This window comes from Acartia tonsa, chromosome 5, assembly GCF_053477335.1.
Source record: "Acartia tonsa isolate MP-2025a chromosome 5, ASM5347733v1, whole genome shotgun sequence".
In the NCBI taxonomy this organism is placed as follows: Eukaryota; Metazoa; Arthropoda; class Copepoda; order Calanoida; family Acartiidae; genus Acartia; species Acartia tonsa.
The window spans coordinates 11,751,899-11,872,205 of record NC_137264.1 but is presented as its reverse complement, the minus strand read 5'-3'; the positions used below and the strand labels follow the sequence as shown (position 1 = coordinate 11,872,205).

Genomic DNA, 120,307 nt, shown 5'->3' with positions numbered 1-120,307 from the left:
ACAAGATAATGACAGGGATCTAAAGGGATAAGACAATGGTCTACAGATGGATGTACATTTACCCATTTTAAATTAATTAAATAAGTGGTTGAAACGATCGAACACTCAACTTAATGAACAAACCAATCAAAATAAACTGAAGTTTCTAAAGTTCTCAATTAAACGAATAAGTAAACGTTTTTATAAAACTTTGAGGACTAGTGTCCAATTAAGGGAGGGGGGGGGGGGGAGTTTGACACATTTGCGTAAACCTGGCACCTAGGCTTTATCTTTGGACTGAGAGGATAGGTTATTAATGATAAAATCATTCTTACATGATGAATTTTACGAAGTTTTAAGATTTTTTGGATAGGCCTCCAGCTGGTCTCTGTAGAGGTAAAAATGAAAAAAAAAAAAAAATTTAAGTTAAAAATCAACTTATAAAACAAAATATGCATATTTTGTTTTATAAGTTGACCTGTAACTTTAAAAAAAATTTTTTTTTCATTTTTACCTGTTCAGAGACCACCTGGAGGCCTATCCAAAAAATCTTAAAACTTCGTGAAATTCATCATATAAGAATGATTTTATCATTAATAACCTATCCTCTCAGTCCAAAGATAAATCCTGAAGCCAGGTTTACGCAAATGTGTCAAAACTCCCCCCCCCCCTTGTTCCCTCTCTTTCAAGTTTCTAATTTTTTATCATACAACGAGTTACTTAGTGCAAACAAAATGATATATTTGATTAAAATCGCTAAATGGCTATCAGTATATTTCTAAATTCTACAAAATTTCAGAAAATAATGTTTAGAAACGTTCGCGTTATTACTTTTGACATTGTAGGCACTGTATTAAGATTCAAAGAACCACCCGTGGCTAAATATGTAGAAATTGCAAAAGATTTTGGCATCAAAACAAATTATGACCAAGTCCAGAAAAGTTTCTATTATAATTGGAAACTTCTCGACGAAAAACATCCTCATTTTGGTTCTACAACAAATATTAGTTCAATGTTCTGGTGGGTTAATTTAGTTCAAGAAACTTTTAGAGATGTTTTAAAAGAAAATTATAAAGAAGATGAGGTTAGAGCTATGGCCAATATTCTTTATGGATATTATCATTCGCCCAAACCATATCTAGTCCTAGATGATAGCGTTGAAACTTTACATAAATTAAGAAACAATCAAAATAAACTTCAAATTGGAGCTATTTCAAATTTTGACAATCGTCTTCATGATATAATACCATCCTTGGGGCTTAAACAATATTTTGATTTTATAATAACAAGTGAGGATGCTAAATCTTCGAAGCCGGAGGCAGCAATATATGATTATGCGTCAGCACGCTGCCACGAGTCAGCTGAACTGCTGCCAAGCCAATTTTTACATATAGGCAAGGATAAGCTATTGATTTTTGAACTTATGGTGTTTGATTTTAATTAAAGGTTTTTTTTCAAAAGACAAAAAAATGCAGGTTTATATGGTTTATATTCTTTAAAGCAGATTTCTCTCGGGAGGGTTTTGATGGTACCGACCCTAGAAATAGTCCCAGGACCTATGAGAAGCGAGATCCTTCAGAGACTGACACAGATCCTGTTACTTTTATGTAAGGATTGTTTTGCCATGTGTTTATTATATTAAAATTTTTCAAGTTAGACAGCATCTGACTTAGGTGGTTAGTACTTTGCTAGGTATCGCATACTTAATCTATAGATTTAGTTTTCCATTATTATGGAACTTATCCTTTGCCTGTATTAGGGGACGATATGGACAAAGATTATTACGGAGCCAGAAATGTTGGTTGGAATTCCTTGTTGGTGGACAGGCATGGAGGTGGTTATACCCTCATTCAAGAGGAACATGTCATCAATAAACTAACTGATATATTTAACAAAAAGTAAAAAGTTTTTATTGTTGTAGTTGAAGGCATGACTCCAGTATGGAAATGACAAATGTATTATATTTAGAAAAGAATACATAGAGTGTATAAAAGTGTATTTTAGGTCATTTTATTGTGTTTTAACAATGTATAACCTATGTAATGATTTATGGTGCTAATTAAAATGGATGGCTGTGGTTTTTTTTTTAAATTGGTTATATATATTTGATTATTTTTGTTTTGAATTTGTTCAAATTCTCTAAAATATTGATATGTCCGACTCCTTTAAAAGATAGATTCCTTGTTTATCAACGAATTTTTACAATCTAGGGGGACAATTTTTCAGAATTAGATATTATCATACCATTACCTATTTAAGCAAAAAATTAAATACCTATTAAAATAACTTCTTGTTAAAGTTATTACCTGATTTATAAATTGTTATGAGATCTGTTTTAAGATTCAAGAATTTTGTAAATTAAAAAGATATTTTCAGATAATTTCCCCCCCTCAATTTGAAAATGTATGAGATGGATGATGATTACAATGACGAGGGGGAGGAGGCGGAGGAGATCTCGAACGAGATCTGGCAGGAGGCCTGCTGGATTGTCATCTCCGCCTACTTTGATGAAAAAGGTAGGACACCTGCCATTTGTTCTAATCCAGTAGCCCATCCGCTAGTTGTCGAGAGTTTGTTAGAAGCCAAACTGTTTTAGCAAAATTAGAAGGAGTGCTTTAAGGGTTAAACAGGCTCAACCATCCACATTTAATATATCGAGACAAAGGGTTGGTTATCTGTAGTGGTTACATCAATGGGGGATATAAGTCCTCACATTATTTGTTTATAACATACCTAGTTGAAAAAATACTGAAATATTTAAGCAAAGCTTTATCTATGGTAAAACTGAAAACCAACAAAGAGATATGAAAAAAAGATACAATTTTAACAAAAACTTGATACAGATTTTTAAGTTTTATCAGTACCTTGTTTTTAAAAACCTGTGTTTTTTATAGGTCTTGTACGTCAGCAGTTGGATTCATTTGATGAGTTCATACAGATGAACGTACAAAGAATTGTAGAGGATGCTCCACAAATAGATCTTCAGGAAAAGAAAATATAAACATCACTCATGTTTTCAATTTCTTAATTACCTGCGGTTACGCCCCTAGAGGCCTCTAAGGACACTTGTGGGAGGAGTTGAATTCCATAACCCATTTTTTTTACATTAGATTAAAAAGAATAATTTTTAAAAATTTGGGGGGATGTTAGTTTTTTCCAGGATTGTTTCTCTTGGGAGGTAGGAGGTACTTTCCCCTAAAATAGTTATAAACCTTTCCAGAACCTGTAAAGGAGAACCCAATCGATTCAGCGGTTAGCGAGATCCTTCGGTACAGACAGACAGGCACAGACAGACTTACAGACTGACAAACAGAGGGACATCCTGTTACTTTATTATATGGACTAGCGGCTTTGCCTCTAGGAGACAGACAGACATCGTACTACTTTGTATTATAAGGATAATAGTCTGTATATCAATGCAGTACTGTCATAAATCGTAATTATAGATATTTAATATTTTTGATAGAATAAGTTATTTCAATGTAATCCTAAATTTTTTTTTTATTAAAACTGTTTAAAAATGATAACTTGAATTCATGTTTTCTTGACCTGTAGGGAGAAGCCCAGCATATAGGTGGCGAGGTCGAGACCCCGCCCCGTTACTTGCTCAAATTCGAGCAGATTTACCTATCGAAGCCTACCCATTGGGAAAAGGATGGTGCCCCCACCCCTATGATGCCCAACGAGGCAAGGTTGAGAAATTTGACCTACTCCGCCCCCCTCTATGTGGATATTACTAAAACAGTTGTTAAGGTAATAAAGAATTTTAACCGATATCGTTTTTATTTTCTGTGACACTTTCCTTGTTATGGTTTAATTACCTTCCAATAAAATGCATAAAAGATATGCCCAGGACTTTTGTTACTGAATTTCAAACTGGTATACAATACATACAAAGTAGAACCAAGTAAAAACTAAAAATATAACGAATGTTTTTATTTGTATAATAATATCTCTCAATTTCCTTGTTAGTTAAAAATATATTTATTATATAGAACGCTCAGAACTCCGTCTGTCTTTTTATAGTTAGCTAGCACAATAAAAGTATTTATATAAATAGTTACCTAGATAAAAATATATTTGGTGTAATTCAGAAATTAGCAAGGATATTTAGTAAGTTAAAAAAATAACCCTTCTGTAGAAAATTATTGGTTTAAGAGTTTTAACACTACTACTTCGGAACCAGCCAATCAAAATTAACAGAAGTACCTAAAGTTTTAAACAACAAATAAGATAACGTGGTTATAAAACTTTGGGTACCAACCAGTTCAATATACCCCTTCCGCATTCCCTGGAAAATATACCTATATTTATTAGTAATCTCAAAAAGCTTCTTTTTTATAGGATGGAAAAGACCCCATAGAAACACAACATCAAAAAACATTTATTGGCAAAATTCCCATCATGTTGCGGTCAACCTATTGCCTGCTCAACGGCATGACAGATCGTGACTTGACAGAGTTGAACGAGTGCCCGCTGGACCCTGGAGGTTATTTCATCATCAACGGCTCCGAGAAGGTTCTGATTGCCCAGGAAAAGATGGCGACGAATACTGTCTATGTGTTCCAAATGAAGGGATGTTTGTTCAAAATATTAATATTTAATATTCTAAAATTATCCAATCGATCTGTTTTTTGGAATTCTGATTCCTAGTACAACAAAATACAGTGTTAAAAGCGAAGCGTCTCTATAATTATAATCCTAAAAATGTAAGTATGTCCTTAAACAAATTCTGTATTTAAGCAGCTTTTCAACAAATTTACTTACAATTTTGATTCGACCTTTATTTATTAATATTCTGAAAATTCTGACATTCTACAAGTGTAATTTGTACAAACACAAATCTACAGGACGGTAAATTCGCGTACAAAACTGAGATCAGATCCTGCTTGGAGCACTCCTCCAGGCCCACCAGTACACTGTGGGTCAACATGTTGGCTAGGGGCGGAGCAAATGTGAAAAAATCCGCGATTGGCCAAAGAATTGTGGCCATTCTACCCTACATTAAGCAAGAAATTCCAATTATGATTGTTTTCAGGAAAATATCGACGCGTTGATATTTTATTTTTGAAATTTCTTAAAGTTATTTTAAAAGTTGACTAAAGTACCTATTTGGGATCCTAAGTGGTGTTCTTCAGTGATCTAAAGGGATAAGACAAAAGCCGATAAATTGATGTACATACCCAATGATGATACTCAAAATTACCTCTTCCGCAGATAAAAGAATCAAAATTCACTAGAGTCCCCAAAATTGTTAAGAAAGCGTTATTTTAAAACTAGGGACTAGTGTAATAAAGAGCACAGTGCCCCCTCCCTTCCTGATATGTAACTATTACTTTTAATTGTATTTGAATATTTCATGGTTTCGGATCCTCATTGATTTTTTGCGGATCCGGATCCGTATCCTCAAAATTTGGTCAGTGCAGTTCCGGATCCTTGACAATAAAAATAAAATCACCAAACCTTTCAAAAATATTTATTCTTTAATTCGAAGTCAAAAATACTTTTAATTTTCAAGTCTGGCCCTAAACCTTAAAGATTGGCTCTCATCAAGAGAATGTCTGAGATTGTATATAAATTTAGGTAGATTTTTCCCTTTTTTTCTCCATTTTTTTTTGAGTCCAAGGATCCGGATCCTTGGACTCGAAAATATGCGGATCCTTGCGGATCCGGATCCGAAACCCTGGAATATTTCAATGCGTCATATTAATGTTAACACCAGAGCCTTGGGTTTTGTAGCAGACAGAGATATTCTTGAGCATATCATTTATGATTTCGATGATCCAGAGCTAATGGAGATTGTTAAACCCTCTCTGGACGAAGCTTTTGTTATTCAGGAATTTATTTTAAACTTATGAGTAATGTTACCTACATTTTAATCTTATTGTAAGGCATATAATTACTAAAGTGTGGGTCAAACTCGTTTCTTGAAGTTTTAAAACATTTATAAGAAATGCAGACAATGTGAATTATAGAGTAGTAGATGGTCGGTCAACAATCTGAGGAAAGTACGAAATTAAGGACGTATTGAATATTAATCCTTAGGTTATGTATGTATGCTAGTGTATTAATAACTTTTTCCTTCGCCCCAAGCCTATAGGGGAGGGCAGAGGAAGTCAGGACATTAGCCTAAAACCACCCCAAGACATAGCTTTAGACAAAAATTCTTACTTTAAAAAAAATAGGATTAACAATGCATTAACTCAGCACTGTAAAGTTTACATAAAAATAACTGCACAGGAACAAAACGTTGCTCTCAACTTTATTGGTTCCAGAGGAGCTCGGCCCGGTGTAACCAAGGAGAAACGTATCAAATACGCTAGGGAGATCCTGCAGAAGGAAACTCTACCACATGTTGGAGTCTCAGATTATTGTGAAACAAGAAAAGCTTATTTCTTAGGTACGTATTTTACAGGGATATAAAGGGATAAGACAATTGTCGATACATTGACGTACATCCCCAATGATGATACACAAAATATATCCTTCTATAGATTAAATTATTAGTTGAAAACTCAACTTAATGAATCAACCGATCAAAATTTAGTCATTTCTAAGGCTCGGAACGAGATATTTTGAAACGGACAAAAATTCCTGATTCTACTCCTCAAGGCCTTTTCTTGGAGCACCATGAAGCTATAGTTCTGATTCAGTAATTTTTTTACTCCCATTCACAAATTGCTGTACAATTGTATGAGTGGTCGCAAGCGGTTTTTAGACTTAAGATAAATTTTAAATCATCCAGAGGTGTATTATACTTATATAAATCAAGTGCAGGTTCGCGCTTAGGTCTCAGATAAAAAAGTAAAAAATCGACCCATCCTAATATACACTCCTGTATTACTTTAGGTTACATGGTGCACAGACTGCTGCTTGCCAACCTGGGCCGTCGTGAGCTCGACGATCGTGATCACTATGGTAACAAACGTCTGGACCTCGCTGGGCCTCTGCTGGCTTTCCTCTTTAGAGGACTGTTCAAGAATCTTATGAAGGCAAGGATTAGTTATCATTAAATTGATATATTATAAACAATTTCCAGTATGGCTTCAAAACCGATTAATAACCTGTGGATTAGAACCAGTTCTCAGCTCTAATGAAATATTATTTATAGCATCGTAATATACCTATCCAGTTTTCTACTAATGTAATTTTTTTTCTAGTGGCGATTTATTTTGAGAGGGTGGTGTTACCCTCCCCCAAAATACTTAGAAACCTTCCCGAAACCTATGAGAAGACACCCTGCTAAAAAGAACCTGATCGATTTAGCGGTTACCGAGATCCTTCGGTAAAAAAATACAGACAAACACACAAAGTCAACCAGATAGAAATCATGCTACTTTATTATAAGGATTGCTGCGCTTAAGTTTTATTCCATTTACTTATACCTGTATCCGTGTATAGGAGATGAGAATGTACGCGCAGAAGTTTATCGACAAGGGCAAGGACTTCAACCTCGAGCTGGCCATCAAGGCCCGCACAATCTCCGATGGTTTGAGGTAACAGATTTATTACCCAAATGCTCATTCATACATAATACAGGGATCCAAAGGGATAAGACAATGGCTGATAAATTGATGTAATTGTACATCCCCTATGATAATGATGCACAAAATTACCCCTTCTGTAGATTACAATCGGTTTAAACGTTAGGACACTCAACTAAATCAACCAACTAATCAAAACTTCAAAAGTTCCCAAAGTAGTCAAGCAAACGAAAAAGGAAGCGATACTATAAAACTTTGGGGACTTGTGTAATTAAACAGCCCAATGTCCCCTCCCTCCAAGCATAATAATCCTTCCAACTAAAAAGTGAACGGATTTCTATTAGATAATGATTTTGTTAATATCTACTAATCTAGTAATAATATTAATTCCTTTCTACGAGAGGTGATATAATTTCCCCAAGCAAAGCAAGGTCTTGAAAAAATATTTGCTTTTCCATACCAAAATGTGTAAATGTTTTTACTTATAACTTGCAAGTATTTGTCCTCAGGGATCTAAAGGGATAAAATAGTGGCCGATCAATTCGTGTACATACCAAATGATGGTACACGTAATTACTCCTTCTATTGATTACAATAAGTGGTTGAAATGTTTAGAAACTTAGCTCTATGAACCAACCAATCAAAATTTTAAAAAAGTCCCTAAAGTTGCTGAGACAACGAATAAGAAAACGTTAATATAAAATTTTGGGGACTAGTGTAATAAACAGCCCAATGTCCCCTTCCTCCCTGCTTCCCATTGATCTCATTAAGAGATTATGGATCTAGAATTTCTATACTTATTTGTTTAGGTATTCGCTGGCCACCGGTAACTGGGGTGACCAGAAGAAGGCGCATCAGGCCAGAGCTGGCGTTTCTCAGGTAGGCAAATACACAGGGATCTTAAGGGATAAGACAATGGATGATAAATCTATATATGTCTTTATTGACTTGACTATATACCCATTCTGTACATTAGAGTTATTGTAACCATATTTTTCTATTTTTTCCCTCACCAGGGGAATGTTTTCATTTGTAACTTACATTTATTTATCATTTGTAACTTGTATTTATTTATCACCCCCCCCCCCCCCTCCTACCTATTTTTTATTTATTCCCCCCCCCCCTCCCCCCTCTTTAGCAGGGTATCCCGTGCAGAATAAATACACCTGATTATTCATGAAAAAAAATTGGTTTAGGTGTTGAACAGGCTGACCTACGCTTCCACCCTCTCCCATCTGCGGCGCATCAACTCGCCAATCGGTCGTGACGGTAAGCTGGCCAAACCCCGTCAGCTGCACAACACCCTGTGGGGTATGATTTGTCCCGCCGAGACCCCAGAGGGCGCTGCTGTCGGTCTGGTAAAGAATCTCGCCCTCATGGCCTATATCTCCGTTGGCAACACGCCATCCCCCATTCTAGAGTTTTTGGAGGTAAGTTATATGAAAGTAAACAGGAATCTAAAGGGATAAGACAATGGCCGATTAATTGATGTACATCCCCAATGATGTTACACAAAATTACCCCTTCTGTAGATAAGAATTAGTTGTTATAACGTTTGAACTCTCAACTTAATTAACCAACCAATCAAAAGTCCCCAAAGTTGTTAAGCCAATGAATGAGAGAACTTTGGAGAATAGTGTAATAAATAGCACATTGTCCTCTCTCTCTGACCAAAACCTAAATTGATGAATATATTGTCACAGGAATGGTCCATGGAGAACCTGGAGGAGATAGCCCCGTCCAGCATTGCTGACGCCACCAAGATCTTTGTCAACGGATGCTGGGTCGGTATTCACAGGGATCCTGATCAGCTCATGACAACTTTGAGGTAGGAGAAACACCAGGGATCTAAAGGGATAAGACAATGGCTGATGGATTGATGTACATCCCCAATGATGATAAATAAAATAACTCTGCCTGTAAATTAAAATTAGTGATTAAAATGCAACACTCAACTTAATGAATCAACCAAATAAATCAAAATTTACTAAAATCACCATCATTGTTAAGCAAAAGAATAAGAATACCCTTTCTGTAAATTAACATTCTAAGGTCTCCAAAGTTGTTAAGCTAATGAATTGTTATAAAACTTTTGGGACTAGTGCAGTGTACTAATAAACAGCACATTGTCCTCTCCCTCTCTGAGGAAACACTCAGGAATATTAAGGAATAAAAAAAGAATATGAAAAAGAGAGAATATGCCATAAATCATAAAAAAATCACGAAACCATCATAACAAAAATATAAATGTGTATTTATGTTATTTGAAGTGAGACTGACAGACCAACTAACGGACAAATTATACAATGAATGCTGAGTCATTGCTACATAAATTCTTCACTTAAAAAAGGACTGTGCACGAACAAGAGCAAGTGATTTAAAGCACCTTCCAGCATTATTTTTTGGTGTGTGAGTATAATAGGTTTATAACTAAAAAATATTAAGTTTCAGCATGGTTTATGGTCTCGTTCGTGCATAGTACCATTTATACTGTCTATCTAAAATAGCAACTGAGAAAATCAAATTTCCCTCTTAGCTCTTCGAACAGACAAAATGAATTATAGAGTAGCTTTGGTACAACAAAAATATGTAAATACTTGGGAAGGCTTTTACAATTACATACACATTTTAAAAATATAGTCTAATCTTTTTAGGAAACTGCGTCGTCAGATGGATATCATTAACGCTGAGGTGTCCATGATCCGCGATATCCGTGACCGCGAAATCCGCATTTACACAGACGCGGGCCGCATCTGTCGGCCGCTGCTTATTGTCGAAGACTGCAAACTGCTCATGAAAACAAGGAATGATACTTTTAAAAAAACTTTTCTGTATAGACTCTATACTTTATATCTCTAATAGCGGATACGCCCCTAGAGGCCTAGACAATGATGCACACATACCCAATGACAAACAAAATAATCCCTTCTCTAGCTTATAATTATAAGACAACGGCCGATAAATTGATGTACATCCTCAATAATGATGCTCAAAGTTACCCCTTCTAATATTAAAATTAGTAGTTGAAACGTTTGAACACTTAACTTAATGTTCCATCCAATCATAATTCACTAAATCCCCAAAGTTGTTGGGCCAACAAATAAGAATACATCCTTATAAAACTTTGGGAACTATGTAATAAGCGGCTCCTTGTCCCCTCCCTCCCTGATTGCCCTAGTATTTGATTAATGTGTTGGCTAGAGATCTTAAGTATCAAACTGGCACAGGCACATTGACATGTTGAAGGAGAGAGAGTTTAATAACTTCCAGTGGCAGGACCTCGTAGGATCTGGGGTTGTAGAGTATATTGATACTATGGAGGAGGAAACTACTATGATTGCGGTGAGTGAAGATATTCTAGGGGGAAACATGGAAAAATGTTTTCAGTACTCCTTATTTTATTCATTATTTTCCCTCTCCCACATATTTTTCTTGTATTTTTTCCACCCAAGGAGGGGATATTATGTTTTCGGGACTGTTTTTTTAATTCTTCATCCCCCCCCCCCTTCCTTTAGCAGAATATATACACCCCTGACTTATTGTAATACTATTTTAATGGATAGGTAAGCCCTGAGAACTTGAAGGCCCCGGAGGAGGGATCCATGTACTGTCAGACCTGGACACATTGTGAGATTCATCCTGCCATGATTCTTGGTGTTTGTGCATCCATTATCCCATTCCCTGATCACAACCAGTCTCCCAGGTACACTGATAAATAGATAGATTATAGTTTGATAGGTAGATAAATGGATAGATGGATAGTTGGAGAGACAGACATCCTGCTATGATCCTAGGAGTTTGTGAATCCATTATCCCCTTCCCTGATCACAACCAGTTTCCCAGGTACACTGATAGATATATAGATAGATAGATAGATATAGGGTAGGTTAAAATCAGACATCTGCAAAACTCTGGCATTGTTTGTTAGTAATGAGATTGACTAGGGATCTTATGGGACAAGAGAAATCTAGTGAGGAACCAACCAATCAAAATTCAAAAAAAAATTTCGAGCCAACGGATAAGAAAATTATTTAGTGGTGTTTTTTTTTTCCAAAGACGATTTCTCTTTGAAGGGTGAAGGTACCCTTCCTAAAATAGTAGTTATACCTTCCCAGGACCTATAAAAAGGTTCACTGTTAAGGAGAACCATATTGGTCCGATACTTAAGCATCCTGTTATTTAAAACTTTCAACTAGTAAGGGACAGCTGCCATAAAACGATGATACTTCGCTACACACAGACAGACACCCTGTTACTCAATATAATATTTCTTTCAGGAACACCTACCAATCTGCTATGGGTAAGCAAGCCATGGGCGTGTACATCACCAACTTCCACGTGCGGATGGACACCCTGGCCCATGTACTCTACTACCCACAGAAACCTCTAGTTACCACCAGATCTATGGACTATTTGAGGTAGAAATTGTACTTTTTCAAAGATATATAATATGGCCCCAAGGACCTCTTAAACAACGATCTCCAGAAAGTTTGTTTGTCAATCACACTTTCCATATTAATTTTTTTCTGATAGAGCTTATTTTGTCTGTAAGTATTACAATAACTTTTAATCCCATGAAGTAGTAGGATATTTTTTTGTATATGTGTAAATTTTTATATCTTTTTGCTTAAGGTATGTAATAATTAGGGATGGGAATCCGTCGAATTTTTGGGCCGGATTCGGATTCCGGATTCTGAAGGAATCCGTCAAAAACAGTGACGGATTCTTGCGGATTCCGGATTCTTATTTTTGGCGGATTCCGGATTCGGATTCCGGATTCTAGCAGTATTTTAAAAGGCCGTCCGTCACAGAGGGATAGCTTTTTTCGTTAATTTATCACTATGTTACTTGGTTGAAGCCTTGATTTGTTTAAAGTGTTGACTTCCAGCATAACTAAAACATTTACATCACATTAGTAATTATTAAAATTTGTTATGTAGAAATTTTTTTTTTGATCTTTGCCTTCAAACAGAGGGAGTTGTAAGAAAAAAGACGGTAATTTTAGCCTACCAATTTAGAATCCGGAATCCGCTATAAAAAACGGATTCCGGATCCGGATTCGGATTCCAAAATTGGCCGAAAATTGGGCGGATTCCGGATTCGGATTCCGGATCCGGATTCCCATCACTAGTAATAATTCAAAACTTGTTTTAAAGACATTAAATTGGGCTTGTTTCATTTATAACTAAATTCGAAAGGACAGTAACTTTTGTTGCAACCTGGCATCACTATTTTGCGATTTAAAAACTAATTGGTAAAAGATTCGTCTCTGTTAAGATTTTCTGAGCTGCCCGCAGGTATCAACAGTATTGTAGCCATTGCCACGTACACTGGATACAACCAGGAGGACAGTGTTATTCTCAACAGCTCTGCTGTAGACAGAGGCTACATGAGATCTGTCTTTATGAGATCCTATAAGGTAGGAGTTTAAAGCATTTGGGATCTTTGGATAAGACAATGAACGATAAATTGGTACACATTCTCAGTGAAAATAGATTAGAATTATTGGTTGAAAAGGTTGGACGTAATTCGGAACAAACCAACAAAAATTCAATTAAGTACCCAAAGTTTTTAATTAAGATAACGTGATTATAAAGTTATTGAAATATTTGTTATTAATGAAAGCAAGCTTCGAAATACACTACTGCGATTTGATTTTTTTATTAGGTAACCATCTATATTTTTCCATTTAATTTAAATGTGTTAGGATTCTGAATTGAAGAGAAATGACCAAGATGAAACTTTTGAGAAGCCCACTCGCGAAACTTGCCAGGGATTTACACAATTAATTTTTTTAAAGAAGAATTATCCTACTGACTGCAAACTATGCATTATTATAGTGAATTATAGGTGAATTCTTAAAAAACTTTTGCCCCACTAAAATTTTAGTAAGGCTAAATTATCCCCTCTAAATTCTTAGTTTGCCTCACTGATTTTAGTGGGGCAAAAGTTTTTTAAGAATTTACCTCTGAAATCAATCGTATTTTATAAAGTAGTTTGTTGGGGCTTAAGATTTAATTTTCTACTGACCTGAATGAGTTCTCCATTTTAAAATAGTTGCGTTCTGGCCTAGATGGTTATAGGCTAGTTTATTTTTAGATTTAAGTCTTGAGATAGGTTTAAGCTTTTTTTTTAAATCTTTGAATACAGCTTCCCTATATGAGAGGGACAAAGCAACTAGTATGTATAGTAATGACAAAAAAAAATGAAGCCCCATGAGAATATAAGTTACACCTACTCAAACGCACACACACATCCAAATACTTTATTAAATTGTGTTAATCTGCCCAGGGAATGAGAAACGCTATCTATGACAAGTTGGACGATGACGGAATCATTGCTCCAGGAAAATATTAGCATTAAACTTTGAAAGAATCGTTCTATTCTTTTAAAACTCGAATACGAAAGTGATTATATTATACGTTTATTTATTTATTTAAAAGGCAAATACAAAACAATTTTTGCATCGAAAATCAAGTAATCAAACTTAAATTACTAAGCCAATGAATAAGAAAACGTTAATATAAAACTTTGGGGACTATTGTACTAAACAGCTCATTGAACACACTCCCTTTCAGCTTTAGATCCCTGAATGCTAATACTAATAATGTTCTACAGGCCTTAGGGTTTCTGGTGACGACGTTATTATCGGTAAAACGATTATTTTACCTGAGAACGATGACGAGCTGGATGGTAGGAACCAGAGGTACAGCAAGAGAGATGCTTCCACATTCTTGCGTAACTCAGAAACTGGAATTGTTGATCAGGGATGAATTATTATGAATCAGATTTATTGCCCTAGATGGACAATGGGACACAAAAATCTGTCAAAATTAATAGGAATTTGTCACATTGTAGTCTTATTTTGGACAATATGATTCCCAAAAGCGAGAAATTCAACTATTAATAGCTAGCTTATAATATGGATGAAATGAAAAATAAACTGCCCTCGTACTAAGATGTGTACGATCTGTTATGTAACTCACTTAGTCCGTTTATCCAATATCCATTTACTTTTTGTGATATTAGTTCTTAATATAAATAATAACTCATACACCTATCTACAGGTTATGTTAACCTTGAACAATGACGGCAACAAATTCACAAAGATCCGTGTGCGTTCGGTTCGAATCCCGCAGATTGGCGACAAGTTCGCCTCTCGCCACGGGCAAAAGGGTACCTGCGGCATCCAGTATCGCCAGGAGGACATGATCTTCTCCTGCGAGGGCCTAACGCCTGACATTATTATCAACCCGCACGCCATTCCCTCCCGTATGACCATTGGCCATTTAATTGAGTGCCTGCAGGGCAAGGTTGGCTCCAACAAGGGCGAGATTGGTGACGCCACACCGTTCAACGACGCCGTCAACGTGCAGAAGATCAGCAAGCTGTTGTCTGAGTACGGGTACCAGAGCAGAGGCAACGAGGTCATGTATTCCGGTCACACGGGCAGGAAGCTTATTACGCAGATTTTCCTTGGTCCTACTTATTATCAGAGGTAAAATTTGTTACCCATTTATTAGGTAGGTACTAGTTTCTTCGTTCCTATCCTCTAGGGGAGGACAGGAAAATAACTTTAAACTACCCAAACAAGAGATTAAAAGGGGACAATTTTATAACAACCTTTTCTTATTCCTTGGTTTAACAACTTTAACCGAATGTTTATTGGTTGGGTTATTAAGTTGACTGTTCCATGCACCTAACCACATTTGTTAAGCTTCTTAAAAAGTAAAACCAGCTTTTTCCGAGATTAGACACATTTACCTATACTTAATGTTAAAAAATATTTACAATAGAGTATGTTCTCTTTCATTGTTACTGTGCTACCTACTTATGGATGCATGATTGTCCTTGTTTTAGATTGAAGCATATGGTGGACGACAAGATTCATTCTCGTGCCAGAGGTCCTGTTCAGATCCTGGTCAGGCAGCCCATGGAGGGTAGGGCTAGGGATGGAGGTCTTAGGTAAGATAGATTGAAAGGTAGATACATAGATAGATAGACACGTACACAGACAGACAGATAGATTGACAGACAGACAGAGGTCCTGTACAGATCCTGGTCAGGCAGCCCATCGAGGGTAGGGCTAGGGATGGAGGTCTTAGGTAAATTAGATAGATAGATAAATAGATAGACAAACAGAGTTCCTGTAGAGCCAGATAGATAGATTGACAGCTATACAGAGCTAGGGACTTAGTTAGATTAATAATATGTAATATTTGAACATTCAAGGATAACTTAAAAAACATCTAATCATCATTTTATTGCTGTATTTGTTTAGGTTCGGAGAGATGGAACGTGATTGTCAAATTTCTCACGGTGCCGCACAGTTTCTTAGGTGCGTTCAGAAAAGTTTCAATTAATTTAATTAACTATTATTATCCTTCAACTTTTAATTGGTTAAATGATAAAAATCTATAGGTATCTTAATTTATTTGTCATAAAATGCTCAACATGAGCTATTATTTTTATTTACAAATTGAGGAAAAGACAAAACAATTTCTGCTTGAAATCATTTTTAAATACCCTGTGATTTTCCGGGGATGGACTTTCAAAAAATCTTTTCACTAAAATTCCAGCAACATATTCTTATATTTGTTGACATACAAACTTTGGGTGCTTTTTTAAAAACTGGGTAGTACAGTTAGTGTCCAACGCCCGTGCTAACAAAACTTATAATAATTTTATTTTTTATATTCTAATATTGGTGAAAAAATTCTCTGTTATACGATGCAAAACATGATTTTTCAATATTGATTCCAATCCAGCGGATATCAGTCGGTTTCGAAGCCATACTAGAAAAATATATACCTACCTATATAATGTTTTCTTTTTAGGGAGAGGTTGTTTGAGGTGAGCGACCCCTACCGAGTTCACATATGCAATTTCTGTGGCCTAATTGCAATTGCCAACCTGCGGAATAATACTTTCGAGTGCAAAAATTGCAAGAACAAGACTCAAATCTCACAGGTGAGTGCCGTTTTATCCAGAGAGATAAGAAAGATTTACGGTAACGTTTTCTTATTCGTTAGCTTAACACCTTTGTGGACTTCGTGAATCATGTTTGATTGGTTTATCAAGTTGAGTTTTCAAACATTTCAACCACTAATTTTGCGCAACTGAAAGGGTAATTTTGTGTATCATCATTGGGGATGTACATCATTTTATTTAAGAACAGAAAAACTATTTTGCCTAATGAATTTCTTATAGTTCAAATTAACTTTTATTTGTAAAAAAAAGGCCAACTTTAATGTTGTAACATAATATTTTGACAGGGATTACAATTAGTGGTTGAAACCTTTGAACCCTCAACTTGATAAACCTACCAATCAAAATTCTGTCAGACAACCAGCTTTTCTTTAGTCGCTAATAAACCCAATATTCCTTAAATGTGTTTTTTTTTTTCAGGTGAAGCTTCCTTACGCAGCCAAGCTTTTATTCCAAGAGTTGATGTCCATGAATATTGCTCCAAGATTGATGGTTGAATAATTCAACCAATTATGTGGAGTGCCGAGAAAATATTACATTGCATCAAGAAAATTGCGGAAAAAAATGGACAAAATACATATGATTAGAAATATAATCATTTGTTACAATAAAAAGTGATAAAAATACAAAAAGAATCTTAAAATATTTTTTAGATTAAAATAAGCTGATTTTAAACGTAGCTCCTACGATTAAATTTAGCAAAAAATCATCAAATTAAGTAACTATGATAAAAAAAAATCTAAAAATGTCTCAAAAAAGAATTTTTAAATAGTTGAATCCAGTATTTTAGTATGCTTAGATCATTGTAATAAATCTTTGCTATTTATTTTAACTTTTGTTAATAAAATAAAATGTTATTTGTATGTATTTTTTAATGTACCTGTATTTGAAAATACTAAAAAAATGAAGAAAAAATACCTAATATTTTTTGTTATCTTTTTGTATGATAGTTTCAGATGTACAAATGTAAAAACTGAGATTTTAGATTCAAGTGATGGAAAATCCTTACAGAGATCCAAGGTTTGTTCAATACATATTTAAGTATAGATGTATAACCCCTGGCCTAAGTGTGGGGACCTTTTTCGCCTGCTAGCAAATTACTTTCTGCTCTTTTGTAGGGACTTTCCTGTGTTGATATTTCAACCGCTATTGTATGTTATTAAAAGACCCAATTAGAAGAAAGGGTCCCCACCCGGTGGGTAGATTTACAAATAGCTCGTGCCCCCTCGACTCATTCAATATCATGTTTGGTTTGTTAAAATGCTTAGGGCATTAATTGAATTAACATATTTAAGTGAAATAGATATTCAATTTATATAACTTGATTGAAAGGAAGAGGGGGGTGGAAGATAATTTTCATCAACTCAGAGCATGAAATAGCATCAATATCATTTTGTTGTGCTTCTCCTCTATTTTTAGAGATAATTTAGTCAATCCGTTAATCACACGTCTGTTATTTCACCAACTAGGCGATTCAGTCATAAAAATGTTGGCGGTGTTATTCTTCAAATAAGGTTGACAACGTCCAAAATAGCGAAGCTAAAAAAATTTGACTGCCAGACAAACAAATATACAAAAGAGTAAGAGACGCATTTAATATCAAAACATTGGGGAGTTATTTAGAAGTTTAAACAAAAATTAAGTATAAATCTACCCCAAAATTACTAAAAAAAAGGATGCTTAATCAGCTCATACCAATAACAAAATTAATTCGGAAGAAAATCACGAAACCTGTACGTGTTTTTCAGCTGTCGTTGGGGGGCAACACATCGTAAAATTGACGACCTCTCCATTTGCCCCCCAAATATTATTTTATATTTATTTTGCTTGTTGGTTATACCTTATTCCTGATGCTTAATACGGACGATCGCAGGAATCATCATTCCAAGTTTGAAATCGTTAGGACAATTCTAACAAGCCTAAACTAGCGATAAGAGCTGTATGTAAAGGACAGACTGATCAACTCTAAATGTTGAAAAGCTTTGCTTTACAAGATTGTTATTACAGGTATGATTTGGAGGCAAATCAACGTTTTCTAACTGGCTGTGAGACTGGAGATTTCTTTACGGTTGTTGAGTGCCTTAATTCATGTGCAAATACTGTAGATATTAACCATAGGTAAAAAAAACTTTATCTGTTTCGTTGTTCAGTATGATGATTTCGATATCTTTGTTTATTTCATATTTTATGTTCTTTGGTTTCTATAGAAGGCTTGTGATAATCGGATTGCCATTTTTCATTGCGTTAAAATTATAATTTTGTTAAGATTTTTATAGGTAGCTATTTAAAATGTACAAATAAATAGGATTTAATTAAGAAATAGGTGTTAATTATTATTCGTTAAAACATAAACTTTTCTCTAAAATGAAAAAGATAAATTAATGTTATGTTTTTGACCTGGTATGTTTTAAGAAATTTAAAATTAAATACTTCCCTATCTAAATAATTTTTATTTTAATTAAGAGATCACACAAAATCCACTGGACTGCTGCTGGCTGTGAAAAATAATCATGACGATGTAAGTAAATGGTTTGATTTTACAAAGTATGAAATTAAATCATACAGACTAACATACGAATTGAACTGGTTTTAAACTTTAAAGTAAGTCATATCTTTCATCCTTTTACAAAGAAATGTCCACTTACACAAAAATAAAAAGACCTTAAGTATTCGCGGTCGGTCAGCTGTCTCAAAACTAGTAACAAATATTGATTAGTTTTCCATCCTATGTTCAGCCTTTTTTTTATACATCTATTAGTTGCTACGCCCCTCTAGAGAAGGGCGGGAAAGAAAAGAAAATAGCCTAAAACCTCCTAAAGATACCAATATAGTCTCCTTGAACAGTAAATCTCATTCAGACCAGCATTTTATAGATGGTTGATTATCTAATTAAGTATATATTTTATTATCTTTTCAGATAGTTGACCTCTTATTGAACCTACCGGGAGTAGACGTCAACGCACGAGATAGTTATGGAGATTGCCCTCTGTCATATGCAGGCATTTACACCATTTTTACTACAAATATGTTAGTAGCCCTATACTTTTAGAATAATTTTAGGACCACTCCTTAAATCAAGTCATAATCTAAAAAAAAGAATTGAAGATGTTCTTGTTTCTCGATAATATTTTACATAGTGACTATTATTTTGATATCAAAATTAGACCACAAATATTGTATAGGTACCTATCTTAAAAACATTGCTTTTTTTTTTTTTATTTAAACTTGTTTTGTAAAAGTGTTAAACCTAAAGTGTTTAGTTTTGGATATTTAAACAAAATTATAAAACTTTCTGTTGGTACCTAAGCTCAATAAAATCTTTTGTAATAGTTACAAACTTAAAAATGTAAAATTCTGTATTAAATAAAATTTCTTTGATATTTCTCCAATAATAAAAAGAATAACTCAAATTATAATAACTACAATCTTTAAAAAATCCACAAGTTTTATGAAAAAAATCCTCCAAAAAAGTTTTAACAATCATAAATGGTGTATTTGATACTAGCTACAAATGGAAACATTGCCACATCAAACAAACTTCTGCTCAACACAAATATTGATGTCAACCTTGGAGATGAGGAACAGACGTCATTACTTCATTTGTATTGTAAATTAGCTACGCTTATGTATGTGATATCATATTGGGAATACGTACCTAGCTATTATGATAGACAAAGTAAAAATATTAAGTGGATTGTATCAATAAGATATGATACAGGGAGAGATTAAATAGGACTGTAACTGGTACCCAAGGTTTTATAATTACGTTTTATCTTATTCTTTGGTTTAAAATCTTTGGGTACTGTTTTTTTTTATTTTAATAAGTTGGTTTCAAACTTTACTAATAATTTTAAATATACATAAGGGGCAATTTTGTTTATCATCTAGTATTATTTTCATCTTTAAAATTTCGAGGTAAGTTAATAGGAAGGTATCTTAATTACGAAATCTTAGTTTTGTTTTATATTGTATAAAAATATATTTTCCTAAATGACAATCTGTATCCTCCCAAAGGACAAAGTACCACCACTGCACAAAGCCATCGTGAAATCCAACATAGAAATAGTCAAACTTTTCCTACAACGCAGGCATAAATTACTATTAAACATAATCATAACTAATTTTTTATGCCTTTTGGAAAAAAAGGCGTATAGTTTCCGCTTCTTCCATTAGTCTTATTTTCAATGATTTCTCGTCAGTTATATGGCCATTGGGACCTATAAAATAGTATCTTTGCGTGTCCATGTCTAGTTTAAAGCAGGGATCTAAAGGAATAAGACAATGACTTTTAAATTATGCCGTTCGTTCCGTAGATTACAATTAGTGGTTGAAACGGCTTGACACTCTTTTTAATGAACCAACCAATCATATTCAATAAAAGTCCAATGATCAGTCCTTCTTTGAGTTTAAAGTAAGAAACTTTTTTGTAATTGATTTACTGAGCTAACCTATGCAGAATTATCTACTTGACCTTTTATCCATAGTAATGCAGGGAGGGAGGGGACATTAGGCTGCTTATTACACTAGTCTCCAAAGTTTTATTCTTATTTTTTGGCTTAACAGTTTGGGGACTTTTATTGCATTTTGATTGCTTGGTTTATTAAGTTAAGTGTCCAAACAATTCAACCACTAATTGTTATATACAGAAGGGGTAATTTGGTGTATAATCATCGGGTTTATACATCAATCTATCAGCCCTTGTATTATCCCTTTAGAACCACGATAGTAATGTTATGACCGTAGTGATCTGGATATTAATTGCAAAAGTAATTATGGATTCACTGCCCTCATTCTTGCCTCAGGTTTGTTGTTTTATTTTTTAAATCTTTGTCTGCCTTGGTATAAGATTTTTAAATGTAACGTTTATCTCTGGTTATAATCTAGGTGTAATCAAAGTAATAAGGTTATTTTTGTCATAAGAAGTCGAAAATTGCTGGTCTGATGGGTTGTACTTTTTTAGGGAAGCTTTATTAATAACATACTCTACCCCCCCCCCCCCCCCCTCATCATATGCTAGATGCCAATATTTAGTACATTTTAGCTACTTTACAGATACCTTCCATAAAATAGAAACTCAATCAGTTCAGATTACTAATTTAAATACTATAATATGTCCTCCATAGGTCCGACCAAAATTTCATTAGAAACTTTAAAATTCAATTGATAAGAATTTAATATAAAACATATCTATAGAGATCTTAATGGATAAGAAAATAGACGATAAATTGGTGTGTTTAAAAACATCCTGATTATTTAAGGTTTTCAATTGACTAAACATATCCTAGATACCAGTTTCAGCATGTTAGGAATGAGGGTGTTGTTTCATTAATGGAACCTTATTTTCTATTATTTCAGGTATGGGAGATGTAAACCTAGTCCAACTACTGCTGGATAGAGAGGACACAGAACCCAATCATGTTGAGGTCAATCATTGTTCTGCCCTTATGATTGCCTGTATGCATGGTTATGTAGAGGTGGGTTTAGTCTTTTTCTTCTATTATTGACTACCCTGTTTTTAAAAATGTTCGAATTTTAACAATATAACTACTTAATAACTAAAGTAGCGGCTGCACCCCTAGCATCTAGTAGCTCTGTATTCGAAGGGGTAGGGAAGCATATTAAAGAGTATTAAATGCAGAATCATAGCCTAAAACCATCTTTTGACTTAAATCTAAAAGTGAAATACATTAAAACTATACCTACGGGGAAACTTTGAAGTTTTCATAAAATAAAGAACTCAATCATTTCAATAGATATCGAAATCCTTAGCTAAAGACAATAAAACCTTACTACTTCATGTAATAGATTATTAGTTTTTTTTTATAAAATTTATCTTACTATTTTTCTGTGTTACTCATAGATTTTTTAGGTTGCCTTACGAATCTTAACTCGACGTGATGTAGACGTTAATATAGTTAGCAGCTCTGGATACTCGTGTCTTATCACTGCCTGCTATCAGAACTATCCACAATTAGTCAAGGTATTATTTGCAGGGCTCGGCAGCCGCGCAGCCAGTTTAGACTTCCAGCTGATTTATAAAATGGTAAAGGGTTGATTTTCATGACGCTTTTTGGTGGCTGACGCGCTGCTGCCGAACCCTGATTATTGGCAGCGCAGCTTCTCTTTTATTAAAAACTAAATTCTTTGACAAAAAACACAATTTTGAGTTATAGAACCTTAAATAGTTCTGTGAAATACAGGGATCTAAAGAGATAATACAATGGTAGATAAATTGATGTACATCCCTTATGATGTTACAGATTATAATTAGTGGTTGTAACGTTCGAACACTCAACTAAATTAACCAACCAATCAAAATTTACTTAAGTCCCCAAAGTTGTGAAGCCAACAAATAAGAAGGCGTTATTATAAAACTTTGGGGACTAGTATATTAAACAGCCAATTGTCCCATCTCTTTCTGGTAAAATATTAAAGCCTTTTTATAATCATTTTCGCTGTTTAACAGTATTGGTTTTGTTTAAACATTACTGGAAGTGCATTTATTTCAGAGAGCATCTTAATTGGATGTTTAAAGTGTTTTTCCAATATTGCAATAGTAGGTATTAAATAATTACGCTCTCTCATTCGTTTGATTAAAAATTCGAAATTTAAAACTTTTTGGGTTATTTCGAACTAGCAGTGTCCATACTTTTCAATCAATAATCTTAATTTTCAGAATGGGTTATTTTGTTTATTAATATTGGTGGCGGGGATGTACATCATTTTACCTTCGGCTTCAAATTTAAAAAGTATAATAGATATCACAAAGTAAAATAGGACTATTTTGGGATCTTAAGGTATAAGACAATGGACGATATATTAATATACTTCTCCAATAATAATAAACAAAGTTACCCGTTCTGTAGGCATTTATTAGTTGGACACTAGTAGTTTGAATCTCAATTTAATAAAAGTACCCAAAGTTTTAAGCCAAAGAATTAGATAAAGTGGTTATAAAACTTTAGGTACCACTTAAAGAGGACTATCCACGAACGAGAGCACATGATTCTAAGTACCTTCCAGCATTGATCCTAAGTATTTTCTTTCAGAATATAATAGGACACCATATATTATTAATATATGGACGAGAAAATTTATGTTTCACCATGTTTTTTTTAGGTATTTTAATTGATTTGGAAAACTGTTATGAAGCTAATTCTTTTAATAAAATTGATATTTGATGATACATATGCGAATACTCGTGTTATATAGATTGTAAATTAATCCATATTAGCATCAATTTAAACATACATATGAGATATAGTAAATGTGCTTTTGACTTTTTTAAATTTTTATCATTTGACAACATGGACAATTAAAGACACCCCGAACTCAACAAAACGTTTGATAGAATTTTAATGAAAAATAGTGGACATTTTTTTACTTTTCTTCAACTTGAAGTGGTGAAACATAAATTTTCTCGTCAATATATTAATTATTGATAGTGACCTATTATATTCTGAAAGAAAATACTCAGGATCAATGCTGGAAGGTACTTAGAATCACGTGCTCTTGTTCGTGGATAGTCCTCTTTACTGTCTAAAATCCACTCCCTCCCTGAGTAAAAGTAAAAGTGTTCTGATGATTTTAAAAACAAGAATTTTTGTAACATTGATTGAACCCTAATGTTAGAATGTACAAATTAATGGCAACAATTCTAATTTAACAAAATAAATTGCTTTACCCTCATTCTATAATTCTATGGCCTTGAATATATATATTTTATAGCATAGCTGTTTTTTATTAAGGCAGGAAGGGCGGAAATTGGACAGTAAATTACACTGGTAACTAAAGATTTGAGTCAAGTTATCTTTTTTGCTGGATTTAAAACTTTGGGTACTCTATATAGAACCTTGCGTGTGGTATTGGGGTATCAACAACCCCCTCTCCTACCCCTTTAATTTTAAAGTTTTAAGGCCTTCCTTCCCCTTTTTTCACCCCCTAATGGTTTCACACTCCTCCCCTGGTGAATTGCTGTGTATGCCACTTGTTAATTTCAAAATCACAGTGTCCAAAATTTTCAACCAACTATACTTTTTAACCATTAAAGGGTTAATTTTGTTTTTCATCATTGGTTACATACTTCTCCATTTAGGTGTTGTTAGAAAGAAGAGATGTGGATGTGGATTGGAGCTCAAAGGAAAATATCATGCATTATTTTTAAACTAAATGAAAAGTATTAAAACGCTTTTAATACATAACAGCATTGTAATTGATAACTTTTAATTAGATTTAATTGAATGTTGATCATCAACCTCTAATAAGCGCAGCTACTAAGCATATATTTGAAGGGCTTATCAATGAGTCCAAAGGACCGTCATTCATAAGAAACATTTTCTATCTTACTTATCCTTTAAACAAACAGTAACGCAATTATGCTTGAAGCTAGATAGTTAATAGTTATTAATCTTCTAGTTTAATAAATAGTTTTCCGTAGATAGTAATATCAAAAGTTAATGAATTGATATCAGTTTTGATTGCCCTGTACCGTTTTTAATCCACCACAACCTCCATCTTATTTTGAAATAAATTGAGAATAAGGTAGAAAGGTATTTTTCCTTAACCTTAAACCACCCCCAATCTAACTTATAAAATACCCTTCAATAAAGTGTGATTATTAGAGGCTGGCCACAAACATACTATTGTCACTATTTTTGAATTAACATACTATTCAAGAAATGCATACTTAAAAGCATGTTATTTCCTACTATTTACTATTTAATTTTTACATACTAATCATTTTTTTTCCTGCATACTATTTTATACTATTTTGTGGCCAGCCTGTAAGGGGGGGGGGGGGTTAATGCAACCATCTCGTAATCAGTGAGCAAATGGCACTTAGAATTTTAATTTCGATCTGAACTGTTGCATGAGTAATCCTTGGTAGGTCTATTTTCCCTAAATCGAACAAAAAGTTGGAAAAGTAACGGCTGGCGGCTCAGCCGTTTAGCCGTTTTTTGTCTATTTTCAGGGTAAATTCATCATCAATTACGTATGAATCTACTTTTTAAAACATATTTTTGGTTTAATTCATGTTAAATGATAGCAATAACCATTTTTTAAACTTCTAGTACCAACAGCTACCGTCTAGAACTCTTTGATATCGTTTTGGAGTGGAAAAGAGTATTATGTGGAGATAGGTTTCGTGACTAATTTGCAATATAGATATCCAAAAAATGGCAAAACGGCTGAGTCGCCAGCCGTTAGCCGTTACTTTCCCAACTTTTTGTTCGATTTAGGGAAAATAGACCTACCAAGGATTACTCATGCAAAATTTCAGATGGAAATTCGAATTCTAAGTACCATTTGCTCACTGATTACGAGATGGTTGCATTACCCCCCCCCCCCCTTATTATGTACTTAACCAAGACAAATGCATGACATTCCACTATATCAGGACGGTGATAGTTTGCTGATGATGTGCTGTGTCCGTGGATTTACCAATATAGTATCGGAGCTTCTCACTAGGTCAGACCTGGACGTAAACTTTATCGGGAAACGAGAGCTGTCCCCACTGATGTTAGCCTGCATTGAGGGACACTATGAAATTGCAAGGTAATTTGTAGATTAAAATTGGTGGTTGAAAAGTTTAGACAGGTCAGATTTGGACGTCAATTTTATCGGGAAACGAGCTGTCCCCACTGATGTTAGCCTGCATTAAGGGGCATTATGAGATTGCAAGGTAATTTGTAGATTAAAATTAGTGGTTGAAAAGTTTAGACACTATGAAATTGCAAGGTAATTTATAGATAAAAATTAGTGGTTGAAAAGTTTAGACAGGTCAGATCTCCACGAAAGTTGGTCTGTATTGAGGGACATTATCAAATTGCAAGGTAGAATATTTTAATCTTAAGCAATTCTTTTTAAACTTGTTATTGTGAAGCTACTTTACAATTAAAATTTGGTGTTAGGTATATGGAATTACTAAAAGTATAGCTCCATCTTTGAAGACAGACGGATGTACATCTTATCCGTTTTTATATGACGATGAAGCTTGGCCCCTAATCTTTAGGGACTTTGCTTCTTGAGTTTGGGAGATGGTAGTACTAAAACATCCCAATACATTTATGAAGCTTTCCTGAAAAAGATCTAAGATGTCAAAACATCCATTTTGATGATCATTTGCTTGGGATATGAATAATATTGGGTGCACAGGGTTTTCAAGGGGAGTATACACTTTGATGGGGTAAAATAGGGAAATAAAACATCCCTAATTAAAACCATAAGGTGACGTTTGACACCCCCTACACTCTCCCGCACGCCAATGAAAACTCAAAATAACTCAAATGTAAGTAGAAATAATGTAATTATAAAAAAGTTTACCTACTATCTGTAGGTTATATTAAGTGCAGTGTATATATAAGAAATTTGATTAATAGTCAGATTGAGGAGATTAATATTTTGTCATCTGGGGATAAATTCAGGGATCTAAAGGGATGAAACAATGACCGATAAATTGATGTACATTCCTAATAATGATACACAAAATTTCCCCTTCTGTAAATTACAATTAGTAATAAAACGTTAAAACACTCACCTTAATGAACCAGCCAATCAAAACTCAATAAAAAGTCATCAAAGTTGTTATGCCAAATAATAAGAAAACGTTGTTATAAACTTTGGGACTAGTGTAATAAACAGTCCAATGTCCCCTCTCTTCCTGGGATAAATGCATCTCACTCACTCCATCCTGTATATTTTTATATAATATACAACATTGCATTGCATAATAGAGTTCTGGCGATCACAAAAGTAGTGTAGTTTTAAAATATTGATTTTGATAGAAATGCTTGAAATGAAAACTACTGAGGTGGATTCTTAAAAAAAATTGCCCCACTATTCGCTTAGTAGGGCAAAATTGTTTTCGTGAAAAATCCACCAAAATCACATAAAAAATCTACAAAAATTAAACAAAATCTTGATTCATATACAATAAAATCAAGATGCAAAAGTACCGAAAGTTATTTAGGGAAATAAAGGGGGCAGGGAGAGAAATTATAGGTTTTCCCCATGAAGTGTCAATTCGAGCACAGGAACCCCCCCCCCCCCCACCCATCATTTTAAGATATATTTAAGATAGGGGGGGGGGGGGTGAGTTCAAGTGTTATTGATAAGTATATCTAGATGCAGGGGTTAGGCATAAAAAATAAGGAGGGTCGGTTTTTGTGCTTGCTAGACACTTCAAGGGAAAGCTTTAAAAACTGCTTTAAGACTGAATCATTTAACGGTTAGGCCTAAAAAATAATTTATTGGAAAGCAAATAATCGTCAGATTAAGAGTAAGAAACTATTTGTATGTGAAGATTACCTGGAGAAAATTACGTGAAATAGCACAATCATTTGGTGACAGGACCGTGGACAGGGAGAGAGGGGTAATTGGACTGTTAATTACACTATTACCCAAAGTTTTATAATCACGTTTTCTTATTCGTTAAACATTAAACTTTGGGTAGTTTTTTATTAAATTTTGATTGGTTGGTTTTTAAAGTTAAGTGTCCAAACGTTTAAACCAATAGCTTCAATCTACAGATGAAGAATATTTTGTTGTCTACAGCCAAAGATCTCGGAAACATCTGCTCCGCTGCTTTGGTCTTAATGGGTTGTATTTTAAAGGGAAGCTTTATGAATGTTTTGGGAGTTGTTTTAGGCTATTTTTTTCCCTTTGAGGTAAGGGGTGAAGTAACTAGTATGTTGAATTGAAATGAGAATTTTTGTAAACAAAAATATAAATGAAAAATCTTGAATAATATTTTATAATTAATACATTCCCTGTCGCTTGTATAAAGTGCATTTTTCTGTTTATTCAATGTAGAAGAAAAATTAATTTAATAGCAATAATACTAATTGCTAATCAGGAAGAAATAAAATATAATGTAAATTAATCTACACCACTTTCTTACCTCAATGATAGTCATAAAAAGCAGAATTACATTCTTCAAGGATTTTGTCAATTTGTTATTTTTAAGTTTGATTATTTTTATTTGGGCTTGCTTAATTGGCTTTCTAAAAGTATTAATTTTAGAAAAGTATCAAATATACTTTTTACAGATTTAAAAAACACCAAAGTGCATTCTTTATCCTAATATGAGTTTTTAATTATATTTGGAGTTGACATATTTGTTTATATATCTTAAATACCTCTTAGAGGAAATGACAAACATTAATTTAATCATAGAATCAAGATTTTGTGTGTAGTTTAGTAAAAATATAATATAGGTACAATACACGTTTTTTCAACACGATTCAGAAATAGTTTTTATCTATCGGAATTATTCTTGTATATAAGTAATAGGATCTGTGTCTGTCTGTGTGTACCGATATTGTTCTTCATACAGTGGTGTAGCTTTTCATACGTCTTGGGAAGGATTTTAACTATTTTTTCCTCTTGAAATAAATCCCTTATTCTCTTTCAAGTAGCCGCTAGTTTAAAATATGTTAGGAAAAAATAGGACAATTGAAAATGAATTAATCTCTCCTTTTTTTAGGATGTTGTTAGCCCGAACTGATGTTCAAGTAAATCTGAAAGGAAAAGATGGAGTAACTGCTCTAGGTATCAGTTTCAAGCAATAATATTAAAATAGTCTAAAAAATCTTAAAAACAAAATAAAAAAAACCTTCCAAATTTTAGAGTTACATTATATAGTTATAGATAATAAAAGTAGGTAACAATAGTTAAGTATACCTACACATTTCCCCCCTAGTTTTCAATGTGTAATCAGTTGGAGTTATTACAGTGTCTTTTAAGATCTCAAATATTCTTGATCTATATGCTCATTGCTAATAGAAATTTGTTTTAACCCTGGAAAGATTTTTTTGTCACCAACCCTCCCGAAAATGTTTAAATATTCCAAAAACAGCTATATTGCTCAGGGAGGGAGGAGACATTGGACTGTTTATTATCCAAAGTTTTATAATCATTTTTATTATTCGTTGGCTTTTAACTAGCAGTTTCCAAACGTTTCCACCTAAAATTTTTTTCTGTAGATTTTTTTTAGCAATATTGGGTATGTACTATTATATTCATTGTGCTTAACTAATGATGTTCTATAAGGACTCGCCTGTATGAGAGGAGACACACAAATATTAAATCTAATTCTAGAAAGAAAAGATGTCGACATTAATATCAGGAATTCATTTATTTTAATCACTTGAGATGAAATATAGAAAATCGATTAATATCCGGTGGATTATTACTTTTTCAGAATTATATTGAAAAATAATGTATCGCATTGTTTTAAGACAATTTTTCACGAATATTAAAAATTAAAGTCATAGAATCAATACCAGTTTAATTGGCCTGGGCCTTCGGCCGCTCGGGGCCAGCTTAACTGGAATTAATCTGATATTTTACTATCCACGGAAAGCTGTTCATAATACAATGCAATCCTCATTTTCATTATCCATAGTTATAGGTTTAATTTAGACTATTTTATTTACATTTACAATATAAATTATTACTTACTGAAAGCCATATTATTTCTGTATTTTTGTGGTTGTATTTAATGATCATTAATTGGTTAGGATATATAAATTGCTTAAATAGAATCTAAAGTTATTAAATGAATTAAAACAGAAATGACGATGGAATGAGCCCTTTCACTGTTTCAATCATCAAAAATCATCTCAATGTTAGCAAAATTTTATTAACAAGGTAACTTTTTTCATTTGTAGTACAGCCTTTCTATCTCTTTGTTTGTTTGTTGAATACATTTTAAATGTTCTGAAGTATTTATTTCAATTATCCTTATATAAAAGTAACAGGATGCTGTGTGTCTTTAGATTAAGATCTGGCCTACCAATATGGTTCTCCTTTACAGTGAAGCTTCAATTAGGTCATTGAAAGGTTTAAAACTACTTTTTGGGAAGGTATTCAAAGATAATTCGCCCCTAGAAAAATTTGCATTAAATTTTTTTCTTCAATTTTCTTCATATCGATTCTGCGGTAAGTGAGATCTTAAGCTACACAAATACAGACAGACACACATCCTGTTACTTTTATATAAGAATTAGACAGATAATAAACAGAAAATATCTATTTATTTACATAATAAGGTTATATTTTTAAGGCCTGACCTAACAATTCGCCACGAAGAAGACAGAGGGGTAGATCCGTTCCAAGTTGCTGCTTCTAAAGGTAATTTACTTTTGGTAGATTATTTTGACTGTAGAATTTATAAATTATAGGTTACCTAGATGAAAAGGACCAGGGAGGGATGGTACATTGGACTGTAAATTACATTGGTACCCAAAGTTTTGGATCCACGTTATCTTTTTTGTTGAGTCAAAAACTTTGGGTACTTTGAATTTTCATTTTTAAACTAATAGTGTCCAAACATTTCAACCAATGACATCAATGTACAAAACTGTTTCAGGTTATGTGGACATAGTACGAGAGCTGATAGCTTTTGGTTGTGATTTAGATGGGTGTCAGTCCAGACAACTTAGTATCATACCTATCACTTTAATCAAGTGCCAGGTTAGATTTATCAGTGGTTATATAGATAGTTTGATATCAAATAAAGATAGATATATATGTAGATAGATGGATGGATGGATATTATAACAGACAACTTAGTATCATACCTATCACTTTGATTAAGTTCAAGGTTAGATTTATAGATAGATAGTCATCAAAGTGATACTGGACAACTTATATTCCAATAAGTTTTCGGGGGGGGGGGGGGAGTATTTTTAGCGGCGATTTCTCTTGGGACGGTAGTGGTATTCTTCCAGAAATTGTTTTAAACCCTCTTTAGGCCTATATGAAGCTTCATAGTACGGTTCATCGGTTAGCAAGATCCTTCGCTACACAAACAAACAGACAAACATTCTGTTACTTTTTAAAAAGCAAATTATAGAATTAACGCATAGGAGTTTTGTTTTAAATTGCATATTTTTAGGACCCCGAGAAATTGGAAGAAATCATATCACTGTTACTAGAAGCCGGGGCTAAACTGACTTTAGAACACGTAACTATCGCTATTATGGGGTAAGTAAAAGAAAGAACGGCGGTTTTCCTCAAAGTGCTATGCGAGTACTGAAACACCCTCTCACCAATTTTTAAAAAACAAGGATGACAACATCCATAAAAGCGAAGCACTGAAACGATAGAACAAACTGACATTGACACTTGTATAGTGTCAGAACTGAATAATCAGAATATAAATGTATAAGATTTGAAGCAAAATTGTAAGTAAATTTGTTGAAAACTGCTTGATACAGGATAATATTTATTAATTATGGACATACTTACCTTTTTAGGACTTGATAATAGAGTTGCTTCGTTTATAACAGTTTACTTTATTGTCCCAGGAGTCAAAATACAAAAAATCAGATCAATCGGATAATTAGATCCCATAAAAATTTGTTGTTAAAAATTTTAAAAATCAAATTGGACGTACGGACATTCTGGTAATGATTATAGAGTTGCTACGCTTTGTAAATCATACTTAACTATTAAAGGAATCACCCTGCAAAGTTTGAAATCGATAGGACAATTCTAACATGCCTAAATTACCGAAAAAAGCTATCCGTTACGGACAGACGTACGGACGGACCGACCCTAATTATAGAAAAGCTTCGCTTTTGAAAATAAATTGGAAATAGGAGGGAGGGGGGGGGTTTAGTGTTATACTGTAGGTTAGGTTATATTGGGTTGCCCAGCAGGTATAGGCTTTGCATAAAGAAGCAGAAAAAAACCAATTCCCCCCCCCCACTCTATGTTTAAGTTATCAAAAATAAGAAGATGAGTGGTTTCTTTGCTCGACTAGATACTTTGAGGCAAACCACCATAAATATTATGTCCATGAAATTTATTTGAATGTTTATTTTCCTTTGCGTTATTTGTCAACTAAGAAATAAAAATGCAAACTTCTTTGATATTTTAAACAAAACCCTTTGAAAAGCAAATATTTTTGCCGTTTTTCGTTCACCAGTAGCATAGCTTATCTAAAAAAGACTATAATGTTTCACTTTTAGTGAAGTTTTAAAAAAATTGTTATAAAGTGTTGGTGCTTTCTTTCAAAATGCCTGTAGAGAACGTAATCCCCCCTTTATTTTAAAAACAAAATGAAAATACAGGGGTCGGTGTAGTTTTTTTGGGGGGTTATAATTTTGCGGGGCCTATACATTCGGTGCCCTAATTCTGCTAGGAAAACCTGACCTGATCTAAAGTAATAAATAAACAAACGAAATTTTTTTCTCCAAATTTAGGATGGGGGTTTTGTGATAGACTATGAGTATGCATCTTCAGGGAGATGATGGTTAAAGAGAAGCTTTGCTTCTAAGTTTTAAAATGAAATAGTTAAAATTCTTGTGTTTTTATTATACTGCATATTGGTTGAACTTTTTTTATGCTATTGGATTTGTTCATACTTGTCATTTTTAGTATTTTGAATAAAATATTAGAAAGAGAAAAACATGCTTAGGTTAGGTTTTCCAGGGATATTGAGTCAGATTTTAGATAGGTTAAGAAAAACTTTTAGATTAGAAACAAGTATGACATCAATAAGTAGCGAAGCACAAAAACTTTGTTTAATGTTTCTGGAAATATTGACATTGATTTAAAGAGCAGGTGTTTTAAAATGTATATTAATTGTACCATGCCTGACAAACTGACAGACTAAGAAAATTATATACTGGATGCTTATTGGTAAAGGGAATCTTAACCAAGAATTTCGAACGTTAATTCTTGAATATCAGTCGATAATATTACATTTTCCCTATCGCTTTACGGACTGACTGACAAACGGAAGGACAGATAGACAATATTATAGAGTAGCTTCGCTACCAAAAAGAAGTGATATTTTTGAAATATTTATGTATGCACTGTGCGTTTATATGAGAGTAATTAGTATGTTTTTAATCAAATGTGTTTTTATGTGGTCCAATTTAAACTCTTCTTTTATGTATCTAAATACTCACATCTTATCCCTAACTTTCTGGTTATTTTTCTAGAAACCAATGTTTGATTTTTGTATTCAAAACATTACTTTCACAAACATTTCTATAGGTAGATTTCTTTGATGAAATAATACTAGGTTAGTGGCGTAATGGGGGGGAGAGTTAAAGGGGCGGTTCACCCCCCGCGAAAAAAAGTTTGAACGTCCTTACCATGAGACAGTGTAGCTATCCTTTAAGTAGATATTCAATAAAAGTCTTTGAACTTTTCGTTTTAGCCTAAAAGTTTTTTTTTTTTCATAGAGATCTGAAGGAATTAAACAATAGATGATAAATTGATGTACATTCCCAACAATAATAAGCAAAATTACCGCTGCAAAAGATTAAAATTATTGAATTTTGATTGGTTGGTTACAAATTAACCATTAAGTGCACGAAAATTTCATCCAATAAGATGTAGTAATTTATCCATCATCAATTGGGATGCATATCAATCTAACATCCATTGTCTTATCCCTTAATATTCCTGGATATTTTAGTCGAGTACCAGAGCTCTATTCCCGCATGTTTCAACATCTAGTCACTCCATTATCTTATCCCTTAATATCCCTGCATATTTTAGTCGAGTACCAGAGCTGTATTCCCGTATGTTTCAACACCTAGTCACTCCATTGTCTTATCCCTTAATATCCCTGGATATTTTAGTCGAGTACCAGAGCTGTATTCCCGTATGTTTCAACATCTAGTCACTCCATTGTCTTATCCCTTAATATCCCTGGATATTTTAGTCGAGTACCAGAGCTCTATTCCCGCATGTTTCAACACCTAGTCACTCCATTGTCTTATCCCTTAATATCCCTGGATATTTTAGACGAGTACCAGAGCTGTATTCCCGTATGTTTCAACAACTAGTCACTCCATTGTCTTATCCCTTAATATCCCTGCATATTTTAGTCGAGTACCAGAGCTGTATTCCCGTATGTTTCAACATCTAGTCACTCCATTATCTTATCCCTTAATATCCCTGGATATTTTAGTCGAGTACCAGAACTGTATTCCCGCATGTTTCAACATCTAGTCACTCCATTGTCTTATCCCTTAATATCCCTGGATATTTTAGTCGAGTACCAGAGCTGTATTCCCGTATGTTTCAACAACTAGTTACTCCATTGTCTTATCCCTTAATATTCCTGAATATTTTAGTCGAGTACCAGAGCTGTATTCCCGCATGTTTCAACAACTAGTCACTCCTTCCCCGTTGAAACGGCTGTGCAGAAAAACTATTTGGAATACAATCAGGTAAACTTTAACCCACTTAAATTTTATTGGAGGTTGGCCTCAAAGTGCCTAGTCGAGCAAAGAACATTCCCCTCTCCCTTTTTAACTAAATTTAAATTTAGCGTGGGGCAGGTTTTTCATCTGGTTGTGTTTTACTTTAGGTCAGTTTAAGTTAGGTTATATTGGGTAATGTTTAGCCCCGCAGGGGTATGGCCCCCTGCATGGGGAGGCATAGGGCATAAAAAAACATTTCCCCTTATTTTCAATTTACTTAAAAATAAGTGGTCGGGGGTTTCATTGCTCAATATGTACGATTAGGAAAGCCCCAAAATTTTAAATGACAAAGCCGTTTTTGTGGTCCTAATGAACAAATGTTTCTCTACAGGTCTGGAAATGGTGGAAGAAACGTGCAGCATGGAATTCACGAGCTTAGATATGATCTACCCTCAACATTACTCAATTATCTTCAGTTCAAATAGATAATTTAGTCCAGTATGGTCTCCAAAACAATTTACATCCTCTGGATTGGAACCGGTTTTAAACAAACTGATGTATTGCATCGTATTATAGACAATTCTCTACGATTAAAAAAATTTACTTGTAAAATTAAATATTATTTTGTTTACTATACGCAGAAGATGTCTATAATACGCTGCGATAAATGATTATTAACTGAGAAAAATAAAATCTTGATTGAGAAGTCAACATTCTAACAAATAAAGTATTATTGGTTTTATCTGTTTGTCCCTTAAGATCTCGTTAATAAATTACTCTTTTGAGCTCTCACTATTAGTAAAACATATCATAGAACTCTGGTAATTTAAGCTATTTTTCTGCCTTAATTGTCCGTGTTATTTTAAATGGAAATTTTTCATATAATGAAACATTGCTTTTAAAAGAATTTTAAGAAAAAATCAAGTGTTTTTTTTTCAAATTATACCATGTGCCTTTCCTGTAAAACGTTAAACTTTAATATTTTTTGAAATTATTGAAAATTTTTAAATTATACTTCATAATGTTCTCTGCTATTATAAATTTACAGTATATTTAATTTTGTTGTAATCACACCAAAGATGTAAGAAAGGGATGGGCATGAACGTAAACGGGATTGTTAACAAAAAGAGTAAGTTATGTTTTAAAGTTTATACTGTAGGAATATCAATAGTATCAAATGTTTTGTTGAGTTCAAGGTGTATAAAATTATCTTCATTTGCTATAAAAGACAGAAGGACATTAATCATACTTTTGAATTTTTATTTATCAAGATCTAAATTTTTAAGTTCAATAATTAAATGACCTAATATATTCAACAAAAAAGGTTGACATCACTAATGTAAGGTTCTTAAAATCACTTACTCTCCGTCGCTCACAGTCCTTATAAGTGGATGGGAGGGAAGGGGTGGATTATTTTACAACCTGTCTTTTATGGCATAGAAAGCCTAAATCTACAAGTTTTTTTTATTCACCAAAAGGTTAAAAATTGACAATCCCCATCCCCCTTCTTAAGCTTATGTCCATCCCCCTTTAATAGAATAAATAACAAACTAACACACTAATATTTTTTACCTAGGTAAATAACAGGGAGGAAGAGGACAATAAAATGTAAATTATACTGCTGCTCATAGTTTTTTTTATCACGTTTTCTTATCCGTTGTCTTAATTACTTTGGGTGCATTAAAGAATTCGATTGGTCCATTGTCCAATTCAATAATTTTAATTTAAAAAAGGGGTAATTTTGTTTATCATCCATTGTCCTATCCCTTGATAAACATTCGGTAACTAATTACAAATTAATAAACTAATAAGTCCATAATAAATTAAACAACATAATTTTCTATTAAAATATGCAACTTAATTGTTCAGAATTGTTATTGTGTAATAAGATATATATTTTCAGATTTATAGCATAAAATGTTGATGTTTTTTTAAGAGTGTATATAACTACAGGTAATGTAATTTAAAAACACTTGCAGTAGAAATGATCTTTGTCATTTTTAAAATAAATATATCACTGATCAATAAGTATAGATGTGGAAGCCTGACATCTACCTGGCCCAAGTGTTGAGGACTTTTTTAGTCTGCTAGCAATTTGATTTCTGCTTTTTTGTAGCGACTTAATTGTGTCAATATTTCCGACGCTAAGACCAAATTGAAAGTCGGCACTGGGTCCCTAAACCGTGAATAAAGTTACATATAGCTCATGCCCATCTATTCTTTTACTTTGATTTTGTAAACTTTTTGTAGCTGCTCTACTTGAGGAAGAATATGGATATACCTTGTTAGTTTAATATATTATTATCTAAATTAGCTAAGCAACTTCTTCCCTATTAAGCTAAAGCTTAACAAGTATGACAACATCCATAAGTAGCGAAGCGTAAAAAATCTTGGATGAACAGAAAAACTTTAAGAGCAGATTTCTAGTGGGACTAGATCAAGAATATAATGTTGAATATGTTTTAATGTCTATTTTATTGTAGAATTATTAATGGACTAACGGATCCAAATTATAAACTGGAAGCCTATAGGGTATGAAACTGACGGACGGACAAACAAAGCAAATTATAGAGCAGCTTCTCTACTAAAAATTTCTCAAGCTGAAGTAGGAAATGAAATTCTGTTTGAAGTTAAAATTCCAACTTTTCAAATGTTTGCTAAACATGATTTATTAATCATGAATTATAGGGAATTCTTATCCTTATATAAAAGCAACATGATGTCTGTCTATGTATCTGTAGCTTAATATCTAGCTAACTTCTTAACAAGTATGGTTCTACCTTTGGAGGTCGACTATGTTGTATACTCCAGAAAAACTTAGAAAATAAGGATTTTAAAAATTTCCTAATAACTTTATTTCCGTTCTATTTATTTTATCAAGTTTGTTAGGTAGTAAGGCTTGACAATTGACTATATTTAATTAAGGCTTTTATCAATATAAGTATCCACAAATATGATAGACTCAATTTTCCCTTCTGCAAATTAAAATTATTGATTTAAAAGTTTGGACACTACTTGCCAAAGTTTTTGACCAAGCCTAGAGATTTGGAAATCTTAATAGTCACAAAACCTGTAGGTATTATAAATGTTTATAAATTGTAAACAAATATTTATTTTTTTTGGACCAAGTCCAACCATATCCATATGTTCCAAAGAAATAACCACTTAGCTAAAAACATATTTGATGGAAATAACAGGTCATAAATAGTAAAGTAGAGAAAATTTGGAATGCATTGCCTATAAAAGAATGAAATTGTCATTTATGTTTTGTTGCTTATTATTACTCATTGCCTCGACCCTAGATTCTAGAATTTTTAAACTTGGTACATACGCCTAGTCAAAAGATTTTGTTTCAAATCCCCACAGGGTTGCTTGTAAGGGGAAAAATTTTTGAAAATGGCGGCGAGACCACTTCTCCCGCCGTTCACCGCCATTTTCCGTCGCAGAGTTGATTGTAAGGGGAAAATTTTTTGAAAAAAATAACATGGTCTCAAATGATTCCAAGTTGCCTAATTCGGCGAGAAATACAATAAAATTCTTTTGTCGGCGGTGGACGACGAGAGCGGGGGTACCGCCGCCATTTTTTATTCAAACATTTTTTACTGACCTACCTCAAAAGATTTTATTTCAACATCTTTACAAGCACAGGAGAAGCACTGAATTTTAGATATATCTTGATAAACGAGAATTTGAAAAAAATCACCGCCATTTTCCGTCGCAGGGTTGCTTGTAAGAGGAAATTTTTTTACAAAAAATAACATGGTCTCAAATGATTCCAAATATCCTAATTCGGCGAGAAATGCAATAAAAATTATTTTCGGCGGCGGCGGAATATGGCGGCTCCCGCCTCCGTTTTTTTTAAAGATACCAAAACTTGGGGTAATTAGTGACCCAGCCCAAAAGATTTTATTCTCTTTTTTAGATGTTGTCCTACTTTTTATTACTTACAATTTCCGTCAGTACCTAGGTGAAGGATAGCTATTGTTAATTTAGGCATGTCAGGATTATTTTAATTATTTTGAGGATTCCTTCAACAGTTAGGTATAATTGAGAAAGTTTTGTATCTTTATAATTTTAACTAGGAAACTGTTTGTCCCTTTTAAACGTGATGATTATTTAGCTTTAACTTGAACTTTAACTTATTTTGAATAAAACAGTTGAAAAGTAAAATTTTCTATGTATGTTGTCATTCTTATTTTAGTTGCTTACCTACCTATTGGATAATTCTAATTCATATAAATAATTTCAGGAAATTGAGAGAGGATATACCAGCATGATTACCTGTGATATTTGTAACAAGAATTTTACAAAGAAATCTAAACTGGTTGCTCATAGGAGGGTTCATACTGGTGAGAAACCATTCTCATGTAATAAATGTGGAAAGACATTTGCACGGAAAGATACATTGACCCTTCATGAAAGGAGACATACTGTTGATAAACTATTATCATGTGATCAATGTGAAAAGACATTCACAACTAGTAGTTACTTGAACATGCATAAAAGAATTCATACCGGTGAGAAGCCATACTCATGTGATCAATGTGAAAAGAAATTTATTCTGATTAGTAATTTGACTAAACACAAACGAATCCATACTGGTGAAAAACCATACTCATGTGATTGTTGTGAAAAGTCATTTTCTCAAAGTAATGATCTAATAAAACACAAAAGGATCCACACAGATGAGAAACCATACTCCTGTGATCAATGTGAAAAGGCATTTTCTCAAATTAGTGTTTTGACTAGACATAAAAGAATCCATAATGGTGAGAAGCCATACTCATGTGATCAATGTTATAAGACATTTACAACTGCCAGTGAGTTGACTGTCCACAAAAGAGTTCATACTGGTGAGAAGTCATTTTCATGTAAACTTTGTGACAAATTTTATACCTATAGTTCTGAGTTATCAAAACATAAAAAATCTCCTGGACATTTGAAAATTATGAAAGTCTGTAATAATACCTACAGTTTTACCTTTTGTAACTATTAGTTTAATTAAATGTGAAGAAGTTGATGTTAAAGAAGAAATATTTGATGAAGATCCTCTGTCTATCCACATGAGAGCTGACAATATTGAGTAAAATATAAGACTTCTTTCTTGTGAACAGAGTTATAATGAAGAAAAATCTGAAACTTATGAATAACTTTAAATATATAATGGGGTGGTTGGCCGGGGGGGCGAAATGACATCTAAACAATGAGCAACTGCCATACCAAATCTAAGAGCTATAACTCTTTATTTAGTTGAGTTCCTTTGTTTTTTTAGTTTCGGTTTTTAAAAGTGTCACTTCCGCACCCTCCCTTTATAACTTTTACAATTGTGATATCATAATATTATTTTATTACAGAGAAAATGGCTGAGGATGAAGAGGATATATTTATAATCGACAGCAGCCCAGAACCCAACACAGCTGTCAGAAACAGCAGCCTAGAACGCAACACAGCTGCCAGAAATTCCGCCCCTGAAGTGAATCATAACGTTGGCGAGGTTGCCGAAAATATTGATGAAAATGAAATTAATATACAAACCTCTCCTATTATTGCAACTAGCAGGTAATGCATTTCTTATCAATCCTTAAGGATTAAGTTCAGGTTTTAAATATAAGGAGTTACTAAACTTTTTGGATTATACCATTAATGAAACTTCTATTTATATAGGTTAAAAAATTAATATACATCCTCGATGATAATAAACAGAATTCTAATTCTTTCTAATAAAGTTTGTCCAATGACAAAATTATAGTATTAGCAACATACTAGGTATAACACAAAATATTTAAGGTTGTAATATTTTAACAAATTCTACCTATTCTAAAAACATTTCTTTGAACATTTTTTATTGTTTAGATCTCAAAGAAGAGTAACCCGTACTAGAAGTAGAAATATTCAAAACCAAATTAATGCTCAACCAATGTTAATAGGTTTGACAGTTTATTTTTAGAAAATTACATAATCCAGTTATAAAAAGACGTTATGGACTCATTTTTTACCTAAATTGGCAATGAAATACAATGTGTTTCAGAAAAAAAAACTGCGTTTTCCAGTTTTGGGAATCAACCAGAAGGAGCATGAAAAAAATAATTATAGGTCCATATTCTCTGTAAAAATGTACATAACATTTACTTAAGGTGTTTTTCGATATCTCTAAAAATGTGGCTGTGACTACTGATAGGTACTTGTATTTAGGTTAAGAATGCCTGATCCTAAATCTGTGACAACAATTAAATTCAATTAGCTTATTTTGTTTTGAAACATATACGTTGAAAAGTACAATATTAAATTAATCAAAGGTTAAATCAATTTTCCCATTTGAGATTTTTTTACATATTTTCTTTTTTTTGGCTACATGCAAAGTGGTTTTTAGGTTCTTCTGAATTTAGTTTTTTTCTATTTCTCTATTGCAAAGGCATTTTTCATAAAAAATCTCTTTTAATTCCATGCGCATTTATAAATAAAACAAGTCACTTTTAAATTCATTTCAATATCTTAAAAAATAAGCAAGCTATCTTAGTTTGAAAATGTCGTTAAAAGTGCTTCTAATTATATTATATTAGGTTAATATGTCACAACTGTCAAATCAAAAGGGATTAAGAGATTAAAAGGGGAGGGGCAAGAGGAGTGGTTATGAGATCATAATTGAATGATCATAATTGAATCGTAACTAAAGCAAAAAAAAAATTGGTTATTTATTCTTTTAAAAAAGCATTATTGAATTAGATTTTAAATGTAATTATAAGAATATTTGGTTGGGCATGCTATAATGTCGTTTTCAAGAAAAAATAAGAATTTAATTGGACGTTATAGCCCTAAATTCTGCAAGAATAAAGCAACACACATACATTTTGAATTCTTGAAGCTCTAAAAATTGCTATTGTTTTGAGAGATATTAAAAAACTCCTTTTATAAAATTGATCCATATTTTTTTAGAGAATAAGAATATATAATTATTTTTTTCATACTCCTATTAGTTGTTTCCCAAAACCGGAAAACGCAGTTTTATTTGAAACACCCTGTATATAATGGAAAATAACTAGATGTGCATCCCTAATGATTAAAAACAAAATTATTCCTTCTGGGGATTAAAAAGTTTACCTAGAAAATACGATTTTGAAGAAAGCAATCAAGATGTATTGCAAGTACTTATATTTCAAAGCCAACAATGTGATAACTTTTTAACAACTCTGGGTACCAGTTAAAGGGGTAGTTGCACGAAATGCATTTGAACTCAATTTAGTGAACTGCATATTTTTTCCTAGTTAATGGGTTAAACTACATTTATATGTCATGTATTTGAAAAAATTTCAATTTTCTACTGCGTAGTTTTTAAAATAGCATGACTTGAAAATCGTCTTTTTAAATTGCATATATCACAAAGAGATGATTTTCAAGTCTTGATATTTTAAAAACTACGTGGTAGAAAATTGAAATTCTTTCAAATATATGCCATATACAAGGTGCGCCACATAAATCCGGACTTTTTTAAAACGGCTATAGCGCCAAAACTACTTGACCAATCAGCACGTTTGACCCCACTATAAAAAGCTTAGGTAATGACCTTTTTGCCCATGAAAATCTTTGGACGATGGAGGACGTGTACGCCGTGCTGGCCGCGCATATGTTCAACAAGGCAGATTCGAATTGCGCAGATAAATAACCGTGGATTTATGACTTAGGCCTACTAAATCTGACCTCAGCCTATTTGTAGGTGAGATGGACTAATGAAACTTGCTGGAGATACTATTAGATACATAGTAAAACACCAGAAAAGACTAGAGCTCTCTATCCCAGCTGACTTGGATGTAGTTATCCGACAAAGTGGATCGTGGTAGATTTTCAGATGTCAAAAACGTCAAAAATCTTGAAAATTTCTCTTTTCTTGACTTCAGGCGCCCATATGGAACCTTAAACTCGTTTTAGACTATGTATTGCGCTGATAACTGTATCTTAATCTTCGTGCCATTTTTAAAAAGGTATAAAACGTTGTTCTAGCTTAACTGTGGCCCAAATGAGAGCAGCCGTGTCAAAGGGTAGCTTTAAAGATGGGTTAATTTGGATCCTGCTGTTACTCACTCCTTAAGAAGATGTGGCCTTCCAGCAGCCCCGATCTTAATCCAATGGACTTTTGGGCCTGGAGCGCCATTGAAGCATGAACCAATAGACGCGCCCATACCAAAAAGACCTCTCTCATTGCTCCTATCATGGAGAACTTCGCCTGCTTGTCGGCGGGCGGTTCAGGGGGCGGGTAAAGGCGGTGATTGAGGCTGGCGGTGATTTTATTAAATAATCTAATAGTCATATACCTAGGTTGCTTCCCAGTTTTTAAAATTCAATAAAATCTTTTAAATTGACGATTTTATGTTAAAAAATAAGAAAAAGTCCGGATTTATGTAATGCACCCTGTAAATGTAGTTTAAGTAACCCATTAACTAGGAAAAAATATGCGGTTCACTAAATTAAGTTCAAATACATTTCGTGCAACTACCCCTTTACACAGTCAATAATCCACCTCCCACCCTAGATCTTAGTCTACCCAACTCCCTACAAAAAATATTTATATTTAGATGAAACTCCTGATCAGAATGAAAACCTGGAGGAAGAATTATTAAGAATAAATCAGGGACTGATCCTTAAATAATATTTGAATTCTCACTCTCTATTTATTCTTTTTCATGTAGAAGATATTTTTTTGTATAACTTTTCAACTATTTTGCTGTGAAGGTACTATTTTAGAACTGTCACACTCAATGTTTGCATTAAAATAATTTAAGAATCGGTCCCAGGTTTCGGAAGAAGCTGACCAACAGCTGCGACAATTAAATAATCACATTCAAAATGTCAACAGCCAAATCAGTGGTACAAGGTAAGTCTCTTGTTATTGTTTGTTATTATAAGTCATTAAAAATTGCAATACATTAGCAACCAGAGAGAGGGGACAATGGGCTGTTTATTACACTAGTCCTCAAAGTATTATAAATACGTTTTCTTATTCGATTGCTTAACAACTTCAAGGACTTTTGAGTGAATTTTAATGGGTTGCTTTAATAAATTAAGTGTTTAAACGTTTCAACCAATAATTTTAATCTACATAAAGGGTAATTTTGTGTATCATTATTGGGGATGTACATTCAATGTACATTGTACATCAATGTATCGGCTATTGTCTTATCCCTTTAGATCCATGGGGTTTAAATTTTGGATTAGAGCTCCCTAATGCTTAATTATATGTAGCTTTACATGCCTCTTATCTTCAGAAGAAAAACTATTTGTTTTACCAAGGAATGTCTTTTTTTTATCTTTCATTGACCAATCCTTGTTTATTGTCCAGAATTACTGCTGCCTCCTCTCAATTTTCTGCGCCAATAAATCCTCCTTCTGTTGATGCAAGTACAAATAATGGCCAGGTAAACATTGATTTACCATTACAACTAATTTAAACAATCACATATTGTTAAATCCTTATGTACAAGTATTAGGATGTCTGTCAATGAATAAATCCTCCTTCTGTTGATGCAAGTACAAATAATATAATTGGTCAGGTAAACATTTACCATCACAACTAATTCAAACCAGGGGATTTAGGGGACACTGGTTTGTTTATTCACTGGTCCCCAAGTTTTATAATTGTGTTTAATAATAATAATAATAATAATAATAATGTTTATTTGGTGCTGCTAGGTACCCCCTAGCTTAGGAGATAGCACATACAATACTCTAAATTGCTGCTATCTATCGACAATTTAGAGTTTACATTATGATGTTTAGTCTCATACAAAAATAAAATAATATATACTAAGAGTTTAATTATTAACTAAATATAAATTGGTGGAATAAAAGGAAAATTTTCAGGATATGCACCAGGAGCTACAGAAGTACTATCTTGACCAAAATGGGGATAGTGTATTTGATTCCTGAAGCCCCTTTTTAAGGAAGACAAAAAGAAAAAAAGAACATAAAAAATTAAATGTTAAAGGGAAAATCGAAACTTTAATTTAGTTAAATTGAGTTGTGAGGATGGTAAAAAAAAGAAAAACACAAATAAACATTTATATTATGTTAGAGAAGTCAGTAAATAATAAGAAGGATGAACAAAATAGATTAAAGATTTTAGAGAAAATTAAACAAAATAAATCAATTATGAAAGCAAAGAGAGTATAAAAGGAAAAATTATAAGATAGATCATAATTTTAATACCATATTTTAAGTTTTAAAATTTCATTGAAGATTAATAAGTAAAGTTTTTATTTAAAAGGAAAGGAGAAAGAAAAAAACACATAAAAAGGAAAAAAAAGCAATACTTCAAGACTTTGTCATTCTATTATTTTATTATTTTTCAAAAAACAGAAATTTCTCAATTCAAAATAATATCTTTTTAAAGAATGCCACTTTGATCTTTGCCCTGTATTCAACCCTCCCCTCCCCGCCAAAAAAAAACAAACAACAACACTCCCCTCCCCGACAAAAAGACAACTCCCCCCCCCCTCCTTAAAAAAATCACTAGGTTTTTTATGAAATCAATTTTTAAGATCTGTTTATGCATTCAGAACAGTTTTCTCTATTACAAATAAAATTAAGTTTTTCCAACAAAAAATCTTTAAGTTTCATACAAAACTGTTTTCTTGACATAACTGTGCTAAAAGTATACATAACCTCGTCATTATTATTATCATTTTCAGGATTAGGATTAGTATTAGGAATAATGATTTCATTCCATAACTTTGGTAGATCAGAGTAAGGGAATTTTTTAAATGTCTCAAGTCTAACAAATGGAACATTGTACTGTTGATTATTTCTAAGAACTCTTGTTGTTCTTGTGCTATTTTTGTAATTGTAATTGTAATTTATAATAGACAATTTGTTGAGTTACAGGAAGAATTTCTAAATTTTTAAATAAAATTGTAGTATGTGCATTATATTTTGAGTTGGTAATTATTCTCAGTGCTTTTTTTTTGCTGTTTTACAATTTTATCAAGAGTTGATGCTGCTGCACTTCCCCAAATAGGGGCACAATATGTAAGATGACTATGGACAAGTGAATTGTATAGAGTTTGCAATGCTTTTCCACCAATAATATGTTTTGCAGCATTTATAGCAAATAATGAGCGTGAAATCTTTTTATTTATCATATCAATATGATATTTAAAGTTTAATTTAGGATCTAGATAAACACCTAGAAATTTAATTGCAGGAGTTTCACTCCTTGAGTTGACATATGAAAGTTTGTGTACCAACTTCGTTGGCTTAACAACTTTGGGGACTTTTTTCAATTTTGATTGGTTGGTTCATTAAGTTTAGTGTTTAAACGTTTCAGCCATCAATTTTAATCCACAGGATGGGTAATTTTTTGTATCATCATTGAGGATGTAATTGTACATCAATTTATCAGCTATTGTCTTATCCCTTTAGATCCCTGAATTAAAACAATCAGATTCAGAGATTGTTAAATCCTTTTATAAAAGTAACAGGATGTCTGTCTAAGTGTAGCGAAGGCTTCACGGGGTGATTGCAAAGTTTCTAGATCTATACATTCTACGCCTTTTTTAAGAGGACAGACTAAAAATGTCTAAAATTTTTCACCAATGATGGTACAGACTAGAAAAGTCCAAACTTTTACACCAATGATTTTTTAATGTTTATCATATTTGGGGAGTAAACATCAGTTTATCGACTGTTGTCTTATCCCATAAGCTCCCTTGATAATCTAGAAATATTGATTTTAGAATTCAGCCAGTTTGGACAACCTACCTAATGATCAGAACATTTCTTCACAACCTTTACCTGTGAATGAAGTAGCATCCAGCTCTTTGACGGCCATTCAGCCATCTGTAGTACCTTCAGATAATCCAGGAATATATTCTTTATTTTAAGATAAAATAACTACTGTGCCCCTAGCATCTAGGGACTTTGTAAGAAGAGGGGTAGAAAATAGCCTAAAACTTTCCCAATGCTTAAATCTAAAAATAATAAAGCCTAAAACCAACCGGGAAACTGTTTTTTTGTTGGCTTATAAACTTTAGGTACTTTTCACAGAATTCTATGAAGTTGTTCCAAATTAGTATTGTCTAAACTCAAATTAATTTACAGATTTAGTAATTTTGTTCATCATCATTGGGGATTTACATCAATTTCAGACTGGCCAGAGTGTACGTTTTGTACGTTACGCATCGAATCTGTGTACGTTCTGGACGTTATTTTGATATGTGTACGTAACGTATTTTGAAATTTGTATTTTTGTACGTTTTACGTTTTTTTAAAAATAATAAGAATCAAATATTAGCAGAAAAGTAATTTGTATGTTTTGTACGAAAATTTTTGCAAAAACAATAGGTGTATTATTTAAATAAATTCAATAATATCTTCAATTTTCATAGAACAAAAATATGTAGGTAAATTATGCATATATGTTATTAGAACTTACAACTTTTAAATTTATGGATTTGAAATATATGTCCTATAGATATAGTTTAAACTATTGAACAGAAAGAGATATGCAGTTGACTAAATTCAAGTTTAAATGCATTTCATGCTACTACCCCTTTAATAGATTTTACGATAATTTTTTTTTCAAATTCTTTATATACCTACTTGGGTAAATTTTCCGAGATATCATATGGTGCACAGTGTAGGATTAAGAAGTCTTATTTTTTGGTATCTTCAGTTTTTAAAGAATAAGAATCAAATATAAGTATAAAAGTATTTGTATATTTATTTGTATTTGTACAAAAAGTATTACAAAAATAGTATATTATCTATAATGCAAAGTAGAATGATGTCTGTCCGTCTGCTTCATGGAATATACCTAATAGTCCTGTGATTTTTTTTGCTATTTTCTTTGGGGGAGGGAAACTTAAAGCTTTTTACTTTCTACTAGGATTAGAGGCTTCGTATCCCTCTTTTATAGAATCGTTTGTTGGAAATTTGTCAAAAAAAATATAAAAAAAGATTGTGATTATTTTTTTCATTTAGGTTCCCCCACCCCGCTGATTTGCATTAGTTTACAAAAATAAATTGAGGGGTGGTTGATTTTTTTTTGGGGGGGGGGGGGTGGGTTTCCCACACTCAAAGAAAATAGCCTAAAACTACCACAGGACTAGTAGATATATTCCCTGAAGATTAGAATTTAGAACCCAATCTGTTCAGCGGTTACCAAGATCTTAAGCTTTAGACAGACAGGCATTGATTTACTTTGTATTAAAGACTAGTATTTTCTGAGATCTTTAGCAATAGACAAAATAACCCTATATCCTATTATATGTTTATCCTATAAATCCTTTTTTTTCTGTAACAAAGAATCTCGCTAACTGCTGAACCGACATGATCTTTGTGAGGTTGTAGGCTATTTTCTCTGTCCTTCCATATCCCTTCAAGAACCTGTATTCAAAATGGTAGAAAAATAGCCTAAAACCATCTCGGTAACTGTGTGAAGTAGTTATAAAAATCTTAAGCATCAGACAAAAAACTTTCTACTTTATTTAATAGAATATACTTAGTACGTAATAACAGGATGTATGTCTCTCTGTCAGTTTATTTGTACTGAAGGTTCTCGCTAACCGATAAACCGATATGGTTCTCTTTTACAGGGTAGCTTCTCATAGGTCCTGGGAGAGGGTACAACCACCCTCCCAAGAGAAACTACTCTTAGAAAAAAATCACAACCCTTCCCCTATTTTTTCTTTCTTTTTAAAATTGAAATCAGAAATGGGGGTGGTCTACTCCCCCTTCCCTCACTAAAAAAATTATTAGCGAATCTACTCTATAATCACTTTGTCAGTCCGTTATGCTATCGGAGAAACGTGATTTTCTCGGCTCCTGTTTTTTGATTGAATAAGTTCACATTCTACATATTTTCATTGAGATTTGCCTTTTGGTTAGGTGCTAGATCTATTCCTAGATTTTCTTTTTTTCATGGTTTTCTCGACTTCTATTCAAGATAGACGGCTGAAATTTTCAGGGAATAAATAAATTCACATTCTACATATTTTCAAAAAGTTTCTTAAAGGTTTGTCTATTTGTTGCAGTGCTAGATCGATTCCTAGATGTATAGGTTTTTGTGATTTTCACAACTCATATTCCTGATAGACGGTTGTAATTTTCAGGGATTGTATTAGTTTTCATTCTTAATACTTCCACTAAATTTCATTGAGATTTGCTTATTGGTTGGGGGGCTGAATTTATTCCTAGATTTTCACGTTATTATATATTTTTAAAAGGTTTTGTGATTTATTTAAATAAGTTAAATGCTTATTTTTTACGACACTACTCTATAGTTTATATAGTTCCCAGATTTCCATCCATAACTTTTGAGCTTCGCTACTTAAGGATGTTGTCATCCTTTTTTTTTACTTTTTATTTTTAAATAAAAAAATGGGTTTTTGAATTCAACTCCCCCCCCCCCCCTAATCAAGTTCCTCTAGAGGCCTCTATTGGCGTAGTCGCTGGTCCTTATAATAGGATATACTTTGTACATAATAACAGAATGTCTGTTTGTTTGAACCAAAGAATCTCGCTAACCACAGAACTGATATGGTTATCCTTAACAGGATAGCTTCTCATAGGTTTTTGGAAGTTTTATAACTATTTTGGGGAAGAGTATCACCATCCACCCTCCCAAGAGAAATTGACTTTAGAAAAAAAACTACCTCCTCCCCCCAAAAATGAATTTTAATTGCGATTTTAAGTTAATTTTTTTCCAGATGTCTATAAATAACTTTTGAGCTTCGCTACTTATGTATGTTGTCATCCATGTTTTTTTTATTGAATTCAACTCTCCCCTCCTCAAGTGCCCCTAGAGGCCTTTAGGAGCGTAGACGCTAGTTCTTTTGAATAGAGTAATAGGATTTCTTGTGTCTGTCAGTTCGCTATGGTTCTACTTTACAGGTAGCTGCTAGTAGACTTAAATGTATTGATAATAGGTAACTAGGAAATTATTTAACTTATTTTTATTAGGAATGTACGTTTTTGTACGTTTTTTTACTTTTTTTATGTACGTAACGTATTTTTTTGTGTACGTTATGTACGTTTTTTATTTTCAAAATTGGCTGGCTAGTCTGCAATTTATTTTCCATTGCTTTATCCTTTGAGATCCATAGTTGAAATAGTTCACCTGCCTTTTTTAATACCAGGTTGTACGGCAAGTTTCTCTTATCTTAAAAAAAAAATTGATACAGAAACCTCTGCCATTTCGTCTGTGATATCCTCAAGTGTTATTGAACCACCAGGCCCAAGTGTAGAACAGGCGCCTGGATCAAGTGTAGATCAACCTCCACCACCAACAGAAGGAGGTGGGTCAGAAAGATCGCCCTACTTTGCTCCTAACCCTGCTTTATCAGAAGCTAATGCCAGGTTAGTTTATTCTTTTCATTTAAATTCTTATTATTGAATCTTTACATTTTACAAAATATTTATATAAAAAAAACTTACGAATTCATCCATTTACTGGAATCACCTTATTTGTGATTATGAGGTTTTCTTTTAAAATTAGGTATTTCCTATTTGATTTGTTTTGGAAGGAAATAACGATGAGTGATATTTAATTCAAAAATTATTTTAAAACGACACCTTTTAAAAATAAATATAGGAGGTCTAGATGATTAATTCCTTAATTGAGCCAATGGGAACATATGAACACCTTAGAGGGACAATCTGCCTAAATTATTGAATTGAAAGTGTACACATTTCAGGGCTGCACAATCTGAACAAGATTATTTTTTCCCCCAGCTGAAAAATATATAATATTTAATTCCTAACTCCTTAGTTTTTCCCCTGTGGAGGGGAAAAATGAAAAATATTTTCAATTTACATACATACTTATTAATTTTTTTTTTATATCTTTTGATAACGTAAATAATACAGTAAATAACGGTCAGTCAGGGTTGTCAAATCGGAAGGGCGCTTTTGGGCGGGCGGTTTTGGGCTGCCCTTTTTCGGGTCCTTTTGGGCACCCCCCCGTTTCGGGTGTGAGAAAAAGGGGGAGGGGGTGAAAAAAGAGGGGGGGGCAGGCTTATAATTTGGATATTATTAAAAAAACAAAAAAAACTGGTTTTTATTTTTAAAAAAAACAAAAAAACCTGGTTTAAACAAAAAAAAAAACTGGTTTGTTCTTTTTTAAAAAACCTGTTTTTTTTCATCTCTGATATTTGTCTAAGTTGTATGGATTATTGTGTTTGATTAACCATCTTTGGTAATAAATCTATTTTCTATATTTCAGGGGAAACCTAAATTCAAGTGCTGCTGATTTCCAAGGTGTTCAGCTAGAATCTCCAGAGGTATGTTACTTTCGCGTATTGCCATATCTTATTATATACAGTAGTAAGTTAATTTTGTCTGAATACAAAGTTTTCAATAACTAGGTACTAAACTTAGTTCTTCATTTTAGGAAAGCTTTAAATAGGCCACTTCCCGTAGGTACTACTTTAAAAATTAAGATTATTCCTAAAAAATTGAGGGGACATTTTTTTCTAGTAGCAATTTCTCTTTGGAGGTAGGGGTATCCTCACCCAAAATAGCTGTAAATGTTCCCTGTGTCTATGAGAAGCTTCACTGTTTAGGAAACAATTAGCTACACGCACACACACACATCCTATTACTTTTATATAAGCATTCTAATTTTATTTAGGAGAAGAAAGAGAAAAAGAAGACTAAAGGAAAGAAAAGGAAAGCTATTGAAAGTATCGAAGATGATAATGACGAAGGTTAGTCCTAGTCAATGCTTCCTTGAAAAGAAGACTGAAACGTTTAAGTTATTTTTAAATAACCATAGGTACATTTTAAGATAATTCATATATTTTTAGCCAGTTTTTAAGTTCAAATCTTTTAAAGTACATGGAAAGATTTAAGAACTAGACAAAAGTACCTAAACTTTTTGGGTAAAAATGTATAAAGAGAAATTTAAAAGAATACCTAAATAAAAGTTTATTATTTATTATTTATTCATTATTTCTATATCATATACTAGCGGCTACGCCCCTAGAGGCCTCTAGGGGCACTTGAAAAGGAGAGAGTCGAATTTAATAATTTACGTTTGACGTTTGTTTTTCGTTGAACTCTCTTTCTAAAATTGAGAAATTTAAAAAAAATTTAATTTCTCTAGGGAGGGTGGTGGTACCCTCCCCCAAAATAGTTATAAACCTTCCCGAGACATATGAGAATCTACCCTGTTAAGGAGAACCCGATCGGTTCAGCGGTTAGCGAGATCCTTCGGTACAAACATACAAACACACAGACACACAGACACACAAACATCCTGTTACTTTATTATAAGGATTATATATACCTGGTTCTAGCCAGGGAGGAAGGGGACATTGAACTGTAAATTACACTGGTACCCAAAGTTTTATAACTACGTTTTCTTATTCGTTAGATAATACACTTTGGTCAATTTTAATGAACTCTGAATGGTTAATTCCAAACAATATTTTAAATCCACAATGTGATATTGCAATGTTGTTTCTCATCATTGGGGCTGTATATACATTTTTTTTCATTGCCTTATCCCTATAGATTCCTGATACCTGGTTCTACCTAAAAGTTAAAGCTACAGAGCACATTACTAACAAATTGGTGTGCCTTAACATCCGTTCAAATTGTACTTTTTTATAACAGGGTGGTGACATTAGACATTACATTATATTTGCCACCCAAAGTTTAATAAATAAGATCGCATATTTGTTAACCTATAATTTTATTTTGCAGAAAAATTAATTTTGTTTATCATAATTGGGGATGTCCTTTAATTTATTATTCATTATTTATCCTTTATTTTTTAGAATTCAAATATCTTTATATTTAAATTTATAAGAATCGTTTTGTTTTTAATGGCCTAAAACATTTCTTTTACTAATGTAAAACTTTTCTAAAATTGAAATGATAGTTCCAGCCGCTTACGAGATCTTAGTTGACTCATACACATCCTGTTTCTTAAGTACTAATGGCTTTAAATTCTTATTTTGGCGAATGTATTCAATGTGGAAGTGATAATTTACCTAACAAATTACCTTCATTTTAAAATACCTATTCCAATACTTCCTACATTTCAATTTACTTCTCCTCAGGGATAAGGGATAGATGTATATTTTGAAATTCCTATTCCAATACTTCCTACATTTCAATTTACTTCTCCTCAGGGATAAGGGATAGATGTATATTTTGAAATTCCTATTCCAATACTTCCTACATTTCAATTTACTTCTCCTCAGGGATAAGAGATAGATGTATATTTTGAAATTCCTATTCCAATACTTCCTACATTTCAATTTACTTCTCCTCAGGGATAAGGGATAGATGTATATTTTGAAATACCTATTCCAATACTTCCTACATTTAAATTTACTTCTCCTCAGGGATAAGGGATATAGGTATGTATATTTTAAAATTCCTATTCCAATACTTCCTACATTTCAATTTACTTCTCCTCAGGGATAAGAGATAGATGTATATTTTGAAATTCCTATTCTAATACTAACTACATTTCAATTTACTTCTCCTCAGGGATAAGGGATAGATGTATATTTTGAAATTCCTATTCCAAGACGTCCTACATTTCAATTTACTTCTCCTCAGGGATAAGGGATAGATGTATATTCTGAAATTCCTATTTCAATACTTCCTACATTTCAATTTACTTCTCCTCAGGGATAAGGAATATATGTATATTTTGAAATTCCTATTCCAATACTTCCTACATTTCAATCTACTTCTAATCAGGGATAAGGGATAGATTTATATTTTAAAATTCCTATTCCAATACTTCTTACATTTCAATTTACTTCTCCTCAGGGATAAGGGATATATGTATATTTTAAAATTCCTATTCTAATACTAACTACATTTCAATTTACTTCTCCTCAGGGATAAGAGATAGATGTATATTTAGAAATTCCTATTCCAATATTTCCTACATTTCAATTTACCTCTCCTCAGGGATAAGGAATAGATGTTTTTTTTTTGAAATTCCTATTCTACAGGGTCATTCAAGAGAAATGATTTTTTTAAAAACTTAATTATGCATAGAAAATAAAACAATTATGTAAAATCCTTTATATATTTGGAAAACCTATTATGGGCCATTTATGTTTCAAATATTTAAAAATGATTATTTCAACAAATTATGCCCTAAAAACCGGTTTTTCCAAAGGCCTTTTTTTCGAAGATTTATTGATTTAAAGGTTGTAAAAAATTGCGAACTTTTTTGAAATTCAAATTGCTCAGCTTGTGTTAATAGTAGGAAAATGTTTTGCATATCGTTAGAATCGTCATAGGCTCTAGTTTCTTAATATATAAGAACCATTCCTGTGCTACATAAAATATAGGAGCTACGTGGTAAAATGTTCCAATTATTTAAAACTTCATCCTTTTTCTCACATTTTTCAACGTAGCTCCTAAACTACAAATAGCACAAAAACGGTTCTTATATTTTCAAAAACTAGAGCTTATGACGATTCTAACGATATGCATAACATTTTTCTACTATTAACAAAAGCCACGAAATTTGAATTTTAAAAATGTGTGTATTTCTTAACACCCCTTAAATCCATAAGGCCTTTGGAAAAACCGGTTTTTAGGGCATAATTTGTTGAAATAATCATTTTTAAATATTTAAAACATAAATGTCCCATAATAGGTTTTCCAAATATATAAAGGATTTTACATAATTGTTTTATTTTCTATGCATAATTAAGTTCTAAAAAAAATCATTTCTCTTGAATGACCCTGTATTACTTCCTACATTTCAATTTACTTCTATTCAGGGATAAGGGATAGATGTATATTTTGAAATTCCTATTCCAATACTTCCTACATTTCAATTTACTTCTCAGGGACAAGGGATAAACTAGAGAATTTTAATTCACTGAACAAGATTTGTCTCTACTTTTCTTATTTCCTCAATGCTTATTAAAAAGTTGCCTTAAAGATTAGATATATAATAATTTATCTACTTTCTTATCTATCTATTTATTTATCTATATCTCCATTTAACTACTTATTTATCTTATTATCAATTTACTTTATAAATTATCTGTGTAGGAAGCTGTACCTACAATTTATTTATCTTTCAATTTATTTGTCTATATTTTTATCTATCCATCTATCTACTTATCTCTCTATTTATCTAAGCTGTATTATGATTTATCTGTCTACTTATCACTCTGTCTATCTATTTAAGAAGCTGTTGTACAATTTATCTATCTACTTGTCTATTTATCTATCTATCTACATAGGAAGGTGTTATAAAATTCTGTCTATTTACCTATTTAAGAAGCTGTTGTACAATTTATCTATCTACCTAATTAGAAAGCTGATGTAAAGTTTATCTATCTATCTATCTTTATGTCTATTCATCTATCTATTCATATAGAAAGCTGTTGTACAATTTATCTATTTATCTTTCAATTTATCTACCTATCTACATCACTTATTATCGATTTATTTATTATCTCTATTTATCTATCTATCTATTTAGGAAGCTGTTGTACAATTTGCTTTGAAGCCTGGAGTAACTCTGGAGAGCACAGGTAAAAAAAATAGTGTGGCTTCGAAACTGGTTATTATCCGCTGGTCAAGAACCGGTTCTAAGCCATGATATTATATCATGTAATTTATCGTATACTAGACAACGAGAATAATGGAAAAAAATCAATGATTAATACTATTTGTTTTTTGGTTGCCCGGGACAACAAAACTGGAAGTTTATATTTAAAATTTTTATTTTAATGTTAGCGGAGAGCTGCACATAATACGAAGCGATGTTTAATCAGTCCGAATAAGACCATTAAGGCATGAGCACAGTTATGGAATCTCGACCACAAAGAATTTTTTATCCAATCTTGACAAGTGAGGTACTTTTGGAAAGAGGAATATACATAGAAAACGCCTATGTAAATTAGAAAATCCGCAGAAATCATTTTTGCAAGTTATTTGCAAAAATCTGCAATGTTAATTTGCAAAATTAATTTAATGCCTTAAATGACTTATTTAGAAAAAAATCTTTTTATGAAATGTGTTTAACTATAAGTTTAGAACATACTTAAGGAAAAAAAAATTTCTTTAGTGTTACTTTTTTCACCTTATAGATGAAAAAAGCAGTTTCTCACAATTTATGATAAAAAAAGGTATAGGAACAAAAAAAAATGTTTTTTCTTGATGTAAACACAATAATTAGCATAAAATCTATCATCCTAAATGTAAAAATCAGATATAGACTCTTTTTTAGAGTCAATATAGTGCAAAAAGTAACCAAGACATTTTTGCAAAGTATGAAAATCTAAAGAAAATAGTTCTTTTTGCTTTTGATATACATTTCAGATAAATGTATATAAAATTAGTGATCAAAAACTATGAAACATGTTATAAGTTTTTTCAACACTTTCATTGATTAAATTGCACTTTTACGTTTAAGAATTACCGAAGTAGTGCATAAAAATTCTTTTTATGTAGTAATTAAACAAAATTAATGCCAAAAACCCAACTACAAAATGGTCTACTGCATTACAAAAAATGCCTAATTGTTGATTTGAATTTATTTTGTTTAATAACTTAATAAAAAGAGTTTTTATGTGCAACTTTGGTAAAGAGTAAACCTAAAAGTGCATTTTAATCAATGATAGGGTTGAAAAAAGTTATAACTTGTTTTATAGTTTTTGATCACTAATTTTATATACATTTATCTGATATGTATATCAAAATCAAAAAGAACTATTTTCTTTAGATTTTCATACTTTGCAAAAATGTCTTGGTTACTTTTTGCTCTATATTTGCTCTAAAAAGGAGTCTATATCTGATTTTTACATTTAGGATGATAGATTTTATGTCAATTATTGTGTTTACATCAAGAAAAAACATATTTTTTGTTCCTATACCTTTTTTTATCATAAATTGTGAGAAACTGCTTTTTTCATCTATAAGGTGAAAAAAGTAACACTAAAGAAATTTTTTTTGCCTTAAGTATGTTCTAAACTTATAGTTAAACACATTTCATAAAAAGATTTTTTTCTAAATAAGTCATTTAAGGCATTAAATTAATTTTGCAAATTAACATTGCAGATTTTTGCAAATAACTTGCAGATATGATTTCTGCGGATTTTCTAATTTACATAGGCGTTTTCTATGTATATTCCTCTTTCCAAAAATACCTCACTTGTCAAGATTGGATAAAAAATTCTTTGTGGTCGAGATTCCATAACTGTGTGAGGTTGTGTAATTGAATTTTGTATATAATTAAAACTGTTTTGACTTTTCTTATTCATGAAAACATTCTAGGATTGAAGATAAAAACTTAATTTTATTTATAAATCTTTCATTTAATAAACAGAGGAGAAATTGTCTTTTTACTCCTTAGGACGAATTCTAGTTGTAGTTTTAAAAATCAACAAACATTTTTTCAGGTTTATTATTGTGTACTTCGTAGCACCACTTTAAGTAAGCCAATATTGCAATAAGTATTAAACATACACACATACTTCTACATATAGGTACATGTACAATGTTTAATAATGTAGTTTTATCAGTGTGTATTTTGTAGCACTACCTTATCTACATATAAGTACATCTACAATGTTAAATAATATAGTTTTATGAGTGTTACTGTTTATTTCGTAGCACCACTTCAAGCAAGCCAATATTGCAATAAGTATTAAACATACACATACTTCTACATATAGGTACATAACTTTAAACATCAATGTTTATTCAAAACTGCAATTGTTAACAACAAAATCATAAATGACATTTTTAAATTATTTTTGTTATTTTAGCTCCCATTTCATGATTGGGCTTTATTTCTTAAAAAGTATTATTAAATAATAGTCAGAAAGCTTAGGTATTGAGTTTTGAATATTTTATGTATTTTTCATTCATAAGTCGTTCGATGGGCTGTCTGTCCTAAGCAATTTGAATGATTTTAAGATTTAGCTTCTTCTTCTCCGTGCAGGGGTGTATATTCTGCATGGGATCCCCTGCTCAGGGGGTGGAGGGAAAAAAATTTAAAAATTAAGAAAACTGAAAACATTTTTCCATTTCCCCCCCCCCCCTTCTTGGTGAAAAAAACTTTTAAAAATGTGTGGTAGGAGGGATAAATTAAATAAAATATAGAGTTCCTTAAATATTTTTCCATTTTCCCCCTACTTGGTGAGAAAAAAACTAGGGGGGAAAGAAAAATAAAAAATTTTGTAGCAGGGGAAAAAATAAATCTTGTGCAGAATATACACCCCTGTCTCCATGATAGCTTACTGTTTGAATGGTCAACTCATTTTAAAATAATTATTCTGACAGAAAAGTATCTTTCTTTTTTAAAAATTTAATATAAAGTTGAATACAAAATAACCATTAATTGCATATAGCATTAATAGCGGCTATACTTCCTAGTTTTTAGGGGTTCCGTATTCTATGGCGCAGACAATCACAAGACCTATCTGAAGCTTACCTAAAATAGAGAACCCAATCGGTTTAGTAGTTATAGACTACATAGGGTTCAGATAAAAAGAACCTTACTATTATAATATGAATAGTATCTTCAGCTGAACTGTAAAGACATAAATACACAACATTACTCTCTCCCTCTCTCTCTCTTTCTTTCTCTTTTACAAGTTTAAAGATGAAAGTAACTTTAGTACATAACTAAATTTTAATTCTATTTGTACTATTGGTTTAATTTTATATCGTTTCACTCCCAATTTACTTTGGTGTACGGTTTACTTCTACACCTATATTTCATAAAAGTTTTGTTATAATTTAAAAATACTAGATGTCGTTTCGAGGTTCTAGAAGGCAGTTTGAGATAATCCAGTTCTATGCTTAATTTTAGAATTTTATTTTCTATCGTTTACTGAATAAATGTACTCTTGACTTTAGAAAAGTATTTAATAATGCCTTACTTAAATTTTTAAAGCGAAGCTTTCCTGTGATTAGTTTCGGTTCTTCCGTCCGTACATCCGGAACCGTTATCTCTTTTCGTTAATTTAAACATGTTATAATTGTCCTATTTGAATGCTAGACCTTTGCATGATTATTCCTATAACAATTCGGTACGATTTAGGAAGCGGAGCAGCTCTGTAATCGTTACCAGAAAGTCCGTACATCCATTTAAACCATACTGATTTTAACTTTAATAATTCAATTCATCTGATTTTTGCAATACTGATTCCAATTGCAACAAGGTATAATTTTTAGGGTTGGCAATCCGTATCCGATATCTAGAATCCGCTTAATTTTTGGGCTAATTTTTTAATCTGGATCCGGATCCTGAATCCGTTTTTTAATAGCGGATTCCGGATTCTTAATTGCTAGCCTAAAATTAGCGTCTTGAGTTCTTTCTTTCAACTCCCTCTTTTTGAAGGCAAATATCACCCCCCCCCCCCCCATGCACCACCATCCCCCCCACCCCCATCTCTTCCCACATAAACCACGAAGTTGAGAGATCAGCTGGTAACGCAGAGCTCTCATTGTCCAGCCAACGATCACATGATGAGCTGTTGAATCCAAGAGCTCAGATTGAACAGCCAATGATAATTTTCATTTCACAGCTTTTCATGCTTCATTTATTTTTTTAAAGCCTTTTAAAATACTGCTAGAATCCGGAATCCGAATCCGGCCCAAAAATTCAACGGATTGCCATCACTCATAATTTTAGAAGCGAAGCATCTCTATAATCTACAAGTTTCCCAACTTATACATATTGGTACAATTTATCGTAAAATTAAGTATAAATCAGCAAATTGTTGATATAACTAACTATCCAATTTAAATATATAAGTTTGCAATGTTTGAATTTTGAAATAGGATTTGTGAATATCATCACAAACATTCAAACCAAGCTTTACACAAATTGAATTATAAAAGATTTTTGGGGCGCAGCTACTCTTTAAGTCATCCTCCATGTGTGCTTGCTTTATTCACAATTAAATAGTAATTTATTTTTTAATGCCTTTTTGTATATAGATTGCTTTCCGCGGATATTTAAATGAAAAATTGTAAGATTAGAACCAGTTTAGTAACCCCAGGTTGTCTTTGGGTTTTTATGATTTCTTATTAATCAGAAGCAATGCTGGAAAATAATTTCTTGACGCTCTATGGGATTTATATTCTGTTGACGAAAGAACTTTGGGGAAGTGAATTTGAATTAGTTGGTTCATAAAGTTAAGAGTTCAAACGATTCAACCACTAATTTTAATCCACAGAAGGTGTAATTTTGTTTATCCCTATTAGGGATGTACATTAATTTATCGGCCATTGTCTTATCCCTTAAGATCATTTTAAAAGGGCATACGTTTTCATGGAAACTAATATTGTTTGTATATAGGATCTCATCCCTGCGTTGTGACCACTTTTTCGGATATACGTGTATAGAAAAATGGCTGAGCATCAATTTATCTTCCATTGTCTTATCCCTTTAGATCCCAGAATATTGTTTGTTTGTATTTAGGATCTGATCCCTACGGTGTGGCCACTTTTTTGGGTATACGTGTATAGAAAAATGGCTGCGCTTTAATTTATCTTCCATTGTCTTATCCCTTTAAATCCCAGAATATTGTTTGTTTGTATTTAGGATCTCATCCCTACGGTGTGGTCACTTTTTCGGTTATACGTGTATAGAAAAATGGCTACGTGGCTCTGGACAATCCTGTCCTAACTGCAATGAAAAATCTACCAAGAAAGATATCAGGTAAAATATAGTTATTTATAGTATAGTAGTGTCAGTAAAATGTACCAGGGAGGTAGGCGACATTGGATTGTTTATTACACTAGTCTCTAAAGTTTTATAATAACGTTTTCTTATTCGTAGGCTTAACAATTTTTGGGACTCACTTTAATTCAATTTTGATTGGTTGGTTAATTAAGTTGAGAGTCCAAAAGTTTTATTCAACCACTAATTGTATATATTCTATGCTTCAATATTATTGGATGCTGTCATCCTTGTTTAATGTACATAATGATACTTTTAATCGTACTTTTAAATTGAAAGTGCCTCGCTTCCCTCAAGTGCCCCTAAAGGCATTTAGCCGGACTGGCCGCTAATAAATTTTAATTCTCTATTTAGGGTACATTACGTATCGAAATTGAAAGCTCTTGACACTAGTGAAAAGGATCGAGCTCTGGCAGATTTGGATAAGGAGAAAACAAACAACAGAGAGCTACAACTCAGGTATAAGATCTCGTAAACGGCAGAATCGATTGTTTTCCAATTTGTAGGGTCTGAGTAACTCATTTTTTTTACTTTTGGCTCTGTTTACAAAGTACACGACTCTCCAGCTTTGTTTCGTAAGCACACTTACACATACTGTATTAGAATTTACTGTGTTTCTTTTTTATTTTTTAAATTCTTTATTGTTGCTTCTGCTTTTAAAGACAAGAATTGATTTTCCTCAAATTTATTGCTCTTGAAGTGTAATTGTTAGAATCTCTTGCATTATACAATACTAGAGGCAACACCTCTAGGGGCTAGATAAATAGCCGAAAACCATCCCAAGTCCTGAATCTGAAAATGAAGTAGTCTAAAGCCATCACAGGATCTATGTAAAGCATGAGATAGTAAACCCAAAAGTTCAGTATTTATTGAAATCTTAAGCTTCAAAGAAAAAAAACCTTACTACTTTATATAATACTAGCGGCTATGCCCATAGCCTCTAGGGGCTTTGCTCCAAGAGGTAATTAAAAAAATTGGAGATGCAACCACTTATTTCGAACATATTAAAAAAAATATTTTGGTGCTGCGAACCATAATTTTATGGGTTATCCATAACGCTTTCTTTTCAATCTTTTAATAATTTTTTTTTGGGTTGGGTTAGGTTTTGGGTTGTCCCACCCCCCAAGAAAATAGCTTAAAGCCACCACAGGACCAGTAGGTATATTCCCTGACGAGTAGAGCCCATTCGGTTCAGCGGTTACCGAGATCTTAAGCTTCAGACGGACAGACAGACATCGTTCTACTTTGTATTATATATAATAGGAGGTACCTTAAGACAAAGAATTCCAAATTAAAAGGCTTAATTTTCAGGATAACAGAAAGTCAGATTCGTAACAAGTTGTTACAAGAGGAGAATGAGAAATTACAACGGGAACTTCATCAATATAGGTAACATTCAAATTCGTTAGTCTTCGGGGAGATGATGGGTTCGAATCTTGGCTCAACGGTGCGCCATGTCTAAAGACTTTATATTTGGTCTATATTGCTACTGTCAGATGCTTTTCCTTACTATAGTTAAAGCCTTTCCATGACATATAGGAAGCTTCACTGTATATGAGATCCTAACAGGTTTAGGTTAGCGAGATCTTTTTCTACAGATACAAATCCATCCTGTAAATTTTTTTGCTTATGTTCTAATATATCCTTGTTTACACTTTTCTGTGCAACTTAAAAGGGTTAGGAAAGTGGTCTATGCAATACAGCAATGAAAATCATAAAAAATCTTTTTTGTTCCTCGAATATAAAGTAGCTTTACACATTCCGTTAATGTGTGCATGTTAGACTTAAACAAAGTGATTGGTACGTATTTTGTCTTAAGTTTAGAGTATAGGAAATCACCCCCTTCCCCCATTATTTGTTGGCAGATTATTTTGGATTTTTTGCTTTCAAATAGATTTGTTTTTAGGTTTGAACATAATACCGTTAATGCTTACAACACATACAAATACTTAGATTTGTGTATAACTGTATGATTTGCTTCATTTTGGATTAATAAGTTAGTTTATATGAACAATAGCAAGGTTCAAGATGGGGTTTAGAGTCTTTTATTATTTTCTGATAACAGTACAATATCTAGGACATGCCACTTTTTATTTCTCGTGCACTAATTCGCGAATACAAAAAAATCAAAGGTTTGATTTCTTTAAAATATTAGGTTTATACTATTTTTGATCGCCTTAAAAATCCATCTGGTTCTTTATATCCTTTTCCCCCTAATAGACTTCACGCGATTAATAAAACCTTTCCGGAAACCAACCTTAGAAATTTGGAATTTTTCATGAATCAACGGATAGAACAATAGCGATAAAATTTATTTCTAAGGTTCATAAGTATGATTTCTGCCCTCTATAGTAATTAAATATCAGGGATAAATGGTTGTATATTAAATTTCCCGCCATTGTACTCCCCCCCCCCCCCCTCCCTGATATTTGCATGCACACCCGAGATTTGCAAAGTGTTCATTTTTCATTACAAATAGTTTAACTAGATGCACATATTTTGGCAGTGGCCATTGGAAACTGCAAAAAAAATGTGTTGTGTGTGTTTGTGTTGCGAAGGATCTCGTAACTGTTGAACCAATATGGTTCTCCTTTACAGTGAAGCTTTTGTAGAGTGAGGGTAACTTCAACCTCCCAAAAAAAATCGCCATGGAAAAAATACCCCACCACCCTTCCCAATTTTTTTCACTTTCTAACCCTGTAATATAAAGTAGTAAAATTTATTTTTGTCTGAAGCTAAAGATCTCGGAAACTGTTGGTACGAATTGATTTCACTTCACAAGAAAGCTTTATAAATGTATTAATTTGGTTTCAGGCTATTTTCGGGACCTCCTTCGCCCTCACTTAGAGTCTAAGGACGAAGCAACTAGTACTGATTTAAAGTAAAGGGTCGACTTTCCCTAGGGATTGTTTGTTGCATAGTATACACGTTATATTTGGGATTTATCCTTTTTCAGCCTTGACTTAATTTATTCTGTATAATATATTATACAAAATAACAAGGATTGTATTGTTTGCAAAAGTGGAGCTAAAAATATCAAAATTAATAATAAAATTGTAGGTTATTTAGCAGTGCGGTTACACTAGTATAGAGTAGCGTAATTTTTGTGATGTGCTAAGATTATTAAAATTATAATACTGTGGTATTCGGCAACCGTGAGCCATGTCTATGGCACCCCTGATCTGGGGTTCGGTGGAGGGTCAATGGCCCTCCCCCGAGTCCTGGGGAAGGGGTCTAGTGACCCCCTCCCTACGCTTAGAATTAATGATTGAATCTGTCATGTTTATTATGGTTAACTGTATTCTTAATTCTCCCCCACCCTTTCCAGGGATGGGGGAATCATTATTGCCCAAACTGACCATTGTATATGTATTATTTATGCTTTTATGTTATGATTATTTATTCCTATCCATGTAATTATTGTTTGTTGTATATAGCTTCAGTATCTCTTAACCCTTCAATAAAGTGACAACTGAAAATAGATGTTGATCATTATCTAGTGAAAGCTAGAGAAGCGTAGCTTCTCTATAGTAAGGTGTCCACGTCTGTCACACTGCCGTAATCTAATTGAACTCCGGTGTCTGCCATTTATCCTCGGCGGATACCACAACTTTGGTGACAGCTGTGTGAGATTACGGCGAACCACAAGTGTAGAGCAGACGCGCATCTGAGGCTAAGGTACTCCCAGCAGTGAATCTGGCAAAACTGACGCAAGCAACCTGAATTACCCACCCTGGACAGCAAAGTTTAACTCTGCATCCGGCAGTTGTGGAAGCGAGACAGCGAAATCTGACGAATAACCGCGAGCAGCGCTGATATCTAACGGAGAATTGAGCGCCAAAAGGGCTGAAACAGGCCTGCGGACCGGCTGAAACAAGCCAAATAAGTGTAAACGGCTGGAAATAGGCCAACTTTACTGCAAGAAATAGCAGGATCCGAACCAGTGGCGCTAGCAGGACGGGACATTCCCTGCCGCCATCAGCCGGATTTGGATCAGCGGCGCTAGCAGGACGGGACATTCCCTGCCGCCGATAGGCTGAAACATGCCACATAGCTGCAAGCTGCGAGCTAACATACGAGTGTAGTGCACCAGAACAGAAAAACTACGTCAACCCCGAGTATCCTGAGAAGCTACAACGCAGCCACCCATCTAGAAAACAGATATTATATCACATTTGCAGGGATTACCACCCTAGTGTGATGGCCAAACAATAGATTTATGAGCAAAGCTTGGCAAACAAATTGTTGTGTTGTGATAAATCTAAGAATAGAACAGGCTTGGATTACTGTGTATTGTGATAACAGCTAAAAATAGAACAGAGTTGGTAAACAAATCTGTTATGCAATTGTGATAAGGACAAAAATAGAAGCTAGATGTAATATAATCAAAACAATCTCAAGCCCACAGCACAACAACAATACACCCCTTATTCCAAGGGAAAGGGAGGGGCCCCTATCCATTGAAGGCAAATACAATCAGGGTGATATAATAGATAAGCCTAAGATTAAGAAGAAAAGGCCCTATTACACCAGCACACAGTTACCCCCCTCCCTCACAGGGGGAACGGACGGAGTTACCCCCGTCCCCTCACGCGCTTCCCCCTTCCTACCCACACTAGACTAAGTCCGTCTGTAGTGTGGAGCTAGCGATCGGATACACAGAGCGCCATTCACGGGTAGCGCAACAGAGTGCGGAAAATATCATAAATCCAACGGACGAAGCGGACCAATGAGAGAGCGAGTTGAGGGGTGAGAGCGCGTTTTCCCCGTGTGCGCGGATTGGACGGCGCGAACGCGCGTTACAAGGACAGGAGATTTCACACACACACACACACACACACACACACACACTCACACCAGAGCGGAGCTACTCCATAGCATTTAACAGGGGTATTTTTAGCAAATAAAGAATTGCAAGTTTCTTTCCTTCTAGCTCTAGTGTGATAAGGGAAAACCCAATCAGTTCCTGACAGCAGTTCAGACCCTCAACATCTATCTACCTCTACCAGCCTACCCTACAACCTCAACACCTAACTAGTGATAAGTACAGCTAAGTTATATCTTTGTAACTAAACGCCCAACCTAGTGATACAAACAGTGTTGGCTGTTAGGCTAGGAAGCCTCAAGTGACAAACCATTCAATTTTAGTACTGTATAACTTTGTGCCCGCTGTTTCACCGTTGACCCAATGGACCAGCATCAAGCCCCAGGAGGTGACCAAGCCCCAGGATGGCTCCAGGATGACCCTCAGCCGGCCCCAGCCGAGTACCGCAAGCTGATGCTGAGCAATCTGCCGGAGTTTAGAGGGCCGCCCAAGCAATCCTGGTCGGCACATATCCGCAGACTTGAGATGTCATGGGCGGCTTACCGCGTACCACCTCATGATTCCCTCAACCGCCGCAACGCCCTACTACTGTCACTGGTAGGGCAAGCGGCGGAAATGGCGTCCCATCTGTTTGGCAAGGCAGGCCAAGCCTTGACCTACGAACAGGTCAAGACCGAGTGTGAGTTGCTATTTCGCCCTGCTTTTGAATCCCAAACGCTTAAACAAGCGTTTAGGGATTACAAGCAACACTCGACAGAACCTATACAAGCGTACATATCAACTAAGTGCGCCTTGTATAGGGACGCCTACAACCATGAGGATCTTGAGTTGTTGGTGGACGAATTAAATCGTGGAATTCGTAACGCCAACGTAAAACGCCTCATGATGAACCATGAAATTACGAGTGTACCTGAGTACACTCGTAAGGCCATGTTCACCGTGACCATGGTTACTAAGCAGCTGAAGGAAGGTGTGTGCTTAGTGGACTCGACCGACGGGCTGACTGGATCTGCCTGCATCCAGTTGCCCCAATATGACGAGTCGGAGCCAATGGAGATTGGCTCCTTGGCTCCGGGTCTCCACCAGATGGGGAAGGTCGCTCCAGATGACAAGGTTCCAGGCCGCTGCTACCGCTGCCAGGGGAGAGGCCACCGAGCTCGAGACTGCCCAACGCCTGTGGAAGTTAGCCTAGAGGAGAGACGTACCCAGCCACGCCGTGACCGTTCTGCCAAGTGTGAGCGTTGCCACTATGACGGTCACACGGCGGCCGATTGTAGAGCCGACTGGGCCCAGGTAGCCAGCCGCAGGCGCACCGCCGACAAGGGTGCCCCTCCAGGGAAGCCCAGCAGAGTGGCCCATATGGAAGGGAGCGCGCCCCCAGCACCACCACAGCAAGCAGCCGCCCCCAGAGCTGCGGACCGAGCCGATGGGATGCCGCAGTTTGGGACTGTCCCAGCTAGGATCAACGTACTGGGCGGCGCGGCTGAACCCAACCGGGTTGGCCTAGGCTTCAGTCTTAACCATCTGGGGCCAGAGCTGATACAGCCCAACAACATAGCCGAGCCAGAGGTGCTGAGGCCCCAGCCTTTTAGCCTCAACATGATGGAACCTGCCCGACTGAGCCTACCCAGCAAGAGTGGAGAGGCGCTGCCGAGCGTCCCTGAGACGGTGTATGGGGAGGCCCTGGCAGCCGCTGAACGAGAGAGGCAGGAGGTGCTAGCCAGCACCTCTGCATCGATGTATGGGACGCCACCCGGCGTCGCCACCTGGGATGATGGGGGGGTGCTATCCAGCGCCTCCCACCTGGTGCCTGGGGCGACAACCGTCGCCGCCACCGAGATACCTGGATCCTGGAACGAGCCAGCCTCCAACCTGATGTCTGGGGCGACAACCGTCGCCGCCACCGAGAGACCTGAGTCCTGGAACAAGCCAGCGGTCCCAGAGGAAGGGGTGACACCCGTCACCCCCAGTCAGCCAGCGCCACCAGCCTGCAGGGAGAGCCCAGCTACATGCCAGCCAGTGCCACCAGCCTGCAGGGAGAGTCCAGCTACATGCCATCCAGAGCCCCCTGCCAGCCAAGGGAACCCAGCTGCTCAACATCAGGATAAGTTGAATTTGTTAAATGTGTTGTATCCAAAATATTGTAAACACCCAGCCTTGCCTGTGCCCCCTGCACCTGAGGCTGGGGAGATTGAAATTTGGGAAAATAAGGACTTGCCTGTGCCACATGCACCTGAGTTCCTAGGGCAGGGGAGGGCAGTGAGTAAGGGCGAGCCTGTGCCACATGCACTTCAGCCCCATGCCACTGGGCATGCCTTGGACAAGGGAAGGGAGCACTTAGGGCTAGGGGAGCCGACACCCAGGCAAGTGCCAGTCGCTTGCCAGTCTGTCATTGGGGAGGGTATCGGGGTGCCTCGGCCGCATACAGATAACGCTCAATGGAAATTTGTATCTAGCCAGGAGCAGCCCAGCCGTGTCCAGCCCCAAGAAGCAGCCGTGACCAGAGCTGAAGATCCCCAGCCGCGTGTACGAGGAAGATGGTTACCTGGAAGCCTCTCCCATTGGTGGATGGTCCTGTGGGGCCTCCTGCTGGCAGCCGTGTGGCCTACAACCAGCTACGTCCTGGTGGGGTGGGACTGTGCCAACCCCACCCATGTCACGTCTTACAATAAAGAAAAGATGTGTGACACGGAGCCCCTACACCAGGAGGTGCCCCTGGGCCATGAAGTACACGTCCTGCAGCAAGTCAAGGTGAGGGAAACCACTGGGTTCAGCTGTCAGCTCACCGTGTCCCAGTGGACATTCAGGTGTGGGGTATGGGGTCACCTCAAGGTGACCTCGGTCCCCACCCTCATGAGGCCAACCAAGATAGACCCCGAAGCGTGCCGAGACCTGGCCAGGAACCGAGTATACACGTTGCCAGGCAAGACCCAGCCACTGACGTTCCAGCTGAACCACCCCCTGTTCTTCACCATCGACATGGTGGGCGCCCTCGTCAACAGCCCCGAGGGGGTGGGTTGCGAGGGGGAGGACGTCCACTTTGAGGGCCAGCTCTACCGCAACGAATTAGTGCTCCAGGAGCGGCGGCTGCTGGTCAAGGAGGAGACCTATGTGGTGGAGGATGGACGGGTGGAGTCCCAGTCTGACCACCTGACCCTAGAGTGTCCCCATTCTGAGCTGTCCTGCATCACTGGGGAAGCAACCTACGTGTGGGACCACCTGGGAAGAGATTGCCCCTTGAGGCTGATCCGCAGCCTCCAGCCCAGCCTGGTGATGGATGCATATCTGGTTGACCATCAGGCCCAGTTTTTCATCAACATGACCAACCCCACCTCGAATGTGAACTGCGACTTCGAGGCCCATGCCACCAACCATCCAGCGTTGTTCGTGGCAGCTGATCCAGCCGCGGCTGCGCTGCCCAGAGTGTCGGCCAGGGATGTTGACGTTCCCCTTCAAGCACAGATCCATGCAGGTTATATTGGGTTTACCCTGGAAACGCGCATGAAAAGCACTGCAGCAGAAGAAGTAGCGGCCAACTGCTGGAAGCTCCAGCAACTAGATCCGGCCCACCCGGTGCGTGTCCAGGGGAGCACGTTCTCGGTACTGAGGGGAGACATCCTGCTGCAGCTGACCTGCCAAAGGCACAAGTACGTTGTCCGCGAACACAAGGAGTGTTGGGACAAAGTGCCAGTAGAGCCCACAGGTTTTGTAGACGCTGTGACACGGGTATACAGTGAGCACACCACCAAGATTCCCTGCTCCTCCACCTACCCCCTGACTGTGCACGCGGAGGAAGGCTGGATAGAGTTAACCCCTGCTCCCAAGAAGAGGCCACCCCCGCTGGATACGCCTAAGCAGTTGTTGACAGAACCCTTAGATGACTTCAGCTCAGGTGGTTTGTATTCGCAGGCTGAGTTGAACGACTGGCAACAACTGCTGGCGTTCCCAGCATACAAGAGTGCCATGCTGACCGGCCTATCCTATGGCTCCTGCGTTCAGCAAGGCAGCTGTTCGGCCACAGGAGACCATGGGATAGTGTCCTACAACATTGACCGACTGGCGGAGGAAGGAGAGGCAGCCCTGGATGTCTGGGCAGGATTTAGACAAGCCATCCACGAGTGGGGAGATGGCGCAGCCATACTGTGCTTGCTGTTGTTGATCCTCAAACTGCTGGGGGACCTAACCATCATTTCTCTGGCAGCAGCACAGGGAGGAGTCCGGGCAGCCCTGAATGCGATATCACAAGTGTTCCTGTACCATCCAGCTTTATATAGGAAAGCGCTGGCTAGAGCCAGGCTCAACCATGCCAAGTCCCGGGACTTTTCAGTGGACTGGGATGCCATTCCCATCGGCAGGGAAGCAGCCGAGGAAATGGTGTCTATGAAATCAACTGACAGCGGGCATGACCGCCCAGGTAGGCCAGGACCGCCCTCTGGCAGACCCCGCGGCCCCTCAGGAGGACAGGCCGCTGCTCAGACAATCAACCTGGCAGCCAGTGCCCCAGCCGCTGCCAACAACAACCAGCAGGCCCCACTGCTGACCGTTCCAGCAACAACTGTGCCACCAGCAAACCTGATACCTGCCGGCGCTGACCAACGTATCCAACCCAAGTCAGCCTCTGCCTTCTATCCCACATTGGGAGCCCATCAACCCTAAGAAGATACTCACCACTAGGATTCCATTGAATCATTATCGTTTGTATATATTTTAGCCCTAAGGAGCGGGCCGAAGGCCTCAACCACTGTCGGAAGTCTGGTAGGGAAACCACCTCCCAGCCTTCCGAGGGGAGAGTTGTGGTATTCGGCAACCGTGAGCCATGTCTATGGCACCCCTGATCTGGGGTTCGGTGGAGGGTCAATGGCCCTCCCCCGAGTCCTGGGGAAGGGGTCTAGTGACCCCCTCCCTACGCTTAGAATTAATGATTGAATCTGTCATGTTTATTATGGTTAACTGTATTCTTAATTCTCCCCCACCCTTTCCAGGGATGGGGGAATCATTATTGCCCAAACTGACCATTGTATATGTATTATTTATGCTTTTATGTTATGATTATTTATTCCTATCCATGTAATTATTGTTTGTTGTATATAGCTTCAGTATCTCTTAACCCTTCAATAAAGTGACAACTGAAAATAGATGTTGATCATTATCTAGTGAAAGCTAGAGAAGCGTAGCTTCTCTATAGTAAGGTGTCCACGTCTGTCACACTGCCGTAATCTAATTGAACTCCGGTGTCTGCCATTTATCCTCGGCGGATACCACAATACAAAGTATTAATTTTTTTTGTCTGAAGCTTAAGATTTCTATATCTACATATCAAAATTAATTAAGTTCTTCATTTAGGCAGGCTTTATAGGTCCCAGGATGGTTTTACTTTTAGGCAATTTTTTTAAAGTTTTTTTTGTGCGTTTTGTACATCTTTAAAGAATATGATAGTGTTGCAACAGCTAGTGAAATTAAAACTCACTTACTTTTTATCTTATATGGATAGCCTTATTTTATTTTATGTATGTATATTGTATAGGTATGTATGTCTGTATCCCGTCAGACGGATAAAATTTAATTTTCCTCATTTTTTTATTTTTTCAGGAAATTTCGTGGGGATTTACCGCCAGCGTTGCAAAGTTCTCAGCCAGTTGCTATGCCCACTCAACCAACAAGGTAATATCTCAGAGATATTAAGGGATAAGACAATGCGATGCCTTCACAGCCGACAAGGTAATCTCAGGTATATCAAGGGATAAGACAATGCAATGCATACAACAGCCTACTAGGTAATCTCAGGGATATTAAAGGATAAGACAATGCTATGCCCACTCAGCCGACAAGGTAATCTCAGGGATATCAAGGGATGAGAAAATGTACGATGAATTCAAATACATTCCCAAATGGTTTGACAAAAATTACCCCTCCGTCAATAGGTAATTTGCAGGGGGGGGGGGGGCATTTATGAACACGTTGTATGCTGAAATTTTTTGTTTTATCTCGAAATACTAGAAATATCCCAAAACATTCACTGAATCATTCCAATAAAAAAGAACCCAATGAACACGGCAACATCTGTTTTATTTTATGTTTAGATTGGTTTACCAACGAAGATTTGAGATTGTACGTGGTAATGAAAAAACTTGCAGGTATTTTATTAAATCATTTCCCTAAAACCGGAAATAGTGGCGACATCCATAGTTTTTAGGGGTAAACCTTGACCTAAAAAAAAGTAGTACTCAATTAGAACAATGTTCATCAAGATGTTTTAAATAGGTATAAATACTAATTTTAGCCTTTTATTATCTAAAATTCTGAAAAGCTCTTTAACATTACCTTCATCAAAATTTATTTATATTGGTTTTTTCTCGTTTTTGTTGGCATTAATGTTCTTTATATCTCAGGGTGCTTGCTTACAGCGAATATAATGGAATGTTGTTAATATCTCAACCAAGCTTTACTGCCTTAGCACCAGGTATTACTTGTTATCTATCTAGATATCTTGCTATCTATCTAAATATCTTGCAATGTACCTAAACACCTTGCTTACAGCGAATATAATGTAATGTTATTAATATTTCAACAAAGCTTTCTTAGCACCAGGTATTACTTGTTAGCTATCTAGATATCTTGCTATCTATCTAGATATATTGCTATCTATCTAGATATCTTACTTACAGTAAATATAATGGTATATTGCAGATATCTCAACCTAGCTTTACTGCCTAAGCACTAAGTATTACTTGTTAGCTATCTAGATATCTTGCTATTTAAATATCTTGCAATGTACCACTACCTAAACACCTTGCTTACAGTAAATATAATGTAATGTTAGTAATATTTCAACCAAGCTTTACTGCCTAAGCACTAGGTATTACTTGTTAGCTATCTAGATATCTTACTTACAGTAAATATAATGGTATATTGCTGATATCTCAACCTAGCTTGACTGCCTTAGCACCAGATCTAGATATCTTGCTTTCTATCTACAGATCTTACTATCTTTCTATATATATATCTCACTATCTATATAGATATCTTGCTGTATACTTTTTCTAGATATTTTGTCTCTGATCTAAATATCTTGCTCTATCTTTTTAAATATCTGTATATTTATGCATCTATACCCCCCCCCCCCCCTCTTAGGTGAACCTCCTAATTTTCTTTATTTGCAGGTTATGGGGTGCGTCAGTTCAACGTGCTTGATATGAAAGTTGGAAATTTTGTCTCATTATGTAGAGAACAGGTATAGTTATCTTTTTTTATTCATTTGTAGCGTAGCTACTCTATAATCTAACTATCCTCTAGGACTTTGTCTCTAATTAATTAACATTAATGGAGCCAATAAAACTGGAATTAATCTTAACCCTGAACGCCCCCCCCCCCCCCCATTCGGTTTTTTCTTTCTCATTTTCTGTGTGTGAAAGATAAAGAGCCCAAACTGCTTGACTTTTTTAGTGTGGGTATGAGACATAACTGAGAGTTGAAATGTTTTGAATATCTCCATCCTGGCGGGCACAGGATGCCAGCAAACCTGGCAGGGTAAGCCAGGTAAAGAGCAAAAATATTTTTTTTGACTTAAACAAAGTATTTTATCTTACCAAAATACTAAAATATCCTCTAGTAGTACATCCTTATATTATATACAGGTGTTCAAGTCAATTTCAGGTTCCAGGTATGATCCTGCAGGTCCTGATCCTCCAGGTCTCCAGAAATCTTTAAATGGCTCCTGTGGCCGCAATTTTTGACTTAGGGACTTCAAATTTTAAACTAAGCTTTTCTTACATGTCTACATAACGTATTAAAATTTCATAAAGATCCGCCGCCGTTTTCCTGCCGACCGCCGACTGCGGCGGCTGGCAGCTGCCAAGTACAGCTGCGGCCGCAGAAATTTAAATTTTGATATTTCAAATATAAAATTTACATAAAGATAACATTTTCTGCAAAATAAATTTTATTCTAGCTTCAAAAATAAAAAAATTAGAGCCATTTGAAATTTTTAAGTAAAAAAGGACCTGAAATCAAAGGTTGTTAAATAAAAGGGTGAAGGAAGCGAAAATTGACCTTGACTTACTTAAGGTCGGAATTTCATCATAACACAGGGGACTTACACAAAAAAAATTAGCCTTCTAGCTCTAACAGGAACTGAGATATTAGGGGGGGGGGCCTTGAACGCCCCCCCCCCCCCCCGACTGATTAAGGTGCGGCAAGGGGCCCGACTGTAAGGGGTTAAATTTTTTCTATTTACTATCCGATATGATACGATGTGATGTATTACTAGTACAATCTTTAGCCTGTTCTATTTGTTAAAAGCGAAGCTTTTCTATAATTAGGGTAGCTTTTTTTACTTTGTTAAGTCAACTTAACCTTTACTCTTTAACTCACTTCGTCGGTTTGTGATATAACATGTCATTATCCTTGGAAGGAATCTTATTCTTGAGATGCATGTCATATTCAAATATTCTAACATTTTTTATAAATTTTCATTTAATAATAAAGATTAACAATATTGTAGTAATTTCATAATAAAACGTTATCATAAAACTTTGGGGACTAGTGTAATAAACAGCCCAAATGCCCCCCCTCCCCTCCCTATATTCGTGTCATGAATGGCATAAGAGCCGCAGATAAATATTCAGTCATTTTAATTAATTTGGATTTTGTAATATTTGTGTAAACTTCTTTGAATTAGGTTTAATAGATATTATCAGGGATCCTAAGGGATAAGACAATGGACGATAAGTTACACAAACCCAATAATAAAAAAAAAAATTATTTTTTGTTAAATAGTTTTGGAACTACTAGTTTAGAATCATCCAATCAAAATTTAATAAAAGTACCTAAAATTTTTAGCTAACGAATATGAAAACGTTATCATAAAACTTTGAGGACTAGTGTAATAAACAACCCAGTGTCCCCTCCCTCCTTGTATTCTTGGGATGGATGTCATAAAAGGCAGAGACAAATATTCAGTCATTTTAATCAATTTAGATTTTGTAATATTTGTGTACATCTTAACTTATTTGAATAAGGTTAGATATTTACAGGGATCTTAAGGTATAAGACAATGGACGATAAATATATCTACTATTATGATGAAAAATTATTATTTTTTGTTAAATTGTTTAGAACCAATCAAACTTAGAACTTAGAAAAATAAGATAACGTTGTTACAAAACTTTGAGTATCAGTGTAATTTTATTATGTAATGGACCCTCCCTCCCTAAAATATAAAAATTATGTAATCAAAATTGCTGAATGATTATATCTGTCCCACAAAATGTGATGATTCCTCTTTGATGTAGATTCCTCTGACAAATTGACATTGAATCTTCACTAACGCTGACACGAATACCTAGGAGGTGTTTTCATATTACAGCAAATGAAAGCTTGATATCTATCTAGATATCTTGCTAGCTATCTAGATATCTTCTTTGAATCTTCACTAATACTGACACGAATAACTGGGAGTTGTTTTCTTATTACAGCAAATGATAGCTTGCTATCTATCTAGATATCTTGCTATCCATCTAGATATCTTCATTGAACTGACACGAATACCTGAAGTGTTTTCATATTACAGCCAATAATGACTTGCATTAAGGGGGGGGGGGGGGAGTTTGTACAGTTATAGGAAATGAAAATTCGGTACCAAATTTTGCCCTGGCCGATTGGGCTTGTTTTTATAGTTATCAACCTAATTCTTTTTGTAAGCTCTCTTATATGATTGGATCTACCTGTAAAACTTTGTAAATTGAATTTTGGGACTTTCCCTCTAGGGGCTAGTGGGGCAAAAGACCCCCCGAAACACTAAAATTTTAAGTTATGAGCTTATTTTTAAAGATATCGAGCTGATTTTTTAAATGGAACCTTTTATTACATAGATGAGTTTATTAGCCACCCCATATTTCATTTTTGCACTTTACTTCTAGGGGTTTTTGGAGTAAAACAACCCCCCCAAATACAAAATTTTTAAGTTTTTAGCTTACATGCCCCTAGAGGTAAGGTGCAAAAATGAAATATGGGATGGCTAATCAACTCATTTATGCAATAAAAGCTTCCATTTAAAAAATCAGCTCGATATCTTTGAAAATAAGCTCATAACTTTAAATTTTAGTGTTTGGGGGGGTCTTTTGCACCACTAGCCCCTAGAAGGAAAGTCCCAAAAATCAATTTTCAAAGTTTTACAGGTAGATCCAATCATATAAGAGAGTTTACAAAAAGAATTAGGTTGATAACTATAAAAACAAGCCCAAACGGCCAGGCCAAAATTTGATAATGAATTTTCATTTCCTATAACTGTACAAACTTTCCCCCCCCCCCCCCCCTTGTAGAGGATCTACTCTTAGCTTCGCCCCTTGCCTCTATAATTTTCGCACTAAAGTATGAGGTTAATCTAACAAACGAATTCTATTTTTTTTATGGAAAAAAATGAACCTTTAAACTGGAAAGGCCATTGGACTGTTAATAAATAAATATAAATAAATAAAATAAACATATTCTGTAATTCATTGGCCTAAAACTTTGTGTTCTTTGAATGAAGATATTTTTTTCTTTCAAACTAGTAGGTAGTGTTTAAACTTTCAATCAATGATTTTAGTTTACAGACAGGGTAATACTTTTATAATCATAAAAGATGTAAAATGTAAATTAATTTACCGTCTATTGTCTTATCTATCCCTACTAAAAATATGTTGTTTTATAAGAAGCACAGTGATTGAAAATTGATTTCTTAACATTTGATGAGAGAAGGACGTGAGAAGTCTTACAAAAACTTTTAATATTTTTCATAAGAAAGCATTTTAATCAAACTCAAAAATATTAAAATATCATTCATAAAAAAACTTATTTTTTTTAGTAGGAAAAAAACATTCAATTTACATTCTACATAGAACAAAATACACTGTGCTTTACCACAGAGTGCCGGTTGAGCATTGATAACCTATCAACCCCCCCCCCTCCTTTAAAAAAAATTGAAATTGAAGGAGGGGATTGTTTTTTCCTACAATCCATTTTTATAATGGAAACCTTTCATTTAGTTGAGTATTTCACCATTTACTCCTTTCTTGCGGTCATGACCGATAAACAGACCTCCCAACTTATTTTATGTGCTCTTGACCGGTTTACATATCAAGCTTAGATAGTTTAGATGAGGGGCTTTTTATTAAGATATTGACTTGCCAACTTATTTATCAAGCAATCATGACCGAATTACAAACCTACCATACATTTTTTCATGACAGATTAACAGATCTATCTATTTTAGATTCGAGACCTGTCTTTCAGTCGAGTATCTCCCCATTTGCTTCTATCTTGCGGTCATGACCGATCTGTAAGAATAACCAACGTATCAAACGGGAACAAGATTGTTGAGTTTGCCCTAGAAACACAGGTAAATTAGAAAAAGGTTAAGTTATGGTGGAATATACTTATCAATTTTAAACTTTCAACGTGTCTTTATAATGATAAAATATTAGAATTTTAAATGGGCCAACGTCAAAATATTTCAACTAGGAAGGATAGAATTTTAATTTTAAAAAGAAAGAATGATACCCTCCCCCTTAAAAGTTATAAATCTTCCTAGGGCCTGTGACAAGTTACACTGTAAAGGAGAATCATATCAGTCCAGCTTTTATCCAGATTCTTTGGTACAAACAGACAGACAGACAAACATCCTGTTACTTTACATAAAAAGATAGAAAATGGGCATTTTTGCACATTTTGCGGCCTAATCCTTAAAATATCATCCTGAATTAAATATTTTTTAAGGTTTGGGCCTGTGATTGGGCAGCTAACAATGATTATCAAATATTTCTGGGTACAAATAAAGGTAATCAACTTATCTGCTTATTCTTTTTTTTAAATATATGAATTCTTTAAACCTTATCATATATATTTTCCTCCCAAGCGTCTAAAGTTATCATATGAATGAATTGTCAGTGTCTATGCAACCAAATTTCCATTCAAAAAATTTCTGTATTCTTGTTTTATCAATTGCTAGAAATCACCCAGGAAGGGGGGTGACTTAGGACTTTAAATTACACTAGTACCCAAATTTTTATAAGATTCCTCTTCAATTCATTGGCCCAAAAAAGTTGGTACCTTTATTAATTCTAGATTGGTTTATTGAAATTTGCAGTGTCCAAACTTTTGAACTAATAATTTAAAATACTTTAGGTGTTATTTTGTTTATCGTCATTTATCTATGTATCTATTAATAGGAACAGTAATAGTACATGATACCCGTAACCCCACAAGTCCAGCAATACAACTAACCTTCCCAATATCTATCTATCTATTAATAGGAACAGTATTAGTGCATGATACCCGTAACCCCACAAGTCCAGCAATACAACTAACCTTCCCAATATCTATCTATCTATTAATAGGAACAGTATTAGTGCATGATACCCGTAACCCCACAAGTCCAGCTATACAACTATCCTTCCCAAATATCTATCTATCTATTAATAGGAACAGTATTAGTACATGACACCCGTAACCCCACAAGTCCACCAATACAACTAACCTTCCCAAATGGTGAACGAAAACCTATTATAGGTAAACAATAGATTTATTGAAAGCCAAGCTTTTCTATAATTAGGGTAGGTCCGTATGTCCGTCCGTCTGGAATGGATAACCTATTTCGTTAATTTAGGCATGTTAAAATTGTCGTGTCGATTTCAAACTTTTTATGGTGATTCCTGTAGTAATTAAGTACGATTTAGAAAGCGTAGCAACTCTTTATTCGTTACCAGAATGTCCGTACGTCCATTTTGAACATGTTAATTTTTAACTATTTTAACAACAAATTTGTATGTGAAATAATAATCCGATTGACCTGATTTTTGAAATACTGATTCCTAGGACAACAAAGTACAATGTTATAAGCGAAGCATCTCTATAATCAATTCCAAAAAATGTAAGTATGTTCCTTTATTATTATCCTGTATTTGAGCAGTTTTTCAACAAATGTACTTACTCTTTTAATATCAAGATGTTAATCCCCTCCAAACCCATGTAGGATATAAGTTGTAAAAACTCCAGCAGGGGGTACAATTTTCTAACACATACTTCTTTCTTATTATTTAGTTTATTAAAAGAATTCAAAATGCAAGGACATATATTTTTTAACTCTTATTTTATACATCTTAATTGGAAATGATGATCTATTTAAAAGTGAATCAAGGGGGGGGGGGGAAGTTTTGCCACTTTCGCGTAAACAGTGTGCTGTGGACTAAGTATTGATTTTAGATTATAGGTTATTTAGGATAAAAGTTTACTTTTGGGTATTAGTTTACGTATATTTAATCATTTTTTTGAATAGGTCTCCAGGTTCAGGTGCTGCAGGCTGGAAGGTCGTTTCTGGACAGGTAAAAAAATTTAAAAAATTTTGTTTGAAGAGTTAGAGAGCAACTTATTAAACAAAATATGCTTCTTTTTGAATGTTATTAACATATCTGCAGAAAAAATTAAATTCGGCCTCCAGGTTCAGGTGCTGCAGGCCTCCAGGTACACTCTGGACAGGTAAAAATTAAAAAAATTTATTTGAAGAGTTGGAGGTACACTTATTAAACCAAATATGCATCTTTTTGAATGTTATTACCATATTAGAAGAAAAAATAACAATCGGTCTCCAGGTTCAGGTGCTGCAGGCCTCCAGGTACACTCTGGACAGGTAAAAATTAAGTTTTCTTATTTGAAGAGTTAGAGGTACACTTATTTAACCAAATATGCATCTTTATGGATGTTATCATCATATTTGCAGAAAAATTTAAAATCGGCCTCCAGGTTCAGGTGTTGCAGGCCTCCAGGTACACTCTGGACAGGTAAAAATTAAAATTTCTTATTTGAAGAGTTAGATGTACACTTATAAAACAAAATATGCATCTTTTTGGATGTTATTACCATATTTGAAGAAAAAATGACAATCGGCCTCCAGGTTCAGGTGCTGCAGGCCTCCAGGTACACTCTGGACAGGCAAAAATTAAAATTTCTTATTTGAAGAGTTAGATGTACACTTATAAAACAAAATATGCATCTTTTTGGATGTTATTACCATATTTGAAGAAAAAATGACAATCGGCCTCCAGGTTCAGGTGCTGCAGGCCTCCAGGTACACTCTGGACAGGCAAAAATTAAAATTTCTTATTTGAAGAGTTAGAGGTACACTTATAATTAAAATTTCTTATTTGAAGAGTTAGAGGTACACTTATAAAACAAAATATGCATCTTTTTGGATGTTATTACCATATTTGAAGGTAAATTGACAATCGGCCTCCAGGTTCAGGTGCTGCAGGCCTCCAGGTACATTCTGGACAGGTAAAAATTTTCAAAAAATTATTTAAAGAGTGAGAGGTAAACTTATTAAACCAAATATGCGTATTTTTAGATGTTATTATCATATTTGAAGGTAAATTGATATTTGGCTTCCAGGTACAGGTGCTGCAGGCCTCCAGATCCATTCTAGACAGGTAAAAATTAAAAAAAATTATTTAAAGGGTTACAAGTACACTTCTAAAACCAAATATGCATCTTTTTGGATGTTATTATCATATTTACAGAAAAAATTCAAATTGGACTCTAGTTTCAGGTGCTGCATGCCTCCAGGTACACTCTGGACAGGTAAAAATTAAAATTTTTTATTTGAAGAGTTAGAAGTACACTTATTAATCCAAATATGCGTGTTTTTGGATGTTACTTACTACTTACTACTGGACAGGTAAAAATTAAAAACATTTATTTGAAGAGTTAGAGGTACACTTATTTAACCAAATATGCATCTTTTTGGATGTTATTACCATATTTGAGGAAAAATTGACAATCAGCCTCCAGGTTCAGGTACTGGAGGCCTCCAGGTCAACTCTGGACAGGCAGTTAAAATAATTTTTAATACTTTTTGATATGGACACCTTACCTGGATCCTGTTGACTGCTGGTTGTTGGTAGCCAGTTAAAAAATCCTAAATGGTTATTTTTGAATTGATAGGAATGGTTTCTAAAAAGAAAATGGCTAAATTATAATAATTTAGTATAATATAGCATTTAAGGCTCCAGACAGGCTGCAGGCGGCCTCCATGAGCCTGGATCTGGAGGCCTGCAGCACCTGTACCTGAAGGCCAAATATCAATTTACCTTCAAATATGATAATAACATCCAAAAATACGCATATTTGGTTTAATAAGTTTACCTCTAACTCTTTAAATAATTTTTTGAAAAATTTTACCTGTCCAGAATGTACCTGGAGGCCTGCAGCACCTGAACCTGGAGGCCGATTGTCAATTTACCTTCAAATATGGTAATAACATCCAAAAAGATGCATATTTTGTTTTATAAGTGTACCTCTAACTCTTCAAATAAGAAATTTTAATTTTTACCTGTCCAGAGTGTACCTGGAGGCCTGCAGCACCTGAACCTGGAGGCCGATTGTCATTTTTTCTTCAAATATGGTAATAACATCCAAAAAGATGCATATTTTGTTTTATAAGTGTACATCTAACTCTTCAAATAAGAAATTTTAATTTTTACCTGTCCAGAGTGTACCTGGAGGCCTGCAGCACCTGAACCTGGAGGCCGATTTTAAATTTTTCTGCAAATATGATGATAACATCCATAAAGATGCATATTTGGTTAAATAAGTGTACCTCTAACTCTTCAAATAAGAAAACTTAATTTTTACCTGTCCAGAGTGTACCTGGAGGCCTGCAGCACCTGAACCTGGAGGCCGATTTTAAATTTTTCTGCAAATATGGTAATAACATCCAAAAAGATGCATATTTTGTTTTATAAGTGTACATCTAACTCTTCAAATAAGAAATTTTAATTTTTACCTGTCCAGAGTGTACCTGGAGGCCTGCAGCACCTGAACCTGGAGGCCGATTTTAAATTTTTCTGCAAATATGATGATAACATCCATAAAGATGCATATTTGGTTAAATAAGTGTACCTCTAACTCTTCAAATAAGAAAATTTAATTTTTACCTGTCCAGAGTGTACCTGGAGGCCTGCAACACCTGAACCTGGAGGCCGATTGTCATTTTTTCCTCAAATATGGTAATAACATCCAAAAAGATGCATATTTGGTAAAATAAGTGTACCTCTAACTCTTCAAATAAATGTTTTTAATTTCTACCTGTCCAGAGTGGACCTGGAGGCCTGCAGCACCTGAACCTGGAGGCCGAATTTAATTTTTTCTGCAGATATGTTAATAACATTCAAAAAGAAGCATATTTTGTTTAATAAGTTGCTCTCTAACTCTTCAAACAAAAAATTTTTAATTTTTTTACCTGTCCAGAAACGACCTTCCATCCTGCAGCACCTGAACATGGAGACCTATTCAAAAAATGATTAAATATACGTGAACTAATACCCAAAAGTAAACTTTTATCCTAAATAACCTATAATCTAAAATCAATACCTAGTCCACAGCACACTGTTTACGCGAAAGTGGCAAAACTTCCCCCCCCCCCCTTGAACAAAAATAACCTGTGTTTATATATACCTATTTACAATTTTTTCGACTTTTATACATTTATTTATATTCTAATCATTAAGTTCTGACATCACTGTTCGATTGTTCTACTGTTTTAGAGCTTCGCTTTTATGGATGTTGTCATACTTGTTACACTAGATTCTCAATCATTCACAATAATTTGTCCTAAAAAGGAATTTATAGCAGATTATATATTATTTCATCACATATGATTTAATCCCATAATACGAGCCACTAAATATTTGGACAATAGAATTTGATTATAAGACATAGCTAAATTATTATATGGATGAGATAAAAAAATGTAATTCTATGGTTAAATTGTTTTTCTAGGGGTCCAATAGAGGGATTGTTCAGTCAGACTCTTATCTTTTTGATATTTTTATTAAAAATACTTAAACACTAAGCTCAAGCTGAACTAAACCTAGTTATACCTAGATGTGTAAACTAAAAAAATCATGGATTTTTTTTTGTCAGGATTGCGAAGTGTCCCTGCAAAACCGGAAGCTGGATTTCCACAGCCAGGATTTCTGGTTCTCAACCTTACCAACCTGTGGTTTTGGTATCCGGGTAGGTGTTTTCAGTTTTATTTTGTGGCCCAAATCATTTCTATAAATATATTTTAAATGCATTATTTTTATGCCTTTTGGTTCTCCAAAACATAATAAATAAACCTTTCACTTCTGTGGATTAAAATTATTTGTTTTATAAACATTGTTATTTAATTGAAACAACTAATCATTGTTTTAAAGAAGTACCCAAAGGTTTTAAAACAAGGAATAAGATTACGCGGTTTTAAATCCTTGGGTACTCGTGTAATTGTCCATTGTCCCCTCTCTCCCTATCTTTTTCCCCAAACTAGTTATCCTATCTTCAAAATTATATTTTAGTTGACGAGGAGAACTGGGAATGTGCCAAGCTTAACATTGGACAACGACTTGTTTGGAGTCTAGACTTTGATTCAGGAATTTATATTTTACATTTGTATGTGTTACTTATCATCTCTAAAACGGCAAGGTTTAAAAATTGAAAAAATAAGGAGATAAAAATTAATAACAAACTATGTACGATTATTTCTTTTAATTCAAGATTACTACAGGTGCAAAATTTAATTTGCACAGATTTTAGGAAGTTTTAGCAGTTTTATGGCAACTTTAATTACATTAATTAAATATAAATCTAAAAATAGATTCCTTTCTTGTGTTGGTTGGGTGTAAACCCTCCCCTCTGGCTACGCACCTTGTCCTGGAACTTAATTCTACAATGATTGAGTCGGGAAGAACATATACTGTTAGGTAGGTTAATAGACAGACAGACAGACTGTCTGAGTGAATGACTGAATGACAGACAACAGACAGACAGATATATGGACATACTGACAGATAGCTAGACCTGGAACTCAACTCTACAATGATTGAGTTGGGAAGAACATATACTGTTAGGAAGGTTAATAGACAGACAGACAGATGGACATACTGACAGATGACTGAACCTAAAATTTAATTCTACTATGACTGAATCGGAGAGAACATATACTGGTAGGTAGACACACTAACATATAACTAGAAATATACAATTAATAAGAACTTAATTATTAGGGATGGGAATCCGTCGAATTTTTGGGCCGGATTCGGATTCCGGATTCTGAAGGAATCCGTCAAAAAGTGACGGATTCTTGCGGATTCCGGATTCTTATTTTTGGCAGATTCCGGATTAGGATTCCGGATTCTAGCAGTATTTTTAAAGGCCGTCCGTCACAGAGGGATAGCTTTTTTCGTTAATTTATCACTATGTTACTTGGTTGAAGCCTTGATTTGTTTAAAGTGTTGACTTCCAGCATAACTAAAACATTTACATCACATTAGTAATTATTAAAATTTGTTATATAGAAAAAAATTTAAGAGGGAGTTGTAAGAAAAACTCAAGACGGTAATTTTAGCCTACCAATTTAGAATCCGGAATCCGCTATAAAAAACGGATTCCGGATCCGGATTCGGATTCCAAAATTGGCCGAAAATTGGGCGGATTCCGGATTCCGGATCCGGATTCCCATCACTATTAATTATACAGTCAATAATTGAAAAGGACATATAAAAAGACAAATAATAGAAGAACAAACGGACAAACCTATGGGAAAAGTCTAAATAACAATTTAATTTCATGTTTAGGACCATCATGAATGGCAAAGGAGGATCATATAATCAGAGAAGCTTCTTACGGTCATCACTCCTGCCTGCCCCAAATGGACAGGTAATTTTTTGTATCCCCTTTTCTATTGTTACAAGGGATATTCACTTACAAATTCTATATTTTAATGTTATGCACCTACTTAATTTAAAGATATATTAATTTTTATAACTAGAGCTATGCATGGTGAGGGTTTGGGGAAATCGACCCGCATTTTGTTAATTTTTAGTTTTATAACTAAAAAAAATGTGGGGATCACTTACTTTCCGTGAAAGATAGTTATAATTTTATAAACCATACCTTAACGTTTAATAAGCTTCAGAGTATTAAAGAGCCATATCGGGTCAGTGATAAGCAACATCCTTAGATACACACAGAGACAACCTAATACTTATAATTTATCAATCTTTTAGGTATACCTGGCCTTCAGCAAAGGAACAGGACAGAACGACCACAAGGTGATCATCCAGGAGGTCGGGCAGGACAGGGTCATCCAGGAACTCAAGGTTGACCGTCCTGTAATTGATATCAAGCAGATGAAACTCAATGATGAAAGATATTTAGCTTTACTTGGTAAGATTTTATTGTTATGACGAATCTAATTTATGCTTGGGATATTTAGAAGGTTTGTTCAAGTGAGTTCTTGTGCTAATTCTTTGAGTTACAATTTTTGATATTCAAATTTTAGAATTCAGCTTCTGTTAGATTTGTGCGTCTATACAATCAAACAGTCAGTTCTTTTTTCAGCTAAGAACTCTTAATTAGGAAAACCTATATTAAAATAGGATTTCTAGATTTTGTCTTACTTGTCTGTTTTTTTTAAAATAGACTATCGAATTTTAGATAAGCTGCGCTGTTGAATGTAAATTAACTTAGTACCTAATGCAAATACAACATTGAAATTGTACATTTGAAACTCCATTACAGTGACATGTATTACAAAAGATAAAAGGCGCTTTGTCTTCTATCACATATGAACCAGGAACAACCTTTTTGGAGGAAAATTATAGGTTGATTAGGTTAGGTTAAGTAAGGTTAGATAAGTTATAATTTACTGTTTTTTCACTCTTTTATATTGTTAGTTTGTTTTAGTGTTTTCTTCTTTTTGTAAAGAATTGTCTGTATCCTAATAATGAACCAACATTTTTATAATTTAGTTTTTAAAATTTAAAGTTTGTACTCAAATTTCTCTTAGGCCCCAGGGAGGGATAGTCTAATAGCTTTAAATTTGATTAACACCCTTTCCTCTCTAATATTTACAAGAAAATCAGATTTTAGTCCATAAGATCTGGGGGTAGATATTAACTTATTATTGACTATACTATCCCCTTTTTCCCTGATAAAGCCTGCGCTCTAATAAATTGATCTTATTAGAATTCTGATAGATGGCTAAAAAAAAGTCCATGTCCTTTTATAGAATTTCCTGCATAAAAATTTTAAATAAAAGGGATTTTATTATAATAAACAATGCTTGATAAGTTAATTTATATCCCCAATGTCAATAAACAAAATTACCACTTCTGTAGATTAGAATTATTAATTGAATCAAAATTCTTTAAAAGTACCCAAAGCTTTGAGTCATCCAATAAGATGACTTGATTTTAAAATGTTGTGTATCAGTATAATTTACACTCAAATGTCACCTCCCTCCTACCATTATACCGACTTAGAAATGTTTCAAGGTTTAGGTAACTATTTTTAATATTTGCGTCTTCCTTTTTTTGGGGGGGGGGGGCTGGAGCATGAATTGGATGATTTTTTTGTTAGTTTTTGACCAAAACTGAAGGATTTATATTGACAAGTGAAGCTTTTTTCCCTTTATATTGAACATGATTTATATCTACCATGGACATATCTATATCTCCACCGGGGTTATTGCAATTTCTAACTCTATTAATCCACTGGCCTTAAATTGAATTATGGCTGCAAATTAATTTTATATTTTGCTCTAATATTTTTACATTCGTTCTGTACATACATAGGAAGTATTTGATGTACATTTTTATATATTTTGGAAAGATTTGTAAATCAATAATGTTGAATTTTAAGGATAGAATTTAATTATCATAATAATGAAATCATTAAATACAAAACTTTTAGAAAAGGGACATACATGACATTTCAAGCACAGTTGTTCTAAAAACTAATTCTCGGGTCTTATTAAGATTTTTGCTATCACAGAATGACAGACATATAGTCTTCAGAGACTATACCCAAGAAATAAATAAAATGGAATTAATAACTTAAGTATTAGAACATTTTTTAAAATGCTCTTTGGTGGGAGGGGTTGTCTTTGCTTGCTTGAAAATTTTGTGGAAATTCACAATTTAACCATATTATCCATAAATATTTGTACAACTCGAAAAAAAAACTTTAAAAGGCAATATGTTCATCAGATGTATTATTCAAAATTATACCCTCATTTAAACACTTACTACTCGTTTCTACTTTGCTACTTCACCTTTTATTGATAATGTCATCCTTGTTAATGTAAAATACACATTATTTATTTTTATTCTAGGCGAGACTGAATTAACAGTGTACAAATGGAACCCCGTTGAATCTTAAATTAAAAACTAATTTTAAGGAAATAAATAAACTATGTATAATAGGCACTCAACTAATGCATTGTATGATCAATATTAGGGGTTTGGAATTTCCCATCAATTCGAAAAGTTTGTTTAAATTTCCTTATTAGTTGCAACAAAAAAGTTATGAAACTTTTGTTTTTGGATAAAATGATAATTTATCTCAAATTGAGTCTTCCCTTCATCCCTACTTATTTAGTGAGAAAAGCCCCCAAACCTCTTAAATATGGTTGAAATCAATCATTTAATATCCTAAATTAGGAGTTATCCGAATGAAACGAAAAAAGCATTTATTTTACATATTTACTTACTGCCTCTACATTTACTGGATCATGGAAAGAAAATAAAATAGCGGGGTTCGTCGTATTTTTACAGTAGCTTTTCTCCTATTTATAGCCCCTGCGTGGCAATCACTATAATTTACATAACCTAACCTAAAATAACATATCAAAAGTTATTGTGAAAATACGACGAAACCCGATACTTCGTTTTCTTTCAATGGTCACATTTACTTTGTGATAAAGAAACATTATTACGCTTAAGACTGTAATTTATTTATAGATATTTTCTAAGATTTTATATGTATTATATTTTGTCGTGAATTAATCCCTTTTTAAAAAAATGTTTTGAAGTCAAAATATTTTGTCTATTTAAATCCCAGTTGTACTTTGATTTCAGTATGGACCACAAATATAATTTATTATTTCGTGTTAAATCAAGGTTATTTATAAAGGTAGATAAATAAGGTTTTCAAATTGTGTGTCTTTGGAGAGATGGGACGTTGGATTGTTAATTATACTGGTCCTTAATAATATAAACATATTCTCTTAGGGGTTGGCTTGAAATTTTTAGTATCAAAATCAAATCTTGTTTGGTTGGGTCACATAGGCGCGTCCAAACTTTTCAGGAATTAATTGAATTAAAAGCAGTGGTAATTTGTTTATCATCATTGGAGGTTTACAGCCATTTTACCGTCCGTTGTCCAATTTCTTTAGATTCCTAAGTGTGTCTGAGAAACATGGATAGTTCAATTGAAATAATTCTATTTGATTTTGTACATTTATTTTTTTCTCTTTACATAACCTTGAAATTACCATATTTCAACAATCAACACAATCATTTCATTTTTACAATTGTCAACTTAATCAAAATATTTGTCAAAATTATGATAGAATAGTTATTTATCGTATTATAGACCGCTTTCTGCGGATATTAAAATCACAAATTACTAGATGAATGTCAGTTCTAAGGCCCGGGCTAAGAAAACTGATGTTGATTTTAATATTCTTGGAAAATTGTATGTAATACGATGATATACATTATTTTTCAGTATGCCTGAGAACCGGTTCCAATACAGCGGATATTAATCGGTTTCAAAGCCATACTGAAAACATTTTATTTCAGACTTTACATTTAAAATGTTGTTTTGATTGATTGATTAATTCAGAAGAAAAATCCACTAAATAAAAACAAAATGTATAAAACTATTATAAAAAGAAGCACACAGCTACAAAAGTATTCATCAAATATTGGACTCTTTGGATCTTTAAACCAGCCGCTCAGTACTAGACTCTTTGCATCATTTGATAGAAATACAAAAGATTTGAAAGAAAGTGTATTAATTAAAAGATCAGCGTCTACTTATTCGGATGAAAGAACAACCCATTTTGGATGCAAGGCAAGGGTTTTGATAAATTTGACCGATTTTATCACGGTAATAAATTATTACATATAGTTTGACTACGGTTTTCCTCAAAGTATCTTGTCTAATGATGATCCCCCCCCCCCCCCCCCTCTTATTATAATAAAGTGTTTTTTTGTTTATTAATTTAGGTCAGGTTATGCTATATTAGGTAGCTCCGTTGAGTCAGAACCCACCTAGCAGGTTAGGCCTACACAGTGGTCCTCAAGGCAAAAGAAGTTTGACAAAACCTACCATAAAAACGGACTATATGGCCATCAAATATACACATTAGAGGGCCAGGAACTGATTTTCTTAAAATCATAGCTGTTCCTTCTTGGGGTTTATTCCATTTAAAAGTTAACAGACCAAATTCCCTAAAAAATCAAGGTTGTTTGTCACGATTTTGTTGCTTTGGATTCAAACCTTTATAACTTTGGCTGTATGAAAGACTCATGAAAGCTAAACCTACCATTGGAAAGCCTATTGGATGACAATTTCAGACATAGCTTTAAAGTTTTTGTAGCTTTCTTACTTTTTGCTCTACAAGGAAAATTGTAACCAAAGGGAGAAAATTTATTGATAAATCTATTCTCAGAAAGGCTTTCACTAGGGTATTTTGATGTAAATTTTTCAGGTTTTTTCTTATGTTCAGTGATTCTTTTGATGACAAATGCAAAAAATACACTTTAATACATTTAATTTGGTATATTTGCATTTTTTCTACCTTGTGCCAAAATTTTTTTATAAAAATTATAAGTTGGTGTATATTTTTTTGTCCAAAATTGTACATAAATTTCAGGAATAAATATTAAGAACCATCAATTGCTACATTTTACATGTGTAGTTTTAAATTTCCTATATTTATGGTTGTGTAAGAGCCTCAAAAATGCTAAACCTACCATTGTAAAGCTTGTTGAACACTCTATCCAAATAAATCTACGACTTTAAAAGAAAAATTGACTTAAAAGGCTTGCACAGGATTTATGTTAGGTGTAATAAATTTCACCAAAAATGTTTTCTTTCCTACAAAATTTGGAGTAGAAGGGAGGTTACAAAGCAGTAATAGTTATCACATGTCCTGTTTCAACACCAATCTATGGAGGGGGTGTGCCCCCCCCCCCCCCAAAAAAAAATGGTGCAGGGCTTAGGTGCCCCCCCCCTTTCCCTCCCTAAAAAGGGAGGGGGGTAACATTTTGATAGTTGAAAATAATGCAAAATTAAAAAATTTAAAAAAACATTTTTTTCAAAACTCAACAAGATATAACATACCCCCCCCTGGCCCCCCTCCCCTAACCCATATCTATGGGGAATAATTCACAGTTGGGGAAGAGGGGGGGGGGTGTAAAAAGTGCATGAAAAGTGCTGAAATTTATTTTATTTTCCTAAAATATATTTACTCTAGGGGTAACACTTTTATGGGGTGGGGGAGTATTATCTGCTATATATCTTTTTTAAAAAAATAGGGGGGGGGGGTGATTTTAACCCCTCCCCCCACCTCCTTAGACATCTCTGGGAATTTTTTTCATCTTTTTTAACTCTTCCCCTTCTAAATTCTGGTAACTTCCCCCAGTTCAGGGGGTTTGGGTGGGGCTAACAATCCTTACATAGAAAAAACCCTGCTCACGTTTAATCTGCACAAAGTAAAGACCAATTTAACTTTGGCTGGGAAACCGCTAAAGGACTAGTCAGGCAGATGATTCTGAATTTCCGCAGACCAGCAAAAATTTGCACCTGGAATATTTGGACAATGTTTCAGTCAGGCTAGAAAGAAAACATTTACTGAGAAATGCTTAAAGCCAGGGTTGATATCCTGGCTATCACCGAATCAAAGTGGACAAATAATGGAGAGTTTAAACATCATTCTGGCTTAAAAATACTTTACTCAGGCCATATGAATGAGAATCTAGGACATAAGCAAGGGGTGGCTCTTATGCTGACCAAGCAAGCAGAGCAGGCCATGATCAGTTGCCAACCCCATGGTCCAAGAATCATGGAGGCTTACTTCAAATCCTCAGATATAAACATTAATCTGAGAATTATAGTAGCATATGCTCTTATAGAACAAGCAGATACAGAGGTCAAAAACGAATTTTATGACCAGCTTGACTCTGTATTTAAGAATGGTCATAAAGAAAAGGACCTGACCATGCTCCTAGGAGATTTCAATGCTTAAGAGGGGAGTAATAATGAGAATTTAGAAGAAGTCATGGGCAAATATGGCCTAGGCTTAAGTAATGGCAAGGAAAATGACAATGGTGATAGACTTGTAAGTTTTTGTACTGAAAACAAACTTGTCATTGGTGGAACCATCTTTAAACACAAGAAGATTCATACTGCCACCTGGAGATCACCAAATCAAAGAACCTTTAAACAGATAGACCACTTCTGTATATCTAGATGTATAAAAGGTTCTCTCCTTGATGTCAGGGTTGAAAGAGGACCATTCAGACTATTATCTTCTATCTTCTAAAGTTCGGCTTAGATTTAAAAAGCAGGACTCTAACCCTAACCCCAGGAAGAAATATAATTTAACAACCCTTCAAAACTCTGAAAAGCTACAAGAGTTTAAGCTCACTCAAAAGAACAGATTTGAGTTGTTGACTCTTCAAGAGGAAGATGGAGTTGAAGATATTGGGCAAAGTATCAAAAAAGTTTATAATGATACTAGCCAAGAGTAATTAGGTTTCAAAAAGGCTAACCAAAAGCCGTGGATCACTAAAAGATCCATTGATCTCATGAATCAAAGAAGAGATGTAAGACAATTTATAGAAACTCTCCAGAAGATAAAGACCTGTATAAGATGCTCAGCAGGGAAATTCAAAGAAGTGTCAGAATTGACAAAAAAGAACACTTGAAAACCTTGCTATGCAAGCAGAAAATGCTGCTAATCAAAATAGAATGAAAGATGTCTATGAGATTACTAAGAGCATTGCAGGTAGAGTACACAAATCAGGATCACACATCAGGGACAAGGATGGTTCACTCCTTAAAACTGATGAAGATATTCCAAATAGATGGGCAGAGCACTTCACTGAACTGCTAAATCTTCCAGTTCCAGAGGAAGAAACTGAGATTCCACCCTCAGATGCACTTGACATTGACTGTCAAGCGCCAAATCTATTGGAAATCAAAGAGGCCATTAAAAATTTGAAAAATAACAAGGCCACTGGACCTGATAACATACCAGCTGAGGTCATAAAAGCAGACCTAGATACATCAGCTGAGGCATTCCTACCTTTGATCACAAAGACATGGAATGATGAGTTATGCCCAGAGGACTGCAAGAATGGACATATCTCATTACTAGCCAAAAAAGGACACTTGACCCAATGTGGAAACTACAGAGGGATAATGCTTCTTTCAGTACCTAGCCGTATCCTTAGCAAGATTCTTCTTAATAGAATAAAGAAAAAGGTTAATGAAAAGCTAAGACCTAATCAGGCTGGATTTAGACCAAACCGTTCCAATATTGATCAGGTAACCTCTCTAAGAATCATCATAGAGCAATCCAAGGAATGGAACTCTGAGCTCTCTGTAAACTTCATTGACTACAAAAAAGCATTTGATTCTTTAGACAGAAGATCTCTCTGGAAAATCTGCCGACACTATGGCATTCCAGAAAAGATAATCAATATCATTAAAGCTATCTTTCATAAAGGAGGTGGAAATGTAATGTATAAAGGTAAACTATCAACCTTTTTTAAGATCGTAACAGGCGTCAGACAAGGATGCCTTCTTTCTCCCTTTCTTTTCCTCCTTGCCATGGACTGGATCATGAAGAACTGTGAAAGTAATGATGGCATTTGCTGGGAGCTATTTGGCAATCCAAAATATTTGAGAGTTTTGGACTTTGCTGATGATATTGCTTTGTTAACAAGCAATAGAAGTCAAATGCAAAAAAGGACTAACATGATAGCTGAAACTTCCAAGAAAATTGGACTAGAAATTAATGTTCCTAAAACCAAAATACTCAAATTAAATGCAAATTCCCAAGAACCAATTACTATTGGAGACCAAATTCTTGAGGATGTAGATTGTTTTGTGTATCTTGGAAGTAAAATTGATGAAGCTGGAGGCACTTTAACAGATGTTAAAGCTAGAATTAACAAATCTAGGACAGCCTTTGCCAGCCTAAACAAAATTTGGAATTCCAACAACATCTCCATAAAGACCAAGTTAAGATGTTCTCTCTGTATGGGGCTGAAACTTAGTTCCTAAACACAGCAGTGGTCTCCAAGCTACAAACATATATCAATAAATGTCTCAGGAGAATCCACTAGATCTTTTAGCCAAATAAGATCACAAGTGCTGAGCTTCTAGAGCGCAGTGACATGTCAGACATTAAACTGACAATAAAACAGAGGAAATGGTAATGGTTGGGGCACACACTAAGGAAAGGGCATGATGATATATCCAGGCCTTGACTTGGAACCCCCAAATAGGAAAGACGAAACCAGGTAGACCAAAAACAACCTGGAGGAGGGAACACTTAAAGGGAGTGTAAAGGTAAAAATTTCTCATCATATTATCAAATCTTAACATTTTCTAAGCACCTTTCAATAAACTGATGAACTGAAAACGTCGTATTAACAAAAATATTAAGGATTTAAGCCTTGATTTTTTGGTATTTTGAGAGGGAAAACTGGAAAAACAGGGAAAATCTGAACTTTTTTCTTTATTAAAATGTTTGTAGGGATATTTAACTTGTCACATATAGTTTAAACTATTTACTTTCTGTTAAGCATTTATTTTATGACATAAAATTGTTAATTCATGCTGTAATAACGTAGAAATTAAGTAATAAAGATTTATTTTAAGTTTGTATTATTGACAAAAAAATAACTTACTGTTTACAAAGGGTTGAATCTCAGAGATTATTTGAAGTGATAATATCCTTTTTTATTGTGTTGGACTATAAACAACCCACTTTGGAGAATTAGTTTACACTTTTATCAGACTGTTTATAAAGAAATATTGCATCTTTATTATTTACAAATTTTGTAATTAAAGGTGGGCGAGATGATGGGCCATCTAAAGTTAATTGGATACTAAAAAAAACAGTTTCTAGCTTTGTTATTGTATTTGGTTTTCAATAAAAAATATTGCTTATTTTATCAATTTCTAAGTAACTATACATTGGTTTAAAGCAAGGATTATGTTAAAAGTTAGCTTAACCGTTAGGAAAACTCAAGAACTATGTGAAAAAGTTTAATTTTAGCTATAATGGGAGAAAAAAAGAATTTAATGCACATTTTATATAATACGTAAAATTTCTTCCTTTCCCTGTACCTTATAATAATCGTCGGAAAAAGCCGTTTCTTAAGCAAACAAAAGCGCGTTTTGCTCTATCTGTGAGATATTATGAATGAGATAATGTTAAGATTTGATATTAAGATGAGAAAAATTTACGTTTACAGTCCCTTTAAGTGAACTGAAAGATTTAAAAAATTCCATCTTTCAGCATTGCCTCAAAACATGCCCAAACAAAGGAAGATTGGAGAACCATTGTGCATGGCCTACGTTCTGCTGAGAACTAAAAGGCAATGATGATGACTCTTCATGCACTTTCATGCAGATATGGGATAGGGGAGGGGGGCCAGGGGGGGGGGGGTATGTTATATCTTGTTGAGTTTTGAAAAAAATATTTTTTTAAATTTTGCATTATTTTCAACTATCAAAATGTTACCCCCATCCCTTTTTAGGGGGGGAAAGGGGGGGCACCTAAGCCCTGCACCATTTTTTTTTTGGGGGGGGGGGGCACACCCCCTCCATAGATTGGTGTTGAAACAGGACATGTGATAACTATTACTGCTTTGTAACCTCCCTTCTACTCCAAATTTTGTAGGAAAGAAAACATTTTTGGTGAAATTTATTACACCTAACATAAATCCTGTGCAAGCCTTTTAAGTCAATTTATTTTTAAAGTCGTAGATTTATTTGGATAGAGTGTTCAACAAGCTTTACAATGGTAGGTTTAGCATTTTTGAGGCTCTTACACAACCATAAATATAGGAAATTTAAAACTACACATGTAAAATGTAGCAATTGATGGTTCTTAATATTTATTCCTGAAATTTATGTACAATTTTGGACAAAAAAATATACACCAACTTATAATTTTTATAAAAAATTTTGGCACAAGGTAGAAAAAATGCAAATATACCAAATTAAATGTATTAAAGTGTATTTTTTGCATTTGTCATCAAAAGAATCACTGAACATAAGAAAAATCCTGAAAAATTTATATCAAAATACCCTAGTGAAAGCCTTTCTGAGAATAGATTTATCAATAAATTTTCTCCCTTTGGTTACAATTTTCCTTGTAGAGCAAAAAGTAAGAAAGCTACAAAAAATTTAAAGCTATGTCTGAAATTGTCATCCAATAGGCTTTCCAATGGTAGGTTTAGCTTTCATGAGTCTTTCATACAGCCAAAGTTATAAAGGTTTGAATCCAAAGCAACAAAATCGTGACAAACAACCTTGATTTTTTAGGGAATTTGGTCTGTTAACTTTAAAATGGAATAAACCCCAAGAAGGAACAGCTATGATTTTAAGAAAATCAGTTCCTGGCCCTCCAATGTGTATATTTGATGGCCATATAGTCTGTTTTTATGGTAGGTTTTGTCAAACTTCTTTTGCCTTGAGGACCACTGTGCCTAGGAAAAAACATTTTGTGTGTATGTGGGGGGGGGGGGGGGGGGCAATGCACACTGCACAACGAAAACTTTGAGTTGAAAGCACCTTTTTTATAATATACATAAATTATCTGAACCCCACAAACACAAGGATGTTGGAGAGAAGCAGAAAAAGGAAGCTGTGTTGGAAGTTTTTCATAATGTTGCTGACAGCTATGATCTTATGAACGATGCAATGTCATTAGGTAATTTTAATGCTTTCTCCTAATCATTTGTGTGGCTCTACTAAAAAAACAGTGGTTTCTAGATAAAAATTATTGGTTGAAAAGTTTGAACACTTCTAGTTTTAAATCAACCAATCAAAATTCTACTGAAGGACCCAAAGTTTTTGAGACATGGAATAGAATTAAGTGGTTATAAAGCTTTGGATACCAGTGTAATTTACAGTCCAATTTCATCGCCTTAACTGGTTTGAATATCTGTCTACTCTATAATTGTCTATCCAGTTTAATATTTTGATTTTTGTTTTCTTTAATACGATTCCCCACAAATATAGTAAAAACCTCATTGTTTCATGAATTTTTTCCACAAATCAGAAGTTTTATAAGTTTTAATAATGCGTTCATAAGCCTTTGATTTAATCTTGTTGGGAACAATTTTTTTTCCGGCAAAATCTATTTTAAACTGATTTAAATTTTTTCCCCAGTATGAATTCTAAACCGATCAATAACCGTTGAATTAGAGCCGGTTCTTAGCCATACTGAAAAATTAAGTATTTTATCCAGTTTTTTTTTACAAATATAAAAATGTACAATAATAAGATCAAAACCGGGATCTCGGGGCCAAAAAACTGTTTTTAACCTTATAATTGTATATTTTTTATCCGCAAAAAGCTGTTTATAATATGATGCGATAAATTCACTATAATGGGGGGGGGGGGAGACATTCAACGTTTTTTTAATTAAAGGCATAAGTTTTCTAATACTAATCTTGTTTTTAGGTATTCACCGAGTATGGAAGGATTATTTTATGAAAAAGTTAGACCCCGGACCAACAACTAAATTATTGGATGTTGCAGGAATAGTTACTTAAATATTTCTACTAAAATCCAGGATCTTAAGGGACAAGACAATACGTCATAAATTGAGATACATATTAGGGTGGGTTCATATCGGAATTAGACAAAGCGGGGATATGCAACAGATCAAATTAACCTTAAAAACATTTCTGACCGAAAAAGAATTTTAAAAAATTGAGTTTTAGAACACGACCACTTAAAAATATAATTCATTACTTATTAGTAGGCAAAGACGACATTCACAAATTTTTTGAATCAGAACTATGGCTTCATGGTGCTCCCTGGAAAGGCCTTGAGGAGCTGAATCAGGAACTTTTGTCCGTTTCAAAATATCTCGTTCATAGCCTTAGAAATCATCAAAAAATGTTAAGGTTTATTGAGAATTGTCCAATTTGTAGAGGTTTTTTAGATTTTCTCAGGCTAGGAACGAGATTTTTTGAAACGGACAAAAGTTCCTGACTCAGCTCCCCAAGGCATTTCCAGGGAGCACCATGCAGCCATAGTTCTGATTCAATAAATTTTTGACTCCCATTTACAAATAGCTATAGGTACAATTGAATGTCTGGTCGTCAGCGGATTTAAGACTTAGGATAAATTTTAAATCATCCAGAGGTGTATTATATCTATATAAATTGAGTACAGATCCCCGCTTTAGCCTCAGAAAAAAATGTTCAAAATCGACCCACCCTAATACATATATCCCAATGATAATAAACAAAATTGCAATTCTGCAGTTTAAAGATTTCAAAAAAGTCCCCAAAGTATTTAAGGCAACGAATAAAGAAGGAGATTATAAAACTTTGGGTACTAGTATAATTTATACTCCAATGTCAATTAAAATCGATCTTACTGCTGCCAGATTTATACAGTTGTTTACTAATTCCAGACAAAGTGTTAGTCATTTATGTTATACATTTTTGGGTAAATTTCTTAAGTAACGAACTCTGCAGGTGGTACGGGAGATATATCTTTTAGATTTCTGGAACATGTTGGAAAAGCTGCGCTTTCCAGGCAAGTCTAATCCTTAAAAGGATATTTTTCAACAATTTCAGAACAGAAAGTAGCAAATTTTAGGTGGTCACCCTCTTAGTGCTTAGTGGAGCATAGAAAACATACTTCAATCCTCCACCTTTATTTTCAATCTTCTATTTAAAAGCAAAGGTTGTGGGAAGGGGGTTATTTGAGGGAAAACTAAATTATATATCTACAAGGATTAGACTTGAATTATTAACAGAGAAGATGGTGCTAATGTAACAGTATTTGATATAAATGCCTCCATGCTCAAAGTTGGAGAGGCTAGAGCCCAAAAATTGGGACATACTCAGGAATTTATTTGCATCATATAGCATTATCACCCAGGGATCAAAAGGGATAAGACAATGGGCTATAAATTGATGTACATCCCCAATGATTTTTTACAGTTAGTATTTAAAATGTCTGGACACTCAACTTAATAAACCATCCAATCAAATTTAATTAAAGTCCCCAAAGTTATGAAGCCAACAAATAAGAAAACGTTATTGTAAAACGTTGGGGAGATTGAGTAATAAACAACTCAATGTACTCACCCTTCCTGATAATAACCACAGATTTTATATGCTGGTGTGCTGTCTAGAAAATTTGTGGATAGACCAACAGACAAAGTGAGTTTTAGAGCAGATATCCATTGTCATAAAAAATATAAAAATATAATATAGGTACTTAACTGTAAAGTAAAACATCACGAAACCTTTTTGTATATCTTTTGTGTAGCATGGTCGATAGATAAACGGACCACGTAAGTTATATAATGGATGCTCAGGAGTATAGGGAATTTTTACAAAAAAAACTGTTGGCTATTTGAATATCAGTCTAGAAAATCACGGTTTCCCAATACCGCTATTTGCATACAGACGAACTGATGGGTATTCCGAATTATAAAGTAGCTTTGTCTAAAGACAGAATAGTTTAAAAAATATACGTAGATTTTTACAACAAAAAAGTTTGATATAGTTCAATAGGTATACTATGAGAGTTATTTAAAAACTTGAAGGAATAAACATTCGTCGACTCCTTTTTTACTAGGGATAAAATGGAATATTTCTTGTTATAGTTGCCTTATAGGTAAATAAAATATAATGCAAACATTTTAATTAAAAACAGGGTATCAGTTTTGTGGAGGGTGACGCGCAAGAGCTCCCATTTGAGGACAATACCTTCGATTGTTACACAATAGCCTTTGGAATTAGAAATGTTGTTAAAATTGACCTAGCTCTGAAAGAAGCTTACAGGAATAGATATTGACTTTATTTTTTTAAAGTGCAGCTAATCTATAGCTATGTTATGCTGTATGTCCGTCCGTTAAAGTGTCAAATTTACAAAAGAAAAAATTTAAATCTTCTATATTATTAATGTGTTACAGTTAACTGTTCTTTTTCATCTAAAATATAATAAGATTTCATGGACAAAATTAAATTAGCATTTAAAATTACAATTTGTAACTACAATATTAATAATCACTTAAATTAGCATCACAACAATTACGATTTTCAATATTATTACTGTACCTATTATAGTTTAGTTTTATTTTTTTATTACCTACTGTGCTACCCTATTATAATATATACCTACTAGTGTAAATTTTTTTTTCTGTAGCGTAAGATTGAACCGATTTAGTTATCCACTTTAAGAAAGCTCCAGATAGGAACCAAGGAGGTTTTAGGTTATTTTTATGCTCTTCTTTCACAGTTATGGAATCTCGACAACAAAGATTTTTTTATCCAATCTTGACTAAGTGAGGTATTTTTGGAAAGAGGAATATATATAGAAAACGCATATGAAAATTAGAAAATCCGCAGAAATCATATTTGCAAGTTATTTGCAAAAATCTGCAATGTTAATTTGCAAAATTAATTTCATGCCTTAAATGACTTATTTAAAAAGAAATCTTTTTATGAAATGTGTTTATCTATAAGTTTAGAACATACTTAAGGCAAAAAAAATGTCTTTAGTGTTACTTTTTTCACCTTATATATGAAAAAAACAGTTTCTCACATTTTATGATAAAAAAGGTATAGGAACAAAAAATATGTTTTTTCTTGATGTAAACACAATGATTGGCATAAAATCTATCATCCTAAATGTAAAAATCAGATATAGAATCCTTTTTAGAGCAAAAATAGTGCAAAAAGTAACCAAGACATTTTTGCAAAGTATTAAAATCTGAAGAAAATAGTTCTTTTTGATTTTGATATAAATATCAGATAAATGTATATAAAATTAGTGATCAAAAACTATAAAACAAGTTATAACTTTTTCAACCCTATCATTGATTAAAATGCACTTTTAGGTTTACTTATTACCAAAGTAGCACATAAAAACTCTTTTTATTAAGTTATTAAACAAAATAAATTCAAATCAACAATTAGGCGTTTTTATAATGCAGTAGACCATTTTGTAGTTGTTTTTTTGGCATTTATTTTGTTTAATTACATCATAAAAAGAGTTTTTATGCACTACTTTGGTAATTCTTAAACCTAAAAGTGCAATTTAATCAATGACAATGTTGAAAAAACTTATAACATGTTTTATTGTTTTTAATCACTAATTTTATATACATTTATCTGATATGTATATCAAAAGCAAAAAGAACTATTTTCTTCAGATTTTCATACTTTGCAAAAATGTCTTGGTTACTTTTTGCACTATATTAGCTCTAAAAAGGATTCTATATCTGATTTTTACATTTAGGATGATAGATTTTATGCCAATTATTGTGTTTACATCAAGAAAAATCATATTTTTTTGTTCCTATACCTTTTTTTATCATAAAATGTAAGAAACTGCTTTTTTCATATATAAGGTGAAAAAAGTAACACTAAAAAATTTTTTTTTGCCCTAAGTATGTTCTAAACTTATAAATATACACATTTCATAAAAAAAAATTTCTAAATAAGTCATTTAAGGCATGAAATTAATTTTGCAAATTAGCATTGCAGATTTTTGCAAATAACTTGCAAATATGATTTCTGCGGATTTTCTAATTTTCATAGGCGTTTTCTATATATATTCCTCTTTCCAAAAATACCTCACTTGTCAAGATTGGATAAAAAAATCTTTGTCGTTGAGATTCCATAACTGTGCTTTAGTAATTCCAATAAAGAGCTCCTAGATGCTATGGGCGCAGCTTAAAGTTAAAAACATTAATAGTCAATATATTGTTATGGTAGAGTGTTACGGCCTGGTGGAAGATTTATGTGCCTAGAATTCAGCAAAGTTAAACCTCAAGAGCTAGAATCTTTGTACGATCTGTACTCTTTTCAAGGTAAGGACCAGGTTAGACTGAGAATGTACGCAAGTTTTAAATGTAAAGGGTCAAGAGAATACTATTTACCTACTGCTTTAAATTTTTTATAAATATTTATTTCAAAAAAAAAATTTGCGGTGGAGTTGGTATTTTTTTCTAGGGGCGATATCGCTTTGGAGAATGTGATACCTTCCCCCAAAATAGGAATAAACCTTCCCTGGTCCTATGAGACGCTACATATCGGTTCAGTGGTTAGCGAGATCCTTCAGTACAGACGATAGACAGACACTCACACACACGCAGAAAGAGATCCTTTTACTATTTGATAAGGATAATAATGTAGACATGATCTGCAAATGATAAAAACATTGTTCTTGTTTAGTTATACCTCCCATGGGCAAGGTACTTGCTGGAGACTGGGACTCTTACCAGTATCTGGTGGAGAGCATCAGAAAATTTCCTGATCAGGGACGGATACTTAAATATTCAATGTTGTTAACAATTTAGATAACTTTTGATTAAGTAATGATCTGTCATTATTATGATCCTTTTCTTAATTTTTAAAATCTAAGCTTTCTATAATCATGGTCGATCCATACGTTCGTAACGGATAGTTTCTACTAGTTTATTAGTTAGGTACAATTTAGTGTAGCAACTTTAATTATCAAAAGGCCATATGTCAATTTTAATTTTTTTTGGCTTTGTAAACACAATATTTTTATAATTAATCATCCTGTTTTTGGAACATGGAATCCTAGGACTATCGGGTATAAAATCGAGTGAATACCTAAGTTTTTAGATAGATTTTTATAGAATTTTTGTTCCTAATTTATGTTTAAAAAGTGGTTACTCTATAGTCTATATTTGTTAATGTTTGTTTGTCAAAATTGTTCATCTTCGCTCTTAATGGATATCGTAATCTTTGTTTAAAGCGGACTATCCGCGAACGAGAGCACGTGATTATAAGCAACTTCCAGCATTGATTCAAAGTTTTTTTAGTGAATATACTAGGTTTATGTTTAATATTTGGTTTATCGACTAAAAAGTTAGGTTTCACCATGGTTTTATATGAAAAAACTTTAAAATGTTAAGTATTATTTGGTGCAATACCATCAAATGTTTTGATGAGTTCAAACTGTTGTTTAAAAGCTTAATGCAAAAGTATATTATTTTGATTAAAAATTTATATTTAAAAAAAGGATTGGTAACTTGTAACATTGTAAACAGTTTAATTAATGTTCTTTTGCAATTTACAGAATTTGATGCTTTACTGCCGTGTTATTTTATTTTGTCCTTTGAACTCAACAAAGCGTTTGTTGATATTGCATTAAAAAATGCCTTACATTTCAATGTTTAATTCATATAAAACAATAGTGAAACCTAACTTTTTAGTCGATAAACCAAGTATTAAACATAAACCTATTATATTCACTAAAAAAATACTATAGATCAATGCTGGAAGGTGCTTAGAATCACCTGCTCTAGTTTGTGGATAGTTAAGTATTCTGTAAACAGGAGACATTTGCTGGTATGATACGAGAGGCTGGGTTCAGTTTTGTCAAACATGAAGACCTTACTTTTGGAGTAGCTGCTATTCATTCAGGATTCAAATTGTGATCAATTTTCGTTTAATTGTTGTTTTATTGTTATATTTGTTAAAAATTTAGCTGTTATTTTATCATGCTTAAAACTTAAAACAAAGTATTATAAACATACTCGCTCATTCGTTGGATCTAAAACTCTGGTTGCTTTGATTAGATCTTGATTTGTTCCTTCAAAATTTACTGTGTTCTAACATTAAAACCTATAATTTTAATCTACAGAAGGGTTAATTTTGTTTACATCATTTTGAGGGAGGTTTGTCAATTTACCGTCCATTTTTTTTTATTTATAGGAATCAAAGAGAACCAAATTATGATAAACAAAAGTACCCCTTAGGTAGATAAAATCATAGATGAAAATTTGGACTACCAACCAATCAAGTTTATTTTATAAATATTATTAATTTAGTAATCCAGCGAATAAGAGAATATGTTTTTAAACCTTGGGGACCAGTGTCATTTATTGTCTTATGGTCCTTCCCTCTCTAAAGTTTAATAGTATTGTGCGCTAATTTTAAATCAACACTATCTTTTTTGTTTATTGGAGACCTACAAGATAAGACAATGACCGTTAATTTATTTAATTCCCCAATGATGATACACAAAATTATCCCTTCTGTAGATTAAAATTAGTGGTTGATACGTTTGAATACCAATCTTAATGAATTAACAAATCAAAATTTATTAAAGTCCCTAAATTTTTTATGCCAACGAATAATAAAACGGTTTTTTTAAAACTTTGTGGACTAGTGTAATAAACAGCCCATTGTTCCTTCTCTCTCTCTGAGACTTAATACGTTTTCATTTATTTGCTTCAATGATTTGTAAATTTTCTATAACATTTTGGTTATAGCCGGTTACTAACAGAAATTTTAAAGTTAAAAAGTACGTACAATGTTGTGTATTACGCATTAAAGGTGACTATTGTAATAATAATTCCATATGTAAGGTATCCACATATTACAGCAAAAAAAATTTAATAAACAAGGATGACAACATCCATAAAAGGGAAACTCTGAAACGGCAGGATAAATGAACATTAACACTTGCAGAGTGTCAGAACTCAACAAGCAGAATATAAATGTGTATATCTAAACAAAATTGTAAGCAAATTAAGGTTTTTTTTTTTGTTGAAGCCTATGATCTCAATCTTCTTTTCTGGTAAGCTTTACTTAGGTCATGGAATGGTTTAGGCTTTTTTTCTGCCAATTTAATAAAAATTTGAATACAGATCCCCTAGATATTAGGGACAAGAAAGGGTTGTTGATTAATTTAGGCACTTTTTAAAATTTATTTTAAAAAACTTATTATTTTGACTTTATTGTTAAAACATAAAGAATGATAAGCAACAATTTCTTCAAATGTTTACTAGAGCAAATTCTAACTCGGTTCCTAAAGATAATTAGCTTAACTAAAATTACACTACATCTGCAGAGTACTTCTAACTGGAATTACAATGTAATATTATGTTAATTATAAAATTTAGAAGCCATATACTTAATGTCAGGGTGGAAGAGGGCATTCGGCTGTTTTTCTATTCGTTGGCTTAGCAACTTTGGGAACTATTACTTAATTTTGATTGGTTGTTTCAGTAGGTTGAGTGACCCAAACGTTTCTACCACTAATTATAATCTATAGAAGGGTTAATTTTGTGTAATAACATTGGGGATATTTATCAATTTATCAGCTATTGTCTTATCCCTTTAGATCCCTGACTTAATGTTTACTATTGAAAGCTCGATTTCTTGAAGAATTTGATTTTCCCTTTGACAGCTTTCACTGAGTGAACTCATAGAAAAAGTGTATCATGAACAATCCCGATGTAAAACCGAAGTGAATTCCCGAAGTAAATTCCCTAAGTGGACGTCATTTACATATGTGAATTCAATCCTTATGTTACATGGGGAACAGGCTATTCCTTATGTGAATTAGCTGTTTTACCTAAGCTTAGCTGTCAAATACATGAGTAAATAATCGATTTTTACGGGGCATTTGTGCATAATAACAATAATTTCGGGAGGGTAGAATTAAGTAGATATGTTTTTCAAGGTACTTTTGTAGATTAGAATTTAAACACAAATAAAAAAAACTACAGAATACTAAAATAATCAATGATAAAAATTGTTCTATATGGAAGAAAATATAGAAAATAAAACTCTTTAATTAATTGTAATCCCACCACGGTTTTAATTAATTTCTTCAAGGGGGATGTAACTGCTTTTTTTATGTAGACCATTAACAAACTATAAAAATAAAAGCCTAACATTAGAATTTATTATTAAAAATTCTACAAAAAATTACTAAGTGCTCTCGCAGTGGAAAATTTTTGGAAAAAAATAACATGGTCTTAAATGATACAATATTGTCTGATATGGCAAGAAATGGTGAAAAAAAAATTTTTTGCCAGTGGCAGCGATTTCAGCAGCTGCAGTTTCTCTAAAAGATAAATATTACAGAGACAAACACTGTCCCTGCAAAAAAGATTTTGTTCAATTATCCTTTGGTACAGACGAACATACAGATAAACATCCTGTTACTTTTGTATAAAGATTTACTCTTTGTATTTTTCTTAATTTATCTACACTCTTTGTAAACTTAATTTGTTAATAAGAGAAAAAAATTTAAGGACATATTTGTATTACCTAAATAATTAAGAAAAGTTATTATATTGATTAAATTATTGTTTCTATAAAATTATATTAATACTTAAAAATAATAGTTATGTTTACTATTATCATTTTATGATTCTATTTCCGGAATTTAGAGAAGAAGACATTTAATAGGATCTTCAAAATGGGCTTTGTGTAAATCAAACTGTTAAAAAAATTGGACAACATAATAATGAAAAATGTGGCAACATTGCTTTTAAATACTTATGATAGCTTACTTCCCTCAGCTAATTACATATGTGAAAAATACGCACAGCTAACATAAGTATTATTCATGAGACACTTTCTGTAAGTGCGTCATAGGGAATCACTTTCCCTAAGTCCACATAGGTAACACATAAGGAATTTCCCCCTAGTAAACCCTATGTACCAAGCTGTTTGTTCAAGAAATCGAGCTGAAGTTACACTCATAGGCAATAGTAAGATTTTTCGTCTCAACATGAACAGGTCTGTTATGATTTTATCTAATAATTTTAATTTTGAAGTATTAATGTATTCTACTTTTTGTCCTTGTGAAGCGAATTAACTTTGGTGTCCAAAGTTTTTAACCATATATTTTAATTAACATGTACTCTGGTAAAGTGATGCTTGCAGCTGGCTAAAATAACGATACCCCCCGTTTACACCAACTTCTCCCCGTCTCTTAGATGAATGGACTGACAAATAAATTAGGTCCATATTGGCAACGTAAATTGACAATACATCCACGTATATTCTATATCCGTTTTTTGAAACCTAATTCATGAATTTGACAAAAGCCATTAAAAGCACCAAAACGTATATTTTATGTATTCCTCCTTTGAACAAGTTTAGAAATAAGATTTTAATTTTGTGGAAGAAACCCATTGATATCTTTTTTTTTTGAATGTGACAGTTCATAGATTTCATTATTGAGAATCGATAATTTATTTTTTCTAAAATAAAAATTTTTCAAAACTTGTTAGGTATTTAAAATAGTAAAGAAATATTTCCTTTTATGGATATTAAGCAGCTTATTAATGTAACCGGTCCTGAACCGTTAAGAAAAACTATGTCTTATGGTTTCATATGAATTGTCCTGAGAATCGTACATAAAAACCATATGTGGATACTATAACAGGGGAAAAATTGTTGTCAATAATATTTGTTAAAAGTTTGGACACTACTAGTTTGAAACCAACGAATCAAAATTCAATAAATGTACCCAAAGTTTTTGAGCTAACAAAAAGTTAATGTTGTTAAAAAACATTGGGTACTATCACAATTCCTAGTCCAATGTCCCCTCCCTCCCTGCCACGCGCCTAGTCTGTGAATAAAGAATTAAAGAAATGTGTCAATTTCAGAGAGAGAAGAAAAATGGCCAAAGTTGTGGTAAGTTTTACAAGTTATTCAATTTCAATATTATGACGTCATAACAAAACGGCTTAAAAGCGAGGGGGGGGGGGGTATTTCTCTCCACCTTTGTAAGTACTATGTATACATTTTTGTAAACTTTTGCGAAATTAGTATTTTTGCAGATCTTGTAAGGTTTAGGGCTTTGAAATGAAATAGATACTTTTATTTTCTACATTTTTAAATGTAAAATAGACATTATTTACAATCAGGCCATTTTATTAAATGCATTGTTTATTCTAAACTTGACAAAGATTGTTATTAATTCCCCCCTTCCCCTCGCCTTACGCCCCGATTCTTTATAGAAAGTCCATTTTATACAATATTTGCCAGATATTGAGAGTAAAATCTTGCATTTTAAGATTAATTACAATTTTGAGAACAAATGAGCCTTTACGACTACTGCAAATTGTATGCTACTTTTTTGTTGGCCAATTTATTGATTTCACCTTCAATTTCTGTTTTTTTGCTAAATTGTTTGAGAACTAATATTTTGCTAAGACTCGAATGAAATGTGTGGAGTTGATTTTATTCAAATATTTCACAGATATTTCTGTCTATAGATTATTTGATAGATTTCTACCTAGCCACACAGATAGATAGAATTTTAGACAGCCAGATAGATAGTTAGATAAGATTTTTAGACAGCCAGATAGATAGTTAGATAAGATTTTTAGACAGCCAGATAGATAGTTAGATAAGATTTTTAGACAGCCAGATAGATAGTTAGATAAGATTTTTTGACAGCCAGATAGATAGATAGATAGAATTTTAGACAGCCAGATAGATAGTTACTAGTTAGATAAGATTTTTAGACAGATAGATAGATAGATTGATAAGATTTTTAGACAGATAGATAGATAGGTTGATAAGATTTTTAGACAGCCAGATAGATAGATTGATAAGATTTTTAGACAGATAGATAGATAGATTTATAAGATTCTTAGACAGATAGATAGATAGATTGATAAGATTTTTAGACAGCCAGTCAGATAGATAGATAGATGTCTGTTCTTATTAGTATAGATATTGGAGAGATAGGATAATTTGGCTCAATTATACTTGAAATCTACGTGAATATTTAACTATAATTGACAGGAAACAATCCTTATATGAAAGTAACAGGATGTCTATGTGTGTGTGTTTGTTTGTACTGAAGGATCTCGCTAACCGCTGAACCGATATGGTTTTCCTTAAAGGGAAGCTTCTTATAGATCAAGGGAAGGTTTTTAACTATTGTATGGAAGAAAACCAATACCATCCCGAGAAAGATTGCCATGGAAAAAAAAACTTTCTGCTAAAAATTACTTTTTCTTTCTAAAAATCAAAATTAAAAATGTAATAGGTAGAATTATTTCATTTACGTTTCCGCGATCAACTGTGTATAAAATCAGACAAAAATATCTATATTCTCAATATCGTTTAACCATCCCTTATCCCCTTTTAACCTAACCTAGTTTTGAAATTTATATTTTCTATGTATATACTTTACACATACCTTACCTAAGAATTTGTTTGTTCAAAGCAGCATGAGAAGGGCAACAACATTATATATTGAGTTACAGGGAGGATGGGATATCGGGCTGTATCGGGCTGTTTATTATACTAGTCCACAAAGAGCCTATAGTACCATTTTCTTATTCGTTGGCCAGACAACCTTGGTGACTTTTTTAAAATTTGGATTGGTTGGTTCATTAATTTGAGTGTCCAAACGATTCAACTACTAATTGTAATCTACAGAAGGGGTAGTTTTGTGCATCATTATGGAGATGTTCATCATTTTATCGGCCTTTGTCTTATCCCTCTAGATCCCTGATATATGACGAGTAGCAATCCCCTAAAGGTAAAATCACAAAAAATTGTCCTGTTTAATTGCTAGATTTTGAATTAGACTTACATAAACTTTCCAATCAAAAATTTATTCTCAGGGGTAATTTTGTTGAACAACATTGGGGATGAAAATTAAACAATAGAAAGTAATGATAATTATTATGGTCTAAAGTTTTAAATAAATCGGATGATTATATTATAACTCCGGCTTTCTCTAAATGTTTTGCTGTATTTAAAGAATATCTCACTACCACGTTATACTGGAAAGTTTCAGGGATTTAAAGGGATAAGACAATGATCGATAAATTGATGTACATCCCCGATGATAATACACAAAATTATTCCTTCTTCAGATTACAATTAGTAGTTGAAATTTTGGAAACTCAACTTAATGAACCATTAAATCAAAATTCAAAAAAAGTCCCTAAAGTTGTTAATAACTTTATTATATAACTTTGGGGACTAGTGTAATAACCAGCCAAATGTCCCCTCCCTCCCTGGGAAAGTTTGAGGAAATATTCTTTTTGTTTTCTTTCGTTCTCAAACTTTTTAGACTTCGATATGAGTTTGAACCATTTTTAAAAAACACATTGAGTGCAAAAATATTAAGTTTATTTATCTTATCTCAACACGTGTAATTTATTAATATAGTACAATATGTAAACCAACTAGCAGCTACGCCCCTAGAAGCCACTAAGAGCACTTGAGGTGGTGGGGAGTTGAATTCGACCACCCATTTTTATTTTAGTTTTAAAAAAAATATTTGGGGTGGAGGGCGATTTTTAATTGGAGGGTGGTGATGTCCTCCCCTTAAGAAAGATGTAAACCTTCTTCCAGGACCCTGTGAGAAGCTACACTGTAAAGAAGACCATATCGGATCTGTTACACATTATTAACCATCATTTTGACATCATTTTATTTTGAACACAATATCCTAAGAAATTCTATGTAATATGCAAAAAAGTATTTAACTTTTTTGTATAACCACCTCGTACCTTGCTAAAATATCATGCTAGGTGAGAGGGGTAAATATGATACAAATTTTCATATAAACATAAATATAAAATAAAGTTATTCTTTACTAAAATAGTATTAATTAAAGTAATTGTAAGCAAAAATAATTTAAAAATATTTTTGCAAAGTTTATACTTTATTGTGCAGTCAGGCTAAACTTGTGTGCAAGACAAAAGATAGAGTGGGGGGGGGGGGGTAAGTAGGGAGGGTTGGGGAGAGAACCAGGATCTTGCCATGAAAAGAATGCCAGGAGGAGTCTAGGCCTAACTTTCAAAGAGATCAGACATGCCTAGTACTCTCTACTTACTGCATGATTTAGGCTAAACTTTTAAGCTTAAATATGTTGCTGTATGTAATTGAACTTATATTCTTATATCAATACTTTAAAAATAAAATTCTGAAATAATCATACATCTAGTGTTCAATAAGTAAGTCTTTAGGGTGATAGAAAAAATCAAACAAATAAATAGGCAGTTAGGCAGTTGAACACAGGCCTTTAAACTACACACTCCAACCTAAAAATGTCTTTAAGAAAATACACTTGAAATTAAATATTCAATGTATTCCTTTAGATAGAAAATAGGAGAAGGTTAATATTTTAGTTAATACTCTTTAAAGGTTTAATCTTAAAGATGTGTTAACTCTATTCAATATTCATAATGATTTAAATAATCAAGGTATTGAATACTGTTAGGAATTATTTTAGTTGGTTATCTTTTGGATTTAAAAAATCCAAAAGAGATATCAACTTTGAATTATAAGCTAGTGTATAAAAAACCTAGTTTATATTTCATATTGTTGTACATGTTTTAGTTGGTTATCTTTTGGATTTAAAAGGTCCAAAAGAGATATCAACTTTGAATTATAATCTAGTGTCCAAAAAACCTAGATTGTATATTCATACTATTGTAAATATTTTAGTTAATTATCTTTTGGATTTAAAAGGTCCAAAAGAGATATTAACTCTGTTTTTATATGTATAATCTTAGATAAATGACATATTATATCTAATAGATATGTTATTTGATCTAAATGTAAACCCCCTGTTGAATATTCATTGATAAACTATTAATTTTTAGTATAATATACTACATTTTACCCTGACTTGACAAAAAAGTTAGATGACTGGCTAAGGCTAGGAGGAGTGATTATATACAGCTCCCTTTTTAGAGTGATTAACTTATATTCAAATTATTAATAATAAATCCAACAACTTACCCCTTACACACCCCCCCTGTCCTATCCTAGAAAGGCTGTCCATATTTTTATTATGGAGGCTTAGGGGTAGGGTGGAGGTTGTATTTTTATGTGAGGAGGGGGTTGAGTTTAGTTGGAATAGATCATAGTTCAATATATAAGTTGTCATCATGGGCATGTACTTTGATAATATTTGGCTCACCATCACCACCAGTAGGAGCATTTCAAAGGCCATCATCCTTAAAATAAAGATTTTAAAATGGATTTTTTAAACACATCAATAAACGTGTATTTAGCTTCATCCATAAGACTGGGGGTCAGCAGCTGTCCTCTTGAGTGATAGGGATCAAATTACTTTTTTTTCAAATATTTCTTATTTAGAAAGATCATTAATTTCTACCTTATACTGTTTTTCATAATATTTAATGCATTAATCCCTTAAAAAAATTATTTTAATCAGAATCAATCTTTAAAAGAGGAGAAAAGTGCAAAATAAACGTTTTCCCATTAATTTTCTTTGGATTTGCAAAATAAAGTTGTTCAGTAAAAAATCTAAAAATTTAGATTTTGATTGATATATAGGCATTTTAATCTAAAAAGAATCTTTTTCTTTTATCATACGTGTTGCTTTACCAAATAGAAACAATGTACTGTAAAGCTGTACACTTATGGACTACCATGGACAAAATATCCAGGAAATTTAGATTGCATAATAAAGTTGTTCAGGGTTTATATAAAACAATTAAACATACAGTTAAAGAAAAATATAAAGTTACAAAGAATGATAGATAGATATTTAGACAGATAGAAGATGACAAGATAATCTTGGATAGAAAGATAGATAATATAATTTATGTATTTAGATTGAATATTGTGGTGGGTGAGGGTATGGTCCCCGCTACCAGGAACTAGATAGATATCTAGGATAGAAAGATAGATAATATTTATGTATTTAGATTGAATATTGTGGTGGGTGAGGGTATGGACCCCGCTACCAGGAACTGGCCAGACAAATTAAAAAGGTAATTCTTATTTTAAAGTAACAGGATGTCTATGTATCTGTCTCAGTCTGTCTGTCTGTAGTGAAAGATATCGTCCCAAGAGAAATCGCCTTTACAAAAAAATTGGAGGAAAGTGGAGGGTCCTTTAAACATTTGCTTCTCTATGGAATTCTGTCTAACTAATGATAATTTCTCATGGTAAAAGTGTCCCATTAACTTTAAACTTGGTTTTTAGGAAGTTCCTGAGGCGGATGTATCCGGCTTCGTTGGCAGGTCAACCTGCTTCGAGGTAAGCTCAAAAACAGATAGATCTGAATAACTAACGGCTACGCCCCTTAATGCCTCTAGGGTGGATGGAGGAAAAGGCAACTCGCCCATTTACAATTTAAGTTTTAAAAAGAAAATTTAGAAAAAATATTTTGGGGGTGTCATCTTTTATTAGGATTGTAAAATTACCCTCCAAAAAATAGGGAAAAACCATCCCTAGACCTATAAGAAGATTTACTGTAAAGGAGAACTATATCGGTTCACCAGTCAGCGAGATCCTTCGCTACAGTGTTTAGGACAAACATACATAAAACAACAGATATTGTTAATTACAAATATCACGATAGAAAAACATACACTTATAAGAAGCCAGCTTATATCAACAACGAAATCAATTCAGGGAAAAAAATCACGAAACCTATATGTGATCTAGATTTATTTGGCTTGTTGGCTAGGTATACCTTATCTGTGCATTATAGTCAACACATCTTACTTAACTAATTCAATAAACCGTTCTTTTTTCTGTTTTAACACAAAACGACAGAAAGATTAATAAACAAAAAAAAGGTGAGTGATAGATGACAGTAAAAAAAGTTATATATAAAGTTTAAGACATACAAACAAACACAACAGAAAATGCTTCTCTTATTAGGAGAGAAAAATATACACTTATTGTAAAGCTCTTTATAAAAAATCTTTTCTTCAGGTGACAGTAAACGACACTGTTATCCATTCCAAGCTCAAAACCATGAAATTCCCGGATTTTGAGGAGGTAGGATTGTTATTAAAATAAAAGAATAGAGGGCATTAGTTATATGTAACTCTGCCTACAAGGGTTTGGACACTGTCCAGATTTTGTATTGGGTCCTTGAAATAAAGTAATGGCGTCGGAAATATAAACACAGCTAAGTCTCTGCAAAAGAACACAAAGCAATATGTTAGCGGACAAAAAGGGTCTCCCTCACTTGGGCAGGTAGTTGTGTGGAATATACACATATACAATGATACATGTACATTTATTGAATTGTTAATAGCGAAGCTATTCGATCAGTGATCGTGTTTGTTTGTCCTTCATCTGTTCTGTCTTTCCATCTGTAATGCTGATCTATTTTCGGATCTGTCTCCAGCATAAAGCACAAAAATTAATAGTTCCTTATATTATAAACCTTTTCCTCTATAGGAAAAAGAGGGATACTGCAGAAATATCCTAAAACTAACCCAATATATTTGCCTTGCCTAATGCTTTTACCAAAACAAGTGAAATGAATAGTTTTTATTCTGCACATAATTTTTACCCTATATACAATATTATCAAAACCTTTTAAGATTTTTAAAAAGTTATAAAGCTATAGAATCAAATTAAACACTCTTATGCGTTTTTATGGGCTTGATCATTATTTCTATGCAGGTTGTTGATATTGTAAAGAAAACAGTTGGTGGAGAAACTCCTGGTCAAGTTACTAAACATCAGAGCATGTGTGCAATTTTATAATTACCTACCTACCTACCCAACAAAGTTCCAATTTTAAAATTTCCTACCTACCCAACAAAGTTCCAATTTTAAAATTTCCTACCTACCCAACAAAGTTCCAATTTTGTAATTACCTACCTACCCAACCTACAAAGTTCCGATTTTAAATTACCTACCTACCCAACAAAGTTCCAATTTTATAATTACCTACCTACCCAGTAAAGTTCCGATTTTAAATTACCTACCTACCCAACAAAGTTCCAATTTTATAATCACAAATTTTTGACCAGTATACTCAAACCAACCAACCAACAGCCACAAACCAACAATCCTAAAAAACAACACACAACAAACCAACGATGTTGACCTGACAATCAATTAAAATCCATGTAAGTTTCTTTTTATTAAAAAAGCTCTTTGTAATGGTGGTATGTAATAATGCCCTTCAACTTAGTAAAAATTTCAATTCGACGATAGACTACCTAATTCATTTCTATTTATTAGTAGCGAAGCTACTCTATAATTCACTATGTCCGTCCGTCCGTCCGTCAGTCAGTCAGTCAGTCCGTCCGTAACGCTATGGGGGAAACGTGATTTTCTCGGCTCCTATTCAAGATAGACAGCTGAAATTTTTAGTGAAGATTCATATGACATATGCCCATCTAATCTATACATTGTTTTGTCCTTCTGTCTGTTAATTGGGGTGCTAGATCGATTCCTAGATTTTTACGTTTTTGTAATTTTCTCGATTCCTGTTCAAGATAAATGGCTGGAATTTTCAGGGATTGAATAAATTTAGATTTTTCATATTTTGATTAAGTTTTATTTAGATGCCTTTATTGGTTGGGGTGCTAGATCGATTCCTAGATTTTTAAGTTTTCATGATTTTTTCAATCCCTATACAAGATAGACAGTTGAAATTTTCAGGGATTGAACAAGTTTACTTTATACATAATTCCACCTATTTTTATTAAGATACCTTTATTGGTTAGGGTGCTAGATCGATTCCTAGTTTTTCAAGTTTTTGTGATTTTCTCAACTCCTGTTTAAGATAAACGGTTGGATTTTTTAGTGATTAATTAAGTCAACATTCTTCATATTTTGACCAAGTTTTTTAAAGACTTCCTTTTTTTTGGGGTGCTAAATCGAATTTTAGATTTTAACGTTTTTTCTTATTAGCTTAATGCTTCAAAAAAACATTATACAATATACATTTTAAAAGGTTTCGTGATTTTTGTTATTGAAGTTTTTTATTACATACTCTATAGATCATTTCCAGTTGTCTATTTATAGTTTTTGAGCTTCGCTACTTATGGATGTTGTCATCCTTGTTTTATGTTAAATCAAAGTTAACTTGGATATTTTGAGAGATTCTCGCTTACAATCTGAGGTGGATTCTTTAAAAAAATTTGCCCCACTAATCGCTCAGTGGGGCAAAATTATTTTCGTGAAAAATCCACCAAAATCACATTAAAAATCTACAAAAAATAAACAAAATCATTGAAGGGTTATTGACATATGATTTTGTTTAATTTTTGTCGATTTTTAATGTGATTTTGGTGGATTTTTCACGAAAACAATTTTGCCCCACTAAGCGATTAGTGGGGCAAATTTTTTTTTAAGAATCCACCTCTGATTATATGTTTCTCTAAGCTGGCTAATATAACGATACCCCCATTCCCTCCCCCTGATGACTCTACGCCATACCCTATCCTGGCCATGGAGGAACGTATTGACCAATATCTGATTACCTAAATTGACGACAATATTTCCCCTACACAAATATCCACGTATTTTATATCCGATATTGGTTATTGTCTTATAAGTTCAGACCAAATTGACATAATGTCAAATTGAAAGATTTATTGGCATTACCTGAAAAAAAGAAGAATATTATTTAGACACCCTTTAGAATAATACTATTGAGGTGTATGCATCAGGGATTGCGGCCTTCTTAGGATTTTACAGGGAACTAAGGGATGGCAAATTTGGTTTTAAGGATTTTTTAAAAATATTACTGTTAAGGAAGTTTATTATTAACTAGCATATTCGCTGTTAGCCTCTCAGAGCTACAAATTTAAGAGGATTTTCCTTTACCCTAGTGAAATGGAATAAAAAAGCAAATTAAAGCTTCCCTGAATAGCATAATCTATCAAGTTTTAGGAAGGAGAGGAAATTAAACTGTAATTTATACTAGTTCCAAAGTTTTAAACATGTGTTATTATTCGTTGGCTTAAAAACTTTGGGTACTTTTATAAAATCTTGATTGATTCTTTCTAGCAGTGATCAAACTTTCCAACTAACAATATAATCTAATGAAAAAGAAATTTGTCTTATCCCTTAGTATTCCTGCTTATGACTAATGATATTTTTATCACTTCCTGAAGCTAACTTTGGACCAATCATTAAGCCGTTTATTAGATCTTTAAAATCTTTACATATCCATTAAACTCTTTAGCTTTGCCTCATCTGCTCTCTAGGAAAGGATTAGAGAGATGCACAAAGTTTTAGTCATACCACAATGGTATAGAATAATTGAAAAGTGGACAAAAATATAGAAAAGATGAATAAGATGAACAAAGTTTTAGTCATACCACAATGATCTAAATCTGTTTAGTAGTGGATAAAATTTAACAAAAAAGTAAAATATTTGAGAAAAATACCAAATAATGACAAATTGGCTCGAAATGATAAGAAATAGGCCAAAACATAGAAAAAATCTAAGAAATGGATTATAAAATAGGCAAATTCACATCTGTCTATTGCAGCTTAGGAGCTCATTAACCGCTGGACCCTAATGGTTTTTCTTCAAATAGGAGCTTCTTATAGGTCCATGGAAGGTTTGTAACTATTTTTTGAGAGGATTTCTCCACCCTCCTAAGAGAAATCGTGCTTTAGAGTAAATTGAATTAATATTTTACTTCTTCTTTTAAAAACTGAAATTTGAGTTGAGAGTCGACCTTATAGGTATTTTTTTTAAAAAATTTTCCTTATAAAATAAATATTTGAGATCAACGTGAAACTCGACAAAGGTAGTATTACTGGCATCAATAGAAATAGTGGTAAAAGAAATATACTAAATAAGGAAATATAGGTTCTTCTTATTTCATTCGAAAAGGCATAGCAAACAAAATACATACAAACCTAGAGTTTTATATAAATAATTATATTTCTAGAAAGGTCTTTTGTTGTTGTTAGTCCGTTTAGATCTCGCTTACCACTAGACGAGTGGTATTCTTGATTTTAGAGAAGCCTACCTGTCTGAAACTGCTAACAAATTTCCTCTTGTTTTTCCGGAGACATTATTACTTTGGCAGGGTTAGTTTGATATTTATTTAAAACACCATTTTTTTTCATTATCAGTTAATTTAAAGAAAAGTTACATTTTTTAAACTTGTTTGAAGTAGGTAGTAGTTCCGCTACTGTAATTGTTTAACTTAGTTGAAACTTAAAAATAGGATATATGCATTTAACAGTTTTCTTGAGGACTAAACAAAAGATACAGTACTTTTGAAAGGAAATCTTTTCTATTTTTCGCTTTGTCCTTCTTGTCTAGGATTGCATATTTTTGTTTTGTCAATTTTCAAACCTTCAATGAAGATCTCTGTAACAATATGGTATATTCTTAAAAACTATACAAATCTATAATCATTACCAGAATGCCTGGGTGTCCATTTTTTCAGTGTTTTTTTGACATTACGGAATCCTGTTGCTTTTTACATGAGGATTCCATGGACGATTAAGCATATAATAATATCACTATTAATACATTGAAATGGTAAGAACTTAAGTAATATGTTAATTATCGTGAGATGAACATCGATTTTTTGGTGAAACTTCAATCATAATTATTCTGTTTCTTTGTGGTTTATTATGGATGTTGTCATCCTTGTTAAATCTATGACGTGTATTTGCTAAAAACAAAGAGTATTATGAACCACAAAAAAGATGTTTTTGATAAATATTCAATTTTTTTTTAGTGAGTTAAAGCATAGTTATTATTAGATCGGTTCATTTTTATGTTCTAGACAAAAAATTTAACAAATAACGCTTTAGTTTGTGAAAAAATAATTAACTAAATTATGTCAATGCTTTCCATTGGTGCAGCGAATCTTCAAAATTTTAAAGGTCTATCTAGAAATTCGCGTTTTCTCGTCACGTTTTTAACGGACAGGCATTCAGATAGAGAGATATTCTACCAACTATATTTCTCGAAGATTTCTTTTTGCTACCACCCTAACAGGCATATCATAATGCATAGAAGCAAAGTTTATAAATATTTTTCTTTCAAAATATACAAAGACTGCTATAAGAGTCTCTTCTTTGTAAAGAATAAAATGAATTAACTTGAGAGTGAAGAGATGTGTGTGTGTGTGTGTGTGTGTGTGTAAGAGCGAGTTTAAGGTGAAACAATAGACCAACTTTGCTGTAACTTTTACACAGTGTTACCACATTAATGGCAATTACAACTGAGTTTATTATGCATGGAGAGTACCCAATAAATTAAACTGGTGCCCAACGTTTTATAAACACCCCCTTTTGGTTGGCTTGTAAACTTTGTGTACTTTTATTAAATCTTATATAACTAGAAGTGTTTAAACTTTTCACCAATAAATTTAAGCAACAGAATGTTATTTTTTTAACATAATTGATCCTACTTAAGCAATTTTCAAATCTATAATACAAAGTAGAATGATGTCTTTTTGTCTGTCTGTCCGTCCTTCCCTTAAGATCTCGGTAACTACTGAACCGATCGGATTCTACTCTTCAGGGAATTTACCTACTGGTCCTGTGGTGGTTATGCTATTTTCTTGAGGATGCGACACCCACAATCCCCCAAAAATCCCCCCCCCCCCATTTTTTTAATGTTGTTGCACCACGTGTATTGTATTTTTTGTTTTAAATTACCTCTTGGGGAAAAAAGCCCCTAGAGGCTAGGTGCGAAGCCGCTAGTAACTATATATAGATATATACTGAACATCCACAATGATGATAAACAAAATTACCCATTCTTCAAATTGATGTGTAGCCAACAAATGATAACTGGGTACCATTGTCAATACATCGTATATCTTTGTATTTTTTATATAAATACAGGCTCTATATTACACAAGTACCCAAAGTTTCTTATTAAATGACTTAACAACATTGGGGACCTTTATTGAATTTTGATTGTGGGTAATTAAGTGCAGTGTAACAATGATCCACTAATTGTAATCTACAGAAGGGGTAATTTTGTGTATCATCATTGGGGATGTACATCAATTTATCAACCATTGTCTCATCCCTTTCCATCCCTGAATGAACCTAATGAATTGGCTATTTTTATAGCTCTTTAATTTGCTGGAATGAATGGGAGCCTCTTTTAAAAGTTAACTAAGGTGTTGTGAAGGAATAAAAATTGGTAAGATTGTGTACAAACATTTATTTTGCATTACAATGGAGGGCTGTGTGTTCAGATCATACCATGCACAATAAATCCCCAATGATTATAAACAAAATTACCCCTTCTGTTTAGATCATACTATGCAAAGCACAATTTTACATTAGAAAATATGGTTCTTTCTCTCAATTGATTGTGTCGAGCACTGAAACCCATTCCCTTCTTTTTTAAAATAAATTAAAGAGGGTGGTGGCCCGGGGGGTAGTTTTTTTCCTAAGTCTAACATCTCTATGGGGCTACCCAGAACCCAATAAAACCTAAATCTATTACTACTTGTATAATCTATCCTTATACTAAAGTAACAGGATGTCTGTGTGTCTGTGTATCTGTGTGTCTGTGTGTCTGTACCGAAGGATCTCGCTAACCGCTGAACCGATCGGGTTCTCCTTAACAGGGTAGCTTCTCATAAGTCCCGGGAAGGTTTATAACTATTTTTTTGGGGGGTGGGACACCCCCAACCCCCCAAAAAATAAAAAATCCCCCCCCGAAAAAAAAATTTTAAAATTTTTTTTACTAAAATTAAAAATGAGGGGGGGCACCCCCCCCCCCAAAAAAAAAATAAAAAAAAATTCGCCCCCCCCAAAAAAAAAAAAAATTTTTTTTAAATTTTTCTTTTAAAATCTAAAATAAGAAATTGGGTTATTAAATTCGACTCTCTCCTCCTCAAGGCCTCTAGGGGCGTAGCCGCTAGTAAATCTACAAAGTGATATTAAACAAATAAACGCAAAATTTTTAACCTAGTAATGTGTATGCATGTACTATTTAGAAGTTAAAATAATGTCCAACGAATAAGATAACATGGTTATAAATCTTTGGGTACCAGAGTAATTCACAGTTTAGAGTACCCTCCCTCTCTGAAGAAAAACATTACAAAAACCCTGAAGTACTCTGCATCTTGTTAATTTTGCCATTCATGAATATCAATTAAAAGTAATTGGATGTGTGTTTGGTCGTTTGTCTTATCCCTTAAGATCCCTGGTTTATTAAGATTTCTTTAGGACCATAAGCATTTCTTGCAGATGGATGGTGGACACATCCCCCTTTAATAATGAAATTTGTTAAACCTACCTTCCTCGTTATTCAACCCTTCCCTTTCAAAATCCTGTGCACACCACTGTTTAGGCTTTTAGATATTGTCATCTTATGCCTTTTGAAAGGACCTCAAAAATAATGGTTTCCAAAAAAGTTGTTCGTGTGTCTGTCAATCCCACATATTGAATATCTTTTCATTTGGATTAAAAATCATTTTTATAATAATAGAAAACCAATTTTATCATCGGATTTAAACATTTTTTACCTATCAGAAAATAATTTCTATGAAGTTTGTATGCATGTTCACTCAAAATGAAGATCTCTTAAAAACTTACCTATCTTGTCAAAATCATTATTTTAATGTTATTTTATTTATTTTAGGTAGAAACTGGTGGGGAGAGAGATAGTTAATGACGGTATTGTCCTCAAAGCACCCTAAACGTGATTGGACTTTGCCCGATGAGTTTTTTCTTCGCTCCTCAACATTTTTACGTGGATTTCTTGTCAAAAAAATTTCGAGGACTTATTTTCGAAAAACTAAATTTTAACTTTTTAATGTTTTTATTTTATTTCTCAAAAGCATGCTTATTTTAATTTCCATTTTAATACTTATTTTGTCAGACCTACTTATTTGAAATACACATAAATTTTAAGTTTATTTAGTTTGTTTTCTTTTATTTTTATTTTATTTTTTACACTTTGTTTTAAGTTTAACACATTATTTTTACTAGCGAGCGCTTCTCTATAAGTTTATTAGTTCGTACGTTTTTTGAATGTAGAATTGTTCTTTTATTTGATACAATAGATCGAAAGTTTATCGGCGATTTCTCTCAAAGTCTCTAGTCGAGTACAGAAGCCTCCGCCCCTTGATTTAGAATAAATTGTTAAGGGTAGGTGGCTGTTATTTCTCGTGTTTTTTGTTGCTTTAGACTAGGTTAGGGTAGGTAATATGGTAGCTCCACAAGAGTTATTTATAAAGAAAGAATAAAACTATTCCCCCCTTCTAAATTTTAAATACTTTCAAATTTAAGGGGAGAGGGGTTGTATGGGCTAGCTATGCACTTTGAGGGTAATCACCAGTAAATCTTTTATAACAAGACCCAAATAAAAATAGCATTATTGACACAATTCCAATATGGTATATGGTAGACTGGTTTCTTAGTAAGGGATGGGTCAATGGCCGAAAAATTAATTTAATTTACATCTCCAATGATTATACACAATATTACCCCATTTGTAAATAACAATTAGTGGTTGAAACGTTTGTACACTCAACTTAATGAACCAACCAATCAAGATTTATTAAAAATCCCCAAAGTTGTGAAGCCAATGATAGTACAACATTATTATAAAA

At 33.6% G+C, this 120,307-nt stretch overlaps 5 protein-coding genes across 19 annotated transcripts; all 5 read left to right on the top strand.

Annotated features, from left to right (window-relative positions):
* The first annotated feature begins 757 nt into the window (after nt 1-757).
* LOC145318758 (rhythmically expressed gene 2 protein-like) lies at nt 758-1,881 on the top strand. The gene is made up of 2 exons (XM_080160274.1): nt 758-1,373; nt 1,739-1,881. The coding sequence occupies exons 1-2, from the start codon at nt 785-787 to the stop codon at nt 1,879-1,881; spliced, it is 732 nt and encodes a 243-aa protein (XP_080016400.1). The 5' UTR covers nt 758-784.
* A 476-nt stretch (nt 1,882-2,357) lies between these two features.
* On the top strand, nt 2,358-17,401 carry Polr2B (RNA polymerase II subunit RpII140). The gene is made up of 25 exons (XM_080160254.1): nt 2,358-2,495; nt 2,874-2,963; nt 3,533-3,732; nt 4,324-4,555; nt 4,831-5,017; nt 5,702-5,819; nt 6,223-6,379; nt 6,829-6,971; nt 7,381-7,475; nt 8,273-8,342; nt 8,660-8,893; nt 9,167-9,291; nt 10,118-10,268; nt 10,692-10,805; nt 11,027-11,166; nt 11,741-11,881; nt 12,741-12,882; nt 13,171-13,239; nt 13,758-13,810; nt 14,083-14,227; nt 14,528-14,961; nt 15,324-15,428; nt 15,745-15,801; nt 16,301-16,433; nt 16,872-17,401. The coding sequence occupies exons 1-25, from the start codon at nt 2,381-2,383 to the stop codon at nt 16,950-16,952; spliced, it is 3,531 nt and encodes a 1,176-aa protein (XP_080016380.1). The 5' UTR covers nt 2,358-2,380; the 3' UTR covers nt 16,953-17,401.
* On the top strand, nt 17,390-34,359 carry LOC145318756 (uncharacterized). Of its 2 annotated transcripts, none has more exons than XM_080160257.1 (18): nt 17,390-17,471; nt 18,459-18,569; nt 18,915-18,969; nt 19,369-19,450; nt 19,957-20,032; nt 20,468-20,539; nt 21,195-21,253; nt 21,807-21,925; nt 22,321-22,431; nt 24,547-24,593; nt 25,851-26,006; nt 28,936-29,000; nt 29,502-29,577; nt 30,024-30,101; nt 30,517-30,584; nt 30,823-30,926; nt 31,351-31,439; nt 34,221-34,359. In XM_080160257.1, the coding sequence occupies exons 1-18, from the start codon at nt 17,446-17,448 to the stop codon at nt 34,342-34,344; spliced, it is 1,518 nt and encodes a 505-aa protein (XP_080016383.1). In that variant the 5' UTR covers nt 17,390-17,445; the 3' UTR covers nt 34,345-34,359. The 2 variants fall into 2 exon arrangements, with proteins under 2 accessions (XP_080016383.1, XP_080016382.1); XM_080160256.1 differs by lacking the exon at nt 34,221-34,359 and adding an exon at nt 33,972-34,110.
* A 1,202-nt stretch (nt 34,360-35,561) lies between these two features.
* Nucleotides 35,562-87,780, top strand: LOC145318755 (E3 ubiquitin-protein ligase rfwd3.L-like). The gene is made up of 28 exons (XM_080160255.1): nt 35,562-36,574; nt 38,871-40,180; nt 40,475-40,548; nt 43,189-43,245; nt 43,409-43,487; nt 43,953-44,028; nt 46,345-46,471; nt 49,792-49,966; nt 50,832-50,889; nt 51,240-51,315; nt 55,083-55,134; nt 60,162-60,278; nt 60,654-60,758; nt 61,611-61,688; nt 70,714-70,785; nt 71,205-71,258; nt 71,514-71,584; nt 72,285-72,355; nt 76,376-76,501; nt 76,879-76,939; nt 77,584-77,670; nt 82,078-82,170; nt 82,491-82,565; nt 82,790-82,895; nt 83,769-83,850; nt 84,201-84,360; nt 86,309-86,399; nt 86,637-87,780. The coding sequence occupies exons 2-27, from the start codon at nt 39,981-39,983 to the stop codon at nt 86,353-86,355; spliced, it is 2,379 nt and encodes a 792-aa protein (XP_080016381.1). The 5' UTR covers nt 35,562-36,574; nt 38,871-39,980; the 3' UTR covers nt 86,356-86,399; nt 86,637-87,780.
* Nucleotides 87,781-87,832: 52 nt separating this feature from the next.
* Coq5 (ubiquinone biosynthesis protein COQ3, mitochondrial) lies at nt 87,833-119,611 on the top strand. Of its 14 annotated transcripts, XM_080160267.1 has the most exons (17): nt 87,833-88,053; nt 94,846-94,939; nt 95,695-95,773; nt 96,724-96,783; nt 97,007-97,098; nt 97,916-98,042; nt 99,981-100,075; nt 100,440-100,526; nt 101,574-101,801; nt 102,349-102,575; nt 103,145-103,253; nt 105,476-105,677; nt 110,696-110,761; nt 110,976-111,029; nt 111,714-111,779; nt 112,416-112,867; nt 119,335-119,611. In XM_080160267.1, the coding sequence occupies exons 1-9, from the start codon at nt 87,850-87,852 to the stop codon at nt 101,672-101,674; spliced, it is 939 nt and encodes a 312-aa protein (XP_080016393.1). In that variant the 5' UTR covers nt 87,833-87,849; the 3' UTR covers nt 101,675-101,801; nt 102,349-102,575; nt 103,145-103,253; nt 105,476-105,677; nt 110,696-110,761; nt 110,976-111,029; nt 111,714-111,779; nt 112,416-112,867; nt 119,335-119,611. The 14 variants fall into 14 exon arrangements, with proteins under 14 accessions (XP_080016393.1, XP_080016394.1, XP_080016396.1 ...); XM_080160268.1 differs by lacking the exons at nt 102,349-102,575; nt 103,145-103,253 and adding an exon at nt 104,741-104,867 and having other exon boundaries at nt 101,574-101,758; XM_080160270.1 differs by lacking the exons at nt 102,349-102,575; nt 103,145-103,253 and adding an exon at nt 104,729-104,774 and having other exon boundaries at nt 101,574-101,758.
* The last annotated feature ends 696 nt before the right edge of the window (nt 119,612-120,307 follow it).

Coding starts and splice junctions, on each gene's coding strand:
- Coq5 (XM_080160273.1), top strand. CDS start 87,850: ATGTATAAAACTATTATAAAAAGAAGCACACAGCTACAAAAGTATTCA. Junction 97,099..97,915: donor AAAATTGGGACATACTCAGG/AATTTATTTGCA, acceptor ATTAAAAACAGG/GTATCAGTTTTGTGGAGGGT. Junction 100,527..101,573: donor CAGAAAATTTCCTGATCAGG/GACGGATACTTA, acceptor TCTGTAAACAGG/AGACATTTGCTGGTATGATA.
- Polr2B (XM_080160254.1), top strand. CDS start 2,381: ATGTATGAGATGGATGATGATTACAATGACGAGGGGGAGGAGGCGGAG. Junction 8,894..9,166: donor CCATTCTAGAGTTTTTGGAG/GTAAGTTATATG, acceptor ATATTGTCACAG/GAATGGTCCATGGAGAACCT. Junction 11,167..11,740: donor GATCACAACCAGTCTCCCAG/GTACACTGATAA, acceptor TATTTCTTTCAG/GAACACCTACCAATCTGCTA.
- LOC145318755 (XM_080160255.1), top strand. CDS start 39,981: ATGGCTGAGGATGAAGAGGATATATTTATAATCGACAGCAGCCCAGAA. Junction 51,316..55,082: donor CGAAGATGATAATGACGAAG/GTTAGTCCTAGT, acceptor CTATCTATTTAG/GAAGCTGTTGTACAATTTGC. Junction 60,759..61,610: donor AACAGAGAGCTACAACTCAG/GTATAAGATCTC, acceptor CTTAATTTTCAG/GATAACAGAAAGTCAGATTC.
- LOC145318756 (XM_080160257.1), top strand. CDS start 17,446: ATGGAAAATCCTTACAGAGATCCAAG. Junction 17,472..18,458: donor AATCCTTACAGAGATCCAAG/GTTTGTTCAATA, acceptor TTGTTATTACAG/GTATGATTTGGAGGCAAATC. Junction 30,927..31,350: donor TCACTTTAATCAAGTGCCAG/GTTAGATTTATC, acceptor GCATATTTTTAG/GACCCCGAGAAATTGGAAGA.
- LOC145318758 (XM_080160274.1), top strand. CDS start 785: ATGTTTAGAAACGTTCGCGTTATTACTTTTGACATTGTAGGCACTGTA. Junction 1,374..1,738: donor AAGCCAATTTTTACATATAG/GCAAGGATAAGC, acceptor TGCCTGTATTAG/GGGACGATATGGACAAAGAT.